The following is a 144,179-nucleotide window of genomic DNA, read 5'->3' on the forward strand; positions in this document are numbered from 1 at the left end:
TGAATCTACAGTAAGTCAAAGAGCACATGACTCTAGGTTGAGAGAGGAAAGATTAGAAACATTTGACCTCATGAATTTCAATAGTGTCCAAATAGGGACTAAAATGACTGATGTTCACCAGAGTCTCAGCTCTAGCAATATTGCCACCTATTTTACAGTATTTTAGCCAATTTTCCATATCTCCTTTTTACAACACCATTAACTGCTGTACAGATAAAGTCTGGATGATAAAATAAGACACGATTTTTTACAAATAGATACAAGTATAATGTTGAGCAGATATGCCACCTTAACTATGTACACCTTGTTTCTTTAGAGGCAGGAACTTCCCCCTGAGGAGGACCGTCAACCTTCTGCTCTTTGGGTGCTATGCCTGCCCCTCACCATAGAAGCGTATCCTATGCTTTAATCCCATCCTTGACGGAGACTCTTGGGAGGAAAGCCAAGCCCTTCTACAGATGCTCTTAGGGTTTTTATGCCCTTAGTCTACACACAACCAAGATTTTTTTTTAAAAACTGTGTATAGCCTAGATACCAGCTTTTCCTAAGTTATATCTCTTAGTACAATAAAATGAACATAATCCCTGCCTCTCCTTAAAAAATATGTTTCCAAAATGAATGGATGAAGTCTTCCATGACGCTTTCCCCTCCAAGTCAACATTCTATCATGGCTGGTGAGGTGAACACTTTCCCAGAATTCCTTTGAGAGGCCAGATGGACTTGGGTTGCTCTGTGGAATTCAGCCTTTCCATAAACACATGTAGTTTGCTACAAAAATATACTTTACTTCAAGTCCTCAATGATGATGAGTGTTTCAGATCTTCATGGGGAATTCAGAGTAACAGACAGGTAAGGACACTACAGTTTGTACCTGAACAGTTCATTTGCATGATATCTTTCTCGGCAAATTCTACCCAGGCTCTGTGTAGGCAGAGGGCAGATACCATTTTAGTGGGCATCATGTTTTGACAATCCAGGAGAACAGCTCAGCTCCTCAGGCTTTGTAGTTATGAATGGGCGTTGTCAGGGTCAGCTGTCCATTGGGAGCCACTTCATTGCCATCATCCTCCAACAATCCTGACACATCTGCATTGGGGATGCTGTCATGGTAGCTGCTGAAACTGATATTGTCTTCTTTTAGCTCGATGGTCCAAAAGGGAGCATTGAGTTTCCTGTTTTGGTACTCTCGGTACATGTACACAGCTCCTACAAATCCCATTAGGAGCACTACCACAATGATGATGACTGTCAAAATGATGATGTTAAACTGGGTCCATGATACATCAGCGAGAGCTGAGGTGCTGTTTTCAGAAGAGCTTACTGAAAAGATAGTCTGCAAGGTTGTGGGGGCAAATGTACTATTTATAACAGGGGTGGGCACTGATGTGGTCAAAGAGGCATTGGAAACCAAAATGGTAGAACCTTCAGGAGTTGGAACAATAACTTCTGAAAATAAAAACAGAGAATGAAATGTAAAAGACAAAATTATCTAGTTTTGAGAAACAATAAGAGAAACACACATGAGAGTGGAAGTTGATGTGGAATGTTGATATGATACTCTGCTTAAAGCAATGCAAGTTAAAAATAATTTTTAAATAAATATAATGATAAGAAATGGGGTCTGCAAAGCTCACTTATTACATTTTACATCCTGGTCTGTTCTTCAGTGTGTTAGAAAAATTGTAACATTGAAAGTTTTGATCCCTCCTTATAAATGTACAACCATGGACATACCTGTAAAGACAGTGTGTCACCACTGAGTTCTAAATCACGTGGTTAAAAATGACAATTATTTGATCTAAAATATATCTAATAAATCTGATGTTATTTCATTAAGCTAAAATTCTCCTCAAAGGAAGTATAAAAACTATATTTAAAAAAAAGAATTTAAATGCTCAAAGTTGATGTCAGCCAAAAGAGAAAAGAGCTTTCCTTTAATTCCATGTGGAGAGGTCTTGCTTTGTGTGGTTTTGAACTATTTTATAGTCAAGGGAGTACATTTTAGAACATTAATGACAGCATAGCTCAGTGGAAGGATGAAAAGCTTTGGACTAAGTTTGGACTATATTACAAGTAAGTCAATCTCTTTGAATTTTACATTCTTTATCTTTTAAACATGAATAATAATGTCTGTTTCACATAGTTTTTGGGAAGACTTCAATAAACATTATGGGCACTCAATAAAATTATAATAAAATAGCTATTACTATTCATCACCACACTTTTATACATCAATTAACCTAAAAACAGGCAAAGCTTACATTTCTTTATGGCTGACAAAACTCATCATAGTCCTGTCTTCTTGGTGCTTGTTGGTTTGGACAAGGTATGCCTCCCACATGGTGGAATACTAAGTGACAGCACTTCTAGCTAGTAATGTTGGTCCACCTGATCACTGCAGTCGAATATCAAGAACGTGGCAGAAAGATGCCACAGCTCACAGACCAACTGGACCTCAGCTCAGTCATCCATGTGCACTAGAATATCAAGAAGTGGTTTGTACAGAAAAGGGTTTAACCCCTCTGTGGACTAATAATCTCTAAATATCCTTAGATCTTCCTGAACTCATAACTTAACCTTTTCTAAATTGTTACTGAACTCCTCTACAAGAAACATTGTACTATATGAATAGCTTTTCCTTTTAAAAATCAAAGGGAATATTAATAAGGTTTCATCTACTCATCTATCACACATGGAGCCATGTCAACTCAAGGTGTAAGGAGGCTAGAAAGAACTCCAGTTATCCAGCTAGAACTTCTAAGTAGACTTGACTATAGGTCCCTCTCTGAAAAGGCCTTTGATGATCACTGAAATGATGTGTCAAGAAGCAAAGGAAAAGAAATGAAAGGACTTTCAATTTTAATAGACAGATAGAAGAAGGGAAACATGATCACACTCGGTCTCACTGTCACGACTTTGTCCTGGTCTTCACATTTCTGGAATTGACGCTGGAGTATCAGGAGACAATAAGGAAGGGAACGAAACCTCTTTAGGCAAATACCTATCAAAATTTATTTCCAGAAACTCCTCTGGTAGGACTGGAAGGCTTACAAAGCTAATGGTAGCTGTCTTGAAACATTCAATGCTAGCCTCAGATACTACATGTATAATCTTAGTTGGAGTTTTACCTTGCTTGATGCAGTTTCTCTGAAGGTCTCGAATATAGCCTTCTAGGCAGTTCTCGCACCAGAATCCAGTGGTGTTATGAAGGCAGTTGATACACTCACCACTCTCAGGCTTGCAAACCTTTGGAGTTTTAATTGGGTCCACATGGCCATGACACTCACACCGTGTGCAGATACTGTCAGAATTGTAATAGCCATTGTCACATTTATTGCAGTTCTTGCCTGTGTAGCCATCTTTACACTGGACACATGTAGGCTCCAATTCACCAGATTCTAATAGAAATAGAACATAAAATTAATTTAGTAATGGCTCGAGCTACACTGAAAAAATATTTGCCCTCCAAAAGGTTTTACAAATCCTCCCTGGTATCTTCCCTCAGGAGACATACAGAAGCAATAGTCTAGTTTATTAATTTTTAAGCAAATTGAAGGAGTGATGGGTCTGTCCAGAGAGCCTACTGAGGTAGAGAGTAAAAGACATATGCTTTTCCTAGATGTTCCAATAACTGATATATTGTCACTTACATAGTGTGTGTCTGTGTGCATATGCATGTGTATGTACACATGTACTTATTCACATGGACAATAATATACATATGTATGTCAGAGGACAACTTGATGGGATCTTTTCCTTCCACCATGTGGGTCCTGGGGATCATGTTCAGGTTGTCAGGTTTGCTAGCTTGTTGCTTTTGCATAAAAAACAGTGACAATTAAATGAATTCATAACTCTTACAACATATGATATATAAAAAATACTCAATAAAAGGTTTATACCTTGTCTTTAAGCTTTCTTGTCTTTAAGAAGCTTATCACTCAGAATGGCATCATGTTTTACATTTTTATAGTTAACAAAAACATATTTCAAAAACTTCCAGATAAAACAGACCGAGGGGCTGAAATCAAGGTTTGTGTCAGTATTTCATCCCTCTAATATTTATACCCTGTGGATCTCATGAGATGATATTCAGTCTCTGCCTCTTGTTTTCTCCCCTCCTCCCTTGCACTTTGCTTCTGCCGCATCTAAGAAGTTCTTTGCTCAGATCAGTGATTCTTAACATTCACGTTGTGCCTTTGCTCGTTTGTTTTTAGAGAGTGTCTCCCTGTGTAGTTCAGGCTGATCTTGAACTTGTGATCCTTCTGCCTCTTCCCCTACTGCTGTCTGATATGATGATTTTTTTTAACCTGAAATGTCCTTCCTCTCAGTGACTCTCACTGCAAGATCATCTCTTTCTGAAACTATTACTGATATTCCCTCACTAATGTAGAATGTTCCCCTCTGTGCTGGCTAGCATTATGTCAACTTGCCACAACCTAGAGTTATTTGGGAAAATGGAACTCTAGTTGAGAAACTGAGTCCCCACTAGATGGGCCTAAGGGCAAGACTGTGGGGCATTTTCTTTATTGATGATTGATGGGGGAGGGCTTTGCTCACTGCAGGTGGTGACAAGCCTGGTGGTCTTAGATGCTATGCTAAAGCTGGCTAAGTAAGACAACAGGAGCAAGCTAGTAAAGCAAAATTTTTCTATGGCTTCTGTTTCAGTTCTTTCCCTGACTTTGCTCAGAGATGACTGTTACCTCAAAGTTTAAAATGAAATGTACCCCTTTCCCCAAGTTGTTTTTGGTAATAGTGGTTTAGCATAGCAGTAGAAACTCTAAGACACCCTCTTAGTGCACCCATTATGTACAGACTAACTCACTGCACTGAGTTTATTTGTATGTTGTTTGTACATTAGACAGAGTGAGCTCTGAGAGTATCAAATTGAACTGGCTTAGTATTTTCTACTCCTACAGGCACACACATGCCGAATTGGATTGCTCACATCCCAGTTCAGGCTCTGGCTGTGATCTACTACCTCTACATAGATACATAGCTAAGTGTCCCAGTCCTTACTTTTTAAGGGTTTGTTCAAATGTAACCTGTTCCATAAAGACTTTTCAGTATTTCCTAGAAGGAAATATAAGCCTCTTCAAAGTGCTCCTGACTTCCACTTTTATACCTAAGTACTCTCTCCTCTGGGTTATGGCTATTTCCCTTTCTACACACTCAACATGGACTGTTGGCATTAACACTGGCACTAGAGATAAAATACTAAAAACATAGACATCAACTCTACCCTTGTGCAGCAGATAGTGTATAGAAACAGCATTTAAAAACAAAGGATTTCAAGCACATTACTTTTCACAAGGATTTTCTTTCCTCAGAGAAATCTACATTTTAAACTCATCATATGAAAAAGAATCCAGTCAGTCACTTGACTAAACAATTGTATAAAGCAGGAACTTATATAAATCCCTATGCTTAAAATAAATATTACTCAAGATGAGCCAAGAACTTAAGCAGCCAAAGTTCTGATTTACCAATCCTATAACGGTCTTAAATGTTAAACTGTCACTAACAACATGTCAATATGTATGCTCTGGAATTCTGTTATTGCAGGTGAAAATTTATATAATACACAATTTTCATATTCCTGACTCAAAATAGTAGTCTTAACTTATTCTAAATATTTATATACATATCGTGATAAATAACATTGTATGCGACGTGAAGGTATCATCGCTTTTAGGAAAAAGAAAAGAAAATAAATTGAGTCCCAGGGACAACAGTGTAGCCTTCTTCACGTCCTGTAAGTTCATACCCATAAGTTTCTTTATGATTTTTGACACTTTGTATGGTTTCCTCTCTAGAACACTGAATACTCCTTTAGAACAAACCCCATATTTTAGTTTTTAGACTTTTGTATTCCTTGTCTATCATAATGATAAGCATGTACTAGGTACTTAACTATTATCTATGGAATAAATGAAGGATTTTTTTTCAGAGCTTCCTATGAAAAAAGGAACATACCAGTACCTATTACTAGGCATAGCAACTGATTTTCCAGATGCTGTCAAATGATCACAACTGCTGGGAATCACATGTTCATACTTGATGGAATAGGCATGGGTGAGTTAACAGGGTACTGCAAGCAGCTCCATGGCTTTAGAGATTAGATGATAGAACACACTGCAGCTTCCATCTTAGCTTCTTTTGGATCATTCACTTGTAGGGAAAGCCAGCTGCCATGTTGCAAGAATATTAAGTAGCTTAATGAAGAAGTCCACATGGTGACTAACAGAATCTTTTTGCCCCAGCAAGTGATATGAGTTAGCCATATTGATGCAGATTCTACAGTTTCAATTAAGCCTTCAGACTACTCACATAGCTCTAACATCTTGACTGCGTCTCATGAGAAATCCCAAGCCAACATAAACAATGCAAGAAAATTAAACTAAACACATATAAAATTAAGTAAGCAAGCAAATAAAAAAATTTTTTTGTTAAAAACAACATGAAGCAAGTAAAAAATTCAGTCATGGGATAAGAGAAATATTTACAAATTATTCTTTTTTAAAACCATTTTTATTTAAATATTTATAATGCTAGAGATCAAACTTAGTATCTCCTACTTACTGGGCAAGAGCTTTCCCATGGAGCTATACTATTATTTCTTACAAATCATATATCTGATAACTGATGTGTATATATAACTATATCAATACAATGACAAAATTAATACTACAATTTTAAGATGAACAAAAAAAGCAAATAGGTATTTTCTCAAAAGAAATACAAAACTGGTAAATAAACATATAATTAGCCATCAGAGACAGACAAAACCACAATGGAATACCATTTCACACTCATTCAGGTGGCTATAGGTATAAAAAAATAGTAGATAATAAATGTTGTTGAGTCTGTGGACAATTTAGAATCCTCACATATTCTTGCTAAAAAGAAAAGACTGGGGCTGGAAAAAAAGGCTCAGTGATTAAGAGCAAGCACTGTTCTTATAGAGTCCAGTTCCCAGCATCCATGTAGGGCAGCTCACAATGGCGTGTAACTCTAGCTCTGAGGATCCAGAGGATTGGATGCCCTCTTCTTGCCTACACAGGCATTGCACTAACATGTACATGATATTCCATAGACACACATATATACACGTAATTAAAAATAAAAATATCAAATCTTAAAAAAATAGGGTCAAGGGAGATTATAATCATATGAGCATAGACATGCTCTCCATACACAGCACGCTTGTACAAACTCATAGACAATACCCATATAGCACCCCCACAAAATGATTAGGAAAATCATCTGATACTTCCTCACAGAGGTAAATAGAGCTCATATATGACATAGCTATTCCATCATAATTATATACCAGAGAAATTAAAACACTTGCACACAAAAACACAGGGGAGGTGGGGCAGCTAAGAGGCAGAGTGCTTGGCCAGCACAAATGAATGAGTTTCTGGGCTCAATCTCCAGTAGTGGAGAAAACATCCAACCACTGACTTGAGGGTGTACTGGCAACATTTATATACACAAAAACATGAACAGAACTGTTCATTGTTGCATTACTTGTAGTAGATAACTTTTAAATGTCCACCAATTCAGAAAAGAATAAATAAAATTTGGCATCTATACAATATGACAATAAAAGGTATGCATTTTGATACATGTTACAATATGGATGAACTCTGAAAATATGCTACATGAAATAATCCAGATACATGCACAGTGTTGGCTGTTAAGACATCTGAAGTCTCATTTTCTATATGTATTAGAATTTGATTGCAAATTTATAGAAAGAAAAACTGTAGTGATATTTATAACTCACTTTCACTTACACCCTTCAGAACTCAATTCATCAATGCAGTTTATCTCACAGAGGTAAGTGAAGACCTAGAAAAAGACCTTACCTATGGTGCAATTGCCTGTAGAAGTCACTTCTGAACAAGGACAGCGAAGGCATTCCTTAGTAGCATCAGGACTCTGATAAAATCCTTCTTTGCATTCTTCACAGTGATCCCCTTTGCTATTTTCCTGGCAGTTTAAACAAGCACCTAAAACAATCAAATTATTGTTTCAAAGTTAAAAAACTTTTAGAAATCCTGCCTTGAAACAGGAGGAGAAGGAGAGGGGAGCAGAGAAGAGAAAAAAAGATTTAGGAATGGAGACATGGCTCAGTTGCTAAGAGCACTCAAATTTCTCTGGGTTTGGTTGCCAGCACCTACATGACAGCTCACAACTGTCTCTTTATCTAGTCCAAGGAGATTCTACATCCTCTTCTGACATCTGGGGACTAGGAACACATGCATACATGGAGATAAAATACTTATACACATAAAGCAACAAAATACTTCTTTATAAAAAAGATTTATTATTTATGTATGTGTGCCTATACGTGTTTCTGTTCAACATGTATGTGCATGAGCCCTTGGAGACGAGAAGAGGGAGCTGGAATTCTGGGTATTTGTAAGCTACCCAAAACAGGTGTTGGAAACCCAACCTGGGGCCTCTATAAGAAGAGCAAATGGCTTTAACTGCTGAGCCACCTTTCCAGAACCTCTTGATATATTTATGTACTAGCTATGTCTATGAATTCAATGTTTCCTCTGAGAAAAAAGCTGGGTATGTGATTATAGTCACAATATGCCCTCACTGGTTTATTGGTTACATACTGAAAAGAGACTAACTTTGTGAAAGAAAAAAATAACATAATATATATTAATAGAAGAATCAGTAAATTATGGCACTTGCATAGTTCGAACTTTGTAGTCAAATACTGTACTACTAAATGCATAGAAACATGCATCTTAAAGGCAGCATTGGTTGAAAAGTAAATTGAAGAAAAGCACTTATAGAGAATATTTACTTTAGAGAATTTCAGAAAGCCATACTAGGGGTTAGAGAGAAGCTTTAATGGTTAAGAATATTAGATGCTCTCACAGAAGACCCCAGTTCAATTCCTATCACCTTTATGGCAGCTCACAATCATCTTTAACTCTAGACCCATAAGATCTAGCACCCTCTTCTGGCTTTCAAGGGCACTGCATACATACTGTGCACACGCATGCATTCAAACAAAACATTCATACAGAAAAAAATAAAAGCAAAGTATCAAAAAAAAAAACCACTAAGAAAATAAAAAATACATAATATATTAAACCAAAAGAAAAACACATACATAGTAAAAATCTTTAAATATGGACAGAGACAGTTTAAGGAAATTCATGGATTATTGTCTCTGTGAACAGAGGAAAGAAAATATGACTAAGGAGAAAACAATGGGTCAATTTCATTTGAAATTTTCCATTTCAAATATGTGTTGTAAGGGCTATTCTTGTTTGTCAACTTAAGTACAACAGGACTTAACTAAAACTTAGGTAGCTTGGTATATTTGTGAGGGATTTTCTTAATTAAATCATTTGAAGTGGGAAGACCCACCATTAATCTGGGCTATATATTCTGTTGGCAAACTATATAAAGGACATGGATGAAGAATCTTTTTGCTCTTTGCTTATTTGGCCTCACTCTCACTGCAGGTCCATTTCTTCACTGGTATTTGAGCCTACTTCCTCAGGATTCTGGTATACTGAAGACCAGTTGATACATCCAGTATTGTGAACTGAAAAACTACTGCATGTTTGGACTTCCCATTGGTTGAACAGCCACTGTTGGACTAATTAGACTAAAGTCTGTAAACTTCTCTTATAAATCCCATTAATGTAGTCATATATACATGTACATATATTCATTCATATATATTCATTTATCAGTTCTTTTCTTCTAGGGAACCCCAACTAATACAGTAATTATACATGTGGATAAATATGAAGAAAAATGCTGGCAAAATATTAATATTCATTAATTTTAGATGTGGATACATAGGCAGGCTGGTTAGTTTTTGTTAAATGATACAAACTAGAATCATCTGGAAAGACAGAAACCTCAGGTGAGAAAATGTGTACATCAGATTGGCTGAATAAAAATGGGCATATTGGTCCCTATGTTTGAAGATTTGGTCTCCAGTTGGTAAAACTGGGAAGGAGTATGAGGCAGGGCCTTGTTGGAAGAGGTGTGTCACTAGCGGTAAGCTTTCAGATTTTAAAGGACTCCAGCTATTCTCAGTGCTCCTTCTCTGAGGACTGCTTGATGAGCTTTCAGATGCTGGTCCAGACAACATGCTTGCTGCTACCCTACTGCAAACCATGATGGACTCCAGCTCTCTAAAACCAATCAAAACATTTTTCTGACACAATAGGGATTACCAGGGGAGAAGATGATAAAAATACATTTATAAATGTACAAAAATTCTCAATTAATAAAAACATGGTGTTAAGCCAGACAGTGTTGGTGTACACCTTTAATCCCAGCACTCAGGAAGCAGAGGCAGGTGGATATCTGAGTTCAAGGCCAACCTGATCTACATCTTGAGTTCCAGGACAGCCAGGGCTACACAGAGAAACTCTGTCTGGAAAAAAACTCTAAAAAATATGTTAAGAAAAGAGGTAACAGGACAAAACAAACAAACAAGCAAACAAACACCCCCCCCCCATTTTCTTCTATAATTGCTTTGCTCATGATACTTTATCAAAGGACTAAAAAGTAACCAATAAAAGACTTTAGGCAAGTTTATTAGGTAGTTTCTTTTTTAACAATTGATGTGGGAGGACTCAGCACACTGTGGAGGTACCAACCCTAGGAATGTGCTCTTGAGTTTTATAAGAAAGCAGGCTGACTTTTCTGAAGGGAAATGGAAGAAGAGTGGATGAGGAGGCAACAGGTCAGGGGAAAGGACTGGGAAAAGAGGAGGAAGAGTAAACTGTGGTCAGGATGTAATATATGAGACACTACATTTATTAAAAAGGAAAAAATATAGAAAATTGAAAACAAAAACAAACAAAAATCCTAAACACGACCACTACCACCACCACCAACAACAAAGAAAGCACGCTGAGTAAGCCACTAGGAACAAACCAGTAAGCACAAGCACTGTCCTTCCATGGCTTCTGCTTCGGTTGCTGCCCCCCAGATTTCTACCTTGAGTTCCTGCTCTGACTTCCCTCAGTGATAAAGCGTGACCTGAGGTGAAAGATGAAACAAGCCATTTCTTCTCCAAGTTGCTTTTAGTCATGATGTTCATCACGACAACAGAAAGCAAACTAGGACAGTGGGCATTTGGTATACTTTTCTCAACAGGTTTTGATATGGCAAAGTGAAGAGTTAGAAAGTGATTAGTTAAAAAATTGAGAAGGAGATACAGTTGTATGTTTCGGGGGTAGTGCTCCTTTGTCACTCCATGCTGACGGGTCTTTGAGAAAGATGAAGCAGTGCCACATCTATAATCAGACTGAGACAGCACAGTGTAAATCAGACTTACACTACTGCTACGTAAGTAAGTGGGGAAATGCACAAAACATCTAGGAATGTGATGAAATTTTACAACAAGCTAACAACAGCTGATATTAACATTTATTAAGTCTTACTTGATGCATTTCTTTTAATCATGTAGTAGTTACAAAAATGGGTGTGAGAGAAAGGCTGGGACTATGAGATAAAATGGTATGACAACTGGCGGAATATTTGAAAGAACAATTAAAATGGTATTAATAACGTATGCTCTCAATTCCTAAAGGATTACAGAACATTCCCCCAAATTTCATGACTTCCTGGAAAAAACAGTTTAATACTACCTGGATACTTAATTTTGATTTCAACTCAATTTGTATGTAAACATCATCTTTTAAATCCATGTAAATATATTTAGTTATGAATGACAATGTTTTATATAGCTCAAACTGGTCTCAAATTTACTATTTAGCTGAAGCTGGCTTTGAATGCCTGAGACTCTCGCCTCCATATCTGAATTCTGGGATTACAGGCAAGTGCTATCATGCTGGGCTAAAATCATGTAATGTTTATAGTTATGAGTGTTGAAGATATTTTTTACACATGTAACGAAATAGGATGTACTACTCATACAGTGCTGAAAGCACCAGGAGACTGCTTTCTTTCTAAATCTTACATCCTAGTGCCTCCTTAGCTATGAGCTCTATAACAATAAAAGTTGGCTTTAAACAAGGTTTGCTTAAGTACAGACAAGTTAAATCACAGACAACTATGGATTGGTTTTTAACACAAAAGCCATTTAAATTTTAGTTTTTATTATTATTGTTTCAGGTCACAGAAAGAAGTCTTAGTTTTACTCAGCAGTAATAGTAGGCCACTGCAAGGCTTCAGCATGGGGAATTATATAATTACATTTGATAATTTTAAAGGTTCTTGCATGGAGACTGGATTGTGGTGTGATAGGTACCTAGAGAGCAAGCAACAGCCAGAAGGCAAAAAGATCAGGTAAGGAAAGGCTAACTAGTCCAAATAGGCAATAATGGCTTGATTAAGGACATATAATCAGTGGTTGGATCAGGACACATTCTAAAGATAACAGAACTTGCTAGTTTATTAGATATTTGTGGTAAGAACGAGAGACAACAGCTATTAGTGGGAAATAGGCGTTTTGGATGTTAGGATTTTAACGTCAATCAAAGCATTCAAATGAAGTAGCCTGTTGGATGTTTCAGGATGGAGATCAAGGGAAAAATGCAAACCTGATAATAAGCACATATGCCGATAGCATTTAAACTAAATCTAGGGCCTGGGTGAGATCACTCAGAGGGAAAGTATGCAAGGAGGGGACAAATGTGCTCAGCTCTGAGCTCTGAGGCACTGGTATAGAGCTGACTGAGGAAGAAGAAAATGCACCCACACAGCAAGAAAGACAGCAGCATCCTGAAGCAAGGAGGTTACTGAGTAGTCAAAGCAGTCAACGAGTCAGGCTGCTGGAGTCTCAACTTATATGAGAGATTACCAAGACACGAAAGGGCCATGAGTTCTTAAAAATAAGTCTGCTATCTGAAGACAAAGTTTGCAGTTAAAAAATAATTGAAACTCTTACACTTTCATTTAAGAAAAATGTTCTTAATAAAGAAAATCTGGAAAACAAGAAAAAGGAAAAGATAAGTGCCCTGAACAATCTCATTACCACTTGAGATCCACCCCCCCCATCTTCCCTTATTTATAGAGATTTGGGTTTTGTCATTGAAACAATCTACTTGTATGGTACTTGACATTTTATAGCCCAGTTATTTCACACTACCTAGTTATTTGCCATTCATGAAAACATTCTAACAGCTATTATATCCAGACTGCTTATGGGGATCAAGGCTCTGTAAGAAGCACAAGTGTATTTAATTTTATAGCAAACTACTAGATGGTTATTGTTATCCCAAGTTTATGGATACAGGAACACATTAAATAACTTCCCCAAGAAATGCCCACAATTTGATTTTCTGGGGGTTCTAACCATATGCCATCTAGGCAACAGTATTAATTAACTATTGTTATAAATTGGGTATCAATTTTTTAGGACCATAACTTTCATCTTGAGCATTTTTTTTAACATAAAGGTTTTCATTAGAATTATTTTCTCAGAATATTCCTGAAAAATTGAAATCCTGGGTTGAATATTGTTAAGACACTGTTTATGTCTACTGTCAAATTTTTTCCTGTGATGTTTTCCTCTAATATATTTTACTACAAAAAGAGAACTTTGAAACCGTAAATCAATCTAAAACAAAAATAGTGGGAAGAATAACTATGTAAACATACAAAGTGGCCACCAGAGGGCAACTGTATCACAGCACTCTTGAAAACTCATCTGTGATAGAAATTGTACATGAACTGGCTGTTTTAAGTCAGGTGTTCAGTCCTTCAAATTGGATTCCACTTTATTATAATTTTCCTTTAGTAAACATTTACTTCTTTTAGAATCCAGAAAAATTCAAAGGATTTATTTTCCTTTATCTCCAGAGCATGTAACAGCTGCTTCCTACTACAAAGAAAAAGATTTATGTACATGGCTTTCTGGTATTATAAAAGACCCAGGAAACAAACAACTGATGATTCAGCACAGTGAACTATTCTTCTTGTTATCCAATGCTGAACCTCACTCTTCTTTTTCATATTTTACCACTAGTTAGCTCATTTTTTCTAACAAAGGTTCAGTGAGTGTTCACAATGTGTCTATCAGTGCTAGAAATTATATAAACAATGGAGATAAAGCTGTTCCTACCGTGATAGAACTTACCAGGTAGTGAAGTGTGCACATGAGTGTAATGGTCACACATAAACACGTAAACATCAATTGTGACAAGTGCTCTGAAAAATTGCAAGTGCATATAACAATGTATAACAGAGGACTTTGCATTTAGTGAGGAGCAACAGGAAATGCCAATGAAGTCACCTTTTGTTGAGGACCTGAAAGAAGACTATGACTTAAAAAGGCAAAGGGGTCTGTGGTGTGGATGGAGGTGAGTTAGGAAGGCCATTCTTGGCGGAGTAAAGATCATGTTTAATAACCTTGGGACAGGGAAGAAAAGCCAAGATCACACATATAAAGAGAGAAAGAACGTTAGGCAAGTGGGTACAGCTAGATAACACAGGAAAGAACATAACACAATGCCTTCTAAATAGATTTCTCTATGCACACACACTGGAAAGTAGAGGAATAATATAAAGAATAAACTTTGAGTACAGATTTTTTTCTGGGGATCCATTCAGTTTAGATTTGTTCTGATACTCTGTTCTCATAAAAAACTCTTGTACTTATAAAAATCATATGTCATGGGTTTTTTTCTTGTTGGTTTTAAAAACTTTCCAGGAAGTTCCTCAAATTAGGGAATCTGAAGATCAGAGTTACTGTGTTTAATTTGTGACAATTTGACTGAGTTTCCTTAGATGTGGTTTTCTCTGTTACTATATGGCTTGGCATTTGCTGAGCTTTCTGGTCTGTAGCTTGTTGGCTATAATCTCCTGGGCCTCCCTTACATTTACATTAGACTCTGGCTGTGTCCTACTAATCTCTCCTGCCATTTCTGCCACTGCATTTTATCAAAAGGCTTCAGTTTAGACAGTTTTTAAATTGTATTTCTCATTCTAGGTTTTTTTTTATTGCATGTGTATGCATTTGCAGCTTCATAAGCACACATGTATGTGTGTACATGTGTAAGTCATAGGACAATCTTAAGTGTCATCCACAGGAATGTGGTCCACTTCAAGAGGAGAGTCTCTCAATAACCTGGAGCTCACCAATTAGGGTAACTGGATGACCAGCTAATCCCAGGAATCCTCCTCTGTTTCCCCAGCACTCAGATTACAACTGTATGCCACTGGGGCTGGAGAGAGACAGAGAGAGAGAGAGAGAGAGAGAGAGAGAGAGAGAGAGAGAGAGAGAGAGAGAGAGAGAGAGAGAGAGAGAGAGAGAGAGAGAGGAGAGAGAGAGAGAGAGAGAGAGAGAGAGAGAGAGAGAGAGAGAAATGGCTTGGTGTTTAAGAATACTGGCTTCTTTTCCAAAGGACCCACATTCAATTCCCAGTACCCACGTGACAAAGGTGTACAGCTGTTTGTAACTCCAGTTAAAAGGGATCAGATGCCCTCTTCTGGATTTCATAGACACTGCACACATGTGCTGCACAGATGTACATGAAGATAAAACCCGCATACACACAAAGCTATGCCCATCATTTTTACATGGTGTTAGAACCCAGCTCTTCAAGCTTGCATAGCAAGTACTTTTCTAACAGAGCTATCGCTCCGGTCCTCATGATCTCTCCTACCCCCTCCTGTGTGTGCGTGTGCACAGTGTAGTGCTATTCTCTACTGAAATTTTATCTTTTTCTCATTTTGCCTGAATTTTCCTGTAATTCCTTAATATATTAGTTTTAGTTCTTTTGAAGTTTCAATGTTGAACTCTAATAACAATATTATTTGTAGTGCTTTTTCCATTGCTTATATTTTATTGCTGGCCACATCTTTCATTTTTCTGTAGTCTCTGTTATTTATTGTATATCATACCTGATATATAAAAGAAACAAAGAGGGTCCTATTTTCCTCTAATAGGCAATCATGAGAAAATGATGGCTTCAGTTCAATCACACATCAAAGTGCATTGCAGATGTTCTTCACTATTTTTTTTTTTTTTTTTGCATGACCCTTTGGATTAAGCATCTGTCAGACCTTTGTTTTCTCAGTTCTGAAAGACTTCGAGAGCTTCAGCACTTGATATTCAGACCCATTCCATACATCTTCAGAGTTTGGCAATGTATTAAGAAGAGCTGGTTGTATGTTATAATAAGCTCTCCTTTCTTTAGAAGGATTTTGTGTCCTCAGCACAAAATATTTTCTGGTCCAGCAATCTATTTCCTGCATAGTCAGGTCTAGGAAAATTGGCCTTGTGTTTAGGGCCCCTCTCATTTCAAATTACCATGCAGGCTCCAAATAGCTGTCAAAAACTCTTCCTCAAGTAAAAATGCTTTCCTTGGGCCAGCCTCTATTCCTTAGCCCATGCTCAGAATCATCAAATCTCTCCTGGAAAGAAAGCATGTGGTGTGTGGATGCAGCCTGACTTAATTTCAGACATCTTGAGCCATAAATGTCCAGACTTTGCCTAAATTACCCTACACACACCTTACACACTTTCCTCACATAGCTTTATTGCACACTACAGATTAAAAAAAAAGAGTGGTATGGTAAATGGAGCTTTATGACTAGAACCTGTCCACTAGCACCAGGAATGTGCTTGGCATCTTTCATGTTAGCTTGAGATAAACTGGCTACATTCTAGGATTAATGAAAGTCATCTTTGACCTTCAAGCCACATAATTCTTTAGTTGCTGATCCAAGTTGTAAGGACTGGCCAATCTTGCTACCACCCTTGACCATACTTGTTTAAGTAAGCTTACAGTAAATTGTACACTGCAATCCTAAATCTATCTGACTCTTCCTTAAGTCATATGGAACCTCAGTCCTTTCACACATGATTTCCTAAGTGATTACTGCTTGCTTAAAAGAGTTCTAACATTTTTTTGCCCAGTTTGACACTTCACTTTCTGTTTTTCTCCACACTTCTGTATCTCTTTGATCAAAATGATTTTTGAAATTCACGAAATATTTTAAGTTGTTATAAGGTTTTACTGACATATGCCGTATTGTGTCTACTTAAAAGAACAAGGCCTTATAAACTATTTGAAAAAAATCAATATATAAACACTTCAAGTTCAAACAAATAAGGAATAATTTCATGATGCTATTAAGGAAGCTATGTACCTGTGAAAACATCACAGCGATCAGACCGGTTGCTGCACTGGCAGGGCAAGCATCCTGTCTTACTAAAGCCGTAATGTCCATCTTGGCATCGGTCGCACGTGGAGCCAGTGACACCCACTCTGCATTGGCAATTCCCAGAACTGCAATAAAAGCAAAGACAATAAGCAAAAGTAATTGATGTTGAAAACTATTGTTCCATGCTCCATAGATTATCTTAATACAGCCAAGAGTTTCTACAAGATTCCATTTCAAGAAACATAAAAAGGCTACCCATCCCCCCACCGCTCGCCTGGCCCAGGGTTTTGTTTGTTTGGTTTTGTTTTTTGGTTTCCAGTGTCCTAGTTTCATTTGAGTCCAGGCTGACCTCAAATTCATAATCCCCTTGCGTTGGCCACTTAAACTAGAGACTTTTATGGATATAATCCAGCTAATAGTATTGATAGTAATACTTTCTGATAATTCCATCCTTTGTGCTTTGAGAGTTTAAAATACAGACAAAGACTCCATGGAGAATAGAAGCTCCCAGCACAAAACCTTTCTTACTGAGCAGTGGGCCTTAGAACATATATCACTGCTGAATTTCATTCCAGGATTATCCCACAGTTCTACAGATGTCTATTGCAATTTGGGGAAAAGAATCAGCCTTCACGTAGATCCTGGATCACAAACATGAAGATTAAGATCCTGGCAGATGAACCAGTTCATACCCATTTCTAGGCAGGTACTTTATATAACTCTATGTTGTGCATACAATGCATTTAAATCATAGTTCTGGTAAGTGAGGTGGAGTTCACAGTTAAGTATGACTAGAATGGAGATATCTAGTGCATTCACACTAAATTCTGTTTTTTTCTATAATTTTAAGTCTTTTTAAAAAAATTAATTTATTCAGATTGCATCTCAATTGTTATCCCCTTACGTGTCTCCTCCTGTTCCTCCCTCCCTCCCTCTTTCACCTTATTCCCTCCCCTAGGTCTGTGACAGAAGGGGCTCTCCTCCCCCACCATATGGTCACAGCCTATCAAGTCTCATCCTGGTAGTCTGCTTATCCTTTCTGAGTGACACCAGACATCCCCAAATATGGGGCACCAGAGTGCATGTCAGAGTTCATGACTAGAATGGAGATGTCTAGTACATTTCACACTAAATTCTTAAGATTTTTATATTTATTTATGGGTCTATATCTGTGTATATACCCATGTTTGTGGATACTGACAGAAGCCAGAAGAGGGCATATTAGATGCCTTGGAGCTAAAGTTACAGGCAATTGTGAGTTGCCAGACATGGGTACTAGGAACTGAACTCTAGTCCTCTGTAAGAGCATCAAGCACTGTTAAGTACCAAACCATCTCTCCAGCTCCTGCATTAGATGCTATAAAATTTTTAGGCTGCTAACCACCCAAAATAAGACTGCAAAGGGCTTAAGATTTTTATTTAGTATCCCATCAATTTCTATTTATATTCTTTTCTTAGATACCCATTATTACAATAATAACATTTCTCCCCAATCATTAAAACATAAAACTTCTTTGTTATTTTATTTTAAAATTTTTACTTTTTGTTTTTGTTTTGAGATAGGGTCTCTATATGTCAGTAGTTCTCAAGCTGTTGGCCACATCCCCTTTGGAAGGGGCTGAACAGTCCTTTTATGGGGGTCATGTACCAGATATCTTTCATACCAAATATTTGCATTACAAGTCATAATAGTAGCAAAATTATAGTTATGAAGCAGCAAAAAAAAAAAACAAAAAAACAAAAAAAAACCAAAACAAAACTTTAGGGGGGATCAACACAACATGAGGAACTGTACTAAAGGGCCACAGGATTAGTAAGGTTGAGAACCATTGCTCTTTGTAATCCTATCCTAGAACTCACTATGTAGACCAGGCTGGTCTGAAACACAGAGAGCCTCCTAAGTGCTGGGATCAAAGGAATGTCCCACTATATCCAGCTTTTTTTTTTTTTTTAAATTAGGAACTCCCATTGAATGAATCAAAACAGAAGCCAACAGGCAAGGACATTCATTTTTGTGATCTATACAAAACAGCCTTGCATCATACCTAATAGAACATTCACTGCTGTGATCCATATAAGAGCCTCCCATCGTACGCAGGAAGAACAGTAACAGTGAACTGAAGGGACAAGAGGAAGATGTGATGTGGTTGCCATCTACACATACATCTAGTGGAAAGGTCTAGATAAGTATATAGGTTTGTTTCTCAGTCTTGAGGATTTAAACCCAGGGCATAATGTATTCCAGGCAAGTGCGCTGTCATTGTACTACATGCCCAGCCCCCAAACAACTGTTTCATAGCATGGCATTATTCAAATGCAACATCTCTTATTTAATTTTCTTGATGGAATTTAGGTTGCTTCCAATGTCTGACTATTACAAGCACTGGGAACTCCAATTGAGCCTTGTAGCAAGAAGTAGGAAGTAGATTGAAGAAAGGCTTCAGTGGCTCCTGAAGAAATGATGACAGATTTTAGTAAGACACAGATAGTTGGGGCAGAAATATACAAAGTAATGGGTTGGAGAGTTGGCTCAGTGATTAAGAACACTTATTGCTCTTACAGATAGGCAAGTTCAATTCTCATCACCTGTACTGTGGCTCACAACAATCCATATTTCTAGTCTCAGAGCATCCAATATCCTATTCTAGGCATGTCTGGTATATTCTATCCAGTGCCACATCAAAGTGACTACAACACATGGCACAGAGCACAGCATTTCAGAATGGCTGAATCAGGTACAACTTTGACAGCTTTTAGTACTCTCACAGTGATCTCTCTGGACCACTTTCAACTCATTTTTTCTACTTCATGCTCTTACAATCATTCATTTATGTCTAATATGACATCTATTTCTGTTAAAATTTCCTCAAATAACTCTTGGTAGTTATTTTTTCTGTAAACTTTGCTGGAATATCCTTTGTTTCTTTTTACCTCTAAAATTTTTCCTGCTTTTAAGGCAAGTCCAGGATAGCCAAGACTATGCAGAGAAACCCTCTCTAAAAAAACAAAAAAAGAAATAAAGGGGGGGGGTTCTTTTTCAATGAAACTTTTCTCTAGATGGTCCATAAAGATCTTGTGGTTTCTCGTATTTTTATTTTAATCTCAAGTGTAATTTTCTTCTTGAGATAGTGTAAAAAGAGTGAATGCCTGGTTTATTGTATATACTTAATAAATGCCTGATGAATGTTTAATAAATACACAGACTAAAATTTGGAATTAGGCACTAGGAAGAGAAAAATATTAAAAACACTAATTAACAGGATTTTCAGGGGAAAAGAGTATTTTCTCAAGAAGGATACTAATTTTTTTTTGTTTGGTTTTATTTTGTTTTAAAGATAGGAATTCAATATGTCATTCAGTCCAAGCTGGGCTCTAATTCTCTTTCAGCCTTCTGATTGCCATTACTATAGGTGTGGACCACCATAATGAGAGAAAAATGACTTTCTAGAATGAACATGTTTCTTTGCATGTATGTTCTAAGACCTCAAAAGTTTAGACTTTATCTGGACAGATCTTGGCAGCATTCACACTGAATAAGAGACAGTTGAACTGAAAGCTGCATTTAAAAATATTTTTCTTTGAGATTTTGCTGCTAATAGTGATTCCCAAAGGAGCTGTTGATTCAGTTCAGGAGGCCAAGCTAAAACTATTAATACTTTCATGGCTCTTATGCACATCAGTTAATACAATCCCCTGCCACCCCATCACTGTAATAATATAGTATTATTTTACTGTAATAAAAATAGAAATTTTAAATTTGAAGATTATTGGGACTCTGAAGGGAATTTTGCAGAATAGAGATAATAGAACTTTTAACCATGGATCCGCTACTTATAGTTTATAAATCTAAGGTGTTTTTTTAAAACTGAGATACACATTTCAGTTTACTATGCCTCCAGTACAGCCAATAAGTTTTATATTCTACTCCTAAGAAAATATTTCAAACAGAGTTGAACTTTGCTTCTGTCAACTTGGCAGGATCTGCAATCATATAGAAGGCAAGATTTGAGGTACTCCCGTGAGGGATTATCTTGACTAGATTTTATGAGGTGGGAGGAGCCATTTTAAAAGTGGCTTGGGTTCTGGAATACAGAAAAAGAGGAAAGGTAGTCATGCATAATCATTTATTCTCCTCTGCTTCCTGGCTAGGGATGCAATATGATCAGCAGCCATAAGCTTCTGGTATCAGAGCATCCCCACTGTGATGATGGATTGTATTCTGGAGCTATGAGCCAAAATAAATCCTTTTGGCCATAAATTGCTTTAGCCTGAGTATTTTAACACAGCAACAGGAACAGTAGCTAAGACAGCATTGCTCTTCTGATTGTCCTTCTTATGTGAACAATTGTAAAATGGAATAGAAAAGTAGAAAAAATAAAACCACTTAGTTTTATATGGAAAGTCAGTACAGAATTACACAAACAAATCTAATCTAGAAAGGAAGAAAGCCAGTCTGGTATTAGTATTATACACTTAACCATCTCTTAAATATTGTATCTGAAAAAATAAATCTTGTATTAAACAGCATTTCTATTCAAAGCTAGATGGTCTATTCAGCCATGTACTTTCCTGGCAAATAAATGAATGTACAGAAAAAATTCTTAAAATGGAGACAGAGTTGATGGCCAAACTCTGCCAAGACAGGGTAAGCAATTCCTCAATAGTTCCTGCCTCACAAATACATCTGTCAGATATATTGGACCAGAAGGCTGAAGATGATGCTCCAACATAATAGAGAGTTTTGGGTGACTACTGAGGTAGCAAACTGTCTCTGTCATCTCATTTGGAAAGCCACTAGCCTGCACTCCCAGCATACTTAGGTAAACAAGTTTATTTCTCCTCAAGTCTCTGATGGAGTTGAAGACCAGGTAGCTTAGTTTTACAACGAAGCTTAGTTGTTTAAGGTTAAAATGTTTTTAGGTCTAGATAGAGGTTTAAGTTGATAATGACAAGATATGAAAGATACTGATTTACATTCATAATTTCAGATATACTGAGAGGAAAGATGTTTTCTTCAAGGTTGTCAAAAGCAAAACAAAACAAAACAAAACAAAAAACAAAGAAAAAACAAAACAAAAAAACCAAATATCCAAAACTCTAAGAATGTAACATTTATATAATTTCTGGTTATTTCATAGTTCTTCTTGCTGTAGGTAGTTTATTGTATATATGTGTAATAATATAAATGTATATATAAAAATAAAAAATTTTTAATTAAAAAAACAGAAAAGATGCTCCCATACATATCTAGTGTTACAGAAGAATACATCAAAGCTACTAAATAATCTGGCAAAGAAGATGTACATTCATCATGTTTGAAACAAAGGAAGATCTTGTCATTCAGTAAGAAGAAGGTATCATAAGTCTTTCTACATATGAGAAAGCTTCAAAGAATTGTCACTCTTAGTGAAGATGCCCAACTGCACTTTATTAGCTAAGTTTCAACCATTTTGAAGCCATCTCTGAAAACACACTTCCTCTTGATTCCTCTAAAACATTACTTAAAATACAAATGGATCAAGAGTAACTCCTGAGGACCTGCCTAGTCTACCATGGGACAGTGTATCACAAACATCCTGTAGCTATGAAATAGCCATGTTTCCTGAGTTGTTGCTGGTTGTGTTTTCCCTTTAGAATTCTGTTCTGGGCACTCAAAACACTGATGTCAGCTGGCATCTTTCTCTCTGGAGAATCTATCCCTTCTTACTTATTTTAAAACCAACTAGAGGAACTTCACGAATCCTGATGAAGCCAATGACTGAACCCAGATACCATGCTTCATTTTTCCTGGGTAAAGTTTTTAAATAATATGTAAAAAAAAAAAAAAAAAAAAAAAAAATCAAGGGAATAGAGGGGAAATTTGCTTGTGAGACATGCACTAAAAGTGCTTTTTCTATCATGTTACTCATGGCCTATAGCCAATTTCAGCATGCTTAAGAATTAAATCACTCAGCAAACATAAAGCTTTGCCTGTGTGCTTCTTTTATAGAATAATGCCATACAACACTCCCTTTCATGGGCTCCCTGTTACAGTCTGCTGAATGCTTTCTGAAGCAAAGGTCAATGATTAAATGTGGGGGAGGGAGCTGTTAAAGACAGTTTGTACTTATCCATAGATCTGAAATGAAAGAATTGAAGATTCACAGTTTCATCTCTGTAGAGGAAGAGCACAGCACTGTATTTTGAATAGAAATAAGAAATCTGTAAGATATGCTAACAAGACATTTAAGGTAGAATTTGTTCCTCTGGTGTCATTTCCTAGGGACTTGAATTTCTAGCAAACTGTGAGCACTGTACAGAAAATAAGCTTTCATTTGTAGGAAAACTATGAATATATCCCATATTTCTTAAACTATCCAAATGGGATTCCAGATTTTCTCACGGTGCCAATACTTAGTTACAGACTTTGCAAAACAGAGGTTCACTAAATATTGTAAGGCTTTAATAATTTCAAATAGCTATTTACTCAGGAATGTTTAATAATCAGAATCTACATTATACATGGATGATATTGCCAAAAAACCTCAGTAAACAGTTTCTTTAGAAATGTACTTCTTACAGCTTGTGGTGTAGCTTAATCTGAAGAGTACACAAACATGTGCAAGGCCCTGGGCTTAATATTTAGCCAAAAAAGTATACTTCTTTAAAGTAAATAAACAAAATGGTTGTCTTCCAACATGAACAGATACTAATTTTTCAAAAAGAAACTTAAAGATCTGTTAACTCAAGATATAACACAAATCTATGTTACAAAAAAAAAAAAAAAAAAAAAAAAAGGGGGGGGTTCTGTTTGGCTTAAGATAAGAGAATAGAGAACATTCAAATTTTCCGTTATTTTATATTCATATTGATTAACTAGGAGGAAGAGAAGACCAGAAAGAAGATATCAGAGTTTATGGAAAAACACCCCAAGGAAATGAGTTTAGTTCTCATCCAGCTTTGCAGGTGAGTGTTTGGAACAAAGCACATACTCTCCCATAGCCTAGCTATTCTCTTCTGTGCAATGAAGATGACTACAACAACTTTTACAGTATTCTTGTGAAAATTAAAAATTATATATACAGCATCAGCACAAACTCTCACTCAAACATGAAAGCAGCTGTAAGGATAGTTGTGATATTCTTAGTCATACTTTTTCCTTAAGATTTACTAGAATAGGTTGGAATTTACAGTATTTAAATACAGGAAAGACTGAGTTATTTACTCTTTAGATTCTATTTTAAGAATCCATTTTTTATTTATTTATTTTTTAGAATCTCTTTTTTTTAAAAGTAGCAAAAAATTAAGAGGGAATCACTTACTTTTTTTCATTAGTATGGAGCAAAAGGTAGCTAGGAAAAGAACATATTATGAACACATGTTACAGTTTCTGGAAAGAAAATTTTACAATTAAGAAGGGAAAACTCTGGGAATTCCTCTGAAGCCAGCTAGACTATTTGTATTAACTAGCTAACGATTTAGTTTATTTTTTTAAATATCAAATATCTTGGCATATTTTTGTCATTAAAACACCTGCCTATATGATTCTTAAGATTTGCAGGATGTCAATTACATGTGTATGTACACATTTAGATACACTGCCATTAATTTTAACTAAAAATATATTAATTCATGTATTTATGGTCATTAGGATTTGGAGGGATCTTTCAGTGGTCAAGAATGCTTGCTGTTATTACAGGGGAATGGAGTTTGATTCCCAGCACCTATACCAGGCAATTTACAAATGGCTACAATGTGAGTTCCGGGGGATTCAGTGCCCTCTATGGTGTTCATGGGCACATTTATACACATGTGTATACACACACATACAAAATAAATAATTACACTTTTTTGGTCACTAAAAAACCTTACTCTTTTTTCTTTCTTTCTCAGATAGGTTACATGTTGTTACTCAGACATGAAGAACAAGAAACAGAAAAATTAGATTAAAGCTATAAATTTCCTTTTTTCTTTTTGTTTTAACTAGGAAGAACAATTTAATTTTACAAGAGACCAAGATGGATAATTAAAATAGTCAGAAAAAAACAAAACAAAACTCCTGTTAATTATAAGCTCTCTCAAACTATTAAAATATTGTTTAAAAGGTAGAAAGTTTAGCCATCAGAAAAGTTTTTACATAAGAAAATAAAATGAAAAATTACTGACAGTTCTTCATTTCATGCTTGAGCCATAGTTTTGTAAAGGTGATGAAAAATACTGCTTCCTTTCTGATTACCAAAAATGCTCAATAATTGGACATTTTTGGCTGAATACTGTCTGTTCCCCCTATCTTCCTAGTCATGGAAAAGATTATTATACAATAAGCAAAGCTCTTTTTCTGGAGGAAAAAAAGGGGATAGCGGTATTGTTGAAAACACTGGACTATTATGCCAAACATTCCTTGTATTTTTTTTTTTTTTTTTAGGAGAAATAGTATACAATACATTAGAGGAAAGTCAAATTCAGACAGAAATTCCTAATAATTAAAGTGTACTGCCTAAGTACAAAAATATTTTCTGATAGTTTATCTTACCATCATCAAATTTAAAAGTTTATTTGAAAAGTTAGAAGCAAAACAGAGGCAAAACATATCAAAAGTACCATAGAGCATAACTCAGAAGCTTGGCTTAATTCAGAAGGGAAAATTATTTCTCATTCTCTTTACTTTTTTTTTTTTTTCTTCAGCAGAAGAAATAGGCCTATCAGAATTCTCAGTCCACTCAATTACTCCATTATTTGGACAGTGGTTTCTTTCTTTATTTTTATTTTTATTTTATTTTTTGAGACAGGGTCTTATTGTCAAGTCCCAACTGACCCTGAACTTGCTATGCAAACCAGGCTGGCCCTGAATTCAGAGATCTCTCTGCCTCTGCCTCCCAAGTGCTAGAATCAAAGGTGTATGCCACCATGCTTGACTTGTTTTCAACTTTTAAACTATTGTGCACTGCATCCTGTGAACCTCTTATGTATCTCTTATGCTCCTGAGTACAGTTTTCCCTAAGGAATGTACCAAAGACTGAATTACTAGGTAACCGGCTTCACCAAGCAGCACACATTGTGCAATGGAGGAAGGTGCGCTGAGCCTCACCAACACTTGGCATTCTTTTGATTACTAGAGCAATGAAGTGTGTCTTCATAATTGCAGTTCATGTGAGTTTGCTGTTCTGTAAAGGATCTCCCAAGCACTTTTCACATTTATTTCTAGAAACTCTTGAAATGTTTCTGGGAAAACAGTGCTGTCACTTTCAAATACTATAATTGTCCTTTCCTAGTATGTGGTTCGTCTTCATCTTTTTAATAAGATCTTTTATAAACAGAAGTCTCTACTTTTCATATAGTTAAATTAATCAGAGTTTCTCTTTTTATATTTTGAAGAACAGTTTAGCAAAATCAAGACCATAAACACTAAGATAACAATGTTTCATACGTTTTTAAAATAAAGTAGCTGTTAAGATGGCTTAGCAATCACAAGCACGGGCTCCTGTTCTAGGGAATCCATGATCCATTCTCAGCACTCACCTGGTGACTTACAACCTCCTGTAACTTCAATCCCAGGGTATCTTGTACCTCTACTTCTGACCTTTGAGAGTAGTGCATGCAAGTGGTGCACAAATATACTTGCAGGTAAAATACCCGTACACATAAAAAATTAATTAATTAAAATAAACTGAAAGGATTTTGAAAGTTTCACCATAAGGAAATGGATAAATATTTGAGGAGACAGATATATTAGCCAAATTTAAATAAAAAACAAACTGTACATGCATTAAAGTATTGCATGTATGACATAAATGTGCATTTTAAAATATTAATATTTTAATATCTCAGTGAAAAAGAAACATAAAAGTAACAAACTCTGGAATTAGAATACTTGAACTCAAACTCCCACTTTCTCACTAGTTATATAGCTCTGTGTAAATTATATTTTAAAGATTTTTTTTTCAGGTTAGAGAGATGGCTCAAGAGTCATCAAGGAGAACTTGCTGATGCTCTTGCGGAGGACCTGGATTCAATTCCCAGCACCATAGTGATGACTCACAATCATACATAACTTCAGTTCTAGGAGATCCAGCACCCTTTTCTGAACCCCTTGAATATCAGCCATATATGTGGTGCAAATACATCCATGCAAGTAAAATATTCATCTATATACATAATGAATAAACCTTAAAACTATTAAATATTTTATTTGTGTTTATACAGTCACATGTATATGGGTGCCCACAGAGGTTAGAGGATGATGTGGGATCCCCTGGAGCTGGAATCATATGGAGCTCCATTATGGGTGTTGGGACCTAAACTCAAGTCCTCTGGAAATACAGTGTGGTGGTTTCAATTGAGAATTGTCCCCATAGCTCATAAATTTGAATTCTTGGTCAATAGGAGTGGCACTCTTTGAAAGGATTAGGAAGTATGGCCTTTTGGAGTAAGTGTGTCACTGTGATCTGGCCTTTGAGATTTCAAAAGCCCAAGCCAGTTCCAGAGGCTCTCTCTCTTTCTGATGTCTGGGGTCCTGATGTAGAGGTCTCATCTCCTTCCCTAGCACCATGTTTTCCTGTGTACTGACATGCTTTCTGCCATGATGATAATGGACTAAACCTCTGAAACTCTAAACAAGACCCAATTAAATGCTTCCTTTATAAGAGTCACCAAGGTCATCAAGTGCTCTTAGCTGTTGAATCATCTCTCTAGCACTATGTAAACTGTTTAACCCCCTTTCATCCTCTGTGTAAATTACTTAATCCCTTTTGCTACCTGTAGGATGGAGAACATATCTAATATGAATGCCATAAAGGTTATTTAGATAGGCATGTAAGAACAGTTTCTGACAAAGTAAAAATCATATGTGCTGTCATTATTTGCATATTACAGTTGAGCTCTGAGAATAGTGGAGAGAGGAGTGGCTCAGATGGAAAGCATCTGCAAGTATTTATGGTGACACTGGATGGGAAGTAGCCAAGATAAGAATGATTAAGACACTCAGAGGAAGGACAGCAGGTTGCCAAGAAGAGACTTGATACCCTATGAGCATATTCAGGGGGAGGTAATCCCCTTCAGAAACAGTCATAGGGGAGAGGAATAAGGGGAAAATGGGAGGGAGGGAAGAATGGGAGGATACAAGGGATGGGATAACCATTGAGATGTAACAAGAATAAATTAATTTAAAAAAAAGAATGATTAAGTCAAATGGCATAGGATGTGGGTCTGGGTGGTATTTAGGGGTTTAATATCTGTCCAGCCCCAGGTAAAATACAGTTTATCTAAAATCTATCAGGTGTCTGTGTCTTTTACTGTTTGATAGCAGGTTAAATAAAACTGCCATAATATTATAGACTTGAAATAATAAATATTGTTAGCCATATATTTTATATTTTCTACAACAAATGACCCCAAGGTTGTGTCATCAAGACCCAGTCCCTTTTACATTACTACTGAGCCTTCTGAATAATTAAATTACAATTACTGCACCTAGTTTCTCAATGTCTGGCTCTTAGTCCTAGTGGCCCTGCCTGCCTTCTTCCCACTCCAATGAATGAATTCATGATAATTGTGTTCAGATCTCCAAAAGTCAAATACCAGTCATTAAAACCCCAAGACAGATGTGCTGACTCTTCAAATCAGCTTTGATATTTATAATGTCCTACTTCTAGTCCTTTCCTTTCAAATGATTCTCAATATAGACTCTCTCTACTTCATGTTGCCATCTTTGAAATACTTATTTTCATTGTGGTCCAAAAGTGATTTTTAAATTTATCTCTCCAATGACCAACCCCTACACCAATAAATCATTCCCATCCACACCCAACCAAGCACTTACATGAGATGCTCACACTCTCATATACAATCTTGCCCCATTCTATTTCAGTGTACAGTGGGAAGAACTTTGGGGTAAAACAGGTCTGAGTTCAACTATTTTTTTAATTGTAAGATTCCACTTATAAAGTTCAAAAACAGTTGTCTAACATGTGGAAGTCCTTAGGTTTGTTTTTCATAAGCTCAAATATAAATTTTGCTATTTATTAGTTATTGCATATTGCTAAGTAACAGCTTCCCAGAGAATTCTGATTTGAGCTGTCAGAAGTCAGAGAGTGTGTGTGCATGTAAAGCATCAAACACAGAGGTTTAACCACATTCATTAACGTTAATCTCCTTGTTCCTCTTTATGCCTTTCCTGGATTATACTGTTTCTTTTAACAAGTAGGTCAGTAAAGGAAAATAATATATTTCTCTGTAACTTTTCCCTTCAAATAGCTATAGTGTATTTTTTGTTATACATCCTATTCATTTTCTGAACTTTTTAAAATCATTTCAAAGTTTAAAAACTGAAAATTAACAAAATGGTCATAATATGTGTTGAAAATTAGACAAAGAGAAGATATGGGGTTTGTCACTGACATCAGAAGCTGTCTTTTCAGTACAGTTTTTGACAAAATGGAAATTATGTCTTTGTTCTCTCTGTACAATAATTACAATAAAACTTAACCCTTGTACCTTTGAGAATCTATCCACTATTATGGAATTTATCTAATGAAAAGTGTATTTATTTATAAATACATTTCTTGTGTGTTCTCCTCTTAATTGATAACTCTTGGTCTAGAGAACAGAGTCATATTCTAACCCAGCATTGAGTGCCATGGAAGTCTTTAGGGTTTTGTTCTTATAACATGTTTGCTGTTCTCCTTTGAGACTAGGGCTTGCTATTTACCCCAGGCTTCCCCAGAACTGTGATCTCTTCCTGCATCAGCATCCTGTGTGGTACCATAGCTAGCTAAACTTCATGGGAGTTTAAAGTAGTGAAAGAACACGTGATGTCAGAAGCCAGCATATTGACTTTTATCATTCTGGTAGTTAATAGACACCCAAGCTTGGACTTATATACGTTTTGTTACTTCTTATCTGTAATTTGCTGTATAATCACACACCTATTTCTCAGAGTTGCCATTGAATTAAGAGAACAATATTCATTGTAATTATTTTGCAGATCTTATCAAATTAATATTCTTACAAAACCTACTGAATTTACTAATACAAGTGCAAGGTTTAAAAACTCACGGAAAAAAGAAAAGCACTGCATTATTGATGGCAATGTAATGAGCTATGGAAAAAAGAGTACAGAAATTCCTCAAAACAATCAAAAAAGAGCAACTGTATAATCCAATAATCCCATTTCAGGGTACATAACTAAAGGAAATGAAATCAGGATGCTGAAGAGGCATTCGCACTCTCATGTTTATTTCAGCACCATTCACAAGAGTCAAGAAATACTGTACATCAGCTGAGGAATGAAGAAAGAAGTATGCACAATAGAATCCTATTCAGATATAGAAAAGAATGAAATTCTATCATTTGTGGTAATATACTAGATCACTATGTTAAATTAAATAAGCCAGCCACAAGTCAATACTGCATTATCTCATTCATATGTAGAATAAAAGTTGATCTCACTGAAGTTAAAAATAGAATGGTAGTTACCCAGAGTTGTAGAAGAGTGGAAGGCTGAGGAGATGAGGAAGGTAGATCTGTGGGTGGGTGTGGACTAGCAATAAGAATTTATGGTGTGCTGCTGCACTGTAAGGTGACTATAGATGTCGAGTATGTGCTCTGTGAGAAGAAAGGATTTTTTTTTTTTTTTTTTTTTTTTTTACCAAAAAGAGATGATAAATGTTTGAGGAGAAACATATATATTCAATGTAAATAAAACAATATATACATGTGCTTTATAACTTTTGTTTTTATATATAAGTAAAAACATAATTAAGTAAATAATTGTCAAAGTGCATTGTATCATATAAGAGAACTAAAGAACAATTTTAAATTTTGAACCAACTCTATATGTTGAAGGCCACAATAAAACTTAAGCTTTTCTTTTAGGGAATCTGGAGAAATGTCATATCCAAATCCTTTGGGTTGGCAAATTTAGGCATTTGTAGTGAAAATTACATTCTGGTAGAACAAAAAGCTCTACAGCCCAGGATTTCTGCCTGCTAGAACATGTTTTTTTTTTTTTTTAAATGTGTGAAAGAAAAAAATCAGAAATGGAAAAAGTCACGTTGATTTAAGACACAGAGAAAGACAAAGCCTTCTCTGTAGGAACAAAAGTCCTTCTATTTCAAACTAATTCTACTAGCATAGTTCTAGAAAGTCTTCTTTTAAAACCTTAAGGAAGGACATTAAATGAGGCAGTCAGCTTAAGTGTATATTCTTACTATAAAATCATATATATAGATTCATAAAATATGAGATTTAAAGAAAAGTCTCTAAAGTACAGAGAACTCTCATTTGGCTTTCACCCAACTTCCCATAATGTTTAACTTCTAATATAACCACAGAACATTTATAAAAACTGAAGTTAGTAAATACTGCTGTAATGACTACTCTTGTTTGTTAACTTGAGTACATATAGAATTAACTAAAACCTGAGAAGCTGGGTACTCCTATGAGGAATTTTTTCTTAAATAAATCATTTGCAGTAGGAAGGCCCACTTTTACTTGGATCTTCTGAGGTGGGAAGATCCACCTTTAATCTGAGCCACATTCTGCTGTTAGCCTATATAAAGTAGATGGAAGAAGCAAGCTCTCTCTCTCTCTCTCTCTTTTTTTTTTAACACATTTTTATTGAAAGATAAAATAATTCATATTACATCTCATTTTCTATCCCATTCCATACATCCTCCCATTCCTCCCTCCCACTTTCACCCCAATCCCCCTTCCCTATGACTGTGACCAAGGGGGACCTCCTCCCCCTGAATATGGTGCTAGGGTATCAAGTCTCTTCTTGGTAGTCCTCTATCCTTCCTCCGAGTGCCATTGGGCCTCCCCACCAAAGGGACATGGCCAAATATGGGGCACCAGAGATCCTGTGACAGTCAGTCCCCAGTCTCCACTTAACTGTGGAGAATGTTCTGTCCCTTGGTTAGATCTGGGTAGGGGTTTGATGATGAGTGCACGTTTTGTCCTTGGTTGGTGCCTTTGATCAAACAGAACCCCTGGGCTCAGATCCACCCATCATAATGTTCCTCTTGTAGGTTTCTAGGACCCTCTGGATCCACCTACTTCCCTATCCCCTATATTTTTCTCACCTAGAGTCTCAATAGGATGTTCTCACCTCTATCCCACTTTCCTGGTAGGTGCAGATTCCACTCCTTGGAATATACCCAGAAGATGCTCCAGCACACAACAAGAAAATTTGTTCAACCATGTTCATAGCAGCCTTATTCATAATAACCAGAACATGGAAACAGCCTAAGTGTCCATCAGTAGAAGAATGGATAAAGAAACTGTGGTACATATACACTATGGAATACTACTCAGCTATTAAAAATAAGGAATTCCCGAAATTTGTGGACACATGGATTGAACTAGAAATGATCATAATGAGTGAGCTAACCCAGAAGCAGAAAGACTCAAATGGTATATACTCACTTATAACTGGACACTAGCCCAAGGGGCAGGTCCCATGAAGCTCTCTCTCTTACTCCCTGTCTCCTTCTCCTTTCTTTCCCCCTTCCCGCCCCCGCTCTGTGTTAGCCACTCCATTTCTTCACTGGCATTAGATCCTATTTGTCTTAGTTAAGGTTACTACTGCTATGATAAAACATCATTACCAAAGAAACTTGAGTAGGGAAGGATTTATATGGCTTACACTTCCATATCACTATTCATCATTGAAGAAAGTCGGGACAGGACCTCAAATAGGGCAGGAACCTGAAAGGCAGGAGTTGATGTAGAGGTCACGGAGGGGTGCTCCTTACTGGCTTGCTCCACAAGACATGCTCAGCCTGATATCTTATAGAAGCCAGGACTAGCTGTCCAAGAGTGGTCCCACCCACAATGTGTAGGGCCCTCCCCCATCACAGCCTGATCTTATAGATGTATTTTCTTAATTAAGATTCCCTTTTTTATAGTGATTCTGGCTTGTGTCAAGTTAACATAAAACTAGTCAGCACATTACTTCTTCAGAATTCTGGTGTATGCTGAAGACCAACTGAGACTTCCAGCCTCATGCACTGAAAAACTACTGAATAATTGGCACTTCCATCAGTAGATGACCATTTTTGGACTGGCTAGACCACAGCCAGAAGGTAATTTTCTAATAAATCTCATATATATAGTCTATAAGTTCTATTCCTCTAGAGAATCCAGACTAAGATAACTGCTGTGAACTACAGACTTCACTTGGATTTCCCTAAACTTTCCAATTATGTCCTTCTGTTATAGATTCTCAGCATTTACTAGTCACATCTCCAAGGATTTTCTTCAATTTTGTAACTTCAAGGTACTTGTCAGTTATGACATTGAATTTGTGAATAGCTTTGGTTAGAATTTCTGCACCAGATTTTGGATTTCTGGATTATGGGTGTTCAAATGGTAACATTTATACAAATGTTCAACATGTTAAACATACTTCTGGTTCCAAGCATTGTAGAGAAGGGTTAGGATAGCATGTAATAACATGTCAGTAACATTTTCCAAGTTATATGATGTTCACATCGCAGAAGGAAGTCAGACCACAGGCCAAAAACCACTATATGTTTATAAGGTTTCAAAACTTTTGAAGTATGCCAGGAGTTGTGACACACACCTTTAATCCCAGTACTTGGGAGGCAGACACAGGAGGATCTGTGAGTTTGAGACCAGCCTGGTCTACAAAGAGAGCTCCAGGGTTACACAGAGAAATCCTGTCTCAAAAAAAAAAAAAAAAAAAAAAAGGAAAAAAACACAAACAAACAAACAAACAAACAAAAAACTTCAAAAAACCAAAACCAAAACAACAACAAAAACTCAAACCAAAATACAAACAAAAAACCTTTTAAAGTATAATGAAATTGCCTAAGAGACAGATATTTGTCTAAAATTTATTTTTGTGGTTTCTTTCTTCTAAAGCAAGAGAAACTGACATTTGCTTTGCCATTTAAACAGAAGGTGAAAACCTTGAGGATGGTCCTCCTAAACTGAATTATTTAAGTTAGGTTTCCCTTGGTTATGTGAATGTCAACTCAACAAGTACCAGTATTTGGAGAGACAGGTTTAACAAAACCCTTTGTCGTTTAAATGTCTATAAAAAGCTCCTCACCCTTAGGGAAGAAAGGGGATTTTAGGTTTGTTAGGGAAAACTCTAAAAAAAGGTTTGGCCTTGCCATGAAACAAAGGGATATGGCATCATGTGTAAACTGAAGAAACTGATTGTTAAGATCTGTAACTTAGGAAGCCCAGTTTAAAGCATCCTGTGAGAACTTGGTACTGAGGGATTAAATTCATCCTCCCTCAAAACAAAAAGACTACTCCTGCTTGTAAGGATACAGACAGATGGTAAGGTAGCATCAAAGCAGTAAGTACACATTAGGCATCCAGGTGTTCAGGGACCAGGCTGTCACCAGTAATTCCACAAATCAGCAAAAAACAACACCAACGAACTGATCAGAATCATTCCACTTATACTTACTGTCATAAGGGAACTGACCCAAGAGTTTTTGAACAATGAGTAATTAACAGTTAGAGAATGGGTGACCTCAAAAGTAGGGCACTGTACTTTCTGTTACTGCATAAGAGGGTCAGAGTAAGTAGAAAAATAAAATATAAGTATAATTTTATTCAAATTTTGTGTGTGAAAACTGCCAACTACATAAGCTTTTGACTTTTCCACATCTATTATTCTGTACACCAAAAGCCTCTTTACAAAGAATAATACCTCTTAAATTCTTAAAAGGTAATGGGCCCTTAGGTTTATATTCAGCAGCACATGGGTATGAGGGCTTTGTTTGATAATCAACAGTGAGACTTGGGGAGATTAAAATCCCATGTGGGTGTAGTGGGTGTAGCAACCCAACCCCTGCAGCTTGCAACAACAGAACAGAAAGCACAGAGAGGATATAGATCTAAGAAGGATGCTGGGACTGCTACACATTTCTATAAATTCAGTTTAGGAACAAACTACCATTCCATTTGTTTGCATTGATACAAAATATTAATTCCTAAAGATATGTACAGGAATACGGCTATTACAGCACTTTATCCTTTACTCTATCATCTTCTTACTGTTCTCTTATTCTTATTGTGTTCCCATATTTTGACCCTTATTTGCTCTCTATCTTTAAGCACTCACTAGTACATATACTCACATTGGATACTGCTACAATATAGTGCTCATCTTACTCCTGCTGTTGAGAATAGCTTGCCAACGAGCTGGTGAGAAGGTTCAGGAGTGATGAACACATATTGTTCTTCCAAAGGACTCATATTCAACTCCTAGCATCCATGCTATCCAGTTCAGAACCACCTATAACTTCAACTTTACGCAATCCAATATCTCCTTCTGGCTTCTATGGACACTGCATTCCTGTGGCCAACCCGACACAGATACATACAGATAATTAAAAAAATAAAATATAAAAAGTCTTTTAAAAATTTACTTAGTGAGTAAATTTCAATTTAGATAGCTTTTAATGTTCTCTATGACTTGACCTCAGAAGAACTTACAAGATTTATCTCTTAACCCTGATCTTTTTACTTGTGATCTATATTAAGTGCAATTCTGAGTTACTAATCTTTCTGTTTCCTCTTCTAAAAAGGTGTTTCCCACCTTTTTTACCCTGTTTGTCTAAATTCTTATCTTCAAAACAGGCAAAATGCTACTGCCTCAATAAATTCATCTCTATTTTACAGGGTAGTAACTGATGTTTCCTAGCTTCTCAATCACTTTAAACAGCTTACCTTCATACTTTGTGGTTTGAGTCAGTTTTTACTTTAAACAAATAGTACCTTGATGCTAGCTGCATTTATATGAACTTGATTTTACCACTAACATATAGATGGAACAGACTACTAGAAGCAAAATAAATGATTATTTAATATCACCAATAACAAAACATTAAAATATTACTTTGAAAAATCTAAACTGTCCTAAACGTGACATAAACAAGAGGAGTCTATGATAGATTTAGAAACAGTGACATGTTTGTTCAACAACAATATCAACTTACTGTGACTCTTTGTCACAAAGGTCAGGAGTAGCTAGAAGATTTTTTTCCATTCGTTTGTCCACAGTTGCTATCTAGTTAATAATTAGATGGCTAGGAGGGAAAATTATGCCTGAAATGGAATGGATTCTTTGGATACAAAACAGACAAAACTTTCCAGACTATATTAAATATGCACTGTTTCCATAAAAATCTCAGTGTTCTCAGTGCCCATTTCTGAACAAGACTTCTCTGACCACTTAAGAGTCACAGTTTATTTCAACTTGTTTTTCTATATGACATTTGATATAACAAGCTTTATATGCCTTTTAAGACATAAATTATCTGAAAACATATTAATGCTTATTGAAACAAATAAACCATGATAAGGCTGAGTTACTTAGGCCACTACTGATTATCTTTAAAAATTCCACTTGCAAAGAAAACCATATTTAAGGGTTAAAAAATGCTTTAAAGTTTGAGGCTAGTGACTTGCAGGAATATAAATTGTTATACAGAACAAAGTTATGATGTACTGTTCTATTTTTTTCTACAAAACAGCATAAAATATAATATGTTAGTTGCCTAGTGTATTTGCAGAAGACTTGAATTCAGTTCTTAACACCCATATTATATGGCTCACAACCACCTGTCCTGTTACTCCAAGTCTAGAGGACCCAATACCTTTTCTGAATTCCACACGTACCTGTACTCACATGAACACACACACACACACACACACACACACACACACAATTTTAAATAAATCTTCTTTAATATGAATAACTTAGAATATCTCGAGTTTGTTAGAAAACATATATGAACATGTTAACCAGACAGCTCTAATTGAATGTCCAGTCATTTCAATATCTACATGATTAAAACCAAACAGCATTACCACCTTCCTCTAACGTACCATAATCCTTGATTTTTTCATCTGGCTAATGGGAATATTTCTTTTCTTCCACTTCTACACTCAAGCTAGAAAGACACATGGTAGACAACTCTCTTCCATTCACTTTATACACTTAAGGCAACCATTTACCCTTAAACTGGTTCCTTTCTCTGTGCTTTATGTATGGCCTTATTTTCTCTTAAGTTGTTAAACAGCTTTCTTATTGGTCTTTTTGCCTGAGCACACTCTTTCTGATCACTATATAGCTGGAAGATGATTTTTCTAAAAGTAAATCTGATATTACCTTTTACTCACCAATATTTAGTTAATATGATGGTACACTACCCCCTACATACTCTGGCCCTGTTTATTTTTCATTTATCTATTCTGTTGACTCACAAAATGCTTACTGAGTTTCTACTATAGCCAAACTTTAGAGATACAACAGAAAATAAACAGACAAAAAGTTCTATTTTTTATTCTCTTTTACCCTTCCTTTCTACCATTACCAATCTTTGCCTTCTAGAAATAGTGAACCTTTCATACAAATTTCTACTCACTTTCACACTTCATTTCAAATGCAGATTCCCTCTTTTGTCCTTTCTAAATAACTTGTACATTTTACAAGCTCTAATATTTGGTTTTCACAGCTACTATTTTACTAACTTGTGAGTTTCTTGAGAACAGGGATAATATCTTTTGATATGAGTAGCAAATTCAATGCCCATATTACATGAAAAAATGGGTAGATGAAATATAAAAGCTTTCCATGTTGTTGTTTCTATAGATAAAATAGCATTTTTGTTTTAATCTTCAAAATTTCATATACAAAGCAGTGATTTTGTACCAGCTGTTACTCCTAAATACTATACAAAAAAAGATTTTTAGTGCCCTATATAGACAAAAGTCTTGGAGATGTTCTGTCAGCTTTCTATTTAAAATAAATTTTGGCCATTGTTTATGACATAATTAAAATTTGCCTTCTGACCTGGAACATCTTCCAATAATTGAAAAGCAAAGTATATGTAGACACAGACACAGACACACACACACACACACACACATACCCGTATATATATACTTCAAGACACACTACATAGCAGTAAACATAGATTTTAAGGAGAGGAGTATTAGATCATCATAGAACTTAGGAAGATAATCTAAAATACTAAGTCTTATATCCTAATTTATTATGGATTTTTAAAAAAGTATCAAATACATTTTGGTACTTTTTATTAAAGTATTAAAGTCAGATCTGATAATATCTTAAGAACTATACATGAAGAGATTCTGGACAATTCTAGCAAGACTTCTTCTTCTTCTTCTTCTTCTTCTTCTTCTTCTTCTTCTTCTTCTTCTTCTTCTTCTTCTTCTTCCTCTTTGATAAAATATTGTCTCTTTAATTAATCAAAGAGCAAAATGCGAATCAGAAAAACACTAGGAATGTGACTCAAAAGCAAAAATAAAACAGTTTGGATGTTGTAGACCAACTTTTTCCAATTAAACAGACTAGAACAACACTAACACAAAGGTGACCTTCTGTCAGTACATAGAGGACTTTGTGTTTGCATATAAAGACATTGCTCAACCCACTTCTGGCTCCTAGAGCCAAGATCTACCCTCACTGGAGCAACGCCCACCAAAACATATGGACAGAAAGAATGGGAAAATGAATTTTTAAAGTCAGTTGTTTGTTCCATAGACCTTCAATGTGTGAGTCAGGACAGAACTTTTATTCATTTTTAATGAGAACAGAGTGGTCAAGACAAAAGATGATAGCAGGCATTAAGGGATTTCTTATCTCCTTGCATTATTTTAGAAAATTCTCTAAAATTCTGGGTCTCTTCCTCCCCATAAGGTCTTATATCTTTAATTCCCTAAATGAGACCCTAAAGGCACATTTCAGTGCTTTTAGTAGATGAATTGCTCTGTTTACAAACCAGGTGTGCAGTTAGACATTCTTTTGTTACTTCCTAACAGTCTACGCCCTTAGTCTTACACAGATTATGTTTCTTTCTTTTTTTAAAAATATATTTTATTAATTTATTCATATTACATTTCATTTGTTAGCCCATCCCTTGTATCCTCCCATTCCTCCCTCCCTCCCATTTTCCCCTTACTCCCCTCTCCTATGACTGTGACTGAGGGGGACCTCCTCCCCCTGTATATGCTCATAGGGTATCAAGTCTCTTCTTGGTAGCCTGCTATCCTTCCTCTGAGTGCCACCAGGCCTCCTCATTCAGGGGACATGGTCAAATATGGGGCACCAGAGTTCGTGTGAAAGTCAGACCCCACTCTCCACTCAACTGTGGAGAATGTCCTGTCCATTGAGTAGATCTGGGTAGGGGTTTGAAGTTTACCACCTGTATTGTCCTTGGCTGGTGCCATAGTTTGAGCGGGACCCCTGGGCCCAGATCTGCCTGTCATAATGTTTCTTGATAAGAGAAAAAGTCTTTCTTTTTTAAACTACAAGGTGCTAATGGAATGAGAAAGCAACATAAGCATCACATAAGACACTTATTCACCAGGGTGGTCTTTATCTCCTAAATCTATTAAACCTATACCAGGATTAGCTCCGATTTATTATGAGTACCTCACCAGAGTCAGGATTTGATTACCAGAGGACAACTGGAAGACATCCCTTAACAATACAAGTACTCTGAGTGTAGTAATCAAGCATCAAAGTTCAAAACGACAATGCTCACACTCTTGTTTCAGTTGCCCATATCTGAGAAAAGATGTGTCATCACAGTGGACAGGACTATGTACTCTAGCTCTAGAATGCAGGTGCTCAAGTAGCAAGTTTCTATCTTATTTCTTACTACCCAGGAAAATGATCAAACCGGCAATGTCATAAGAATACTGATGCTAATGACTACTTCATATACTTCATATGAGGAATAAATTAAAAACTACCAAGGGTATAGGCAATTGCTTAGCATATATTCAATTTAGTTTTACCTATTCTTTTTCTAAAACATAGAATGTTAGTTTCAGTGCTATAATTGGGTTCATGGCAAGAGAAAAAAAAGCATTGTTTTCTCTTCTAATGAATAATTTACTCTGTAACTTACTAACAAAGAACTGTTTTCTACTCATATCCTAGTATGGCTGACTTAGTCCTTCTCTTTTATGAGAACTAATTATATTGCTCAGTTTATAACAAAACAAACAAAACAATTAGATTCAACTCCTAGAGTTATTGAATTTTTAAGCTGAATCTATACATTGCTCACAATTATATATATGTATATATATAAAACAAAAATTTAATTCTCATTAGACTTCCTTCATGTTAAATATTGATCATACTTTACAAATTAAAACACTAGGGTTCAGAAAGTAGAGATAACTTAATCAAGTTATTAAGCTAGTTAACAAATTATCTACCTGTTAGCATCCTGCCTTTTAAAATGGTAGGTGAGTTGGGCTGACACTATAACTCTGTGAATACAGTGACTGTCTAGCATGCACAAGATTTTGGGTTCAGTCACTAGTACCACAGTAAAAGTAAGTGAGGAGCTTCTGCATGTGACTTGTATGGCCATGTATTTGGTGGTATAGTAATATGAGGCCAGGCATATTAACACACAAATTTAATCCCAACATTAGAGAGGGAGAGGCAGAAGTGACATGAAAAGAGGCAGCAAAGGCAGATATATTTCCATGAGTTTGAGGACAGGCTAGTTTAAGAGTTCCAAGCCAGACAGGGCTACACAGTGAAACTCTTTCTAAAAAAAATACTATAGTCTAAATATTAAAAAACAGAGCATCGATATTCACAAGTAGCATGATGTTAAAGCCAGGACTTGGACTTGGAAGGCCAAACTTGGAGTTCTTTTTATGTCACTTACTATCTTTCTGACCTACTAACCTATACATAAAGAGTTGTTATGAAGATTAAAATAAACTTTGAGGTTACAAACATCATAAACATTCATCATTGTTGTATTTCAAATTATAAGCTTCTCAGTGAAATTCATTTCTATATTTGAATACAAGTATATTATATAATATAGAACAATAACGAAATATAATTTAAAAAGCATCTAAAATACCTGATGGTAATGACTAACAGGTATTTTTTGAGACAGGGTTTCTCTGTATAGCCATGGCTTCCCTGTAACTCACTATGTAGACCAGGCTGGCCTTGAACACAGAGATTTGCCTGCTTCAGCCTCCTAAGTGCTGGGATAAAAGGTGTACACCACCATCGCCCAGTTATTTTAAAGCATATTTTAAACCAGTGAGCTATAAAAGTTCCTTTAAAATATTCCACCATGAGGAGTAGTAGATTAATATAATAAACATATATCATATGCATGTATAAAAATGATAAAGCATTAAAATACTATTTTTAAAAATTCTTTCATTTAATTTGACAATATGCCTTTCAAATAAAGACAAATCTGAATGTCTTAATTTGTGTGTGTTAGACACTTTATATATAACAACCCATTTAGCTTTTCCAGTAGCCTTGAGGAGAAACAGTCACTGAAATGAGAGGAACTGCTCATAGCACACAGTACAGCTCACAGGTGGCACCAAATCTTGGGTCCATATCCTCCAGGTTACACCAAGTTCATGCTCCTGTCATTATGTGAGGCAGGCTCTTTATCTTTTTGGCTTGAGGGCTACAAAAAGCTAGGTATTCACTTATACAAGGTCAGAGAATAACTACTTTCATAACATAGTTTGATACCATGAGATTAAGACACCTCTAAATAGAAGATAATTTGATCTCTCTCTCTCTCTCTCTCTCTCTCTCTCTCTCTCTCTCTCTCTCTCTCTCTCTCTCTCTCTCTCACACACACACACACACACACACATAAAGTCTATTTTCCACTCATTTAAAAAATAGATATAGGACTGCTGAGTGGGTACAAGTACTTTCCAAAAAACCCTAATGACCTGAGATCAATTCCCAGAAACCATATAGTAGATGCAGAGATCTGACATCCACATGAGTGCCATAGCACACATCCCTCCTACTCACAATAGAAAGCAAAGCAAAAAGAAACAAAAATAAAAGGTATATGCAAATTTGAGACTTGTGATAATAAAGTAAACCAAAAATATGTTTCCTTAACATCCAGAACATACAATCATATATTAATAAATACAATAAAGATATTCTACTAGAAATGCATAAAAGGGAACCCTTTCCAGTAAACAGAACCCTTCATCAACAGTTTTTTTTTTCCAGGAATCTTAAAGAAACTATCACAAAGCGCAGGTCTTTTTGAAGAACTAAAGCAGAAAACAAAATCTTTATAATGTTGACAATAAATATAATGTACAAAGTGATAGATTTAAAGTATATAAAGCATTTTATAAATCTATGACACAAGGGCTTTCCCCATTAATTAAATGACTAATTCTCAACAGTAGAAGACTTTGTTTTTTCATATATATATCTATAGGGGCGTGTGTGTGTGTGTGTGTGTGTGTGTGTGTGTGTGTGTGTATGTTGTGTGTAAAATCTTAGTCATGCCCACTCCCTAGTCCTTTCCTCCAACTCCTCCAAATTCCCCAACACAGTTTTCCCTTATGAAAATAAAACAGACCTCACATCCACTTTCTCCTGCTTACCTGTTACAGAGGATGCTAAGGGCTCCATATGGACTGCAGTGACACGGCAGGCAGAGACCAAGAGTGTGATTCAGGTAAAAGCCCTCTTTGCAAGTATCACAGTGAAGACCCTGATAACCCAGATGACAATCACACTGCCCTGTGGTTTGGTTGCAGTGCTTCACATCCAAGCTTCCAATCTCAGAACAGTTACATATATACTCTGAAAACAGAAGAAAGCCATCATCAAACCCTAGTTTTTGCTAATAAACATTTGTGATAAAATTTTAAGGCTAGAAAAACTTACCTCTAATTTTTACTTCCTATACTATTCAGTCTATTGAAATTGCAAAATGTACACAGCAGAGCACAGAACACATGAATAGTTCATAATTATAAAGCTGACATGTTCAATTTCCTCTCCAGTACTCTTCAGTCTACTTCCTTACCCTAAGCCAGTATGTGTGTGTGTGTTCTCGTGCATGCTTCTGAACTCAGGGTCTCCAAGGGCAGAATTATCTGCACGGCTCTTGTAGTTCATGCTGGAAATGATATGTTAAATAATAAATAACCCTACTGTGAACAGCAAAGACCTAAGGCTCAGGTGACTAACTCTAGTAAGCTATACAAGGTCGTATAAAACTGTGTCACAGCTGGAATCAGAAGTTCAATGTTTCATCACAGAAGAAATGGAGAGTTAAACTCTAAGGGGAGGAAACTGAACAATAAGCCCAGAGAAGGAAGTACCAGTTCACTCTGACCAGAAACCAGTCACAATTCAAATGCTTAGAACCTAAGCAGTTTCTTGGGCAGATTTCAAACAGTTCTTTGCCTAAAAATGATTTAGAAGCCCCTCGTTTTAGCCTTGTAATGCAAATACTCATTTATGATTTTTTGCTAGTACTTCTCATTTTAGCAAAAGAAAAGTATTTTTAACAGTTTAATACAGTATTAACAGAGGACTTTGCAAGCTGGTACAAAAGACACCCTTTAAATCAACCGCAGGAAAAATAAATAAAATGCTGTGTATAGTCTACAATCAGCTTCTTTCATTCCCAAATAGGGATAAACTGAGTAAAAGAACAAATTATATTCATGAATAGTTAAGGCACTATATAAACTGGCATTGTAGTAATAAAATTTTAACTTTGATATTATTCTTGATTATTTCAAAAGAAATTACCAGATAGTAGCAAGTACAGAATTTTGCATAGGAAGTTATGAAGTGGTAAAGGTGTTTAATTCTGTATTTTAGAAAAAGAAATAAAGTTTAAAATAGCTTATTTGCATAAGTAAAAACAAAGATTCCACACAAAATCCACATTTGGTCAACTTCCTGTACTTTCTCAGTTCCTAAGCTTTGATGTCACTTCATTTCTTCCCATTTCCCTTTAATCTGTAGATGTAATGAATAGACTAGTGGACAATTTATTTTCTTTTGTGTATTTCAAGCATGGGTAGTGAACAATAAAAATTAATGGGAATTTCAAACATTTTTATTCCCAAGATTAGGGAATCAGCTTTACCTCAAAATCAGGATTCTTACTTTTGGTTTGGGGATTGTAATTTAGTGGAACATTTTCCTAGCATGTCAGAGGCTCCCTGGATGCAAGCCATAGTAAACACACACACACACACACACACACACACACACACACACATACACACACACACACACTTACTCTTGGATATGAATTTTCTTGTATATAAGGAACCTATCATGGCAAGACCTCTGCTGGACCAAAATTGACCAAAACAAAATAACATTTTTCTTCTGGAATTCAGTGGAAATTCAACCTATATCCAACACTTCTTGCTGGGCCAAGTTTTGATATGTTAAACTAAATGAATTATGCTGGACTGGACAGAAATGTCTCAAGGACAGTTAAGCTGGGCTGGAGAGATGGCTCAGTGGTTAAGAGCACTGGCTGTTCTTCCAGAGGTCCTGAGTTCAATTCCCAGCACCCATATGTTGGCTCACAACCATCTGTATTATGACCTGATGTCCTCTTCTGGTGTACATGAAGACAGTGTACTCATATACATAATAAATAAATGATTAAAAAAAAAGGAACAGTTAAGCCTAAGAGACCCTACAGTAAATACTGGTAATTTTATTATTTGCTTACTAATAAAGTCTTTCCCATTAAAAATAGAATGAGTATGCTCAATAAATTATATATAATTAGCAATATTTTATTTATTTTTATGATGTGTTTTTGATTATATTTATTTTATTATCCGGGTTTTTGTTTCTATGTATGTCTGGTGCCTTCTGAGGCCTGAAGAAGTTGGATCCCCTGAGATTGACATTACAGACAAGTGTGAATCACCATGCAGTATTGGGAATCAAACCTGCGTCTTAAGGAAGAGCAGCTAGTACTTTTAACTACTGACCCATTTCTTTATCTCCAATTAGCAGTATTTTTTAAATCTAATTAATCTAAACCTTATATTTTAAAACTCAGTATTTTTTTAGTAGAGTTCTAATGGGTATAGTTTCAATGTCAAGATAACTGGCTATTATTTCTGTGGAATAAATGCAATCGTTTCATTATTCCCTAAAAGTACTCATTAAGCCTATCTCTGATTCATTGTTCATTCTGTACTATGTTCTGGAATGTTCTCTCACAGAATCAAATTCTGTCTCCAATTTCAAGAAAATGTTAAAATTTACTTCAACCCTGTGAAATAAAATACAACTTACTCCTTGTAACGCTCATATAAAATAGCTTAAAGAGGCAATAAAGCAAAGAAAGTGTAGAGGCAGTCAGCTAAGGTTTAACATCCTGCCAAGAACTTACTAACTGTATAGCCTTAGGCAAGTCAGTTACTCTGTTTTGCTTTCCTTTTATCATCTGTAAACAGTGCGGAATAATAGCATTTGTGTTATAGCCCAGGATGGGGTCGGAAGCACTACACTAACTAATGTAAGAATGGGAAAACAGTGGAAAGTGATAGGACTAATGTAACTCAGATGTTATATTCATAGGCCACAGGTTCCTTATGTGTATGGGTGAGATCATTTTTGGATAATATGTGGAAAACAAAATAGTACTGTTACAATATCCTATATATAGTGGGTTGCATGTAGTACTGCTAGATATGCCTATGAAACAGTGATGAGAATAGAAAGGTTTAAGAGAATTTGTCAAAAAGAACGGGAAATGAGTACTGTATTTTTCGGAGTATAAGGCACACCTGACCATAAGATGCACCCAGTTTTTATAGGAGTAACACAAGAAAAACAGTAAAAACAGCAAATGGACCATAAGGCACACACTAATTTCTCCCTCACTTTTGGGGGGAAAAGCATCTTATGGTCCAAAAAATACAGTATTTATTAGTCACCCTTCATACTGTGGTTACCACTACATAATACAGTTAGGTCATCCAAACAGTAACGGAGTGAGTAAAATATTTGAGCAAGAAAGACCAACCTAGTCATAGGGAAAGACGAAGATGCAATATGATAGTCTCCCCAAAGATAATCAAGGAACGGAAGCTAGAGCAAATGTGAAAGGGTATATGTATCATTTTAATTGTAGCTCAGAATTTTGAACGTTGTCTCAGTGACAGTCCTCAAATAAAAATGGCTTGTGCTAAATGAGATATGAGCAACTGCAATAAATACAAAACACTGTGAGCATCCATTTTATTATGTCATGGTAATTTGTTAGCTTGAAGAAAACTCTCTGCCCATTCACAGTTCTAAACATTCACGTAAAAACAGAAGTTAATGCAAAAATAGTAAAATCTCTTTAACAGAAAACTTTGTAAAGATGAAAAAAAAAAAAAAAGAAAAAGAAATTTCAGTTGATAAAACACTAGGAAGAACCTGTAGCCCAAGGCAACAGGGAGTGCTGACTTTTAATGAGGTGGAATCACAGACACCAGAGCAACACAAAGGAGGCTATGGCATGATTAATGGTAAGTCTCCAGTGCAGACATTAATGGAAATGAAAGAATAGAAACTAATTACAGACAATATAGATGAAATACCAAAAGCTCATTCAGTTTCCTAGAACTGATTATGGAATACTTTTTATCAAGTGAGTAGCAGATTATTTTCCAAATCCTTGAAATTCTAGGGGAAAACTCTACAGAGGCATAATTAGGAAGAGCAATGCAAATACAGACGACAAGACTAAGCAACCTTTTTGTTGCTTGATTTCTAAAGAACAATGTAATAGTGGTTAGAACCATGAAAAAATAATAAAATAAAATAAAATTGGGTGCATACTGCTTTAAGTGTTTGAAAATAAAACATAAAGGCCCAGAGAAAGTGGTTCCTCTTAGAACTTGAATTTATGGGAGGATTTTGATGTAAAAGTATCATAGGAGCCACTGCATCTACATCCCACAGCGCATTTCTTCAAGTGTCCCTTTACTAAAGATCGAGAAATGAAACTTCCTTGGCTTTAAAGTCTCCTACTGTGGGAGGACATTAACCTCATGAATATACAATGGACCTTTTGTGGGCCTTCTACATACTTGCATTTTTCCTCTTCATACAATTTTCATCATTTATGTCTTTGCTCAGCTGGCAGTGGTGCCACATGCCTACAACCCTAGCTGTTCTACATGAAGAGGCGGGAGGACCATGAGTCTGAGGCGAACTGAGGCAACTTAGTGAGACCTACTGAGTGTGTACCCTCTCCTTATGCTTCCTTTTAAAATCCTTTCTAATTGTTATAAATCTTAAAGTTAGCAGTAATGGCCAAAGGCTCAAACAACTTTGTACAATAGTGTGTTAGTCCTTTACAGAAGAAAAAGAACTATGAAAACAGGAAATCAAAGATTTGAATAAGGAAATGAAAAACTGTCCTTGGTCTATTTACTATGCAAGTTTCTGAAAAAAGGAAATGTTAAACTGATAATAATAAATTAGTTATAAGTAAGCATTGCATTCAAAGATACATACTTGAACTAACAAAACTTAAGTTTTGGATTATAATGGCTACAGAAAAAGGATAAGGTGAAAGGTGAAGATTCATAGGATTCCTGTCTCCCTTTTCATATATTTATTTCCATTTGAAATATTTAGAAAAGCCTAACTCAGTTAATACAAAGACTAGGAAAATGCATTTAAGTATACTAATGGGGTATATTCAGTCTGCCCAACATACAATGTCACCATTTTTCAAGAAGCTTACAAAAACCATCTCTGTTTTTCAAACTGAAGAAGGAAGGGAAGAGAACTGTAGAAATCAAGGGATACCCCATTCAATGCCTTCATGTCAAGGGATTATTAGAAACCTGAAAACTTTTATTTTGAGAACAGACCGGACTTCCTAGAGGCATGGTGTGCTTCAAATTGTACTTTTTATTAGGATTATGTTTCATTTTTATATATTTAGAAAAAAGAAATCACGGAAAGTCTTCATTCTAAAGAAAAGGAACAATCAATGGAATTTTACTTTTATAAAGGGTCTTACTTAAGCATAGCATTGACACTCAAATTACATTTCATGTTTATGTTAGGCTAGGGTAGGGTCATAAATATTTAAAAATATGGGAAACAATGTTAAAGCTGACAGGTTCCTTGAGTTAAAACAGGCTTCAATGAAATTTGAAAGTTTAAAGGCCACCACTTGTAAAGAGAAGCTCTAAGATTTTCTTTCTAAAATAAAGATGTAGCCACAAAACTTCCAGACCATAATTTTCTATAGTAACACATTTAATTTATGGTAGACATGTGAGAATAAAGGAGTGAACTTTTTATATAAATATTTCTGAGTCACAGCTAAGGCTATGTTATTAGTGTTTTACCTCTGGCTTATTGCCGGAATTCTACAGTTCAAGGACAATTCATCTAATTAATGAGACAAGATGACAGGTTCTAAGAAGGTAATAGCTAGTATTTACTATTATTAATGAAAATGATATCACCAGTCCTTAAGCATGTGCTACATGTATCAGATATAAAGTTAGAAACAACACAAATGTTCTCCTTTGTAAGCCACTGATATCTTGGCACACAAGGATCTTGAGTGAGAAATCTTATACTCAGAAAAAGAAATAAATCATATAACTAACTAGGACCAGAGAAATTAAGAAATACCAATAGACACTCTCACACCTGCTCACTCTTTGCAACTATTTTTTTATTATTTACTGAGACCCTACCATGCCAATTCCTATCCTTTTGCTTGTGTTCCTATCATTATAGATCCTTATAATAATGATTCCCAATGAATTTTGCCTGTGTCCACACCTCTTTAGCACTGTGATGTTGCTGTAATTTTTCATCAAAAGACAAAGTCCATTTGAAACTCCTATCTGGCCTTATAAGTATAGTATGAGTGAGATGACAAGTCCAAACCTTGTCTCAGAGCACCTTACATCTTCTGTCTTAATTAATTAAGGACTCCTTGCTACTCCGATACTTGAGCTAAACAACTATCCAATAAGAAATTCAACAAACAGTGGGCTAGAGAGATGGATCAACAGTTAAGAGCACTTGCTGCTGCTGACAGAGGTACAAGATTCAACTCCCAGCACCCACAAGGTAGTTCACAACCATCCCTAACCCAAGTTTCAGTGATCTGATGTCTTCACCTCTGCTGGCACCGATCACACACACAGTACATATACATACACTTAGTCAAAACATTTACACATAAAGTAAAATGAATAAATCTAATTTAAAAGAATTTTTAAAGAAATTCTACACACTGAAAAGTTGGCTATCCACCCATCCCCAGACGAGTACCAAACATGAATGAGGCTATCTTAGACTCTCTAGTTCTACTTAATGCACCAATGCAACATCATGGGTATGCTGGTTTGTTTTTGTCACCTTGATACAAATTAGCCATCTGGAAAGATAGAGCCTCAATTGAGAAAATGCCACCATCAGACTGTCCTAATTAATGGGGGAGGACTAGGCCACCGTGGGCAGTATTATCCCTAGGCAAGTGGGCCTGGGCTACATAAAACAAAACAAAACAAAAAACAGCTAAGGAAGTCACTAGAGTAAAACATAAGCAAGCCAGTAAGCCACACTCTTCCTTGGTCTCTGATTTAGTTTCTGCCTCTAGGTTTCCTGCTTAAAGCCCTGTCCCAGTTTCCCTCAATGATGGATTGTGACCTGGGAGTTTAAAATAAACTCTTTCCTCCTTCAAATTCCTTTTTGTCGGTGTTTTATCACAGCAACAGAAAAGAAAACTACAATAATGAGTAAGCTCAGAAGAAACCAGCAAAATCATCCAGAAACAAATATAAACCACTGTTGTTTTAAGACTCTGAGGTTTGTGGTGACTTGTTGTCACACAACAATAGACAGCTGGCAATCAGTGGTCCAAATAAGACACTTTCAGCAAAGCCAGTCACATTAAAATAGCTTCAGGGATGAAGATGTAATTCAGTGGTAGAGCACTACAATACATAGGTTCCATCCCCAGTACCACATACAACAACAATTATATTTTTAAAGATCATATTGGTTTTTCTGGTTACAGATACCCAACTAGACTCTATCTATTCATTAAGTCACTGCAATGCTTAGCAAAGTCCCGAGATCCTAGGACTATGGAGATCAAGGCAGAAACATCAAAAGCTTCAGTTCATTCTGAACTACATATCAAGATCCTACACCAAAAAAGAAAAGGGGGCTGGTTAAGGTGGCCTATGCCTTCAATTCTAGCACTCAAGAGGCAGATGTAGGAGAATCTCTGTGAATTTGAGACCAGCCTGATCTAAATAATGCACTCAAAAAAAAAAAAAAAAAAAAAAAAGAAAGAAAGAAAGAAAGAAAAGAAAAGGAAGTGCCTTAATTTTTACTTAAACTTTCTTTTTTTTTTTTTCCTCAAAAGGCACCTTATATAATGACTAGGCAGCAACATGGTGATCTAAATATGATACCCAGAACCGATATGTAAAGAGAGAACTGACACAATAAAGTTGTCCTCTGAACTGCATACACACACACACACACACACACACACACACACACACACACACATACACACACACTGTCATACATGCCACACACATATCACAGAAGGAGAAAGACAGATACAGAGAAAGGAGGAGGAGAAAAAAAGAGGAGAAGGAAATTAGAAAGAGTAGGAAGATGAGCAGAAAGAAGAAACCATCTTATTGGGCTGTGTAAAATACACTTTTTAGTATAATACATTGTAAAAAATGAGCCAACATGGTTTATAATACTTAAATAGCAATAAATTATACAATTAAAGTTCAATTCAAAATTAATTTGAATTATTTTTAGAAATACCTAAGGCTAAATATTTATATAAAGCTGGTTGGTATATAAGTAGGCAAAGGTCACTAGATAAATATTAGGAGCATTTTTATTACTTATTGACTTCTTAGTTCCTTAATAGTTTTACTTTTTTTTTAAAGAGGTGTTTTCCTGCAATTGTGGCAAAATAGATATAATAAAACTTACCATTTTAACAATTTTAGGTTTAGATTAGGTATTGTTAAGTACGGTTATACTATGTGTACAATTATATCAACCTGTCCTTACTATATTTTATTGTTTACTGTTTTGTGTCTTTATTCCAAATTCCAAATATAAACAAAGATTTTAAAGAGCTAACAGTTTAAAAACAACTGTCACAGGAGCACAGTGATCTAAATACATAACTGAATAAGTTAATAAATAGGCTGTAGGGAAGGCTCTTGCTTACAGCAAATTCCTAATTAATAGGTTCAGGATGATAGAAAACAGCAAGTTGTGGATCTTGGCATCTGAAGGGGGCTCAGCAAGTGCGTGGGGGCCCAAGACAGCCGAGTTAGCAGGGCTAAGTCTGGAGATTTTTTTGCCTGTTTACCAGGAGCTCATTTGGCAGAAGTAGAAGCAAGGCTGGCACAGCTTGTTCTTACATTACCAGATAATGGAGAAGGGGAATCTAGATTGGAGCTTCATGAATAAACTGAATAGGTACAGTGAATGCCTCTCAAGGAACAATCAAAGGAGGTCCAAGGACCTGGGAGACATATGTGTAGATTTCTGCCTCCATTCAGGAACATAGGTGCAAAAACTGTACATGGTCAGAAAAGCTGATCACTCTTTTGAGCATGACTTTAAATCTATAAAACCAACTTAGAAATAAATTTTTTAACTTAAAAAAATTGTAGGGACTGGGGATTGTATCTCAAGAACAGGAGGATTTACCTAGCTAGCACGTATGAGACTCTAGGTTCAATCTCTAGTATCAAAATGAAACAAAAATGAAAACAATAGAAATTTTCTATTAGGCACACATGATTGGAAACAAGAATGTAAACAAAATTAGTGAGTGACAGTTACTTTGACAACCCTGATAGCCATATAGACTCAAAGTGTCTCTCAATCAGATACTTAGTGATATCTAATGGGAAACAAGTCACTGCCCTCCTATAGTAAAGAGACTTGACTGATGCTACATTAGTTAAATGGTCAATATTAAGTCACAAGAAATGAGCCTTCTTCAAAATGTGTTCATCTAAGAAGGCTACAGTATCAATCTGTAGTAATCTTACCCCAACGAAATAACCTTAATTCATCATGAAAAAGAACACACTAGACTAGGGAGACATCTCAGTCAGTAAAAGGCTTATTACACAAGCCCAGGACCTGAGTTCACTTCCCGGCATCCATTAAAAAAAAAAAAAAAAAAGAGGTAGAAGATATAGCTTGGCCCAGATGCATAGGAAGTAGAGACAAGTAGATCCATTCCAATGGTTCACTGGCCATCCAGTTTATCCAATTGGTGAGTTCCAGGTTTAATGAGAGACCTTGTATCAAAAATATAGCCCAATACAGGCTAAAGAGGGCACCCAATGGGAACCTCTGGCCTCTACACACACACACACACACACACACACACACACACACACACACACACACACACACTCAAACTCACTCCCCTTCTACACACAAACACACACACTCATGTACACACACACTTGTATATACACATACTCAAATTCAAATTCGTAAATTGTACAAAACTACTGACCAGTATTGCTAAAGTATCAAGGTCATAAAAATAAAATAAAATAAAATAAAGACTGCCCCAGCTAGAAGTACCCCTGATTGGAGATGTCTAAGAAGAGATACATGAATACAATGTAAGATGCTGTATTGGATCTATGCTAAAATAAGGACGCTGGTGAGGAAAATAGTAAAATTCAAATAAGATCTATAATTGGTAAACAGTATTGTTGTCATTGTTAATTCTTGGTCTTGATAATTTTGACAATATTATTATAAAGTGTAAACAAAGGAAAGATACTCATTGAGGGCTTTTTAAATTTTTTTCTGCAAAAAGCAAAAGAATTGCTTTAAAATAATATTTTAAGGTATAGAAAACAACTTTTAACTTGAACAATTGAAAATCAGTACAAACATATTACAAAGTACACAAGATCCTAAATGGACAAGGAGTTTACACTAAAATATTGCGTCAAAATGAATCCAAGCTCATAAGCACAAGCTTAGCAACTGTGGAGGTCACTGGAGAATAGCCACTGCTCATTCTTCACTGCCTCTGCCTCAAATCATATGAAGGTCACACTACAGAGTGCCAGCCCAGAAAAAGGTCAACAACATTCAAAATCTAGTGTACAGTTTCTTGGATACATACTTCTTTCACACCATCATAAAGTCAAAAGGCATCAAGTTAGAGACTACCCATAATATCAAGAGATAATTCAGTACCAGAAACCAAACTCTTTGTATGCCAATGATCCTATGCTGGACATAGTGGTATGTGTGTATTGTCTCAGCTACTCAGTAGAATCACCTGAGTCCAGAAATAGGGCCATCCTAGGCAACAACTACTCCTCACAAACGACATCATTAAAGAGTGCACAATACAATGTCAACAATGACTTAAAATCAGGAAGATTAGAGAAATGACAACAGTTCAGAGCACTTGCCGTTCTTCCAATGGACCCAAACATGGGTCCTAGCACCTACATTGTTATGGCCCACAACTGCCTACAACTCCAGCTTCAGGGAATTCATAACCCCTTTGTGGCCCACACAGGTACGCACAGAGATATACACTCACACAGATACCTACATACATATAAATAAAAATACATACTAGAAATATTTTCATATTTTAAAGCCAATGTTTTACTACATGTTATGAATAAACATTTGCAAGTCAATGTTAAAATAATCTTAAGAATTATACCTAATATGTAATATCAGGTATAAATCTAACACAGTGTTTATAGTTTTTATGCTTAAAGCATAAAGAAAGAAAGACTTAAATAATTGGGGAAAACATACCATAATAACCACATCTACAAGGTCAATGAATTTTAATCAAAGTCCCAGAATAATTTTTTGGAAGACGTATTCCCAATTGGGTTTTAAAAAGAAATTAGTATGAAAAAGTAAAGAAATTGGAAATAACATTGTTGTGTTTTAACCAGCGATGTGCTGAAGAAATTTTGTCCTTTTCATATCTTATGTTAATATAATTTCAAAGTCAGGGCTGGGGATATAGCTAACATGGGGATATGCAAACATGAGGACCTGAGTTTAATAATCAAAACCCACATAAAAAGTGGGGTGTGATGGCATATATTTTATTAACAGAGACATGTGGTCTCCTCACGTCTCCTTTAATATGCTTCTGCTGCAAAGAGACCCTGGTAGTATGAGTGCTCACTATCTAATCCAAGGGAATGTATTAACCAATCACTGTCAATAGGCTTCCACTGTATAAGTGGTTGCTCACATTCAATTAAGCAGAGGATCTCAGCACCCTTTACATAGGCATTGCTGTTTTGGCATGTGTGGGTATAGGTGGGGCAGACACATGATGATAGGATATGCCATGCCACTCCTCACCCCTATAAATGAGGGCAAGTCATACAGCCTCATTTCAGTAAGCCAGGTGAATGACACCTGAAGAATGACACCAAAGTTGATTCTGGCTTCCATGCACATGCATACATTTGCACACACATGTACACCCATATGAAAGCACACAAATACTCACACAAACTATACTTTTTAAACTTCAAAATGAAATTTCAACTTATTAGATTCATCTATTTTTTTTACATTAGATTCATCTATTTATATGCCAGAAGAATAAAAATTATTTTATTAACTACAGCTTTATAACATGCTTCTTAACTGTTCTCCACATCTGCCTTTAGTTCTTCATAATTATCTATATTTCTAAACTTTGTTGTCATATTCGTTCCAAAAATTTCCTAACAATTTCACTTATCCTAAAAATTAATATACCAAGAATGAGTAGCTTTTGTAATATTCAAATTTCTCAATTATAAGTACTGGCTTGCCTCTTAATTTATTTATTCAGGATTTTGATTCACACAGTGAACTTTTATATATATACTTTATATATATGTAAATTTTTATAATTAAAATTATATATATATATACATATATGTTTCACATAAATCTTCTAAACTGTTTAATCATTATCAGCAGTGGTTAAAACTGATCCTTTCCCATTATATCTTCTCCTGAGCATTAGTAAGTTGTAATCATTTTCTATGTTTTTAGAGATACAAAGAAACATTCTGAAGAACTCATTCCAAATTGTTTCCCTCCTTGGATCTCAATAGGACTATTACTAAATAAGGTCACCCACTGAAGGTCATATCTATCTGGGTAATAACATATTTTAACTTTCTTTGACCAGGGTATATTGTCAATAAACTACTTCATACAACTGCTAGTGTAATCTAAGTCAGTATTATGGTTTGGATATGAATATAAAATGGCCCCCAGAAGTCTCAGGTGTTGAAGGTTTGATCCTCAGCAGATCGATTCACTCACAGTAATTATGCCATTATGGCTCAGACATAATAAATTTATCCACCGATGAATTAATCATCTTATGGTATTATAAGGAAGGATCATAGAATATTTCAGAGATGGGGCCTATTTGGGGGTGTGATCTTGGGACTGTGTCTTGCTTGATCCATGCCTCTCTGACACCTTTGCCTCCCACTCTTACCACCATATTCTGTCTTACCATATCTCCCCCTCCTCACCAAAACAAACAAACAAACAAACCAGCAGCCATTTGATCATGGACTGAAATCTCTGAAACTGGGATCCAAGTAAATCCTTCTCCCTTTAAAATTACTTCTCCCATGGATTTCTTATAGCAATACAAAACCTTACTAGTATAGCCAGCCTTATTACTATTAATCACAGTAAGAAAAATTAACATTTATTATTACCAATGCTCCAAACTTTGTTGAGCATTTTACCTCAATAATATTTACCTCACACAAACTTTCAGGAAAGATACTGCAAGCCTAAGTTTATTAACAGGAAAACTGAAACTTAAAGAAGCGAAGGAATTGGCTGAGTGCACAGCTGCAGGAAGCAGCTGAGGCAACAGGCACACTTACGCTGTTTCACTTTGATGCTCTTGTTCATTTTGGTTCACCACACAATCTTCTTCCTTCAGGTAATAGATGGGCCATTTATCTATTACTGTTCAATATATCTCATTCATTTGCTTTCTCCATAAGCAAGTGACATCAAGTCAAATGATTACCAAATGGTGGGTGGGAGGAAACAGCTACTCAAGAAACAAAATTAATTCTCAACTGGTGACACAGAGCATCTTGTGTTTGCTTTTGGCTTATGAGTCTTAATGTACTATACAGAGAGCCAAAGACACACATTCACGTATCAATACTTGTCATCACTTTATTTTCTTTATATGTGTCCTCATTCCTAAAGTAATACCATCAATTAGATTTCAAGTATCTCTGTAGAAGAAATTGTGCTAAAGTAAGACCAAGACTTCTGGAGCTGGACTATGCTACACTAACAACCTGCTATCTGGATCTAGATCAACACTCTGTGCCACTATTTCTCTATCTGTACACATTGTAAAAGCCTATGGGAAATTTTCCATTTAATAAGAATTAATTTTACTCTCCCAAGCCACTTTCAAATTTAAAATGCACTTACTGCCTGAGGCCTGAAAGGTATCCTATCTTAAAATCTGCAGGGTCGCTATTCTATCTTAGTAACCATTTATGAATGTATACGGGCCTTTTCTCTGACAGCAAGATTACAGTAACCCTGAGTTTTATGAGATAGAAGAGGTTCTAAGAGTAAATACAGAAATTGAATTTGAACAGCCTGAAATCCTGCCCCAAACAACTGCAGAAACGTATTAGCCTGTGAGGTTAAGGGACTTGGAGTCAAACCTGAAACCACTATTTATTGTTCTGTACTCTTAAATTTCATACCTGCTTGTAAGCTAGGATACTTGATACCTAACTGAGGAGTGTCTTCACAATTAGAAGATACAAGGCAAAAGAATATCTGCAGCAATACTTTCTGTCTCCACTCTACGTTTTTATTATAAGCAACCTTACTGAAAAGCAGCATTCTTAGTTGCAACTATAGACAGAAAGAATTGTAGACTAAAAAGATCATCAGAGATAGCTGAATATTACCAAAATACTTTCAATAATGTCTGTAATGTTTTAATCTTATTGCAAACATTAAAAGAAACAAATGTGATTAAAAAAAATAATCTCAATTTCAAGTACTGTTTCTGCCAGTGGATTCCATTTGCTTTACTCTCTTTGTTTACAGAAGCCAGCTGTAAAGCCTAGAACCATTTCCTCACTGTAATACCTGGAAAAGTCATTCAGTGGAATGCAAAGAGAACAAAAGGAAAGGTCAGTTAAGAGTGTTATCCTAAGGCAGCTGGTGACATAACCTACAAAAGATTATATATTGTAGCTTAACATTCATACACAACCAATTGTTAAACATATTACTGAAGATATAGGTATTGGATCCCAGAGTTAGACCATACTATTCTAAGAGACTCCCGAAGGTATAGTGAAAGACAGTTGAGTAAAGAAAATGTATTTACCATGGATGCAGCAAAACGTAAGGAAGAACAGAGAGAGGAAGAGTTATCTATGTCTCTAAATCCAGGATAAGTTTGCACTTTATTCTACATGGAATTATTCACCATTGAAGATCCCAGCATGACTAGCTAGAGAGCACAGTAATACACTAACTCCTGGGGTTCATCCAGATCTAGTGGGGGTACTCAAGATTATGCACTGTTATAAGTTTGAAAAATCATGCTAATGTACCTGAAAGGTTTGCCATAAGCAAAAGAAAAGGCAAGATTCTTTATAAGTGCAATAAGGTAGTGTCTTAGTTTGGGTTTCTATTGCTATGATAAAACATTATGACCAAAAGCAACTTGGAGACGAAAGGGTTTATTTGGCTAAGGCTTCCTTAGCTTCCTTATTGCTGTTTACCACTGAAAGAAGTTAGGACAGGAACTCAAGCAGGACAGGAACTTGGATGCAGAGACCATGGAGGGGTGCTGCTTACTGACTTGCTCCCCATGGCTTGATCAACCTGCTTTCCTATATAACCCAGGACCACCAGCCCAGGAATAGAGCCACCTATAATGGGTGGGGCCCATCCCTATCAATCACTAATTTTAAAAACGCTTGCCTACAGCCCAATTTTATGCACACATTTTCTCAATTGAGGCTCCCTCTTCTCAGATGACTTTAACTTGTGTCAAGTTGACATAAAATCGAAACAGGTAGCCAGAATTCTATTTCAGAAGCAAAAACAAATAATACAAAAATCAACAGTAACTACTTTTATTACTATTTACTGTTTTAATTTATTTTCTTTATTTTACTTTTTTTTTATTTTTTATTTTTACACATAAACACAATACACTATATACAGCTAGAAGAACCACAAAACAATTAGTAATTATATAAATGTTACATTCTTAGTGTTTTGGTTATTTGTACATGGCAACCTTGAAGAAAACATCTTTCCTATCTTGGTAAGTCTAAAATTCTGGATGTAAATCAATGTCTATCATATCTCATCTCTATCAACTTATAACATCTATCCAGACATAAAAATAATTTACCTCTAAACAACTAAGTTTAATTGTAAAACTGAACTCTCTGGTCTTCAGTCCCATCAGAGACTTGAGAAGGAATAAAACTTAATTACCTGAGTAAACCAGAAGTGCAAGTTAGCAGCTTCCAAAATGAAAAAAGAAAAAAAAATGACAGAGACAGTTAGCTCCCTGATCAGTCAGTCACCCAAAATTCTCTATAATGTTGGAGCATCATCTTTAGCCTTCTGGCCTAGTATACCTGACAGACATATTTGTGAGGCAGAAACTATTGAGGACTTGCTTATCCTGTCTTGGCAGATACTGGCCATAGATTTTTGTATACTGATGCAAAATAAGTTTAATTTTTATACATTAGTATAGAATTCAAATTTAAGATTAGTCTTCACACACATTAGAGATGTATTTCTACTCTAATATGAGGTATTGTACCCATACAACTCAATTATCATACAAGGCTTACTTCCAATACTTTGAAAGTGCTAGTGCAGGCGGTTTAGGAAATTTAAGTAATACAAGCTAATTGTTAGTTGATCAAATCATGGTCATGTCAATTACTAGCCTATTTTTATCACAAGAATGTACACCCTAGGTTTAACAGATAGGTATGATTCTATAGATTGATAAAGTAAAATAGTTAGATAATGTCTTTGAAAACCTCAGAGACCTACAGAATCTGGCGTTTAATGATGTTTCTATTATTTTAAAGATTCTTTGACAATAAGACAGGCAATACCTAACCTGCTTCAAAGAGGATGATGAGCATCAGTGAACTTCCTTATGGAGATAGCTTCAAATGTGGCAAACCAGCCACTGGGCAAAATGTCTTCATTTCTTCCACCACACACAGAATTCTGCCTAACAAATGGGCAAGCTTGAACACAGGCAGAGTTGACAGCCAATTTATTTTCTTATTACATACCATACATTGTTTTATGTATTCTACATGCACTAAGTCATTGTAAATTTACTAGAAAATTAAAAGATAGGTACAATTTTTATTTTAGAATAAAACAATGGAAAGAAGACATAGAGAAATAAATTTTCTCAAGGTCAGATGGCCCACAGAGTCCAGTTGGGATTAGACTTGCTTCAAGAGCAGTGCAAGGAAGGACTGGAGAAAAGAGACTACAGGCAATATATTAGTAAATTACTGCAGCTATATAAAGGAAAATCCAAGTTTGGGCAAAACCAGCAGTAAACCACCCTCCACCCCCCTTTTTAAAACACATGGGTTTGGCACAGTAGTAAACCTTCTCTTTTGTGTTATACAGTATAATTAGTCTATTTGCTTGCTTTCTCAATGAATAAATACTGTGAAGTGGAAAACATACTTCTAATTTTAAGAGTGCTAAAAGTTTAATTGATGTGAAGTTAAGGTAAAAAAAAATCTGAGCTTTTCATCATTCCAAAGAACATTAAAATAGATCTACTGAGTCACGGGAATTCCAAGATGGCGTCGACCAGTATGCACCATAGCTGATCTACTCCAAGGAGACCAGGGACGTGAATGGAGCCACAGACTGCTGGATTTTGAGAACTGTAGGTGAGTGGGGCCCCAAACTCCGCAGACCGCCAGTGGGTCTAACCCCGGGACAAGCAACAGCCCGGAGGTGCTAAACGCACTCCCCAAACTCTGAAACGGAATCCACAACCAAGCTGCAGCCGGCACATAAAACCCAAACTCGCCATTTGGGGAGGGGATTTTCCAGAGCCCCCAACCTGAGGAGTCTCAGCGAATAGGGTGAAACTACCACTGAACCTCTCCATCCACACCACGCCAAACTGCGGAGGTCACCTCCCTAGCCCGAGTGGAAACACAGGTGGCGGGACTCACCAAAAACAGCTAGAACTGGCATGTAGCTCGGTCCACATCCTGGGCCCAATCTGAAGCCAGACACAAAGGATTGACCCTGCAAACAGGGGCAGTTAGAAACCAGCGTGGACTGCTCCCACAGCCCAGTGGGACCGCCCAAGTTATCGGGAGACGTGGGTCTTGCTTGCGGTGTCTAACTGCTGACCTAAAGCGATCTGGGAGCATTCTGGCTTGCACTGGTGGAAAGAGAAGATACTGACCCGGCACTCCCCAAACAACAGAACCTAGCTGGGTCCATTCTTGTGGGCGCGACAGGACCTCCCACGAAATAGTGAGCCAGGGGTCGTGCTTGCAGGGCCTAACTGCTGACCTAAAGCGATCCGGGAGTATCCTGGCTTTCACTGGCAGAAAGAGAAGATACAAGGGATTCCCGCCAGTGGTCTGAATCACCATTGTCGCCAGTTGCCCGCCCAGGCTGCCAGCACTGACCTGGCACTCCTCAAACAACAGAACCTAGCTGGGTCCATTCTTGCAGGCACGACAGGACCTCTCACGATATAGGGAGCTGTGGGTCGTGCTTGCAGGGTCTAACTGCTGACCTAAAGTGATCTGGAAGCATCCTGGCTTTCACTGGCGGAAAGAGAAGATACAAGGGATTCCCGCCAGCTGTCTGAATCGCCATTGTCGCCAGCTGCCCGCCCAGGCTGCCGGCACTGACCTGGCACTCCCCAAACAACAGAACCTAGTTGGGTCCATTCTTGCGGGCACGACAGGACCTCCCATGATACAGGAAGCTGTGAGTCGTGCTTGCAGGGTCTAACTGCTGATCTAAAGCAATCTGGGAGCGTCCTGGCTTACAGGGGCATGGAAATTGCTGCCTCCTTGGATACTGCCAGTGGCCTGAAACCACATTGTCTCAGGTCCACCAGGCACTGATCCTGTAATTTCCAACAGGCAAATCCTAGCTGGGTCAGCTCCTGCAGACCCAGCAAGAACTCCCAAATTCATGGGAGAGGCTGGATGCTCCTACAGAGTATAGAGGCAGAGCTAAAAGACAGCTGCATCCCAGAAGATCTGATCTACCTGGGGTCTTGGCTACAAAGAAAGAGGAAGGACAGGCAGCTGGGATCAACCTACACAACCAGAGAGCTTCTGTGCTGACCTTACTCTAGATCCCAAAACTGCTGATCTGAATTACAGCAGTAAGGTGAAAAGGCCCAAACAGAAACCTACTTTGCATGACTCAGCCTGGAGCCTAAGGTGTTGAGAAAAATCTCCAGAAGTAGAATCTGAATCACCTGCCTGGTCCAGGGAAATACTCCCTGATCGCCAAAGGCAAGGGCACCCTACCTATAATCAGGCATCAACTATCCACTCTCAAACAGGGAAGGTCACTACAAACCACCTCCCAACATCAGAGTCACCAAAATGACAAGAGGACAGCGAAAGAACGCTAACAAAAACCAAAACAGTTTGGCATCTCCAGATCCCAGCAATCCCAATGAAAACAACATGGAGAACCCAACAACAATTGATATACAAGAAAATGACCTCAAGTCCTTAGAAAGTAAGATGATAATGGAAGAAAAAAATAAAATCTGTAAACAAATGCAGGGGGAGGCAAACAAGAGGGCTGAGGATTTAAAAGAGTCATATAAAGAGGCATTTGAAGAATTTCAGAAAAATACAAATAACCAGATGAAGGAAATCATTAAAACAGTTCAAGACCTGAAGATAAAGGAACACACGGAAGAAAAACGTGATCGAGAAGCATCAGAAAAGAAAGCAAGCATCTCAGAGGTGGCCTTATCTAACAGATTGCAAGAAATGGAAGAACGAATATCGGGACTTGAAGATAGAATCGCAGAACTGGAAACATCCATCAAGGGAAATTCTAAATCTGAAAAGTGCCTGACACAGAGCATTCAAGAAATCAAGGACACCATGAAAAGACGAAACTTGAGAATAATAGGGATAGAGGAAAGAGAAGACAACCGACTCCACAGCCCAGAAAATATCTTTAATAGAATAATAGAAGAAAATTTCCCCAATTTGAAGGAGATGCATACAAGCATACAAAAGGCATACAGAACACCAAATAGAATAGACCTGAAAAGAAAATCTTCCCGCCACATAATAATAACAACACAAAATATACAGAACAAAGAAAAAATATTAAAAGCGGCAAGAGAAAAAGGCCAAGTAACATATGAAGGCAAACCTATCAGAACTACTCCTGACTTCTCAGCAGAGACCATGAAAGCCAGAAGGGCCTGGACAGAGGTTCTGCAAACCCTAAGAGAACACAGATACCCGGCAAGATTACGATACCCAGCGAAATTATCAATAACCATTGACGGAGAAAACAAGATATTCCATGACAAAAACAAATTCATCCAGTGCCTAGCCACAAATCCAGCTTTACAGAAGTTACTAGAAGGAAAACTCCACCCCAAAGGGTCAAACTACAACCAAAACTACATAGGAAATAGGTAACTATACCATCGCAAAATCACAACCTCACAAAATCTCGTCTATTACAAATACCAAAAATGAAGGGACTTAGCAATCACTGGTCATTAATATCTCTCAACGTCAATGGTCTCAATTCTCCAATAAAAAGACACAGACTAACGGAGTGTATGCATAAACATGACCCAACATTCTTCTGCACTCAAGAAACACATCTCAACCACAAGGACAGACATTGCCTCAGAGTAAAAGGCTGGGGAAAAATATCCCAAGCAAATGGTCACAAGAAACAAGCTGGGGTAGCCATTCTAATATCTAATAAAATAGACTTTCAACCAAAATTAATCAAAAGTGATGAGGATAGACACTTTATACTCGTCAAATGTAAAGTCAATCATGAAAACATTACAATTTTGAACATCTATGTTCCTAATACAAGGGCTCCCACATTTGTAAAAGAGTTATTAATAAAGCTTGAACCACTCATCGATACCCACACATTAATAGTGGGAGACTTCAACACCCCACTTTCACTCAAGGCTAGGTCTTTGAATCAAAAAGTAAAGCGGGAAATAACTTCATTAACCAATGTCATGAATCATACGGATCTAACAGATATCTACAGAACTTTCCACCCAAACTCAAAGGATTATACTTTTTCTAAGCTCCCCATGGAACGTTCTCTAAAACTGATCACATAGTTGGTCATGAAGCAAACCTCAACAGATACAAGAAGACTGAAATAATAGCTTGTATCTTATCAGATCACCATGGTCTAAGGCTGGACTTCAACAACAACAGAAATAACAAAAAGCATACTAACACGGGGAAACTAAACAACTTTCTACTTAATGACACATGAGTCATGGAAGAAATAAGGGAAGAAATAAAAGACTTCCTGAAATTCAATGAAAATGATGGAACAACATACCCAGATTTGTGGGACACATTGAAAGCAGTGCTAAGAGGAAAATTCATAGCACTAAGTGCCTTTAAAAAGAAAATGGAAACATCCCACATAAACAACTTAACAACACATCTGGAAGCTTTAGGAAAAAAAGAAGCAGAAACACCCAAGAGGAGTAGATGCCTAGAAATAATCAAACTCAGGGCTGAAATCAATAGATTAGAAACAAAGAGAACAATCCAAAGAATCAACAAAACCAAAAGCTGATTCTTTGAGAAAATTAACAAGATAGACAAACCGTTAGCCAATCTAACTAAAAGACAGAGAAACACTATCCAAATAAACAAAATCAGAAATGAAAAGGGAGACATAACAACAGACACCGAAGAAATACAAAGAATCATAAGAACCTACCTTAAAGGCATTTATGCCACAAAATTTGAAAATCTAAGGAAAATGGACAATTTCCTCAACCAATTCCATTTGCCAAAATTGACTCAAGACCAGATAAACAAATTAAATAGCCCTATTTCGCCTATAGAAATAGAAGCAACCATTGATAGTTTCCCAACCAAAAAAAGCCCAGGGCCAGATGGTTTCAGTGCAGAATTCTACCAGTCCTTCAAAGAGGAGCTACTACTGATACTATTCAAGCTATTCTGAAAGATAGAAATGGATGGAATATTACCAAATTCATTCTATGAGGCCACAGTCACATTGATATCTAAACCCCACAAAGACCCAACAAAAAAAGAGAATTTCAGACCAATTTCTCATATGAACATTGATGCAAAAATACTCAACAAAATACTCGCAAAGCGAATACAACAGCATATCAAAGACATCATTCACCATGACCAGGAAGGCTTCATTCCAGGCATGCAGGGATGTTTTAACATATGGAAATCCATCAGTGTAATCCACCATATAAACAGACTGAAAGAGAAAAACCACATCATCATCTCTTTAGATGCAAAAAAGGCATTTGACAAAATCCAACACCCATTTATGTTTGAAGTTCTGGAGAGATCGGGAATATAAGGCACTTATCTAAACATAATAAAGGCTATATACAGCAAACCAATAGCCAACATTAAATTAAATGGAGAGATACTCAAGGAAATCCCTCTAAAATTGGGGACCAGACAAGGCTGCCCACTTTCCCCATATCTCTTCAATATAGTTCTTGAAGTTCTAGCCAGAGCAATAAGACATCAAAAGGAGATCAAGGGGATCCAAATGGGAAAGTAAGAAGTCAAATTATCCCTACTTGCAGATGATATGATAGTGTATATAAGTGACCCCCAAAATTCCACCAGAGAACTCCTACAGCTGATAAACCCCTTCAGCAAATTGGCAGGATACAAAATAAACTCAAAAAAGTCAGTAGCTTTCCTATATACAAATGACAAACAGGCAGAGGAAGAAATCAGGAAAATTCCTCCCTTCACGATAGCCACAAGCAATATAAAATATCTAGGAATAACCCTAACCAAGCAAGTGAAGGACCTATTTGAAAAAACTTTAAATCTCTGAAGAAAGAGATTGAAAATGACATCAGAAGATGGTGGGATCTACCTTGTTCATGGATCAGGAGAATTAACATAGTAAAAATGGCCATCTTACCAAAAGCAATTTACAGATTCAATGCCATCCCTATCAGAATACCTACAAAATATTTTGAAGATATTGAAAGAACAATTCTCAACTTCATATGGAGAAAAAAAAAAAAAAAAAAAAAAAAAGCCCAGAATAGCAAAAACAATCCTATACAATAAAAGATCCTCCAGAGGAATCTCCATACCTGATCTCAAGCTGTACTACAGAGCAACTACTGTTAAAACAGCATGGTACTGGCAAAGCAATAGGCTGGTGGATCAATGGAATAGAATTGAAGACCCAGAGATGAATCCACGCACATTTGCTCACTTGATTTTTAACAAAGAAGCCAAATCCATTCAATGGAAAAACGACAGCATCTTCAACAAATGGTGTTGGTCTAACTGGATGTCTACATGTAGAAAAATGCAATTAGACCCCTATTTGTCACCATGCACAAAACTCAAGTCCAAGTGGATTAAAGACCTCAACATAAAACCAGAGACATTAATCCAGTTAGAGGAAATAGTGGGGAAGAGTCTGGAACACATAGGCACAGGTGACAACTTCCTGAACAGAACACCAACAGCCCAGGCCTGAAGGTCAACAATTAATAAATGGGACCTCCTGAGGCTGAGAAGCTTCTGTAAGGCAGGTGACACTGTCAAGAGAACAAAGCAACAGCCTACAGACTGGGAAAAGATCTTCACCAACTCTACATCTGACAAAGGTCTAATATCCAAAATATATAAAGAACTCAAGAAATTAAACACCACCAAACCAAATAACCCAATAGAGAAATGGAGCTCAGATTTAAACAGAGAATTCTCAACAGTGGAATATCAAATGGCTGAGAAACACTTAAAGAAGTGCTCGACCTCCTTATTCATTAGAGAAATGCAAATCAAAACGACACTAAGATTCCATCTTACACCCATCAGAATGGCTAAGATCAATAACTCAACTGACACCACATGCTGGTGAGGATGTAGAGAAAGAGGAACACTCCTTCATTGCTGGGGAGAATGGAAACTAGTACAACCACTTTGGAAATCTATCTGGCGCTTTCTCAGAAAAAATGGGAATAGGGCTTCCTCAAGACCCAGCTATTCCACTCCTTGGAATATACCCAGAAGATGCACTACCACACAACAGGGACTTATGCTCAACCATGTTCATAGCTGCCTTATTCATAATAGCCAGAATATGGAAACAGCCTATGTGTCCCTCAGTAGAAGAATGGATAAAGAAACTGTGGTACATTTACACTATGGAATACTACTCAGCTATTTCTGAAATCTGGGGACAAATGGATTGAACTAGAAATTATCATAATGTGTGAGTTCACTTGGAAGCAAAAAGAATTAAATGGTATATACTCACTTATATCGAGACACTAGTCCAAGGGGTACGTCCCCATGGAAAACTTTACCTACCAGGAAAGTGGGTCAGAGGGGAGAACATCCTATTGAGAATTTAGGTGTGAGAAGCCTGGGAGAATGAAGAAATAGAAGGATCCAGAGGGTCCTGGAAAACTACAGGCGGGTCTGGGCCCTGGGGTCCTCCTCAAACTATGGCACCAGCCAAGGAAAATATAGGCAGTAAACTTCGAACCCCTACCCAGACTAGCCGATGGACAGGACATTCTCCACCCTTAAGTGGAGAAGGAGATCTGACTTTCACACAAACTCTGGTGCCCCATATTTGACCATGTCCTTTGGATGGGGACGCCTGGTGGCACTCAGAGGAAGGATAATAGGTCACCAAGAAGAGACTCGATACCCTATGTGCATATACAGGGGGAGAAGGTCCCCCTCAGTCACAGAAATGGGGGAAGGGAGTGGGGGGGGGAAGTGGGAGGGAGGGAGGAATGGAAGGATACAAGGGATGGGCTAACAACTGAGATGTAATATGAATAAATTAATAATCAAAAAAGGAAAAAATAATGAAAAAAATGTCAGTCACAGTCATAGGGGAGGAGAGTAAGGGGAAAATGGGAGGGAGGGAAGAATGGGAGGATACAAGGGATGGAATAACCATTGTGATGTAACAAGAATAAATTAATAAAAAATGAAAACTGTAAAAAAATAATAAATAAAATAGATGTACTTTTTCCATTTGAAACTGGAAGCCGGTTATCTTTACTTTGTGGTCTCCAATCTTCTTAATCCCACAAACTGGTTGACAATTTCTTCCCACTCTCCTGCCACCCTTCCATATCATCAAACAGTTAGTAAGATCATTGTAAGTCTGTGTAAACTGCAATGCTCTTTGCTTTATCATCATGACTAAGCATCTGGGCAACACTTCATATTAAAAAAGAAATCCCCTTCTTACTTCATTGTTTGCTCCTCATCTTGCACACATTGATGGGACTCATACACTTTCTCAGCAACATGCACACACACACACACAGCATCCTTAAGAAGAAGCTAAGATGTAAGAAGTCATAATACTAAATTCTTGCCGCTAAAACAGATTAGGATACTTCACTTTAAATGTTAGTAGATTAAATCATGGTCATGTCAATTGCTAGTCTAGTTTTATCACAAGAATATACATCTTAGGTACAGCAGATAGATAGGACTGTATTGAAAGACAAGGTCTTCAAAAACCCCAGGGACATACAGAATATGGCATTTTAAAATGTTTGTATTACTTTAAAGATTCAATGACAATGAGAAAGGTTAACTCCTGGTAACACCTAACCTACTTCAAAGAAGATGATGAGCATCAAAGAACCTCCTATGGAGATGGCTTCAAATGTGGCAAACTAGCCACTGGGCAAAAGGTCCTCATTTCTACCACAGACAGAATTCTGCCTTAAAAAAGGGCAAGCTTGGATGCAGGCAGATTCGATGGCCAAACTCTGCCAAGACTGGGTAAGCAAGTCCTCAATAATTCCTGCTTCACAAATATGTCTGTCAGATATATTGGGCCAGAAGGCTGAAGAAGATGCTCCAAAATTATAGAGAGTTTTGGGTGACTATTCTGGTAGAAAACTGTCTCTGTCATCTTTTCATTTGGAAAGCTACTAAGCTGCACTCCCAGCATACTCAGATAATCAAGTTTACTCCTTCTCAAGTCTCTGAGGGAGTTGAAGACCAGGTAGCTTGGTTCTACAAAGAAGCTTAATTGTTTAGGGGTCAAGCTGTTTTTAGGTCTAGATATGTGTTCTAAGTTGATAATGACAATATATGATGGAGATTGATTTACATTCAGAAATTTAGATGCACCAAGATAGGAAAGATGTCTTCTTCAAATACAAATAGCCAAAATATTAAAAATGTAACATTTATATCATTCCTGATTGTGTCACGGTTCTTCTTGTCATAGGCAATCTATTGTATATATGTATAATAATATAAATGTATATGTAAAAAAAAGATAATTTTTAAAATTAAATACAAATTTGGAATCACAAAGACATTAAAACTCTTAACAAGGTGTCATGTTACCATCACTGCAACATGAACTCCTTCAAAGAAAAATGCAAAGCACAACCCTCAGGCTTCCTTAATAACTGCTAAGGCACTATCAAAGTCAGTAATTAGAAATTCTCAGCGATTAATGATGGTTAACTATAACTCAAAATGGTTCTTTTCCTGAAGTAATAGGCCTGAAAAAAAAAAAAGGCAGTGTTAACTGAAAAATGTAAAGCAAGCAAATTGGCTAAATGATGCTTTCTCTCATACTAAGAAAACTGCCTATTCTTTTACTTCACTTCAGCTTTCATTTCTCCCACTTGCTATTGTATGCTTCAACAGTCTCAGTACGACTGTAAAACACTGCAACACTACAGAAAATAGTATAGCAGGCTGGGTATGGTGGCACTGTTCTGTAATTCTAGAACTTAGAAGCCAGAGGCATAAGGATCATAAGTGTAAGGCCAACCTGGGCTCCATAGAGAGACTTCCTCCAAATGAGCTGGAATGGAGGAGGATATAGCTCAATAATAAAAGGCTTATGCAACATGCTTAAGGCCCTGGATTTGATGCCCAGCACTACAGAGAGAAAGGGGGAGGAGGAAGAAAATATATGTATTAGTTGTGCTTCTCATTTCTATGGTCAAATACTTGAGAAAAGCAATAAAAGAAGAAGTACATATTTAGACATAGTGTTGAGGGGATGCAATACATTATGGCAAGGAGAGTGAAGCAACTGGTCAACATTACCCTTGCAACAGAAGCAATGAGTTGTAAATGATGCTTCTTAGCCTGTCTTCATTTGGATACTGCAGCCACTGACATTTAGGATGGGTCTTTCCTGCTCAGATAAACCTTTCTGGAAACACTGTGATAGACACACTCAGAAATGTGTTTCCATGGTGATTCTAAATCCCAACAAGTTGACAATCAAAATTAGCCATCACAGTATGGCAGTTCCTCAAGAAATTAAAAATAGACCATCCATATGACCCCCAATTTCTGAGTATATATGTCCTGAAGCTCTGAACAGGGCTACAGAAAGAAGATTCCTCCCTTATCACTGTAACAGACTACTTGACAGAAGCAACTTGAAGAAGAAAGGATTTATTCTGAAGCATAGCTCAGTAAATATAGTCTACCATGCCAGGGAAGGCATGGCAGCAAGTAGCAGCTTCAGTCCATAGGCATATGGGACCAGGATTTCTCCCAATATTTTAGTAGGTCAGAAAGCAAAGTGTTTGGACCAGAAGAGGCATTAGGCATATCCCTCAGCACTTAAACTACAGTGACCTACTAGGCTTCATTTTCTAAAGGTTCCAAAAACTTCCCAAAACAGGATGTCAAGTGCTCAAACACATGTGACTGTGGGGTTGTTTTGCTGTTTTTAAAATGTGGTACATGTGCGCATGCGCGCACGCGCGCGCGCACGCACGCACACACACACACACACACACACACACACACCAGAATATTTTTAAAATGAAAGGCTGTGTAATGCTGCAACTAAGTGAAACTTTCAGTCACAAAGTAAAAAAGACTACTGTTGTATAACTGCACATGGGGAGATTATCTGCAGTAACGAACTTCATAAAAACAAACCAGGGCTTAGGGAAGAAATAATGGAGAGCTATAGAATGAGGACAGACTTTCAGGTTTGTAAGATGAAAAGGTTCCTGAGATAAGATAATACTAATGAGTTGTAATTTAAAGTGGCAAAATTAAAAGGGTTATAGCATAGATTTAGAGGAAAACTAACATTATATAGTGTGTCTGCATGCACTTCTTAGCCAACCAAAGATTTGAGGGTGTCTTAAATGTTGCCACTTGAACATCTGTTCACCTGCTCTACCACTCCCTTCTTTTTCTACTCTTAACTGAAGCTTAACTAAAACCAAGACAAGTGTGCTTATTTTCCAGAACAATTTTGAAGCTAGGCAGTCTAGAATCTAAAGAATGATTCTAACATTTAACCCTGAGCTTCACTTTTCTCATTTGTATCTACAAAAGGCAGGAATTATATGAAACAATGCAATAAAGTGCCACGCTCCAGGAAGGATCTAGTAGTTCATCTAGTAGCCATAAAATTGTTAAATGCTAATGTAGAAAAGCAATACAGGAAAGGGGTCCAAGAAGGAACCACCTCCTGTAGTAGGAATGCAATTTAAATAGCTGAGCTTTTCCTGAGAAGGAATGGAGGTTGGAAAAGTTCAAAGTAACATTTTGTTGTGTAAATGGGTGTGTCAGTTTCTTTTCCTGTTGCTATGATAAAATATCCTGAGAAAAACAACTTAGGGGAGGAAGGATTTATTTTGGCTCACAGTTCAAGTGAACAGTCCACTATGGTAGGAAAGAACTAGCAGTAGGAAGGAGCTTGAGATAGCTGGCCATGCTGTTTCTGTAGTCAGGAAGTGGAGAGTGAGAGGCTCCACTCATGCTTTCCTTTTTATTTAGTAAAGGACCCCACCTACCTAATGGTGCTACCCACAGTGGGTGGGGTTTTCCATCTCAATTAACCTAATCAAGATGATTCCTTACAGGCTTGGCCAGAGGCTAACCTAATCAAGATTATCCCTCACAAGTGTGCCTGCAGGCTTGTTTCCTGGGTGATCCCAGATTCTGCCAACCAGACAATCAATGAGTGGACAAATGAATATTAATCGAACATAAAGAGGAAAATTTCAAGAACACAAGAAGAGATAGCTAATATCTCTGCATTCACTAAAGAAAGGATTCGTAGCAAACCACACATTTATTAATTCAATCATTTTAACAAGCTACATTGTGCCAGAAATGGAACCTACAATTTCTAGGTAATGGAGATACAACAAAGAAGACAGACATGGTGTCTGATCTCCAACAACTTACTGTCTTATGGAAAAAAAGGAAAACAAAGAAGTAATATATTCTGTTAAGTGCTATGTGGAGATAAGCATGTGGCGTTACAGGAAAGCATAGTACGCAAACACCTAGCCCATGAAAAGCATCTAACCTGGGAACAAAGAATGAGGACATATGACTAAGAGAAGGAGACAGCATGTATATGATCTGGAGATAAGGAAAAGTACTCTAGAGATTTTTTTTTTCTTTTTGGTCATGTCCAATACAATCAATGTACTCTAGAGATTTTAAAGCAGTTCATTGTAACTAGAGCAAGTAGGCAGAAGTGGTGACATGTGAAGGCTGAGTAGTCATGGGAGAATTTCACATAAGAAAGACTCAGCTCTGCATTATAGAACTCCAACTCTGGAGGCAATGTGGAAAAAGTCTGGAAAAGAATGAAGAATCATTTTTAGAAGCGAGCTAAAATAATTCACTTGAGAGACAAACACAACCAAAGAAAATGGCGAAGAATATGTGCCTGCTAATTTGGCCACAGGAAATTTATCATTACTTGTACCTGATGGCAGTTTGTGTCTTAAAAAAACAAAAACAAACAAACAAACAAACAAACAAAAAAACAGGATTCTTTTCATTGCAGTAAAAACAAATAAAATGTGTCAGTAAGTTATCCCTGCCTTTTATTCAGAAGGTAAGAAGATATATAAAAGCAAACACCCTAATATAATAGCCCACAAAAAAAATGTTTTCAGAGTTAGGTTGCATAATCACCAAAAATCATTACACTCTTCACATAAGAAAGCACCTTTACCTGTACAGTATTTCAATGTCCAATAACAATTTTCATTTTTTCTCTTTCCCAAGCAATTTTCCTACCCACTTTAATAGCTTCTTAGACCTGGAGATTTGTGCCTGGCTGCCTAAGAGGCAAGTACTGCTTTTCAGCTGAATAAACAAAGACAGACAATGAGGGTAATGTGGCAAACAGGCCTGCCCACTCAGATATTTTCCAAAGTAGGAGTTCATGCTGGGCTCCCTCAGTTGGAAAGCTCTGGGGAATAAACATTCCAGATATATAACTGAGCCAATATCAAAGTCATACTCCATCAGTACTACATTCTTATTATTAAATGGACAGTATGCAAAATTATGAGGTCCAAGGGCTTGAAAATTCAACAGAATTAAAAGGTAGGCAAAGTACATATTTTCTGACACCAGACCTAACATACATTAAACAATTTTACTCATCTAGCAAGACCATGAAAAATGAGTCCATTCACAGTGAAACCTATTTGTATCTGAGGATATACTCTAAGATCAATGGCTTGTATCAAACAGAATGTTTGGCTTGGATGGTGCAATGTTTGAGGCAGCTTCCCTATCCTTTTCTATCATTCAAAATGAACAGTACATTCCTATCCAGGTCTGCTCAGACACCCAGGGTGCTAGTGAATGGCAGCACAGACTCCTCAGTGGCCGAGCAGCCAGTATCCTGGAATTTAAAAAGAACATTTTGTAATGAAAAGTTTCTCCATCAATAGACTATGCTTGAGTTGTTTTCATAGCTACAAATGGCCCTCTGTTGGAGATCAAAATTTCTTTTTTATTAGATCTAAAGTCACTTAACTTAGGATAAGACAGAGGAAGCAAAATATAAGAAAGGACAGAAGAAATCAGATATTTAAAGTTAAAAGTAGATAATTGTAAAAATTATTTGTGTACTAAACATTTGAAAAGAAATTTAAGGGGCTGGGAGACAGCTCTGAGGTTTAAGAGTACTGGGTGCACTTGTAGAGGTCCTGCATTTGATGCTCAGTATCTTCATGGCTACTCACAACTTTCTGTCCTCTGCAAGAGCAAGGCACATATGTGGTGCTCTTAGATACATGTAGGCAAAATATTTATGCATAAAATAATATCTAAAAAAGGTATTATAAATAGTTTCTTGCATATATATATATACACTTATGGATGAGCAAGGTTCAAATAGCAAATTTCAACAAGGACTTAACAGCTTCATATTGTTAAACCATCCCTTTGAATCAGTTTCCTTATATTCAGAAAGTGAGTAATAATCAGTACCCAGGGTTCCTTGCCATCTCTATTCTTAATTGAGCTATACTAGATATTTAGCAATGTGAGAGACAGTGACATAAAGTCATAAATTTTTATTGCAAAACAAAACAAAAACTTAAAGGACTAGTCCAGCCTTTAGATTTAGATTTAGGAAGGTAAATGGGTGGGATTGTTGATAAAGCAGGGCTCAACAGGAGGTGATGGGAGGTACAAGAAGGGTCACTATTCTGTACATTTTTTGTATGTTCAAAATCAAGTCTCTAAATTTACCTAAAAGCAATCAACAAAAAGAAAATAATTTCCTGAATCTCCATTTAACTACATTAAGAAATTGTTAAGCTTTGTTTAAATACGATTTAATTTTATACATTAAATACATTCTGAAATATTCATAGATGATAAAATGACTGCCTCTTATTTCAAAATAATGTCAGAATAAGGTATACAAATGAAGGTATCTGTGAGACAATACCAAGTCCAAGTGGCCCAGAAAATGGTTGCCCAGGTAGAAAATAGGCACAAACAATATCATGACCCTATTATGTTAATTTTGGCATATGTTCCAAATTTTCCACAATAAAGAAGTGTTTAAGCTACTCTCATGACATACTTTTTTCTATCTGCATTTTTGATGACAAGTTTTCTGAGTCCCTGAACAAGAAATCAGAGTTAAAATATATGCCAGGCAAAGGCTCTTTAGAAAGATTAATTTGAATATGGTAAAACAGTTTAAATGGATTTTTGTCAAGTTTCCTGAGTGTTTGGAACACAGATAAGTTGCTATTTCAATGGTGACTTTAACAACTAAGATATGTTAGGGTTTCTCTCTGGGCTCTTAGTGTTTAAGTGCTTTGTCAACATTTTCTCATAAATGGGCTGGGTTGGCACTAGAAATAATTAAGAGAGGGAAAGTACTTCAGGCTGAAAGTGCAGAAATACTGCCTTGTCAGGGAAAGTAACAAAATATGATAGAGGTAAATAAAAAAAAAATCAAATATTGAATTGTGCTTAATTACTACTCACTATTAAATATCACATGACTCTGAGGAAGTTCATTATTCCTACTCAGTTCCTTTACTCAGTGTTAGTGGAAAATTGACAAAGACCTGAAGAATGGATACAAGAATTGCCAATAATGAGTAAATTTATTTTTAAAAAGTGTACCCATTTCCCTATTGCATAAATAGAAATGAAGAGACTCTGCTGGACAAGTAGCAGAGTGGTAGAACCCCAAACATGTTGAAGACCCTGGGTTCAATCCTCAGAATGACAATAAATGAGAATTTAATGTGGAGTTTAATCTTGTTAATGAAGAATGGTTGAAAAACAACGTGAGCATGGCTATAGATACAGAGAAAGTAAAAAAGATCTGAAAATTTGTATGGTTAAAAACAAAAAGATAGCATAAAAATTTGGATAATAATAAGGAAACAAATTAGTCACATTCTGATAATTGTGACTTTAGTTCATGGAAACTAGTGATCACTGACTTTAATTGCACGTATTTGTAAATGGATACTCTGTCACAAAGATTATTAATTAAAAGAAGTACAGCAAATATAAATGTTGACATTCTGATAGCCAGTAAAAGTCTTGTTAAAAAGTGCTATGAAAAATAAGCAAGATTAACACTCTTGTCTTTTCTACAAAAGTCGAGAATCTACTTCAAATTTTTCAAGTGTCTTGCGCATAAGTTTTATAAAGGATTAATGCACAAAGTCCATGCTCAGGTTGCGAAACTTCTGTAGTAAATCAGTGTCTTCATTGCTATTGTCACCAGCTCCAAGCAACTTACTTCTTATCTTTTATTCCAGGTAAATGGCCCTCGGTGTTCAGATGTATATTTTTCTTAATTGTAATCTGGATAATGTATGCTTACTCATCTGACTAATAACAAATCCTCTTGAAACAAATCCACTATACAGACCAGTTAGGCTAACAACAACAACAATAACAACAACAATAAAAGCAGAATAGTGTCAGACAATGGTTTTTTTGATTTTTATTTAAATAATTTATTCAGATTACATCTTAATTGTTCTCCTTTCACTTGTATCCACCCATTCTTCTCTCCCTCCCACTTTTACCCTATTCCCCTCCCTAGGTCTGTGACTGAGGGGACCTCCTCCCCCACTATATGATTATAGGCTGTCTATCAAGTTTCATCTTGGTAGCCTGCTTATCCTTTCTCTGAGTGCCACCAGGCCTCCCCACCATAGGTCAAATATCAGGCACCAGAGTTCATGTCAGAGTCAGTACCCACTCTCTACCTAACTGTGGAGAATGTCCATTGGCTAGATCTGAGTAGGGGTTCAATGTTTACTGCATGCATTATCCTTGGTTGGTGAAGTAGTTTGAACAGACCCCCTAGGCCCAAATCCACTCACCATGATGTTATTCTTGTAGGTTTCTAGAACCCTCTTGGACCTTCTGTTTCCCCATTCTCCCATACTTCTCTCATTAGAATCCAAATAGGAGGCCCCTGCATCTATACCAATCTTCTGGTAAGTAAAGACTTTCAGGGGATATCCCTGTTGGGCTAGTGTCCAATTATAAGTGAGTACATACCATGTGAGTCTTTCTGAGTCTGGCTTAACTCACTCAGTATGATCATTTCGAGTTCCATCCATTTGCCTGCAAATTTCATGATTTCCTTATTTTTAATAGCTGAGTGGTATTCCATAGTGTAAATGTACCACAGTTTCTTTATCCATTCTTCAACTGAGGGACATTTAGGTTGTTTCCAGGTTCGGCTATTACGAATAAGGCTGCTATGAACATGGGTGAGCATATGTCTGTGTTGTGTGGTGGAGCACCTTCTGAGTATATTCCAAGGAATGGAAAAGATGGGTCCAGGACCTTCTGGGTTTTATGGTCCCTGCTGAGAAGTCAGGTGTAATTTTGATAGGTTTGCCATTATATATTACTTAGTCCTTTTCTCTTGTCGCTTTTAATATTTTTTCCTTTGTTCTGTATATTTTGTGTTTTGATTATTATGTGGAAGGAAGATTTTCTTTTCTGGTCTATTCTATTTGGTGTTCTGTAGGCCTCTTGTATGCTTATATGCATCTCCTTTAAATTGGGGAAATTTTCTTCTATGATTTTGTTTTCTGGGCTTTGGAGTCAGGTGTCTTCTCTTTCCTCAATGCCTATTATCCTTAGGTTTCGTCTTTTCATGGTGTCCTTGATTCCTTGGATGTTTTGTGTGAGGAGTCTTTCAGATTTAGCATTTTCTTTGATGATTGCTTCGAGTTCTATGATTTTATCTTTTAGTTCTGAGATTTATCCCTCCATTTCTTGGATCCTATTTGAGAAGCTCACCTCCATGTTGCTTGCTTTCTTCTCTAAGGTCTCTTGTTCTTGTCTTTCATCTCTCTGTAATTTTATCATTGTTTTCATTTTCATCTTCACATCTTGAACTGTTTTATTGACTTCGTTCATCTGATTGTATTTTCCTGAATTTCTTCCACTGCCTCTCTGTAGGCCTCTTTTTTGTCTTCAACCTATTTGGCTTCATCTTCCTGCATTTGTTTACATATTTTATTTGTTTCTTGCATTGTCATCTTCATTACTAAGGATTTGAGATCATTTTCTTGTATTTCTATTGTGTTTGAGTTCTCAGGGTTGCTTTCTTTGGGATAGCTGTGATCTGAAGATGCCAAATTGTTTTGGTTTTTGTTGTTTGCATTCTTACGCTGGTCTTTAGTCATCTTGTTGTCTCTGATATTAGGAGCTAGCTTCTGGCATCTTTCACTGCTCTTTCAGAGTGGATAGCTGGTGAGTGATTATAGGTTGAGTGTCTCTGGAACAGGCAGGTGAACTGGTTTCCACTCCAGGAGACTTTGCTCTACACCTTAGGCTCCCCACTGGGTCAGCAAAGGTAGGCTTCTGTCTAGTCCCGTTCAGATCACACTACTGAGGCAGTTCAATCCTGCTGAGTTGTGGCCACTATTTAATTTTCTTTCCTGACCCTTCAGAGTTGTCCAGCCTCTCCCCAGAGCATGGAAGACCCTAATGGGCTGTGAAGCCTGGGTAGGCCAGGTTTTACCTGCTCAATTGTGTAGGCACGGACCACTGTGGCCAGTAGTTAGGTTCCTGCCCAGACACTAACATCATAGGAGAAAAGAAATGCATTTGTTGTCTTGAGTAACAAGAATTAGACTACAGGGAAGTCTCAGTGAATACATTTCCTGTAAGCAAGCCAGGAAGAGTTCAGAAGGAGTGAAAAGGCTTAAACTTTAATCTTCAATTTCCACCTGTCCTGTAAAATCTCCACCTTCCAGAAATCAGTTCCATGGGGCAAATTCCTTAGGGTCTATGGGCCTGTACACAGATTTTCTTCCAGAACAAAGGAAATGCACCACCACAGCCTTCTCTTTCCCCTCTCTGCCATTTCTCCCAGTCTGCCAGCAACTGTTAGGCAATGTTTTGTTCTCCCAAATAATGTGCAAACTTTCTACTATGAGTACAAAGGGTCACAAAAAAAGCTAAATAGTAGTAAGCAGATTTATGTTATAGACAGAAAAATATGATGACAAAAATGAGAAAAGAGAAGTAAAAATGTTGAGGGGATGAATGATGCGTAAAACTAACAAGAGTGGAAGAAAGGATACCATAGAGCATTAAGTTTAATCTATTTCTAGCATGTAAATTTGCCAGGATAGAAAAAAATTTAAATATGATGGATCTGGGTTTGAATCCCATAATTAGCACTTCTTGGTCCCATGATTATTGGGTATGCAAGGTAACCTCATTTTAGATTCTGGCTCGCCATTGTAAAAGATAACACATTACTAATCACCAGAGTTGAAAGGATTAGAAGTACAGAACAATTAAGAATTAGAAGTAGTAAAGGGAAACAGTTACTTAAAATATAGCAGTAAAAAGAACATCTAACATTTTTTTATTTTATTGATTTATTCTTATTACATTTCAATGGTTATCCCGTCCCTTGTATCCTCCCATTCCCCCCTCCCAGAACATCTAACATTTACAAAGCCAATTTATGTCATAATTTTTAAGTGCTAAACAAATTATTGCTTAATCCATATAGTAACTCCCATTATGCCCATTTTATAGATGAGGATACCAGGTAGGTAGCATAGCCCAAGTCACAACTGGACAGCCTTGATCCAGAGATGACAGTTGTCATTGACAATGATTCTCAAGTTAACTTGAAAATCTCTCTTTCAATCTAACTAAATTATGTTTTTGTTCATGACAAAACACCAACATCCAAAGGCCACAAAATTCTAACTGCATTTCTACTATTCCATTGCCCTTATGCAAATTAATTTTAGAATTATTAAACTTTCTCTTTTCAAACAGTTTTAAATTTTACTTTGTATGTATGTATACATTTTTTGTTGTTGTTCAGGTTTCTTCCTTTCACTCTCAACCTTAGTTTTTGAGACAGAGTCCCTCTCAGAACTTGGGGCTCAATGAATCAGCTACAGTGGCTACAGTGAGTCCCAGGAATTCTCTTGTATCTGGCTCACACCATCATTTGTGGGTTTTTATACTGGTAGTGAGTACCAAACTCAGGTTGCATGCTTACACAGCAAGCACTTTACTGAGACATCTCTCAGACTATTTTTTAACTATTTTTAATTTTTCTAATGAGTTACTTTTTTAAAAAGCATAAATCCAAGACAGTTTGCCTACCAGCTTCTCTTTCCAGAATAGATAATAATTATGGATATGGCTGGTATTAATGAAAAAGGAAAGAAGGGTTCAGAAAAAACAAGTTCTACTGGAGTACAAGTTGAAGCACAAATTGAAGCATGTAGGAAATGAGGACAAAGATAGATAATGAAGAACTTTAAAGTCATATTAAACAACTTTAGCTTTATGGGCTGGTATTACTTACTGTACTTAAAGGACTATTTATATTACAATATAAATATTAAAGCACTAATTAGGAGACTGACATGATTAGGTTTTATACTGTATATGTGTTCCCTACATCTAAAGTTGGAGCTGACTGCAGCTGGTGTCCACTTGCAAGTTTGAAGTTATTCATTCAATTCTTTTTAACAAACAAATCCTCCAAATTTTTGCATGTTATGTTTTGACATGTTATACAAAATGTGTCAATGTGTTTTTAAGTGGATCAGATTGAGCTGGGTCTATAGCTGAAATAGTAACCATTCCTCTGTGTGAAAGAAACTAACTTTTCACTAAGATGTTGATTAAATGGGGAAAGAGCTACAGCCTGAGGTGACTGGCAAAAGTCTGACTCATATTTATAAATCTAAGTTTTTAATGAATTTTGTATAGTTTATTAAACATCAGCACCTTGATTTAGAGACTATATTAAGTTAATTATGAAAGGTCTTATTGTCAGTCAAGAACTATCAATACATCAATACTTCCATTTCATAGTGTGTGGTATCACTTGCCAAATTTTAATAAGCACTACATGGTCATCTATCAGCCCCAACCATCTGGTACGGAAGGACAATCTCACAGTCACTCCTCGGTTCTATTTTACATTTTCCATGCTCATCCACCTGTTTGTCCTCATCTTATTCTTATCACAAACCCCTCTATACTCCTACTCCACATCCATATTTGCCTTGGAGAAAGACACTTTGATCTAATTTTGATTTTTGCAGGAGCTACTGAAAGTAAACATGGATCACTGTGTACAATTAGAACCAAGTGCTGAGAAAGAAAAAAATATGAGCTTGCTGGAGGAGGCTAGAAAAGGTGAGAAAATCAGAAGCCAAAATGAATTCTGTACCCACTTGATGCTCTATTCCATTTTCTGCTACTCCCATCTGCTTTGGCAATGCAACACAATTTAGTCAGAGGAAAAACTGCATAGACTTTAGAGTCAGGCAGAGCTGGGTTTAAATGATAGGTCCAACATGAATAAATCTATTAAGTAAGCATTATTATACTCATGTTACCGGGGAAGCACTGAAGGCCAAAAAGCTTGTATAACTTGCACTTGTATGCAGAATGGATTTGGTATCCTTTGAGAAAGAACAATGTGCCACCAATACAGAATTGAATACAAACTCTTACTCACTTTGCTAGGCTATTTGTGACTATGGCCTGGTATAAACAAAAGATGTCATGGGTGTGTACATCTACCAGACTGGATAATGGCTATTCTAGAGATTCTTTAAAGTCCTACCTACGTTTTCATTTATTGTTCTGGTTTTTCCTCTCTGTTTTTTCTTGTTTGTTTGTTTGTTGTAGGGTCTCATGTATCTCTTAGTATCCTGATACTCCTTTCTCCTGAGTGCTCATATTTGTCTTTTGAAAATAGCAAGGAAAAAGAAAAAGAAAAAGAAAAAGAAAATAGCTTCCAGGTAGCCCCAGTGCTATTATGTCTGGCAATACAGCATGAGACGATTATCACTTGAACTGGACTCCTCTAAAGGATAGAGTGCACACAGTCTTCGAGAGAACACTGTTCCTATCCTGCTTATTGGAAACACTTATTAGATAAGGTTGATCTGTGACAATGTGTATGTCTTACTGATTATAACAATCTTGTTAGACTGTCAAGGAAGATGATAAGTTTTTTAATCTAGAATTACAGACAATGTTCTCTCTGATGTACCCAAACATTATTAATAGGTAGTAAAGCAATATATATAATAATGACAGCTAATTTTGAGTGTTTTGTATGTGGTGTCTATTAATGTAATGTAAGTGCTAACTATTTAACCCCACCACAGACTATGGCATTAAATAATTTAATCCTTTTTCAACAGCATTATGATTAACTATTAATTTCAAGGTTCAAAGTTCAGAAAGTAGAGATCACTGTACAGGACAGATACCAGTTTCTGGACAGTCAGAGCTGCTGTTAAGCCATGTCCTCAGCATAGCACCTAAGCATTTGGCAATACATAAACTGGGCAGATGGGCATCTTGGCTTCTTAACACAGGACTGAAAACACCACATGCCAGGCTTGGTTCCAGTTTGGTTAGGCTTTCAGGGGCTACCTGAACCCAAGAAAAAGCATGTTTGTACTGGAGAGACACAAAAAAGCAAGTCAGTGATCTAGCTCTGGCAGAGAATACCAAGCAAATCATCTTGGATCACTATCTAAAGTTGATTTGTACTCTTTACGGAGACCAGATAAATCACTTAAAAATGGTGATTTTTTTTTTTTTCCCATGTGGATCTGTCATATGTTTGACTTCAGAGTGCTAAATTCAGCTTGCATTTTTGTTCTCTTAACAAATAAGTGATCTCACTTATTACTGTGAGAAATGGAGCAATATGCATAGCAATAAAATATTAAACTCGGTAATAAAAAGCATTACAGGATAATTTTCCCCTGTAAACATTAAGCGGTACCTAATATGGTAATTTGAACATAGCAAGCTCTTACAGTTTGATAAAATAAATTAACATAACAACACTAAAGGCTCTACTTTCAACTTCAATTGGAAGCCATCTCATTTTAAAACATTCAGGTATTTTAAGTTATATGAATGGATGGCTTTTATGTATTATATCCACACAGAATTATATCAGCGGCTGGAAAGGGAAGAAAAAGAATGTTGATATAAAAAATATTCACTACTAAAATGTCACTTTTGTTATATCTGGGTTCAATTTTAACTTTCTAATTGCTTACACATTCTAAAACATATATTTATACATTTAAACATAAAAATGATTAAGTAGAATCCATTCAAAAAAGCATAACCATGAGCTAGGTCTACTGGCACATGCCTATAATCCCAGAACCTAAGAGGCTGGAGCAGGAGGAGCCTAAGCTCAAGGTTACTCTATAGTAAAACTTTAGTCTACACAGTGAAGTCTTGTCCCCAAATTGAAAGTAAGCAAGCAGCAAACAAAAATCAATTAAAATAATATTAAATATTTATAGAGCATAATTTATTATTTTTAATTTCATCAAGTTACTTAATTACTCAAAAAGAATGGCATTAAATTATCCCAAATTTTTAAAATGATGTAGCACAACTTATTATACAAAAAAGTAAATGAAAAATAGTATAAAATATAACATATAAAAGGAAACTCTGTAAATATTGGATTAACAGTAACATCTTTATTGTATTCAATTGTTTCTGTATTTTTGAGAAGAATAAGAATATTCATTTATTTAAAGTCATATAAATTTGTATGTTTTTGTTTGTTTTTTAGAAAGCTATCTTATTCACATTATATTATAAACAAATATAAGTGACATAATATGAAAAAATACTAGAAACTGTTTGATTGAATGCCATAAATCCTTTATGTTTGAGAAAATCCCAAATTAAGTTATATGCTACTTCTAAAAAACCTTGATAGACTTGAAAAATATATTTAATTTTATAGGTAGGGAACCTGATACAAGACCATTAGAGAATTTGTTTAATAACACACAAAATGAATGAAAGACGGACTGAAATTTAGTTTTGACTGCCATTCCACTGGTTAACTGGACCATTCAGTCTTGCATTTGTGGACAAGTTGAAGCAACAAACTAACATAAAAATTAAAACCAGTTATACAGGATATGTTTGCAGGCAATACACCAACAATTCAGTATAATAATACCCAACAGCTAAATTGCTTTGTATGTTTGATATACTGTCTAGCTATTCATTATTCCACACATGGTCAGTGGTGAGGGGTTATACCATTAATGCTGCACACAGAACTTGGGCTGAAGGAACACAAAGCCAAATGAGAAATGTATAGCAACAAAGGCCTGGTATCTTCTATTAACCAACCCTCAAGAGGAAAATAAAACAGAAACAGTGTGGAATGCTGACCACCCTGACTGCCCCCCATTATTCCCAGCAACCCTTCCCCATACCTGGATTACATTTCTATAAATGACTGACAAGACTGAAGATAACATAAAAACAATTCAGAGTCAGGCATGGTGGTACATGCCATGAATGCCAGCACTTGGGAGGCAGAGGCAGGGGTATCTCTGTGAGTTTGAGGCCAGCCTGGTCCAGGAACAGCCGAAGCTACACAGAGAACCCCTATCTTAAAAAATTCAAAAACTAAAAAAAAAAAAAAAAAAAAAAAAAATTAAAGCTATTCAGTTCGTGTAATTTACTTCAGAGTGGCCAACATCCAAACATTTCCTAGAATATACTTTTAAAAAGTCTTTAATGAGCATTAAAATTAAAAGGACCTCCAGACTACCATGTCCTTCTCACTGCTCACCTCTGTGCCCACATTCATGAAGTAAAAGCACCAGATTTAAAGTAAATTGTGAAAATATAAGAAGATCACTGGAAATATGCTAGTTGCTAAGAACCATGCAAGACTGAAACAAGCTTTCAAAATCAGTTATCGCAAAGGCCTAATGTTGACTAACTAAAATGTGTTTAACATTCCTCTTGCAAGCTGAAAACATTCCTGTTCGTTATCACTTTCTCTTTGACTAGGCAGAACACATTCCTTCTTCCAAATGAATACATTTTTCCTTTCATTGGAGCTTAGCTGTCTCCCTGGCAAGACATCATATAGAACAGCTGTTCTATTACCAGTATAAAAGCAACCCCATCTGATCTAATTGCAAAACATATGGGTAGACTAAAAACTATCTTCTAGGGAGCTCTGTGTCTTCAAGAGAAAAAAAAAACCCCATAGATTTCTATTGGCAAAGGACAGCAAAAAAATTGCCACTAATTCAAATATTGTTCAGTCAAACTGTCTCCATCTCAATAAATTAACTTTTTATTTTTCTTAAATTTTATTATTTATTTTCAAAATTATAAATAAAAAAGCACATAGCAAAATTAACTAGACCCCCAAACTGTACAACTCAATGAACTTCTATATCATTAGAATAGTGCTGGGAACAGAAACTCTGGAGCTTTACACTAGATCTTACATTCTCACTACCAAATATATTTTTATGCATTTATCTACCATCAAAAATGAAAACTACATGACAGAATTAGAACTAGCAAAACAATTAGCTTTATATCCTTTTTCATAACTTGTGTCCATTACCTGGATTCAATCCTTCCTCATCCCCTAATATAATATTTAGCCTTTCTTGTCTTCCTTTCTATATACTGTACTATATGACAATATGCAATGCTTACATATTTACAGATATTATTGGTAGATTCTGGATATGAGAAAGAACACGTTTTTATTTTTCCTTCAGAGACTGTGAGACTTCACTTAATATTATATGTTGTAAGTCTGTCCTTTTCCCTCCTAGTTTTGTGATAACATTTTTCTTTACAGCTGAATTGTATTCCATTTATATGTATAGCAATTTTTCACTCCACATTTATCTGTTGATTGACAACTAGGTTGATTATTATTGTGAATAAAGTACCAATAAACACAAGGGTGCAAATATCTCTGTGGTAGAATATGGAATTCTCTGGGTATATGCCCAGGAGTAAAATAGCTGGGTCATGTGGTAATTCTATTTCTCATTTTTTAAAGAAATGTTCAAACTAATTTTCCAATGGTTATATTAATTTGCACTCCCCAACAGTGAATAAAAATTCTTTCAACATCCTGTCCAATATTTGTTGTCAAATTTATTTATGATAGCCTTTCTGACTAGGATGAGGTGGTTTCTAAAATAGTTTAATTTACATTTTCCCAATGGCTAGGGATACTGATCTTTTTGTTTGTTTGTTTGTTTTCGAGACAGGGTTTCTCTGTGTAGCCTTGGCTGTCCTAGACTAGCTTGGTAGACCAGGCTGCCCTCGAACTCACAGTGATCTGCCTGGCTCTGCCTCAAAAGTGTTGGGATTAAAGGCGTGCGCCACCATGCCCAGTCTGATACTGAGCATTTTTTGGAAAAAAAAAAAAAAAAAAGGTATTGGCCATTTGCGGGTTTTTTAATTGTTTTTGAAAAGTACATATTTTCATTTGCCAATTTGTTAAATGGCCATTTTATTTCCTTTGTATTTAATTTCAGCAATTCTTTGTTAATTCTGGATTTTAGCCCCTCGTTTGATCATTTGCTGTACAGAAACTTAATTTTTATGAAGTCCTATACTTGAGGTTAGTTTCTATGATATTAGTGTTCTATTAAAATGTTCTTATCTAATATCTTGAAGGGTATCTCCTATGTTTTCTTCTAAAAGCTGCAGTATTTCTGGTTTTAAATTAAGGTCTTTGGATCACTTTGAATTAATATTTATACAAGGTGAAAGATAATTTAATATCCTCTTTGGTATATTAATTAAAATTAATTTTAAGTGTATGTTTAAAATATTTAGACGAGATAAAATGGAGAAAAGACCCAATTTCTTTTGTTCAGCTCTTATCAAGTATTGCAGTAATCTTTCCTACAGAACAAATATATATATGTCTATATATTCATATGAATTCATATTAATTCATTATATCACCTATACCTAAGTTTTGTCAGGCCTCAGGAGGTTTCCTATCTCAGAGAGTATCTTCTGAGAATAATCTCTTCAGAATTACATCTCAGGGACTCTGATCCTCAGTACTAAGAAGCAAAACACAGCAACAAAGACCAGGGTAAAATATTTTCTCCATTATTTTTTAGCACCATGTACTGAAAAAATAAAAGGATATACATATACTTATTATTTCCTTATCATGTAGGGTTAAAAAATCTAAATTAAGTAGACTAAACCCAAATCATCAGGAAAAAGGACAGGTTTTGTTCTGTATGACAAGGGTTCAACCCTGGGCACCCTGATACCAAGACTTTTTGGTATCTTCAAGGACTTTTTGTTCATCTAGAATGATCTCTAGGAAGAATCAGGCTTTGAGGAGGCACTGAAGGAGGACAAAGTGGTAAATTGTTCACTAGAGAGGGGAATTTGGCTCCTTAAATAACCCAGAAAGGGGTAGGGCACAGAAATGAGACAGAGCAGAGGAATCCTTGGAAGAATGTGCACTGAAAACATAGGCAAAAAAAGAAGAGGGAAAGCAGGGGAAGAGCTCTCTGGCTGTCACCGGTGCACGAATAGTATTACTAGAGACACTATTTTGACATAAATTTATTGGATATACTTGAGTAGAAAGACCTAAAATGTTACTACTTTTGAGCAAACATTTATTGTGATTTATACACATCTGGATCCTGGCATAACTTTTATCTTCTTTATCAAAATTAAAACAAAATCTCCTTTCAAAGTTACACATGTAGATGGTATAGATGTTTACACACATATACCAAAAACAAAGCAAGAAAAGACAACAACAACAACAACAAAACACAGATAAACTAAAATCTATACTTTAAAAAGACCTAAAAGTAGCCATAGAAATACCTGTAAATAATGTCAAAATTAACAATACAGATTTTTATATAAAGAAAACAAAAATCAAGACCAAGGGAAAAAGCATATATTAAGGTATACGTAAGTAAAAATACCATCTAACATCCTTTCAGCTAAACAAGATCATCTCTCTCTATTTGTTTCTGCTCTATGAAGGATCTTTGAGCAGTAAGCTTTCCAGCCATAATTTACCCATCAGTAAAAACAGTACTGTAATACTTTGGTCCACTCTTTTTATAAGGGTGCCAGGATGTCTAGAAGGTAATGCACACATGTTTAGATTGCTAAGATGAAACGTAATGCACTTTAATTTTATGAGTCTTTAGTTAAATCAAGATAAAAAGACTTGGTCAGATTATTTCAATGTGTAAATTTTCAACTAGCCAGAAGACTTCCTGGAGACTTTATTCAAAAGATTCTAAATTAATTTTAGGAAGTTTATATTATTCCAGAGACAAATCAGAATAAGGAATTTCTGCACAAAACCAGGCACTAAGGCAAGGAATAACATACAGTAAATGTAAGAAGTCCCTATGCCTGGACCTAATGATAATTCAGACAAATCCATCCATCAAAGCAAGATTAACCCTAATCAAAATGATGAGCTACAGTTTCCTATCACAGGCATAAACCATCATAAAACAAAAAGTTAAAGATGGATGAACAGTACGCAATAGAGTAAATACCAACAAGCCTTGGGCCTCAGTTTCCTTATTTATGAAACAGCAGTTGAAGTTAAAGCTCAAAGGAGGAGTATGTGTTTATCATATGCAACGGCTTGATTTAATGTCCAGCACAAGAAAACAAAAAAGGATCATACAATATAACTTAGTACCTCAGTGTTCTAAGAATTAAATAAATTAATACATGTAAGACATTTTGCGCCAGGAGCACAAAAAATGTTCGCAATTATTATTATAGTCATCTACAACCCTCACACCTAATGCTAAATCCAAAATAACAGAATCAAAGGGAGATTAAACTTCATTAGCCTTAAGTGGACCCCTTCTAACAAAACCATGGTGAGGCCCCAACCACTCGTAGTCTCTTCATGGTGTTAACATTTACTCACTCTTCTACTTCATTCTGGACGTAAGGCAGAAGAGACACAGAAGGGTATGCAGGGCATTCTCAGGCCCCCATGCTTACCTGTCTTTACACAAATGCCTGTGTTTTCCCTCTAACTTATGCCAGTTCTTGGGGTGTAAAGGTATAGGGAAGGGAGCCCAATTCTAGGACCAAGCTATGCCTACTCTTGGGAAGGAATAGGGTTTAGGATAGGCACCCAAACTATAGCTCTAATGAGGGGTAACCCATAAAGCCTTTAAACAGGATTCACAGAGAAGCCCCAGGTCTGAACTACTCTTAGTATCTGTGTCCTAGAGCCCTTCTTCCAAGACAGAAGAGCATTTCTCAGGACAGCTAGTCTCCTTCCCAAGTAGACACAGAGAAATAGTGGCCACAAGATTCTTCTGTCCTCATTTGGCAGGGTTGAATGAGGACTCTGCTTTTGCCAAATGTACACAAGCAAAGCTAGGGCTCGAGTGTGGATTATAAGTATTAGCCAGCTGATGCAAGGCCTGGGCCCAACAAATGTTGAAGAAAATTATTATGAATTCAGGCACAACAATGAGCCCCTGTAATTCGTTACCTAGGCTGAGGCAGAAGAATGGCTTAAGCTAACAAAGCTAACCGGGACAACATAGCAAAACCTTATCTACGGTGGGGAGGGAGGTTGTTGTACCTATTCCAAGACAGATAAAGAACCACAGGGTCTGTCCTGCAAGCCCTTCTCTGATTATGCATGACAACAAATGCAAAGCTTTTCATGGTCTTTATCCTACTGAATGTGCGGGTCGGTATGGATGTCTTCCTGTGTCCCATTCCTACATATTCTCCCAGCTTCACTAGGATGTATTGGTTAAGTTTCTAAAATCTGAAAAGTTCTTCAATATATCCACACACATAGGTTTTTGATAAAAGACTCTGAACCTGTATTATCTTTGGAGCCTATACAGTTTGTATTTCCATAAAATAAATGCTATAGTCACAAATAACCACATATAATAAGACTCACCTTTAACAGTAGAGACTGTTGGACTAAAGAAAGCATCTTTTTGGTCCAGCTAGGGGAATACTGGGTTTCTAGAAGGTTCTTTTTTAATGGACTCTAAAGTGCTAGGCATGGTGGCACCTCCAAGCACACAGGAGGTAGCAGCAAGAGGGTGACAAGTTAAAGGTCAGTCTGAGCCATACAGCAAGTTCAGATCAGCCTGAGCTATATAGATAGACCCTACCTTAAAATCAAGCAAACAAAACATATAAAATAGAATCTGTTTGTAACATATTCCTACCTTATAATAGTTAGATATTTCAAACTGGATTCTGAAGCTTGTTTAAACAAAGCCTATTCTTGTAGTCTGTATCACGAGTAAACAATTAAGACTCCTTTTAGGTTGTAAATGTACCTTGAATTATGCACATCACAGAGCTTAAGGGCTAAAAGAGACGCCTGAGAACTAATCTAAACTACTGTCCCCTTCCCTTCCAAACTGTTTTAACATCCACACATTTCTTCTTCCCGGTGGTGTAAGAATAACTTGCCCTGACTAGTCCTTAGACTTGGTCTGTAGGAACACCCTGGAAGTCATGTGAATAACGTGGGTGGAGTACAATTTGTCGTCTAAAAAACATCTGAATTGAACATAATCAATCCTAAGAGCTTGGTAAATGGTTTGGATTATATTACAGAAAAATAACAAGAATTTCTAAGTCTAGATTAATAATTACTTATCCAACACATTTTTTAAAATATTTAAGTTAGGATAATTTGATATCTTGATATATTCAGTGAGTCAACATAACAATTTGGCTGCCAAAAGAAAAAAGGAAGGAAAAAAAAAGCTGTGCTTAGAGAACTAAATACATCATCAGTATTGTACCCAGAAGGAACAAGGTAACCACTCTCTCTGCTATGAGCTATTGTGAGGTATGCTGGAGTATGTCTAGACTATTAGGTTTATCTCTGTCACACAAAGACTGAAAAGGTTCAGAATAGAGGTGACCAGGATAGTGAAGAAATATGAAACCATATCAAGTAAGGACCAACTGAAGAAGCTGAGGTTATCTAGTTAAGACTCAAGAATACGACCACATCCCTCAAATCTTAAGAAGCACACATCGAAGGCAGACTTGTTGTACATGTTTCCAACAGCCAGAATCCATCTAGTTAAATGCTAGCTACAGGCAGAGAGAGATATTTCACCTCAGTCTATAGAAGTATTTCTTAAAATGTAGAGTCAGTGCTGGGCTTTAGTGGCTTCTAAGATCCTACTAGCCTCAGAAGGCCACTTAAAACAAACAAGCAAGCATTTGACATTATCTTGGAGCCTTACTGCTGATTATTACTCTCTAGTAGGATCACAGCATTTCTCTCCACCCATCATGCAGTATAGTGTTAAACCAGGTTTGTGAGAGGAAAGTGCCTGCCTGCTGGGTAGTTTCAGTTTGCAGACCAGTGTCCCTGTGTAAACAACTGCATCCTAATTGACCAGTAGGCAAGAGCTTTCAGCTAAAACTCCAAGAGAGATGTTCCTACTGGTTCATATATCACCTGTAAGACCTGCCCAATCAAACGATAAAGTGAATGGTAACCAGTTCTCATAAAAATGTTAAAATAAAATTCTACAACCATCTTCCCCAAGGGCAAGAAATACAGCTTTGCAAGCCAAATCAGCTGTCTCAAATTCATACAGTTTTCCTCTTTTGAAGAGCTTACTATCTAAAATAGAATGGAGCCCATGCTACAGTTAAAAAGTGCCACTTGGGTATATCACTATAAAGCTAAAATTGCCTACTAGTAGGCCACAAAGTCAGTTAAGCCATTGAGAACTAAACATAGACAATAGGATGATTCACAGAAGAGTATAAATATACACATTACTTACACAAAGGTGAATGACCTCAGTTTGATATTCTTAAGTGCTTGCTACACAAAGATAGCCATACAGATGTTAGCCCATGGAAACTACTAAAAACAGTTCAAATGGTAAATAATCATCAACCCAGCTTTGCTTCACTTAAAACTGATTTGAATTCTAAATACTGATTTGGTATCAAACTATCAGAGAATATAATTAATCATGATGGATTTAACAAGAATACATTCTTCTCTGTGATTTTAAAAGCATTCTATGTATGTATAAATTAGGAACTGGTTTAATGAAGTAATAAGGAACTGGTTAAACAAGTCTGCTTTCTCTGTGCATATTTACAATGAAAAAATACAACTATTGGAAGGAGAAAAGTAGATCCTGGGTACTGACATGAAAAAACTTCAGTTTTATGTTACATAGCTAAGTGAATACATCAAGATGAAACAACATGTATAGAACAATTCTATTTTAATATTACAAACTACTAATTGGTTAAGTTTTGATGGTGTCAAGGACTATTCACAACTAAACAAGCCTCTACCTCTGGGCCCTAAAAATTATTTAAAAATAATAATATATGTCCAGAAAAAAAATGTTTTTAAAGATGTAACAACTGCTAAGAGAAGTAATCTCTAGAGACTGGAACTAGATAGCAGTGAAGGAGTTACGTTTACCTTTTTCTCATAGGCCTCTGATTATCTCTTTGGCAATAAGAATTATCTTTGTGGGTTTTTTTTCATTAATGAATTTATTTAATTTACATCTCATTGGAACTTTCCCTCCTTCCTCTTCTCCCAGTCCCTCTCTTCCACCTCCCTTCTCCCTATGACCTCCCCTTTCTCCTCAGAGAAGGGGAAACCTCCCATGGATATCACCCCACCTTGGCATATCACATCTTTGCGTTTTAAAAATGACAAAAGTGAAGTGACATCAACTATGTGTTTATTTATCACACACTACCAAAAGTAAGCAACTGCTACTTGAATACCATCCTTAAAAGTCCAGAAATTCTAACTCACCCTTTTTCTATTTACTAAAGCAAAGTATAAAATAAATCACAAATCCCCACTTAGCTTCTCAAATATTTTGCTAATCAGAAAAAAGAGCTGGTCATAAATGAAACACAAAACACAGGTGGTGCTTATGAAGCATGAAGAACTATTGTCAGCAATAGTTAGGTATGCAGTCACTGGTGGACTCTTTTCTTTCTTCTTCTAACCTCTCTCCACTGTTCTTTTTTTCTTGACAGTGTCTTGCTATGTAGTCCAGGTTGCCTTAAATGTCATAGGTAGCCAAGGCTGACTTTGAACCCTTGATCCTCTTCTCTTTGGTTCCTCACTCGGTTCAACTGACATAATTTGCAGAAGATACCTATTAAGGACTATGAAAACCTTCATCTGGAGGTTGAAGAAAGTGAGACCACAGGATTAAATGACCTGCCCATATTATAAAGACGAAAGGGGGCAATAAGCTGGAATTCAAACCTAAAAATGGACTAGAGTCTACAGTTAAGTACTACTCTAACTTTAGCAATATGTCGATCTCACTTTATAAAAGCTAAAAGACATCACAGGTTTAAAACTAGCTACTTAATACATTCCTTGAAGCTAAACGAGACCCAAATGTGGCCTTTCTGGGGTGAATAATCTGCATTCCTACTTACTTAGCCTTTGCCAAGCTCCAACATACAATTCAAGAGTTAACCACCTGGGAAAATCCTCTACCAACTCAATTATAGTCCAAAGTCCATACCTGACTCCACAGTAAACCACTGAGCCTAAAAAGTAGGTCAATGATCAGATCAAGCTAGACAAGCACTTTGGGCAAATCTCCACCCCAAGGCAAAGCAAAAGATCTCAGAAACTTGCCCAATTTCTTAAAGATGTCGGCTTGATTGGTTGAGCTCCTGGCCCACTTAAGACAAAAAGGGGTGAAAGAACAGCAGTTGTCCCTTAACTTTTCTTGAAGACTTTGACCAGTAGAAGAGCTATATTTGCTACTCTGAGCTCAAACAGAAATTGTCATGTCAGCATCAGCAGTAAGGAACATCCTAGTTTTAAAAGGGCAAAAATGGGCATCGCTGCTTAAATGGCATTTGCCCAAGCACTGACCTTGGAATTGAGACAGAATGAAGTAGTGCAAGAAAGGGATTTAACCTAATTTATAAACATGCTCAACCTAGATACACACCTGTCCCAAATGACCTACCAAATCTACTTATTTGCAGAGAAAACATGGATTACAATGCGATTTTTATTTTTAATTTCAGCCCTGAATTGTGATCTTGTAAGCAAAATCCACTCTATATCTTTCCCAACACACACACACACACACACACACACACACACACACACACACACACACAGTAGCTATTAACTACACCAACAAAAAGAAACAAGGAAACCGGAGCTTTGGAGGAAGCCATTCAGATATTTTACCTGTGTGTTGATAAACCATCATTCTAGATTTCAAACTTTTCCCCCAAATAACTCAGGCAGGGTGGCCTTCTGGGCGGATCCAATACAAAAGTTTGCGTCCATTCTTGGACTCTGACAAAGGCCAGAAAACCCTGTTTTAGGAAGAGACGTTAAGCTCTCCATATAGCAGTTGCTCCTTCCGGATGGAGACAGGCCTGGGGCTTGGGGGGTGGGGGGAGACAAAAGACTTTCTAGATTTGGGGGCATTGGAGAGTTAGTCTAGCTGGAGCTTGGATCTTCCCTTTGGAGTTTCTAGGACGTGAAGCGACAAGGACAGGGTGAGAGGCTGGCGTGAAGATGGACAGTGGCTAGGAAAGGTCCAAGGGGCTAAGAAGCACGGAGACTCACCTGGGGTAGGAGGAGCAGGGGCTTCGGTGGCAGGTGCGGTGGGCGGGACGCTGCTGCTGTTGCTACGTTTACTGTCCTGGGACTCGTCGGTTGGGGTCCCGGGAATGCTGGCAGCCCCAACGGTGGTGACTACAGAGGTGATGGTCGGCGTCTGGCCAGCTGTGCTCGCCAGAGAGGTGGGCGCGGGTCTGGAGGGCGATGATTCGGTAGTGGCGGGGGTGCGTCCCTCCTCCGAAAGGGTGGAAGGCGAGGGGCTGAGGACCAGGAAGAGGGTGGCTGCGGGTCGTGCGGTGGTTCGGAGAAGGGTGGTCTCCGGGGAGCCGGTTGGCCGGGTCGCAGCCCCGGTTCTGTGGGTTGTGGTGCGCGGGGGGCCGGTCCGCGGGGCCTGCGCCGTGGGAGCCGCGGCCTTAGGGAAGGGGTGGCTGGCTTCGTCCCGCAGCCCCGGGCTGGGCGACGCGACCACTTGCCCCTCGGCCCCTCCGCCACCGGTGACATTCCCCGCCGAGGCTGTGGAAGCGGCTGCGGCGGCCGCGCAGCACAACAGGGCGAGGCCGCCCAGGCTCGGCAGTCTCCTCATGGCGCGCTCGGCTCCGCCATTCATTCATTCATCCAGTCAGTCGGTCAGTCATCTTCTCCCTGCCGTCCGACCAAGGAAGCCTCCGTCGCCTCTGCCGCCACCGAGCGCACCATTGCCACCTCCCTCTGACAGGCGGCCGGCCCCGCGGGCGGGCCTCAACACGGAGGGAGCGACCGGGCGGAGCGCGCACTGCCCACCCTCCCCGATAGGCAGGCGAGTCTGACCAATAGGAAGCCGCGCTAACCCACGTGATCCACCCGCTTCCCGGCCTCTTTGTAACAGCGCGGACCAATCAGCGGACTCAGAGGGGAGAAGGCGGGACGTCGGGAGGCGCGAGCGGCGTTGGTGCGGGCTGGGTTCGCGGCGGTCCCGGCTTTGTCTACCCGAGGAGTGGGGCGCGGGCCTCGGGTACCCGGCGCCTCCGAGCAGACAAAGGACGCGGCCCGCGCGTCGACGCCGGGCCAAGTCATCTGTTCCACTGGGTTGCTAGCTGGACTCGGGGCGGGGATCCCCTGTGGGTAGCATCTCCGCCCTTGTGAACAATGGGGGCGCTGGAGCCGCACCCGGGCTCGGGTGGGGACTGGGGCTGCATCCCCTGAATGGACGCGGGAGGTGCCCGAGATGAAATAGATTGAGCTCCGCGTTAACTCAGTTGTTCCAGACAGCTTGGCCTCTTCCCGGCGGGGTCAGCTATGCCATCTCCATTTCAGAGATGGGAAAACTGAAGCTCTTGCTGACAGCGTCAGCAAGCCAGCTAACTCCATTGCCCGCAGCAAACACCTGCCAAGGGCTTAGCCCTGGACTAAGCGCATGGGGCAGCTAGGAGCCCCATCCGGAGCAGAAGATGCAAGCTTCTGGCGTTAGAGAGACACACTCAAATGCACACTTTATGCCCCGAACCTAGGGAAGGATAGAATGCAACCAGGTTGAATTCCAGCTCCTTGTCTCTCTTGCTGAGTGGTTTTGTGGCTCAAGCAGTTTTCTCAACCATTTAAACTGTGAGATGAGAGGGAACACCCCGCCCCCACCCCTCCCAGAGCTGTTGTGAGAATGAAATCATGTACATGAAGGGCTTAACCCGGTGCTTGGCCTACTGTTGTAAAAAACGTCATTAATACTAACCACTTGGGGTTGCACTATGTCAGAACAAGCCTAATGTTGGAAAGCAGCCCGCACCGCCTCTATGTCCCCAGAGATTCCTGCCTGTTGCCAGCATTGGGGTTGGACTGATAACAGGGCTTGACCCTGAATGACATTAAACTTTGAGGAAGTTGGAAATCAGGCAGGCAGACTAACACCATCACCCAGGATCCAGTGCAGTGTCCAACTTTGTAGTCTCGGCCACGCAACTTCTAGGTGCAGCCTGGCAGGACAAGTTTGGCATCTGATGGCTTAATCTTATCCTACCAGCTTCTCTGTAAACCCAGTCCTTGTCCCTCCTAGGATGCTTGCCTTTGTGCATGGTTTCCCATTAGTCATTCGCCTCTAACCAGACAGGCAGGATGAGATTTGTGAGTGAACTCAAGTGTGTTAACGAAAGCATGCATTTATTTGCCTGAGCGAGTAGTGGGTGGGGAGAGGATATGTTTGAGCTTGTGTATGAAAGCATAAACACATTTGTAAGTCTCTCTGTGAAAATTGTATGTATCTGTGAGTCTGCAAATATAAGAACTTGTATGTATTTTCATATATGTTTAACATATGAATGCATTGTGTCAGTGTGTGTGTGTGGTGTGAATTTTCTGTCTTTGAATATGAGGTTGTCTCTAGGTGTGTCTCCATAGGCCTACTTATGTAAGAAACAGGGGGCAAAATGAGAGGGCCATGTAAAAGTTCTGAAGACCAATTGTAGCAAGCACTGACCAAGGTTCTGGTTTTACTTGTCTTTAGGAAGGGAGTGGACATGGCGTACCCCTCCCCTGTATTCTTTTTGGTTTCCCCAACCAAAATGTCACAGCTTCTAGGAGACTTGGATTTCTGAGTGGGAGTTCAGCCCTCCCTGTTCCCCTACTGGCCTTTGTTTATAGCCCTGATCTCTCAACCCCTGCCTCTTCCTAAAAGGATTAATGATGGCTTTTAGACATAAATACCACAAATAAAATGAACCACCCACATGACTTAATTACTTCTCCTGGGCACTCATCAACCTTCAGACTAGACCTTGTGATTAAAACCCCTGCCTGTCTGTTTCATCAGGCTCTATTCCAGTGCCTAGCAGTGAGCACTAACACATGTGGATTAAACTGAAAGAGATCCTGTTGTGCTCATAGGGAAAGCTTGTGTCTTCAGAGCCACAGACTTGAATCAAGTTTCCTTGGGGGAAAACTTTACCCTCTGTGTACCTCATGTTCCTTATCTATAAAACGAGGCCATTAATTCCTTGAACAGATCGAATAGAACTCTTTTTGTTTGTTTGTTTGTTTGTTTGTGTGTTTGTTTTAAAAGAGCCTGACACACAAATTGTACTCTGCATATGTCAATTGCTATTGCTAACTCTGAGTTTTGCTGGCTGAAAGACTGCAGCAGAAACCTCTGTTCCATTAAACTCCAGATCAGGTGACATGGCTTGACATTTGCTCTACTGAATATTTCCAAATGGTATCTCAAAACTGCTGGGTTGGCCCTGAGCTGTGCTGTATCAGAGATTCTCTGCCACTAGAGGAGAAAAGCTGATTTAGCTTTTTTTCCCCCCCAGGAGGATCACAGAGCAAAAAGGCCTAGAAGACCTTGCAGAGTGATCCAGGCCTGCTCTGCCTAGGACAAGGCCATTTCATGCAAGGCTTCTCAGGTCAGACAATTAGCCAGAAATGTGTCTAGGAAATGTTGAAGTTTTTAAGACAATTTTTTGAGACAGTCTCCCTTTGTGGCTTAGACTGGCCTCAGCCTCCCAAGGACTAGGAACCCAGATATAACCACCAATCAAGGCCTGTCAGATAACTTAAGCATGCCATTATTACTCCGCTGAACATTGACTCTTTTTATTAATTTTCTTAAAATGTATTTTGCTTGTGTTTGTGTGTGCACACATGGTCACATGTGTGCCTTGGTTCCCAGGGAGATGTCAGGGTTGGCAGGCATGGTAGTGATTACCTTTTTCATTTGAGCCATCTCATTAGCTCCAAAGATCTGAATTCACTGCTTTGCTTTCGCTCAAAACCACAAGCTATAAGATGGCTTGTTTTATGTTTTCCGAAACAGGGTTTCTCTCTGCAATCTGGGCAGGCCTGGAACTCCATATGTAGCCCAGTTTAGCTAATTCATGACAGTCCTCTACCTTAGCTTCCTGAATACTGGGATGACATCATGCCCAACATGACTTATTTTGTAAGTAATATTTTTAGTTTGTGTTTAAAAATGGGAAATACCATAAATATCAACATCAGAGATACATCTGTTCAAGTTAATTATGTAACATTATCAGAATGGCTATCAAGGCAGTGCCAGAGCTATCAATAGTACATAATAGAGTTTGAAAGTGCCAGACACTGTATTAAGAGATCTGCATGTATTACTTCATTTAACCCTCAGGACATTCCCGCCAGTAGGTGCTAGCATGTTCTAGACTATCTGAACTACTACAACAAAGACTAGGACACTTACAAACAATGCTAGTTTATTTCTCATAATTTTGGTGGCTAAGAAATCCATGGCCAAGATACTAGCTCATTCCGTGTCTGGGAATACTTCTTTCAAGTTCATAGATTCCATCCTTTCACTGTCTTCTTGGGATAGAAAGGACAAAGCAGCTGTTTGGGGTCTTTTTTTTTTTTTTTTTTTAATAAGAACACTGATCCCATTCACAAGGGCTTTGCCCTTATGACCTAGCGCCTCCCAAAGGCCTCCAAATACCATACAGGGATCGTGTTAGGATTTCAACACAAGCTTTAGAGAAGCACAACTTTCACTCTATATTTTATTTTCTGTATCTTACTTACAAGGAGGCTCAGACACAGAATAGTTAATCCGCTTGCCCAAGGTCCCTTAGTAACTTAGAGTGGCTGTGCTCAGGCTAGCATCATCAAACTGTGAAGGGAAAATGTTCATGTTGGAAAAAGAAGAGGAGATGAAAGTGATGGCCTTGACATTATGTATCAAAATGGAGTCCAGTACTTTTCCTGTTGCCCCAGAAGAGAGCTGCCATTCCCACTATGGCAGATAAGGCTACAAACACCCAGAGAAGGCCTGTTTGAAGTCTGCTTGAGCAGCATGACAATCTCCTGCAGTAACTGCAGATGCTGTAGAAGGTCTAGTCTAATTCCACTGTGTGCTAGGCACTAGCTCAAAATGAAATCCACAGAATCAGCTCAGTCATCCTGGAGGTAGGAGGAGTCTTGTGATGGAAGCAGGCACTGTTCAAGTGTTTTGCACTCATAGGAGCTGAATAGAGTGATTGCCTTGCATACATGGGACTTTGGGTTTGGTCCTCAGCACCTCAACAACAGAAACACACTCATTCCTTAGGCTGAGGACTATCACCTACACTTGAAAAAGAAGAGTAAACTAAACTTCTAAAAGATTGAGACTTGCCCAAGATCTGCCTAACTTCAAAGCCAGTTGTGTCTCTATAATTCAATCTGTTAACAAGGCAACTGCATGTTGCACATAACAATAGACCAAAAAGTAATCAGTGAAGGAAGGTGAGCCACATGCACCAAATGTATCCCTCCTACTGGAGCAGCATTTAAGAAAAGATAGGCATTGGGAGTTAGAAAACATAAAAAATATGATAGCAGAGGCTCATCCTAACAGCTTCTCCCATATTGCAATAAAACACAGACACTTTACCGTTTCTGGTTTCACTGAAGCATCAGTGTTGGCACAGACTCTTACTTGTCAGGGCATGGTCTTGTGCACTATGTATTCAGATGTTAATTTATGTGCCCCAAGAGCAGGTTGCAGTCTGGACATGGGCATTGTCATTTCTATGACATTCTCACTGCTGTGTAAAAAGCACTCCCCAGTTATCTCTGACTGACTAGGAAAGAAGCTTATGAGCCAATGAATGAGCAGGGGAGAGAACAGTTGGGATTTCCTTCCCAGTCTGGTAGAGAGAAGAGGAAGGAAGAAGAGGGAGAGAAAGAATGTAGCCAAGAGGACTGACCTGATGGAACAGTAACAGCAAAGATGGGACCAATATAGCAAGTAATTTGGAGCATGTGGCTAGGAAGTCGCCAGACTAGCATAGAACATGGAGCATCCATGAACATCAGCCCAGTTCTAGGGCCTTAAGTCTTATTGAATGAATAAATCTCTATGTCAATTATTTGGGAGCAAAAGTGAGTGACTAGAAAAGGCCCCCAAATTATACCACTTATTTCCACACTTACTATTCTTGCAGGAACCTTGTCTCCTATCAGTTGTGGCTGAATGCAAGGCTTGACATCTTTTGCAGACAACTGTAATGTTAGCAGAGCCACTGTTAATGAAGTCTGCCCAGCAGAAAACACTGGCAGATAACTCCCAGAAAAGTAAACATAAGTGACTAAAACACACAAAATGCTGCCTGTTCAGCTAGAATAGTCAACATTGCAAATCAAGATAGTGGATTGCTATCCTTTTAAACCTACTGATTTGTACAGAATCAAAAATTTTAGCAACTAGTTAAACTTGGCACTCGCCAAAGAGTGTCACTCACAGTTGTTACAACTGTAAAATTTGATAGAATGAAGCATTTCTAGGAAGTCCTGAACTTGTTAATTCTCTTCTTTGCTTCTTGATTGCCACTTTTAAGAGTATACCTCTAGTAGGAGGTTTTTATCATCTCATTCTTAAGTTCCAGAAAAATGACTCATGAGACTCAATTATTACTTTACAAATAACTTAAGTTATATTGCTAGGCTCTTCTCTGGCTAGCTCATATCTATATTATAGCTCTCATCTATATTCTACCACATAGCCGGTACCCGAGCTCAGGCACCATGTTTCCATTCTCTTCACATCTTGCTGGCTGAAATCTTGAGCACCTGGCTCTCTCTCTGAATCCTTTCTGCCTACCAGATGTTCTTCTTCCTACTTCCTGCTGAAGTTATAGGCCATCAGATTTATTATTGACAGGTGCTACATCCATACAATATACAAGATATTCCTTCTACATATACCCAAAGAAAATGAAAAATCATATATATATGTATGTAAAAAATGGAAACATAGGCATGATGGCAGATACTTATGATCCCAAGACTCAGGAGGCAGAGACAGAGGTTAATAATAGCCTAGAGATCCTGCCTCAGGGAGGTAAAAGTGTTATTAAAATCAGAAAAACCTAAACAATTAAAAGGAATTGATTAAGTATGTTATACTCTATATTGCTTTGTCTGAATATGAAGTACCTACAAAATGAATACATGGGGATGGAGAGATGGTCAATAGTTAAGAGCACTTGCTGCTTTTCTGGAGGACACAAGTTCAATTCCCAACTCCCTCTGTGACTTCAGTTCCAGGGAATCCAACATCTTTCTCTGGGCTTGGAGACACACCCATGGGGAGAGGGTGTAGGGAGAACACACAAAGGCATAAATACAATAACAATAATTCTAAAACTGAAAAGAAAGTGAATTAATGTTCTAGTAATATGAAATTATGGAAAACATGGATTACATGACTTATATGATAAAAATTATACAATACATGTAAAATGATAATACAGAATAAAGAACCAAGTCAAAATACCCTGAGCCATAAGCATTCTTTGTTTCTGAGAGACTGCACTATGGATGTTTTTAAATTTTCCCACATATGTCTGCATTTTCCATTTTTTAACAGTGAATATCCACTGTTCTCAAGAATCAGTAGCAACCAACAAGAGAATTAGCTTGAATCTAAGATTATGCATTCCTACTGCGTCCTAGGTCACAAACCTATATTCATTGAAAAGTGTCATCTCTAAATAACGATGTTAAATGTTAAAACCCAGCTTCAAAGTTCTTCTGATGTTAAAATAAGTGCAGAAAATAGCATTTGCTGCACAGTTCTTTGAGATGTTGAAGGACGTCATTCACAGTGGGCACTGAGTCAAACCCTGTTCGTCATCAGTGTTGGCAGCAGAGCAAAGAATTTGAACCATTATAAGGATGAATGGAGCCTGAGTTTCTGGAATAAAACTTTCCCTTAGACTGCTATAATTGTCGCAAAAAGGATTGCTGACAAGCACACGGCAAACAGAACTTCCCCAATAGGTTCCTCTAACAGTCCTGGAAAGAAGATGGACATAATATCAGTAGCAATAATACCAACAGTGACTGCCATTTACTGAGCATTTATTACGTGTCAGGCATGAGCAGGAAACATTTATATACTCAGTCCTTTACCATTATTCTGTGAAGTAAAGATTGATAATTCCCACATTATAAGGAAGTTTGCTATTGCTCAAAGTAGTCAGATAATTTGCCCAAGGTTACAAGGTAATAAATTGAAGGACTTTAGACCTCAGGTTCAAATCTGTCTCTACCACTTCTTACTGCATTCACCCCACTTTGGTTATTTATTTATTTACTTATAGCTGCTGTTGTTATGGCAGACAGCAATTTGGTAATAAAGAGCCCTGGACTCAGTCCTGGTTGTTCTAGCTGCACAGGTTCAGTCATTTTGGCTCACTGTTCTTGTTGTTCTCCTCCTAAGAAAAAGCATCACCAAGCAAAACCAAACTTATAAAGCGTTGAGCCCAAACCTTACTAACCATGACTGTTTAAAAAACATTGTTGTAGGTCTGCTTTTCATCAATCGTCTTTCTTCCTGTGAAGGCCAGGAAAGTACAACGCCCTTGAGATGCCACAGCCAGAATTTCTAGAGAAGTCACATTCCTGCCATCCTGTGCCCTTGGCCCTCTGCCTCTAATGACTTTCCACCTTTACAGCCTGTGCCTGCCAGAGGGCAGCACCAGGACTGAGGACTGCTTGGTACAATGGGCACCTACCTGACTCCTCTTTCTATTTAAGATGCCCCTGAAAGTGCTAAGGCCTTTGGGACTATGATGTCCTCTGGTTGACTATTTCACAGTAACTGTATTCACTGCATGCTGGCTTGTAGTGATAAGTAAACCCCCACTTAAAGAAACAAACAATTCTTGGAATGGGCCACAAAAGGAACAAATGTCAAAACAGGACATGCCACTATTGAATGGTCACTATTAGGAAGGTTTTGGCTCAATGCTTTATATATTCATTTTTGCTCGGTGATGAAGTGGCTTAACTGAACTACACAGCTAGGATCGCCTTGACCTTTAGCCCTCAAACGCATCATGTGTGGATGATAAACCAAGACTTACAGAACAAAGGGTCTTGACAGGATCTGACGCTGCAAAATGGCAGGTAAATCAGGGTCAGATTCTAAGTCACCATCAAACTGAAACCACTCCTTGCATAGGAGAGAGCAGAAGGCCAGCGAGAGTCCTCAAGTCTGGCTGGATGCCCATGGGCCTTCACACTTCCGACTTCTGATCCAGGGGTCTTGTTACATCACCAAGTTGTCTCTACAGAAACAGCCACTATAGAATCACAGAGATGGCTCCTGCTGTCAGTCTACATTATCAGCGGGGAAGGCAGTGTTCTGAATAGTGAAAATAATGGGTGCTGCCTGCAGCCAGCAGCAGGGGTCTGAGAAATGACAAAATTCTTCCAAATTTGGCCACATTGTGTAAGGGAAGTAGAAAGGACTCTGTCATTCCATCAATCCCAAGTTAGAATAAGCTCTGAAAAAAGTTGTGGAAGATCAGGCTTTCCCTTGAGCTTATGGGTCTCCTTGCCTTCCCCTAAACAATCACTGCACTGTTCTGATGACGACTGGGTGTGTGCAATGCCCCAAGTGCAGCCTGGAATTTGGAGTTGGATGCAATCCTTAGCCACATGCTGGCAGTGCTACCTCTTTAAGAAGTAGGAACACTGGAATCTCTGCCATCCAGTTTCCCACTGGGGACTTAGTATACTATTTAGCCAGGCTGCGTTTGCTGGCCAGAATAATTTCCCTTCAAGATGAAATGTACTGGTGAGGAAAGTCCCCAATTTTATGGACTCAGCTGCACCTCTCCCAGCCTACAGTGCTGAAGGCAGAACTCAATCTCTCTGAAGGCATGTATAGTACTTGTAAAATGTGCATGAAATGTCTGGTCAAGGAGAATCCATCCATCCATTCATTCATTTCCTTGCTCACTCACTTTAGAAAATAACCAAAATGAGACTTTTCACTTATGGTACTTAAAGCAAAGTCAATGGGGCCACTGATGAACACATAAATGGGTAAATAACCCAGATATTTAGAGAAGATAGGAAATGTTTCAAGGGAAATTAGAAGACACAGAAAAATGAAGAGATATCCTTTTATAGTGTTCAGGAAAAAATCTCTGAGAACCGAATATTCTTTCTGAAATCACAGGGAGGCAAATGTACACACAGATAAATATAAACATATTCCCACACAAACAAAAACATGTACACACATGAGCACACATACATAAATATACACATATTCACACACACACAAATATATACACATGTACATAAACACTTGTACAAAAACATAATATATACCTGTACATAGACATAAATATATACAAGTAAATATACACATATAAATATATATGCACAAACATAAACATATTCACATGTACACACAAACAAAAACATACACATGTACACATACATAAATATATACCTGTACATACACATAAATATAAACAAGTAATATACATTTAAATATTCACATGTGCACACATAAACATGCACATGCATAAACATAAGCATATACATGTGCACAGAGTAACATACATGTTTACACACATAAATATACACATGTACACACATGTAAACATATATGGATGTATACACAAATAACATGAACAAATGGATATAGACATCTATACAAATAATCATATTGTCATGTTCACACACATAAATGTACACATACATAAATATGCACATATACACCCATAAATATGCACATATATAAACACATAAATATACATCTATACACAAGCATAGATACACACATATATAATTGTATACATGTAAACATAAACATAAACAGGTGCATGAACATATATAAAACATGGAACACATGGGAATATATATGAACACATTTAAACTCATGTAAATCTATACTTGTAGGCAGACATAAACATAAACATGTAAACAAAACATGAATATAAAATGTATACATCATGTACATACATCATAAAAATATCCAAGGTTACACACTTATATAGACATATGTCCACACATAGATCAGTGTACATATGTACGCACACAAAACACCCATAAATATAAACATGTTCACACACATAAAAATGCAAATGTGAACATTCACATAAAGATACATATGTATACACAAGTAAATTCACCCATGTAATTACATATAAACATACACATGAATAAATATACATATGTACATACACATAAATATACATGTGTACACGCACAAATGTACACATATATGCACAAATAAATGTAGACTATGTAAACACATGCATAAATATTCATGTTTAAACAAACACTAACCTAACCATGTACACACACCAACATAAGCACACACATTTGTATACACATAAAATATACACATGTCCACATATAAACATAAATATACCCTTATACACATATAAATATACACTTGAACACACAAACATCCACACATACACACAAATATATACATATGCACATGGATACACACATAAATGTATACGTGTATATAACATAACAATACACATGTACACATGTAATCTTTATATACATATGTATGATTATGTGTATATATGGTTATGTTAATGTGTATAGAAGAATATATTTATTTATGTGTATGTTTAAGTGTGGTTTTTTTGTTTTTGTTTTTTTGTTTTTTTCATTTTTTTTATTAATTTATTCTTGTTACATCTCAATGTTTATCCCATCCCTTGTATCCTCCCATTCCTCCCCCCCATTTTCCCATTATTCCCCTCCCCTATGACTGTTCCTGAGGGGGATTACGTCCCCCTATATATTCTCATAGGGTATCTAGTCTCTTCTTGGCTACTTGCTGTCCTTCCTCTGAGTGCCACCAGGTCTTTCCCTCCAGGGGACATGGTCAAATGTGAGGCACCAGAGTACGTGAGAAAGTCGTATCACACTCTCCACTCAACTGTGGAGAATATTCTGACCATTGGCTAGATCTGGGAAGGGGTTTAAAGTTTACCTCCTGTATTGTCCTTGGCTGGTGCCTTAGTTTGAGCGGGACCCCTGGGCCCAAATCTGCCTATTATATTGTTCTATTAAGTGTGTTTTTATGTGTGTGTGCACATATTTATGAATTTTACATCTGTACATTTTTGTGTGTATATGTATATTTTCTGTGTGTACATCTTACATAACAGTTTCTTCCATGATTGAATCATGTCCTGTGGAGCAGCTCCTTACCCAGGAAGATAAACAACTCAAAAGAGCTTCAGAAAGCTCCTGAAACTGACCAGACTCACTAGGCCCTTCCCTGCCGGAGTAAAGAACAGAGGCGCAGAGTCCTTCTAAGAGGAAAGGAAACTGAGCTGCAAAGATTTTTCTTAGTGGAGGAAATATTTGAGAAAGAATCCATGAGGACAGACTGTTGTTTTTTTGTTTTGGTTTGTTTGTTTGTTTGTTTGTTTGTTTCTGCCTGGAAGAAGCAGACCCCCGCCCCGAGCTCCCTGGAAAGAAGTTTAGACCAACTGAAGCACCTGGAAGGACACTCTTCAGCCTGTCAAGCTGCCTTCAGGTTGGTTTCCCTGCTGAGGTAGGCTTCGGTGATAGAGCTGTCTCTGAGCCATTTCGTCTTCTGTAAGTAACCCCACAGCCACATGTCTGTATGCAGCCCCAATAAAACTCATGGATCTTCAAGTTGGACTATTGTAAAACGCAAGGTCTTTTCTATGCCTGCCATAGCTCCCGAATAACGACATGGAGACTTTTAGATTTATTAAAAGTCTCGGGTGCTGTAGCTTGGCAGACACTCGGCTGTTCTAACACTGGCCTGGCCTGCTTCCCTGGCAATGTGGCTCATTACCTGCCATCTTAGTCTTGCTCTGGCGCCTGCCGTTTCTCTATCCGTGTCCTGTCGGTGACTCCTTTTCTGCTCCTGAGACTCTGAGATTCACTGTCTCTCTGTGGTTCCCCCTCCTCGCGCCCCACTCCCCATCTCCGGAGCCAGAAGTCCCACCTTTTCTTTTCCTGCCCAACTACTATTGGCTGTTCAGATCTTTACGTGACCACGATGAAGAACAATATTTACAAAACATTGAGACAGGCGATGCTTCATAAAAGTGACAATGCCAAAGTCCAGCCTGAATCAGATCTGCACGTGCACAGAAATCAACATTTGAATAATACAGACTATCTTTATACAGTGTACAAAGAGATTACCCCCAACAGACTGTGGTAGTATCTGTACTTTGGTCTGTCAAGGGATGCCTAGCTTCAATGAATAGATATATGTGTTGTGTCTCCCCAGGAAAAGTTTTGCCAGGTAACATAGTTGGTTCCCAAACAGGAGTCTTACCGAAGCAAAGATGGGTTAGGAGGAGTGACTGCGCTGTCCTGGTTAGAGTAGATATCTGCTCAGAACACCCCAAGACCAAGTTTCCAGCACAAAGGAGATTCATTTGCCCGATAGGGACAAAGGACAGAGAATAAGAGACAAAGACAGGAGATAGAGGAAGAGGGAAAAGGGACAAGGAGAAAGAGAGAGGGGAAAGGGCATTTGTCACGGAGGGGGACAAAGGACTTCCTCTGGGTAGGGAAGAGATAGACTTGGCCCATAGGCAAATAGCAGTTTATAAAGGTAGAAGGGGAAACCCGTGTTAGGATGAGGTGTTTAATTTTAGTTGGGCAGGTTAATTCGGTGAGCAAAAGGGGCTTTAGTTTGCTGGACTTCAGTACTTTATAGCTGGAGCTTGGAAGTCAACTGCAGGAGGAAGTGGCCAAAGAATGGAACAAACTTTGGTGGCCAACTTTAGGCATGTAATCTAACAGTTTTTTTAGCAAGGGAGAGGGAATGGAAGAGAAGAACAAAGCCTGCCAGAGCCATGTTAGCGATGTTCTAGTTGGCTGGAGTTGTTTCACATGCTGTTGAGGCTGAGAAGCCTGAGGGAGGAGCTTCCGTGGAAGAAATTCTGAAATAATTGTCCTTTTCTTTATTGTGAATATTGGTGTGCAATGACAGCAGCTCTGTAGTTCTTGCTATGGGTAGTGAGGCATGCAACTAATGCTGAGCTGTGAGGCTTAGGCGTGTCTGTGGAAGGCATACCAGGATAGCAGTCTCCGTCTGAATGGTATAGTGTGGCATGCCTGCTTTATGAATGACTCTCCACATGTATATGGAGATGCCTTGAAAACAGTTAAAAGTTTAGAATGAAAATCTCAGTCTTTGAGATAAGCACATAAGAGGCAAGATTTCTGGTAAGCAGTGGTAGAGTTTGCCTGGCCACTGTTGCATGTGGTTAGAAATGCATCTGCACCTAAGATGGAAGCTAAGTAGGAATTTGTTTGTGTAAAGCAGGAACTTGTTCAAGTAAAAGAGAAATTGCAACAGGAGAGGAAGATGTGGCTAGCATCCTCTGTGTTAACCTCTGATTTGGCAACTAAATTATGTAAATAAAAAAATATTGAAGAGAGATGGTAAAAAGCAATAAAAGATACCTCTCAAGGCCAGCCTTTAGTAGAACAGGAGGAAGAATCTGTAATTTAGCATGGAGATAGGGCCAAGGCAAGTACTCAGCACTTTACCTGCTCAAATTAGGGAAGACTTAAACAAGCAATGAAAGAAAATGTCTCAGCCTGGCTTGTGAGGGTGTGGGAAACGGGCACAGACAGCATCAGTCTGCCTATTGTAGAGGCAGAAAAACTGAGTAACAAAACTATCTGCCTCTCCTTAAGATAAAGCCTTCATAATCTAAGATGGTATTAGGGAAATCAGTTCATGAAGGACTGGATTATGAAAACTATTAGGAACACTTGGTGATCACTGTCTGAAGTCCCCATAAATAGCAGGGGCTATAGGACCAGGGCAGAGTGACAGGTGCTATTGGGGGGGTGGTGAACTAGGAGTAAGGAAAGTTGTGTTTGAGGCCCTGTTCTCTCAACCAGATAAAACTGTGTTCACAGAGGAGTTAAAGAGAAGGTTAATCCAGTAGGGCCTGGAGACTTTAGCCGCTTTGCTGAGCCCTTCAGTGGGGCAGGATCTTTATAAAGTAGGAAAAGCTTTAACAGATATCAGTGACTTAGAACAACATATAGAGTGTCCATAAAGGAAAAGAGCAAGCTAGAGGAGATAAGAAAAAGGTAAAACAGAAGAAGTTACTTGAAGACAAAGTATCAGGATTTATGTCAAGATGGAGTTCCTAAGGAAAGAATTGATAGAAAGCCAAATTATATGCTAAGGAGCTAGAAGGGCTTAAAACAGTGGTTCTCAACTTTCCTAATGCTGCAACCCTTTAAATATAATTCCTGATGTGAACCCAACCATACAATTATTTTGTTGCTGCTTCATAAATTTCTACTGTTATGAGTCACAATGTAAATATGTGATATTCAGGATTTCCTATGAGACACCTGTGGGGTCTCCACTCACAGGTCAGGAACCACTCCTTTAAAGCCTGAGGCTCAGTTCACAGGAAACATCCATGTTAGAGCAATGCAGGTAAAGACAATCAAGCCTGTTGCATGGGTGGAGAATTATGCCTTCTGACTAAGGAGGGTACATTTTCCTCAAGCAAAAGTTTTTTGCCCAGGTGGTTTGCCCAGCCAGGAACACTCCCAACAGCCAGCTATTGTGGATGGAGAGGCTACAGCTGCATGATCAGTGCCAACTCAGAATCTCTCTGACCCATGGAATAAGTAGGTGCAGCAGGGGAGAGCAAGACCACAGTCACCTTTGGCCACTGAGGTGGGCTGAACAGATTTTTAAGTCAGGCCCACTGAATTTATCTGGAGTAGAGAAATGTGGGGAGGTTCCATGGAAGAGCTCCAGGATATGAAACCATATGGCTCAGAGAGAATGACTGAGGGTTACAGAAAGCTAATTAAGTTAGTGACTCCTACCCATGCTTTGCACTCAACTTTAATCTGTAGAAGGAGTGATTGATACAAACAGATAGAACCTTTCCATGCTGTATTAATTCTGGCTTATGTTCCACTTTGGTATCTTCTTGTAAACCTCTGCGACCACCTGACCCTCAATAGATGACAAGGAACCTTCAGAGTGCTTCGCCAAGGTTACTTTTGTAACCCTATTTGATATTGGACTGTGGTCCTGGATATTGCCTTGTTCCATCCGTCTTCTGGAAAAGGTTTTATTATATAGCTGACAATGTTAACAAATTCCTCACCCTTCCTTTTTTTCCCCTATTGATAACTAATCAGGAATAGGGAATTGGGGTGAAATTATCATTAGACTACTTCCTGCTAAGCCCTTGGGTCAGGCTTCTGGTTCTGTAGCCAGGGGCTGATAATCCTGAAATAACAAATGGATTAAAGAGCTGGTTAGAAATGTTTTGAATTTGCTGTTGAAGAAGTCCAGACAAGAAGTTTAAAAGGCAAAGAGCAATTAGTAGGAATAGGAGAAGGAGGAGAATGGGAGGTAAGAAAGATAGTATCACATTTCATATTGGACCATCAACTGTCCATTGGCCTGAGGCATTGAGTTGTGCCTTACATTTTTGTAGATCTGTTTGGAGTTGTCAGATCTTGTCCTTAACTGTACCTAATTGGTTGACATAGAAGCCACATTTCCCCCTCTGAAGAGGCAAAGGCTTCTCCACTGTTAGTAGATCTCATTCTTGCTGATTTTGTAGCACTACACTGGTCAATAAGTCTCTTTGACTCTGAAGGGCAAGGATGGTTTGAGCTACCCATTAGAGGTCTTGGATGAAGATAGGAACCAGCGATGAGTATTCACTGGGTATCACCCCTAATTCAAGAAAGAAAGGAGCACCAGAGCACAAGTTCCAGATCATCATGTGGGTAGGCAGCAGTAAATCAGAGCACCACAAAGGATGGGGCATTGTGAATGTTTGGCCATAGAGGATGGGTAGTAGTGCTAAGTATTAAGGTATTATTACAGTCTAAACACTCCAGTGAGCTCATAAATGAGTTCCTGAAAAATTAAAGCAATCTGAGGTACCAAAGAGTGGGAAAGATAAGGAATAGTAGTGCTATTTGCTTCAGAGCAGTTAATGAGCAGTGGGCTGAGAAAGTCTAACAGACCAATGAGTAAGGCCATGAATGTGGTCATAGGTTTGACCTGGGAAGGACACACAACCAGCATTCTCCAAAGTGGCCAGGCAGGGTGTTATTCAGTAACTGATGTGTGGGGTTTAAGGTCAGAAACAAGAAATGGAGTAAACATAGGTATGGGCATACACCCTGGTGAAGAAGAGGTATATAAGGAAGCTATAGGGAACTGGGTTGGCCTTTGATAACCTCCTATAGAGCAATTTCAGGCCCAATTAGGACAGGCTGTTGGTTAGAAGTGGGGGCTCTCTTGGATGTTAACATCCATATGTAAGAGCTACCCTGGGCATGTGTAAATAGGAAGAAATAGAGGAGGAGAGTGAAACTTTAGATATAAGCCAATTTTGAATCATTTGTTTGTGCAGTGGCGAAGTTGTCACCATATGACAGAATTTGAATATTGAGCATGCCAGCTTTGATCACTGGGCTGTACTGAGGTCAAGCTGTTTGTAGTAACAGAGTGAAGCTTTAACAAAATCTGAGTCTATGAAGGAAGAGAGAGAAGGTCACAAAACAAACTATTCTAAAGGAAGTTTTATAAGCTCCAAATGGTAGCTGAGAGACAAGAGAGAAGCTCAGGATGGTTTGGAAAAGCTGTGAGACTTCCTGCAGGTAGCTGAGAGACAGAAGGGACCAGGTCATAGAGACTTAGAAAGGCTTAAAGAAGCCATGGGACTTATCATGCAGCTTCTAGGGGGAGGAGTCAAGGAAATAGGATTCACGTAAGGGGAGAGAAGTAAATGTCTTAGTAATTAATAGTTCCCTATGAGGTGGGGCCCCAGAGAGCATAGAAGGGAGATGCCCATGTGGTGGCTGCCCTGGAGGGTGTAGCAGGCTCCAAAATCCAGAGGGGATACTTACTAGGCAGGAGAGGAATGACGGATGGTTAGAGCAGGTGAAGGGAAAAACAGCTGAAGAGGTGGAGTCTAGAATTTGAAATCAAATATAGTGGGTATCAGAAGACAGCAAAAACTAATGCTCCATACATAATTTAGGAAAGCCAAATCATCAGCTTGAGTCACATTAAAAGTTTGATTTGGAGTGGGGTCCCATTACTGGTTGAAAGACATTAGTAAGAGCTATTATTTCAGCCTGTTGATACATGGTTTGGGCTGGGAAACTCTGTTGAAGCTTATGAAAAGGCTTGGCCATGGGTACAAGGAAGGGATTGTGTGTGGGACTAAAGGCCACCTCATAAAAGGGTGAGCAATAAGAGAGAAAGAAGGGATCCAAGGGTATAAAAAGCCAGCCATCCCTAGGAAGGGTAGAATTTTATCCTTGGTGGTAGGGACTATGAGTGACTGAATTTGACATTTTCTATCAGGGTAATGGCCTGAAAGGTAGACAGTTGGACTTTGGATGGTGAGATCCTATATCCCTGGCCATACAGAAAGTTTAGTAGAGTAGAGGCGTTACCCTTACTAATTTGTAGTGCTGGACTACAAAGGAGAAGATCATCTATGTACTGTATAATTTTAGATTTAGGAGGAAACAATGAGAGTAAATCAGAAACCAAAGCCTGGCCAAATAGATGTAGGCTATCCTGGAACTTCTGGAGTTGGAGTAGAATAGTTCAGATGAATTGGGTAGAAAGGTTCATTCCTGGGTCAGTCCAAGTAAAAGCACTGGGTTGAGAGGAATGGAAAGGAAGGCATTCTTGAGGTCTAGGACAGAGGAATAAGAGGTCCCTGAGGGGATGGTAGAAAGGAGAGCACACGGGAGAAGAGGAACCATTGCCGAGTCAATAGTCAGAGATCCTGAGCCACATGGTAAATTCTGTTGGGTTTTAAAACTGTGAATATGGGAGTGTTTAAGGGGAGGAAGAAGTGCGGCACAGAAGGCCTTTTCTTAAGAGGTCAGAAATAAGAAGCTTAAGTCCCATGAGACTTTGGAGAGAGGGAGTAGGTTTTAAGCATGGGTGATGTAATTGGTAGGGTTTTGTAACTGGATGACAAGGTAGAAATGATGTTTGGCTATAGAGGGATTTTGGGTGTCTCATATATAGAGAGGGCTTGGAGTTGAGATAAGGGAAAGCTGGAATGTAGGAAATGGGGAAACTCCACTTCCCCAATCACTTGCAATAGTTGCAAAAGTCCCCCAAAATATTGGGGTGGAGGATGCCACTGTGTGGCCATTTGAGTTTGTTATCTAAGTGATATTGAGGCCAAATTTGTAAAAGTGAATAAGCTTGGGGCCTTTCAGTTGGGTGCCAGGTGGAAAGGCTGGAGGTTTTCTAATGGGCATCCTAAGGGAGGCTGAGAAGGTATGGATGTTACCATTCCCATAGGTGATAGGGGTTGGGAAGAAAAAAAAAAGGTCACAGCAGCCTGTAGTCAAAGGCGTCCCTTGATTCAAGGAGGACTGAAGGAGACCAAGCCATTTAGTAGGTGGTCAACTGTACTCAACAGCCACTTCCTCAGATTCAGGGAATTATTTACACCAAACAAAGGAGAAACTTACGGAATTACCGCTGGTGGATAAGATGCTGAGCAATCGGTAAGGTGGAAGTTGAGTCTGTTGTGGGTGGACTTGAGATGAGAGTTAAGAGTTCCAGTGTGGCTCAGACCCAGAGGCAGGGGTGAAGTGGGGGGTGGGGACAGCACAGGTACCAGGAGAGCCTATCTAAGCCTTGGAACCAATGAAAGGGCTTCTCCAGCATAAGAGCATCTTAGCCATCAGGAGCCAAGAAACACCACAAAGTTACACCATGCAACAACCCTCACATAAGAGATTTACTGGGGGAGGAAACACACAATGGAGCTGTCTCTGAGTGGGAAGGGACCACAGAGGAGTAGGCTGAAGGGCAGGCTTTTATAGGGTCTTTGGAGCATGTGCAATGAGCCAGTGGAGCAGGGGCAGTGAGGTACTGGAATAGTACAGTGTGACTAGAAGTATGTTAACTCTGAAACATTGTTTGGCCCTTAACAGCTGAAGCATTGTTTAGCCATTCATCCTCTGAGCTTCAGGGCAGGCCAGGGGCAGGGTGATTTTTCACTGGCCTGTTAGCATACAGTTAACCTCTGAGTGTCTTGCAGATTTAGAGAGACATACAACTGCATCTCAAAGAATGGGGATGGAAGATCAGTGTGCACAAGGTGCAAGGGCCAGGCCCCTTGTGCTATAAATAAATAACTAAATAAATAAAAATTCTTGTGCTATTATGGTCTAATAAGATGTGTATGATATTTGACAATGTTACTGACACAACAGTCAGTGCTGTAAATGTAAAGAAGATACAAACAGAATATTGGCAGATTTTCATACCATATCTTGCTTAAGCTTGTTTATTCTCTGTATACATTGATAAAGATTGTTATATGGAATCAGGAAAGAAAGGCTCAAAAGGACTTTGAGCAGGCTAAGGTCCTTGTAGAACAGGCTAAGCAGCTAATTTCCCCAGGACCCCAGTGTCCCTTCCTGTTAGAAGTCACTAGGATTTCAGAAGGCTATAGCTGGGGGCTATGACTTCAGCAACCTAAGCAAATGGTTCCAGTAAGGTTTTGGTCTCAGTCACGGAAAGGAGCAGAATCTTTATGTACAACATTAGAACAGCAACTGGGAGAGGAATACAAAGCATTACAACCGGTGGAATCCATAACCTGTTCCACCTTAGTGACTGTATGGACTGAAGGCTTCCTAGCCAAACTACTTTCTGGCATGGCACAGAACCAAACTGTACAAAGGTGGCATATACTCTTACAGCAATGAGGTGTGGTGTATGCAAGCTCTGATACCAATGTCTTGCAGGCTGTCCTATTACCAGTGTCCTTTACAGCATCCACCTTGACCCTGTAATTGAACCAACAGCTAAATGGGTATAAATTCAAAATGTACTTGAGCTGGTTTCAATAGGCAGTGTCCTCATAGGCATATGTATTTAAATGTTTAATCACCAGGGAGTAGGAGGTATGGCCTTGTTGGAGGAAGTGTGTCACTGGGGTGGGCTCTGAGGTTCTAAAAGCTCATGCCAGGCCCACCCTCTTTTCCTCTCTCTCTGCCTGCAGATGAAGATTTAGCTTTCAGGTATTTTTCCAGGCACCATGCCTGCCATGCCTGTCCCTATATTCCCTGCCTTGATCATAATAGACTAGGCCTCTGAAACTGTAAGTAAGCCGCCAATTACATATTTTCTTGGATAAGAATTTCCATGTTCATGGTGTCTTTTTACAGCAATAGAACACTTACTAAGACAGAAGTTGGTACCAGGGAGGGGTCTATTGCTGTTACAGGCCTGACCATGCTGATTATTGGAGGAATTTAGAAGATCTAGATAATTTGAACTAGATAAATGGTTGGATGCTTTAAGTGGGGCTTAATGAGCCATTCTAGTAGGAGCATGGAAGACAATGCTGAGGGTGATTTGAACTGTGGGGTCCAAAGGTTTTAGAGGGGAAGAATATTAGTGAGTGGGCTAGAGACTATTCTTGTCCTATTTTGGGAAAGAATGTGGCTGCACTTTAGCCTTGTCTTAAAAATCTGTGTGAAGAAAAAATAAAAAGAGAAAAAAAATCTGTCTGAGGCTAAGTTGACTTTTGAGTTAATGACATTATCAAAGACGATTTCAAGACAACCTGGTATTGATTGTGTCATGTGGATATTAGCAGCTACTCTTGTAGATATCTACAATGAAAATGAGTAAGCTGAGCAAGGAAAAATACAAAATATACAGTTTGAGGAGAAAAGGAGAACCATGAACTGTAATGGGAGCTAAGTCCAGTGTTCAAGGAGATAAAAAGTTTAAAGAAAAGCCTGATGGCTGGGCATGGTGGCACATGCCTTTAATCCGAGCAGTTGGGAGGCAGAGGCAGGCGGATCTCCATGAGTTTTAGGCCAGCCTGGTTTACAAAGTGAGTCCAGGACAGCCAGGGCTACACGGAAAAAGCCTGTCTTCAAAACAAAACAAAACAAAAAGAAAAGCCTGATGATAAATGGAACAAAGAGAGTGGTGACCTCAGGACAAGGTCCTGGCCCTGCTAAGCTTCCAACCTGTGAAAAGGAATTAAAAAGGAAAAGCTTAGTCAGTAAAGGAAGCCATTATCAACAGAAAGCTGGTGCAAATGTGACTGAAGAAAGATGCCAGGTTCCAGCCCCATCAAGCACCAGAACTTGGCCACGTTGACCATACGTTTCTGGCTTTAGAGTCACGGATACAAGAAAGGGGTTGTGGAATATCCCTCTATGACTGTGGAAAGCCACTGAGGCCAGGCATGTGTCAGGTACATCTTTACTTGGGGGCCCAAAGAGGCCATTTTGTGAAGCTGTAAAAGTGCCTAGATTTAACAGGAGACCGTAAATTGTTGGAGATGGCAGAATTTGCTGAGGAAAGCTGCACACTGGGGTTTGAACAGTGGACTTTTAAACAGTGTTGAAACTGTGATAGACACTAGAAAAGGTTCTGTTATATAGATGACATAATGCAAACTTCTTAGAATTTTACTGATTTGAAAAGCCATTAGAAAGACAATCAGATGCAACAGCCCTTTCACCTACCTTACAACACTACAGAGGCTGGGTTAATGGGGAAAAATACAAAATGTATCCTACATGGCTGGAAAGGGACACTCTCAAAGTCATAAGGTTGTTGAATGAAAACCCCAGTTCCAGGCCTGGGCTGCCTCCTAGTGAGGCCCCACAAACTCACAAAGGCTATGGTCCTGCTATTGGTTGTATGTGAGAACTAGACTGGAGTGCTGGAGACACTGCACACTTTGACTGCAGGACATGGAGGGACTAAATGTGTATTTCGCTGGAAACTCCCATCCTGCTAGGTGGCTTTCATAGTACTGGAAGGGGCCACACAGGCTGCTGGTGGAGAACTGTCACCAACATCCTGCTTGGTTATGGACCCTGTGTGCTAAAATACTGACATGCTGGGCAGGATGCTCCTATTTTGGAGTTGTGGCTTGGCTATGGTTGGTAACACTAACAGCCTTCCTATAGGATTTAAGGCCTGCTCTGCAAGAGGGAGTTCAAGCCTGGTACTATAAGCCAGGACAAAAACCTATGGTTGAGTAGGTCATATGTCTTAATGGGGAAGCAACTTCTATGTTTTATTTTCCTAGATGGATGTGCTGTTCCTGTCTTACGCCTTCTAAACATATGTGTTTATTCTTATGGATCGCTGTTGTCATCAACTTTTAACTCATAACAACTGGGGAAGTTCCTGAGAACAAGTTACTGTGGCATGATGGCCTATTTCGTAGTCATAGGTAGACATCTATAGTTATCCCCTCCAAGGCTCAGTGACCACTATGAAGAAGGGGCAGAAAGACTGTAAGAGTTGGAGGAAATGGTGTGGTGTTATGTTACAGCTCCCTCTGAGATTGAGACATTCCATCCATCCCTCAGGGCAGCTCCTAAGGAACGAAGATAAATAACTCAAAAAAAGCTTCAGGAAATCCCTGAAACTGACCATAGTAAACTACGAAAGCTGAGAGTCTCCAATAGAAGAAAACTGAGGGTCAGATAAGATTACTGGAGGAGAAAAGCTGCAAAGCCTCTGAGACCAGAATAGCTACCTGTAAGAAGCAGAAACCAGGTGAGCTGCCTGAAAGAGCCTTATATCAACTAAAGCTCCGGGAAGGACACTCTTCAACACACTGAGATGTTCCATGTTCCCATGCTGGAGTGGGATTTGGTGGTGCAGATGTCTCTGGGTCATTTCTGTTCCTGTATGTAACCCCTGACCCATGTTCCTATATGTGACCCCAATACAATTCATGGTTCACCAAGATGGACTCAGATGGTATCTGTACTTCGGTTTGTTGTGGAACCCCCTATCTGAGGTGAATAAACATACAACAGTACTTATGTATATTAATGTTTTAAGTGTATACATTTGAATATTCATGTGTGTATACATGTGTCCATGTTTGTACTTGTATGTTATATGTGTGTTTGTGCGTATATTATATGTATATATTCCTATGTATGTACACGTGTGTATTGATGTGTGTGTACAGATGCATATTTATATGAGTACATGTTGATGTTGATGTTTATGTGTGTATTTTTATGTGTGTACACAAGTATATCCTGGTGTGTATATATGTATATATGTGAGTGTATATGTGAACATGTGTATGTTTATGTGTGTGTATGTTAACGTATTTTTAGAGGTGTATATTTATGTGTGATTTTATATTTATGTTGTGCATGTGTGTATCTATGTTTGTTTGTATTTGTACTTTGTATTTTTCTGTGTATTGTACATGTGTATATTTATCTGTCATGTGTATACTTTGTGTGTCTACACATGTATATTTATGTGCATGTACATATGTTTAGATTTGTATGGTTTTATATGTGTATATGTATAGATTTAAGTGTGGGGCTCTGCTGGAGAAGTCTAAGTCTAGATAACCGCTGAGCACAGTATACAGTGACGGCACTCCCTTTCTCACTGGGGCCCCTCTCTGAATCCTAGAAACTCTAACCAGTGCCGTATAGCCACAGCGAAGATTACAAGTTCGACCCTTTCCTGATAGAAACTGTTCAGCAAGCACCTGGGGATTCCTGGAAATAACCCACCCAATGCTAAGGAAATCCTAGCCTTCAGCAAATAACCTTTAATCGTATCTTCCCCCCCACCCATAGCATAATTAAGTACTGTGTTCTCCTTCTTGTAATAGGACCCTATGTTACTGCATGTAAATGAGGCACTGTACCACTGCATGTGAAGTAAGTATCTTGGCACTTCTAACCCTAGTGAATGAGGCACATTCACCCTCAAACCTTTCCCTCCTACCAAAGGTTGTAAATCCCTGATTCAGGAGTTAATGTTGGCTTGCTCTCTCACTCCATCACAAATGTCTGAATTGGTCATTTTCCCTCGGGAAGGTAGGGCTTCTGAAGACTCATTGCCAAATATTCTGAGCTTCTAGACCAGGACCAGTCGGGGCTTGACTGCTGGTCAGTCCACAGGTGCTGCTGACCTCTATGGGCTGCTGCCATTCACTGGTGCGCAGAACTGCCTTGGGGGCCAATGAAGCCTTCATCTCACAGAACCTGCCTTCCAGGGAGTCTACCCACATTCTCTGCTGTGATTAGCACAACAGCTTAACCAAGGGCCTGTAACACTGTGATATCATCACAAACCTTTGGAATGCCCAAGTTTCCACTGCCGTCTGATACTGTAACACTCAGTGGAAAACTCTAAGCTGCCCCTGAGCAAGAAATGGAACCTTTGATCTTGAGGTTTGTCTGTTCTTGTTCAGAGGCGAGCAGTGCCTGGACCAGCCCTCCAGAAGTGGAACCCAGGCCAGCACCGGCCCTCCTGATGCTGAACAATAATTATGTATATGTTCATTTCTGTACATGTACATGACTATATTTATGTATGTGTGCATGGGAAGATTTATGTGAGTATATATGTATACATTTATGTGGTTTTTCAGTGTTTACAGTTAAAGTGTGTACATGTGTATGTGTTTATATTTTTGTGTATACATGTTTATGTTTGTGGGTCATGAGTATGTTTATGTGTGAGTATGTATGTATTTTGGGGAGAATATATGTCTATTTATGTGTAAACCTGTGTACATTTATCTGTGTGCATGTGCATATTTCTGTTTGTGTGAGTATATGTATATACTTATGTGTATGTATACTTATGTATGTTTATGTTTGTATATACATGCACATTTTTACTTCTGTGTTTATTCAGCAATTTTTATGTGTGGGTTCATGTTGTATATTTATGTGTATGTGCATGTGTATATTTATGTGGACTGTGTAGCCTTGGCTGTCCTGGACAAGCTTTGTAGACTAGGCTGGCCTTGAACTCAGAGAAATCTGCCTGCCTCTGCCTCCTTGAGTGCTAGGATTTCAGGCCTGTGCTGCTGCACCTTGCTTATATGTGTATGTTTATATGGTGTGCATGTGTGTATTTATGTGTGTACATGTGTATGTCTATGTGTTGTGGGGTGTTACCCTGGATTGACACCTCAGGTATCAAGAGTAGTTAGGTATAGTGGAACTACAGAAGCCAAAAGCCAATGTTAGTATATCCTAGGCCTTTAATAGACTAAGTCTTTATTCTATTTTTTGCAGGTGTTGCTGTATATATGCTGGACTCCAGTAGCCATCATGTCCCCAGTTGTGCTAAAGTCTGGGAACCTGCTAAGGTCTTGGTGCCTGTTACTTTCTACACTGATTTTATTGGCATGAGTCAAATCATGGACTCATCTGGGGCCAGGGGTTTTATTTTCTCCTTACCACTAGTATTTTAACAGAATTTATTCTCTGCTTTACATAGTTAAGTAAGCAGTTGAGTAAGGATGGTCATATAGTTAGAGCTTGGCCCAGCCATGGCTGTAACTAGAGTAGTTAACCAGGGGGACCAAAAGAACAAAGATTCGTGCCAGTTGTTCGATGCTTGATATTTCTCTTTCTTGAATGCTTTTCTGACCATGGCTAAACTTTCTCTAATTACCCATGAATGCATAGAGGCAACAAGTTTCTCTCAGTGCCATACAGAGACCTCCTTGCCTCATAAGGAGATGGTCAAGTCCTCTTTGATTCTGAACAGCAACCTCGGCTAAGTAATCTGAGCTTCCAAATGGTAAGCAAAATTTTCTAGATGGGCTAGGTCTATGTATACTTGAGGACTGCATTCCTTAAAGTTTTTAACCCCTCCCCCACAACTAGGGCTGGATTTCCAACTGCAATAGAGTCCTTGATGCCTACAAGCAGGGAATGAGAATGGGAAGAGCTTGTTGTGCGTGGAGAAGCCCAGAATATAGGTGTAGGTGGGCCCCGCCCTCTTCTCTATTGTAGATGAACACCTCTGGTATATTATGCATAAGAATGTAAAGGAGTGGGTTCTCTGGTGCAAATGAGTCAGAAGATGCACATTTGGTTAAGCAGTAGTGCAAGGTGGCATGGTAGTCCCTGGGGTCTGGGATTACTTTAGTTAAACTCAACCTCCAATACAGTTAATCTGTACTGGAGACTGCTACAGAAATCTGCTTAGGGGAAACTAATTAGGGTAGTGGTTCTTGGCCTATGGCTTGCAACCCCCTGGGGGGGTGTGTTCAATGAGCTTTTTACAGGGGCCACATATATCAGATATCCTGTATATCAGATATTTACATTATGGTTCACAACAGTAGCAAAATTATAGTTATGAAGTAGCAACAAACACAATTTTATGGTTGAGAGCATTAGGAATGTTTATGGAGTACCTTGGTGACATTAAACAGGCACCCTTCCTTTGGAGGACCTCCAGGGGGAGCTGAGTTTGGTCCCATTTACAGAAGTTACGGTTAGAAGCAAAACTTATTGTTTAGTTAGTTGCAATCTCAACATAATAAGGAACTTCTGGTCTAGGCATAGCCAGCAGTCCTGACCTATGTCATGTTGAGAATAGCTAAGGAACTGATATTAGCCTCATATCTTTTTAGTGTCCTGAATACTGAGCAAATAGCTTCTGCTGCATTTTGGACATTTGTCCTTGAGGTTACCAAAGCAATTCTTGGAGAAATTGGAGTCCTGGGACTCACTATCTTAAGGGGCCTATTTTCCAAAGGTACCAAGATGGGTCAGCTTGGGCCAATGGTCCAGATGACTCTAGGTGTAGGTATCTTCTGGACCTAGAAAACTGATCTGGACCATTTAGGTATAATGTATCTCCCCAGGTTCTACTGGTTTCTCAACAATGATCTTCAACTTCCTGTGAGGACCTGACTTTTATGGATATGTGATTTCATTGCTCGTGACCACAGGTAGGTGATGATGGTTTCCTTTCTAGAACAGTAAATGGATCAGTGTGCCCTCAAAAGGACTGTATTTCACAGTCCCACTGAGAACAATGGCATTTGCCTAGCTTCTGGCGAATTAGAGGCCTATCAGCTGGGCAAGCATAGTACTGGATAGATCAGAAGCCCTTCTTTTAACAAGGGACCCACAGCCCAATGGTGTGCTCCTTTTCAGGAGTGAGTGATCCATCCACTGGTAGCCCTTGAATGCAATACTTTACAGAAATCTACTTTGAAGGTGGTTTGGATCTAATTGGATAGATTGGCTATGAACTCTCCAGTTCAAGTCTTTCTTAATTCCTATATTCAAAGTCCTGGCTTATGGAAGGGGTTTGGGGGTTTGGCCTTCCCTATGGAAAGACAAAATAGCAGAACCATAGTTACACAGCCTGTTTCAGCTTTACTTTTAGGGCTTCTGAGGACCTGGTGACAGCCATCTGTCATTATCTTCTGTAGCCTCTCTCATCTAGGTGTGGAGGGTTCATGGGGTGACACTGGTGACTTTCACTGCTGTAGGGGTGGCGAGGACCACAGGGTTTTGTACTTTTTATGTTGGTTTCAGGTTCAATGTTGGGATTCTCTTTAACCATGTAAAATCTCCAGTTTGGAACTCGTGGGCAGACTCAGACATGGGAAAGGGCATAGCATCTTGAACTGTCTGATGAATAGTCCTCTGGGTCTGATGCAGGGCCTATAAGGATTGAGGAGGGGATCATTAGTAATTTTTGCCATATGAACTTCTTGATATGGGGCATATCTGGCTCTTAGGAGGGCAAAGGTAAAAGATTGGTTTACCTGTTCTGACTTTTGTGACCTCTAGGCACAATGTAGTTTCCAATCAACATTTAGGACCTTCAGCAGAGTAAGGGTAACTGGCTTTGAAGGCCAGGCCATTGTCGGACCCCAGGGAGAGGGGCAGCTCAAGTCTAGAAATTTCTTATCTGGAATACTGTGTCAGAGTAACTCATCAGTTTTAGTTGGTGGAGTTTCGCAACTATCTGTCTTCTGATAATGGCAGGGAGTACAAATGTCTCATCTGGAAGGAATCACCACCCATTACTTTATTTATTTTACATCCTGATTGTAGCCCCCTCCCTCCTCTCCTCCCAGTCCTACCCTCCCTCCCTTTTCTCCCTCCCCTCCCCCTGCCCCTACCTCCACCAGGGGGAAGTGATCAACAAGGTTTCTTACATATAGGTTGGGCTCTTGAGTAATCTGGGTTCAGGAAGGGTGGCCAGGATTTGAAGGTGGCTCACTGGTGCTAGGGCTGCCTTCCAGGTGGCCAAGTCTGCTGTCCTGTTTCCTTGGGACTCTGGTGATTCCCCTTTTGATGTGTTTTGCAGAAAACAATGGCTACCTTTCTTGGAAGCTGTATGGCCTCTAATAGGGCCAGATTCCTTTCTGGCTGAGGTGAGGAGCCCCTTTTCTATATATAGAGGGCCCCGTGGCCATGAGTGTGTGTGTGTGTGTGTGTGTGTGTGTGTGCGCGTGCACGTACATGTGTGTGTGTGTGTGTGTGTGTGCATGTATGTGTGTGTATGTGTTGCATACTGACTGTCCATGTATGCAGTGATGGCTTTACCCTTCTTCTAGAAAAGTGCTTAGGAGATGCCAGAAGCCCAGTCCTTTGTGCTGAAGTTCCTTGATTTCACCAGTCTGTCTGTATTGGCCAATCTTATGTCACCTTGACACAAGCTAGAGTCATCTGAAAGGAAGGAACCTAAATTGAGAAAATGCCTTCATAAGATCTGCATGTAAGGTGTGGCGCCATTGTGGGTGGTGCCATCCCTGAGATGGCAGTCCCAGGTCCTAAAAGAAATCAGGTTGAACAAGCCAGTAAGCCGCACCCCTCCATGGCCTATGTATCAGCTTCTGCCTCCAGGTTCCTGCCCTATTTGAGTTCCTGTGATGACTTCCTTTGATGATGAACATCAATATGGAAGTGTAAGCCGAATGAACCCTTTCCTCTCCAATTTGCTCTTTGGTCATGGTGTTTCATCACAGAGATAGAAACCCTAACTAAGACACAGTCCAAAGAGACAATTGGCCTCATCATATCTGAATTCATCTTGAACAAAACTGCTCCCATTCAGAATGTCATGAGGTTTAATGGGTTGAATTGCCCAAAGCAGAGGCAGGAGGCTCCTAGCCTGCCAGCCTCAAAGTGGAGAATGAAGCGTCTGCAGTTACAGGGGCAGCAACATCCTGGGATGGAGGCCTGTTTGAAGTGGGTGCTGAAGATGGTGTGTTCATCTTTCACCTTGACCTTAAGTGCATATGCATTGCCAGAATGTGCTTGGACAAGCTGAGGTGAAAGTTCCTGCTGGCTCAAGTCAAAAAGGTCAGTGAAGCACTGGACCACATCTCTCCTCATTGGGGTTTTGTGCCAGGGGATGCATCCATTGCATCATCTCAGATGCATGCCCTGCTGTGTCCGTTATCTGGCTGATAGAGTCTGAAGACCCTAAGTTGGTTGCTGTCTTGGAGTGGCTCTTTCAGGTTATCATCTGGTAGCAGCCAGGCAGGGCTGATGACTAAAGTTTTACAGAATTAGATATGGGGCTGGTCCAAGAGAAGTGACTGATGATGCATTATGTGGGCATTGTACATCCACCTTTCTGGGGTCCACCTCAGGAGGACCTCAACAAAGAGCAGAGTGGTTTGGAACACCAGTTCCTAGTCCAAAGTCAGTTTTTGTTTTTGTTTTTATTTAACATGGCTGTGGTGACAACTGCCCACAAACAAACTGGCCAACCAGCAGAAATAGGATCAAGCTTTTTGGGCAGATAAGCCACTGGCCTCTTCTAAGGTCTCGGTATCTGAGCAAAGACCCATTTACAGTCACTTATATAGGATGGGGCATTTTTCCCCCTCTCCTGTTCCTAGGTCTCTGGCTCCTGATCTGGGATCTGTTTTATCTTTTGTTTTCTATTGTAAACCTTTTGATCAGTCCCTAATTTATACTCTATTTATACTCTCACTATACTATTTGTAATCTCACACCTTTCTAATATTTTATGTTTTATTTCTAATATCTGGGACTAACTGCATAACAAAAGCAACATTTTTTTAAGCACCTATCTTTAAGCCTTCTAAAAATGGGCCTGGTAAAAATTGTCCAAAGCTTCATTACCTTGGTCAGTGTTGGGGTTCCAGTCAGTTCAGACAGAAAGGGCTATCTATTCTATCTGGACTGCACTGTCCAGCAACAGTACTCTACCAGGCCCAGGGGTAGAGGCAGGCTTTACTACTCTTTTTCAGAGAATGGTGGGTTCTGAGTTTTCCAATTATGTAGAGCATCAGTTGAAAAAGAGACATAAACCACGAAAGGGGAAGGAAAGAAACTTCCTCTTCTCTCCTGGCCAGCCTTCCCCAGCCAGAGGAACTACTTCCCCCTTCCTCTGGCATAACCAGCTACATAGAGTTAGAGCTGGAGGGAGGGTGTTCTGGGGGCAGAAGAGAAAAGGTGGAGGGCTTGGGTTTCTTTGGGTCACCTGGATGAGTCAAAAGGATTTAGGGTCCTCAGTAGTAGGGCACAGGTTTTAAGCCAGGTGGTCTCACACCAAAGAAAGCTGCTGGTCAATGCAGAGAAAGTAGTCACGGTGTCTAGGGCCTCCCAGTTTTCATGAAGTAGATGGCCTGAATTGTCACTGGGCTACCTGACTTCATAAGAGTGTCAATTGATTTCATAAAAGTTTGTGGTTTTTCATGCAAGAAACATCATATTCATTCTTATCTTCAAAAACTCCCCTTGGGCTGTTGTGGTCCCCTCTGCTGTCACTGCTCAGCAGCCACCACCTCTGACATCACCATAGTAACAGCATCAGCTATAGCCACAGTCACCACCAGAAGTTGGGGGTGGGGGCAGCGGCAGCCACAGTCACCACCAGACGTTGGGGGTGGGGACGGCACACAGCACAGATAGGTGGCTCAACATAGCTGAAGAAATTGTGTGCTGTCTCCAGGGCAGCCGAGTCCGGGATCCTAGGGCAGTTCACTCCCGCTTCCATTTTAGATCAGTTTCTCCAACCAACAGAGCTTAAACATGTAGACATACAGAGAAACATATAGACAACCATGGGTGGCCACCACACACTCACACAGCTGAACAGACCAATAGAATATGGTAACTTTTCCCACGGATCCTGGATACTGATTCAGTGGCTGGATCTGGCCTCTCCTTTGTGTCCTAAATAGAAGGCACCTCAACCAGACTTACCTCTGTAGGTGACAGAGATAACTTTCAATTTTATTCCCTTCTGGGTAGGAGCTATTGGATTCTTTCAAGCTGTAGGCAGAATTGATCAGAGGGAATCCCTGGGCCCTGGAATGCCTTAGGTTGAGCGTCCTTCCTTAGGAGTACCTTGACCACCACAGTCTTTCCCTCTCCAAGAGGCTCCAAGACCCCTGGTGTCTTGAGGTATGGTCTCTGAAGATCTCTCTGGAACCTCCAAAAATGTTGTAAGGTATCCAACACAAAACAACACTCTCCATGGTGTGAGGTGTCTACTGTAGAAGATCACCTGCACACAAGTTCAAGCCAATAGAAAGTCTATTAGCAGGCCAGCAACTACACTGAGTGTTTAGGACCTGAGTACAGTCCTAAGCCTTTCTGACTGCAAGCTTTTAAGCACAAAACTCCTGCTCCAAGTTGTAGCTGGCAGACATAAAACCAAGAACTATTCCTGGCTAGCTCAAAACCCCCACCAGGGCATAATATAGGGCCTTTCTGGCTGCTGGTGTCTGGAGGAAATATATTTCCCAAGTCCAGAGTCATTGGGCATTTACAGTCATAGACACACTGGACCTGAAGAACACCTTCCCCTGAAAGCAATTCTCTGCCCTCTTGTGGTAACAATCAACATCTCACTGTTAGAGCAGAAGTGGGAAGGGAGGACAGGTCTGAGACAGTGCTGGTGACAAAGCAAGGAGATGGTTGCTGTCATCTGTGAAGATGGGGCTACAGTTCTGCTGGGGTCTGTGAAAGAATAGCAGGAGATCCTAGTAAGAAACTGAAATGATTCATGGAGCAGGGAAGAGTGTAAGGATGCAGTTTCCGTAATTTTTTCCCCAGCCTGTTTTTCATTTGTTTACAGAAGGGCTACTGATTTTTTAAAAAATTAATCTATCTGGCCACTTGGATGAAGGAGTTTATCAGCTGTAGGAGCTCTCTGGTGGAATTTTGGGGGCCACTTATGTATATTTATCATATCATTTGTGAATAGGGATACTTTGACTTCCTCTATTTTCATGTAGGTCCCGTTGATCTCCTTTTGTTGTCTTATTGCTTTAGCTAGAACTCCAAGTTCTATATTGAAGAGGTATGGAAAGAGTGGGCAGCCTTGTCTAGTCCCTGATTTTAGTGGGATTTCTTTGAGTTTCTCTCCATTTAATTTGATGTTGGCTATTGGCTTGCTGTTTATAGTCTTTATTATGTTTAGGTTTGTGCCTTGTATCTCTGATCCCTCCAAGACTTTAAACATGAATGGGTATTGGATTTTGTCAAATGCTTTTTTTGGCATCTAAGGAGATGATCATGTGGTTTTTTTTTTTTCTTTTAGTTTGCTTTTATGGTGGATTACATTGATGGATTTCCATATATTGAACCATCCTTCCATGCCTGGAATAAAGCCTACTTGGTCATGATAAATGATATGTTTGATGTATTCTTGGATTAAGTTTGCAAGTATATTGTTGAGTATTTTTGCATCAATATTCATAAGAAAATCTGGTCTGAAATTCTCTTTCTTTGTTGGGTCTTTATGTGGTTTAGGTATCAAGGTTACTGTGGTCTCATAGAATGAGTTAGGTAATATTCCTTCCATTTCTATTTTGTGGAACAGTTTGAAAAGCATTGGCATAAGGTCTTCTTGGAAGGTCTAGTAGAATTCTTTGCTGAAACCATCTGGTCCTGGACTCTTTTTGGTTGGAAGACTTTTGATGGCTGCTTCTATTTCCACAGGAGATATCAGACTATTTAATGTGTTTACCTGTTCTTGATTCAATGTTGGCAAGTGGAATCTGTCAAGAAAATTGTCTGTTACATTTAGATCTTTAAATTTTATGGTATATTGGCTTTTGAATTAAGACCATATGGTTCTTTGGATTTCCCCGGTATCTGATGTTATGTCTTCTTTTTTATTTCTGAATTTTTTAATTTGGATTGTGTCTCTCTGCCTTTTAGTTAGTTTGGGTAAGGGTTCATCTACCTTGTTGATTTTCTCAAAGAACTGACTCTTGATTTTGTTCACTCTTTTAATTGTTCTCTTTGTTTATAATTTATTGATTTCAGCCTGAGTTTGATTATTTCCATCTGTCTACTCCTCTTGGATATTTCATCTTCTTTTTTTCCTAGGGCTTCCAGATGTGTCATTAAGTTCCTTGTATTAGATGTTTTGATTCTGTTTATGAAGGCCCTTAGTGCTATGAACTCTCCTCTTAGCACTGCTTTCTTTGTCTTCCATAAATTAAGGGATGTTGTACCTTCATTTTCACTGAATTTTAGGAAGTCCCTAATTTCTTTCTTTACTTCCTTTCTGACTGAGTTTTCATTGAATAGAGAGTTGTTCATTTTTCATATGTATGTAAGATTTTGTTATTTCTGTTGTTGAGGTCCAGCTTTAGTCCATGGTGGTCTGATAGGATACAAAGTATTATTTCAATCTTCTTATATCTGTTGAGGCTTGCTTTGTAACTTACTATATGGTCAGTTTTGGGGTCATGTTATGGTCCCATGGGGTGTTGAGAATAAGGTATAATCTTTTGTGTTTGGGTGGAAAGTTCTGTACATATATGTTAAGTCCATTTGATTGATGACATCTGTTAGTGTCATTGTTTCTTGGTTTAACTTCTGTTTCTTTTGCCTATTCTTTGGTGAAAGGTGGGTGCTGAAGGATGTCACTATTAATGTGTGGGGATCAATGTGTGGTTTAAGTTTTATTAATGTTTCCTTTACAAATGTTAGGGCCTTTGCGTGTGTGGTATAGATGTTCAGAATCGTGAAGTCATGTTGGCTATTTTTCTTTGATGAGTGTGAAGTGTCCTTTCTCATCTCTTTTGATTACTTTTGGTTGAAAGTCTAATTTATCAGGTATTACAATGGCTACTGCAGCTTGCTTCTTGTGTCCATTTGCTTGGAAGACCTTCTTCCTGCCCTTTACTCTCATAAAATGCCTATCTTTGTGGCTGAGGTATGTTTCTTGTATGGAGCAGACTATTGGAGCTGTTTACACATCCATTCTGTTAATCTGTGTCTTGTCATTGAAGAGTTGAGACCATTGATGTTGAGAGAAATTAATGACCAATGACTGTTAGTTCCTTTTATTTTGATATTGGGTGTGCTAGTATGTTTGTGTGCTTGTTTAGTTTCTGTTTTGCTAAAGTGAAGTTATCTATTTCCTATGTTTTCCTGGATGTAGTTATCCTCTTTGAGTTGGAGTTTTCTTCTAGTATCTTCTGTAGGGTCGGATTTGTGGATAGGTACTATTTGAGTTTGTTTTTGTCATGGAATATCTTGTTTTCTTCATCTTTGGTTATTGAAAGTGTTGCTGGGTATAGTAATCTAGACTGGCATCTGGGTATTATAGGGTTTGCAAGACATCTGCCCAGACCCTCCTGGATTTTATGGTCTTTACTGGAAAGTCTGGTGTGATTCTGATCCATTTGCCATTGTATGTTATGTGGCCTCTTCCCCTTGACACTTTTAATATTTTATTTGTTCTGTATATTTAGTGTTTTGGCTATTATGTGACAGGAGGATTTTCTATTCTGGTATACTCTGTTTGATGTTCTATATGTCTTTTGTATGTTTATAGTCTTCTCTTTCTTTAAATTGGTGAAATTTTCTTCTTTGATTTTGTTGAAAATATTTTCTGGGCTTGAGCTGGGCGTCTTCTCTTTCCTCGGTTCCTATTATCCTTAGGTTTCAGCTGGTCATGGTGTCCTTAATTTCCTGGATGTTTTGATGGTTGCATTAATTTCTTCTATTGAGTCTTTCCTTCATCTCTCATTTCTTGCATTCTGTTGTCAATACTTACCTCTGCAGTTCCTGTTTTCTCCTCTAAGTTAGTTTTTTCCAGGCTTTCCTCAGTTTGTGTTTTTATTTTTGTTTCCATTTTCATCTTCAAATCTTGAACAGATATGTTGATTTCTTTCATCTGATTGTTCACATTTTCCTGAATTTCTTCCAGGGATTCCTTCATTTCATCTCTATAGGTCTCTGCCATAGCCTCTCTAAAGGCCTCAATCTGTTTGGCTGTATCTTCCTATTATTTCTTTACAGATTTTATTCATTTCCTCCATTATCATCTTCATAAAAAAGATTGGATATAAATTTATTGTGTTTCAGTTGTGTTAAAATTTTCAGGAATGATTGCTTTGGCATAACTGGGTTTGGGAGATGCCATATTATTTTGGCTTTTGCTCTTTGTGTTTGTACACTGGCCTTAACCCATCTTCCTGTCTCTGGTGTTGGGTGGTGGTTTCTACTGTCCTTTACTGGCCATTAAGAGCAGCACATAGGTGAGTGGTCATAGATTGAGACCCTTCACCTACAGGGATCAGGAAACCCTTCAGGTGGATGAGTCAAGTGACCTGAGGTCAGACCTTGGATTTTTCAGTGGACAGCTGGGTGACCTGAAGTCAGATCTACCTATGTTTCACACTGTGGTGTCTCCTCTTGGCAAGGAGATGGAGACACTGGTGTTTTGTAGCCCACAGTTACATTTCAGACATAAAATGCAAGTGCTCTGTGCCTCCAACTCACATGTGACTAGACTTTGGAACACTTGCCATTGCCTGTGTGGACCAGAAACTTTCTGTGGATTGGCTTGGTGACCTAAGGTAATATCCACTTGTGTTATAGTCCATACAGTCTCCTCCAGGCTAGAAGACACAGGCAGTGGTATTTTGTAGCTCACAGATACATCTGAGACACAGAGCATTGATGTTGTGTGCCTCCCCCAGGCATGTGGCTAGACCTTGGAGCCCGAGCCCATGCCTGTGGAGACCCTAGAACTTTCCATGGATTGGCTGCGTGACCTGAGGTTGGATCCACTTGTATTCCAGACTGTGGGATCTCCTTGGGGCTGGAAAACCAAGACACTGCTGTTTTTTAGTCCCCAGTTCATTTTGATATCCAGAGTGCAGGTGCCACATACATGTATGTGAATGGCTAGCCTTTGGAGACTGCGCACATGCCTGCAGGGACCCAGGGACTTTTCTGTGGATTAGTCTGGTGGTCTACACAGGTTCTCCACACAGCGTGGAACCCTCTTCCCTGGGAAACAGCAGCACTGGTGTTTTGTAGCTCCCAGTTTGGTCACTGTGCAGTCACTTCTGTCTTGTTGATCAGACAAAGTGTATGATCAGCTCTACCATGTTGGATCTCCCTCCGTTCTTTATATATTTTTGATATTAGTTCTCCATCACTTGGGGAGTTGGTAAAAATCTTTTCCCATTATTTAGGCTGCCCCTTTGTTCAAATGACGGGGTCCTTTGCCACACAGAAGCTTCTCAGTTTGATAAAGTCCAATTTATTAATTAATGATCTTAGTGTGCTAACAGTTATCTATGTAGAAAGTCTTTTCTTGTGCCAATGAATCCAAGGTCATTGCCCACTTTTTCTACTCACACCTTCAGTGGATTTGGCTTTATGTTGAGGCCTTTGATCCATTTGTAGTTGAGTCTGTGCACAGTGATAATATGGATATGGATCTGTTTGGAATTTTCTACATGCAGCAATTCAGTTTGACCAATGCTATTTGTTGAAGATGCATTTTAAATACACGAGTGTTTGTTTCTGGTCTCTTTTATTTAAAAAAGTCAGGATCTTGGGAGCAGGACCACCATGACTATGGAGCGAGCATGAGACTGTACTGCAGACTCCAAAATGCCAGCGTCTATGTTTCCCAAGTGAGAGGAGAGCCCACTGCTGTTGCGAAGCAGTGGTTCCAGCCTCTGGCCGCCTAACTATTCCCATCATCACAGGCAAAGCTTCTGGGTTATAGGGTGCTTGGTTCCAGCCTCTGGCCACCTGATTCCTGGATTCTAGGAGAATGGTCCTAGGAGATAGTCCCAGTCTCTGGTCCATGGGTCTTACTGTCTCCCTGAGGGTATTTACCAGATCTACAGGATCTTGCTCCAAGATGGTGGTGCCCAGTGCAAATGTCATATAGGCATCTGGAGCTCAGTAACTGTGGATCAAGTGATCCAGTGGTAGAGATGCTGGCTTTGGGAGTTTCCCTGGCAAGAGAAGGGCTCCTGGGTTGCTAAGGAGACCTGCTGGTCCTCAGCATCATACAGGTTTGACACCCCCACTCCAATCCCATGCCTGTGGGTACAACTGGGACACAGCCACCCGAGGAGAACTGAAGGCTACTCTCTGAGATCCAGCTGCCAGTCTACAACCATACCTACCATCCTGAGGAATGCTGTTCCAGGAAAATCCAGCCTTCCTCTCCAAGGCTTTTCTTGCACCATGAGAAATATAGCAGGCACCAGGAACAACTAGCCAAAACCCAGAGACAACCAGGTGGCTTAAAAAAGCATAAGAACACAATCAACAAATGCCAAGACAATATGGCACCACCAGAATCCAGTTATCACATTGCAAGCAGCCCTGGATACCATAGCACAACTGAAACACACACAAAAAAAATGACCTCAAATCTATGCTTGTGAATTTGATAGAGGCCTTTAAAGAGGAAATGAATAAATCTCTTAAAGAAATTCAGGAAAATGCAGTCAAACAGATAGAGACCTTGAAAGAGAAAATGAATAAATCACTTAAAGAAATACATAAAAATACAAAAAACAGGTGAAGGCAATGAATAAAATGGTTCAAGACCTGAAAATGGAAATAAAAACAATAAAGAAAACACAAACTGAAGAAATCCTGGAGATGAAAACTTAGGAAAGAAAACAGGACTACAGAAGTAAACATCATCAACAGAATAGAAGAGATGTGGGGTGGGGGATGGAATCTCAGGTAAGAAAATACAACAGAAGAAATCAATACATATTCCAAAGCAAATGTTAACTCTAAAAATTTCCTGACATAAAACATCCAAGAAATCAAGGACACTTTGAGAAGATGAAACCTAAGGATAATAAGAACAGAAAAAAAAAAAAAAAAAAAAAAAAAAAAAGAAGATTCCTGGCTCTAAGACCTATAAAATATTTTCAACAAAACCATAGAAGAACATTCCCCCCACCTAAAGAAAGAGATGTTTATAAACATAGAAGAGGCCTACAGAACACCAAATAGATTAGACCAGAAAAGAAATTCCTCCCACCACGTAATAACCAAAATGATAAATGTACAGAACAAAGAAAAATATTAAAACCTGCAAGTGAAAAAAACCAAGTAACATATAAAGGCAAAAGTATTAGAATCCCTCCTGATTTCTCAGCAGAGACTCTAAAAGCCAGATGAGTCTGGGAAGAAGTCCTGCAGACCCTAAGAGAACACAGATGTAAGCCCAGACTACTATAATCAGGCAAACTTTTAACAAGATATTCCATGACAAAACCAAATTTAAACATGTATGCACAAACCCAGCACTGCAGAAGATACTAGAAGGAAAACTCCAACCAAAGGAGGTTAACTACACCCAAGAAAACACAGGAATAAATAAATATCCCCACTGCAGAAAACCAAAAAGAAGAGAAAGACACAAACACACTACAACCACCAACATCAAAATAACAGGAACTAACAATCATTGGTCATTAACATCTTTCAACACCAACAGACTCAATTCCCTAATAAAAAGACATATAACAAAATGGAAGTATAAACAGGACCCATAATTCTGCTGCATACAAGAAAAATACCTCGGCAACAAAGGTAGGTATTACCTCAGAGTAAAGGGCTGGAAAAAAAGGCTTTCCAAGCAAACAAACTCAAGAAGCAAGCTGGAGTAGCCATCTTAGTATCTAATAAAATAGACTTTCAACCAAAATTAATCAAAAGTGATGGGGGAAGGGCACTAAATACTCATCAAAGGAACAATCCAACAAGATGACATCTCAATTCTGAACATCTATATCCCCAATACAAGGGGCCCAACATTTGTAAAAGAAACATTAATAACCTTCAATCATACATTGAATCCCACAAATTAGTAGTGGGAGACTTCGACACCTCACTCTCACCAAAGAACAGATCACTGAGACAGAAACTAAATAGAGAAATGACACTAACAGATGTCATGAATCAAATGGACCTAACAGATATCTACAAAACATTTCACACAAACACAAAAGAATATACTTTTGTCTTAGCACCACACAGAACCTTCTTCAAAATTGACTGTATAGCTGATCACAAAGCAAAACTCAACCAATACAAGAAAATTTAAAATAACCCCTTGTATTTTATCAGATAACTATGATTAAAGTTGGATTTCAGCAACAGAAGTAACAAAAAGCTTACAGCTGCATGGAAATTGAACAGCCTGCTAATCAATGATGACTGGATCAGGGAAGAAATAAAAAAAATTAAAGATTTCCTAAAACTTCACTGAAAATGAAGGCATAACATACCCTGACTTATGGGAGACAATGAAAGCAGTGCTAAGAGTAAAGTTCATAGCACTAAGTGCCTTCATAAAGAAATTGGACATATCTCATACTGGCAACTTAACAGCACAACTGGACACCCTAGAGAAACAAACAAACAAACAAACAAAAAACAAAAGCAAACACACCCAAGAGTAAAGGCTGGAAATCATAAAAGCTGCATAGTACTGGCATAGAAATAGACTGATTGATCAATAGTATTGAACCAAAGACCCAGAAATAATTCCCAACATCTGTGGACACTTGTTTTTTTCCCCTGCAAAGAAGCCAAATCCATACAATGGAAAAAAGATAGCATCTTCAAGAAATGATGCTGATATAACTGGATGTCTGTATGTAGAAAAATGCAAATAGATTCGTATTTATCACCCTGCACAAACCTGAAGTCCAAGAGGATCAAAGACCTCAACATAACTAGATACACCAAATTTATTAGAAGAGAAAATGGGGATCATCCTTGAACTCATTGGTACAGGAGACAACTTCCTGTATAGAACACCAACAGGTTAGGCTCTAAGATCAACAATAAATAGGACCCCATGAAATGGAAAACCTTTTGTAAGGCAAAGCACACTGTCAGTAGACCAAAATAGCAGCCTATAGATTGGGAAATGATCTTCACCAGGAAAGTGGGACAGAGGGGAGGACATCCTATTGGGACTTTAGGTGAAAGAAGCATGGGAGAATGGGGAAATAGAAGGATCCAGAGGGTCCTAGAAACCTACAAGAAGAACATATGACGGGCAGATCTGGGCCCAGGGTCCTGCTCAAATTATGGCACCAGCCAAGGACAGTATGTGCAGTAAACTTTGAACTCCTACCCAGATCTAGCCAATGGACAGGACATTCTCCACCGTTGAGTGGAGAGTGGGGACTGACTTTCACATGTACTCTAGTGCCCCATATTTGACCACGTCTCCTGGATGGGGACGCCTGGTGGCACTCAGAGGAAGGATAGCAGGCTACCAAGAAGAGACTTGATACTCTATGATCATATACAGGGGGAGGGGATTCCCCTCAGTCACAGTCATAAAGGAGGGGAGTAGAGGGAAAGTGGGAGGGAGGGAGGAATGGGAGGATACAAGGCATGGGATAACAATTGAGATGTAATATGAATAAATTAATAAAATATTAAAAAATATCTTCAGCAACTCTACATCTGACAGAGAGCTAATATTCAAAATATATAAAGAACTCAAGAAATTAAACACCAACAAACAAAATAATGCAATTAAAATAAGGTACAGAGATAAACCAAGAATTTTAACATAGGAATCTATAATGGCTGAGAAGCACTTAAATGTTCAATTCCTTAGTTATCAGGGAAATGCAAATCAAAACTCTGAGATTCTGTCTTATACCAGTCAGAATGCCTAAGATCAAAAACTCAAGTGATAGCACATGCTAGGGAAGAGGTAGAGAAAGGGGAACACTTTACTATTGCTGGTGGGAGTGCAAACTTGTACAACCAGTTTGGAAGTCAATCCTGCACTTTCTCATAAAATTTGGAATAGCACTATCTCAAAACCCAGTTATACGACTTCTGGGCATATACTCAAAAGATGCTTCACCATACAACAAGGACATTTTCTCAACTATGTTCATATCAGCTTTATTCATAATAGCCAGAACTGGAAACAACCTAGATGTCCTTCAACTGAAGAATGGAAAAAAAAAACGGTGGTACATTTCCACAATGGAATACTACCTAGTTATAAAAATGAAGAAAATTTGAAACTTGCAGGCAAATGGATGGACGTATAAATAATCATCTTGAGTAAGTTAACCCAGACTCAGAAAGACACACATGGTATGTACTAATTTATAAGTGGATATTAGCCACATATTAGGGGATAACCATTAATTCACAGACCAAAAGAAGTTAAGGAAAAAGAGGGCTCAAGACAGACCCTTCTTAATCTCATTCAGACAGGGAAATAGAGTAGACAACAGAAGTGGGCAAAGATAGTGACCTGGGTAGGAAAGTATGTGGGGAGAGAAACGAGGTGAGGGGATCAGAGGTTGGGAGTTGAGGAGTGGAGGTAAAAGAGATTCGAGAGAAAAGGGAAACCAAGGATTAGGGCATCTCTTAAACAGTCTGGCAACCTATAACAGGGCAGCCTCCAGGGAGGATGGGGGATGACTCTAGGTGAGCTGGAAACCAAGGATGAATGCATCTTTTAAACAGTCTGGAGACCTATAACAGGCCTGGATCCAGGGAGGATAGGAGATGACTCTAGGTAAGCCTTTTAGCAACAGGAGACATGGAGATGGAGGAGACCACCTTCTAGCTAGGCAGGACTTACAGTGATAGGAGGAGGACACTAACCTACCTACATAACCTTTGATCCAAAATTTACTCTGTGTACAAAATGTGCAGAAATAAAGACAGAGCAATGACTGAGGGAAAGTCCAACCAATGCCTGGCTCAACCTGAGACCCACCCCATTGGAGAGAGGCAGCCAGCCCCTGACACTATTAATGACACTCTGCTATGCCTGCAGACAAGGAGCCTAGCATAGCTGTCCTTTGAGAAGTTCCACTCAGCAGTGGCTCAAAATGGATGTTGAGACTCATAGTCGAACATTTGGCAGAAGACAGGGAATTTTATTGAAGAGTCGGGGTGAGTACTGAAAGACCTGGAGAGGATAAGAATACCACAAGAAGACCCCATAGAGTCCATTAACCTAGGAGCCATAGGGGCTTACAGAAGTGGACACACCAACCATAGAGCATGCATGTACTGGAGCTATGTCCCCTGCACATACCAATAGGCATGTTGATCCTCATTTGGGTCCCTTAATAGGTTGAGTAGATGTTGTCGATGACATGGACTCTGTTGCTTGATTTTGATCATTTTCCCTTAATGGGGCTGTACTGCCTGGCCTCAGTGGATGAGGATGAGCTCAGTCTTGATTCACCTTGATGCTAGGATGGGTTGATGGAAGGGGGCTCCTATCTTCTGAGAAGGGGATGGGGAATAAGAGAAAGAGGGTGGGAGGGTGGGATCAGGAGGAGAGGAAGAAGGGGGCTATGATAGGAATGTAAAGTGAATATATATATATATATATATATATATATTTTTTTTTTTTTTTTTTTTTTTTTTTTTTTTTTTAAATCAGATGTCCATAGATGTGCTGAATTATGTCTGGACCTTTAGTTTGTTGCTGGGCCTTCAATTTCATTCCATTGCTGAAGGTGTTTGGATTTGTGCCAATGTCATGCTATTATTATTACTTTACCTTTATAGTACAACTTGAAATCAGGAATGGTGATACATCTAGGAATTGTTGTTGTTGTTGTTGTTGTTATTCAGGATTGTTTTATATATTCTGATTGTTTTGTGTTTCCATGTGAAGCTGGAAATTGTTATTTCAAGATCTGCAAATAACTGTGTTGGCATTTTGATGAGTATTTTGCTGAATCTTTAGATGTTATGGTAGGATTTTTTTTATAATGATCCTACTGATCCAGGCTCATGGGAGATCACTCCATTTTCTGATATCTTCTTTAATTTCTTTATTCAATGACTTGAAGTTTTTAATCATACAAGTCTAAATTGCCTTTATTATGATGAGGTATATCCTTTGTATCCCTAATCTCTTCAGGACTTTTTAATCATGAAAAACCTTTACTGCATGTTCATGTGGTTTTTGTCTTTCTGTTTGTTTATATGATGGATTGTTCTTACTGCTTTTTGAATATTGAATCATCCCTGCATTTGGGGGTTAAGGCAAGACTTCTTGATCATGTTGGATAATCTCTTTTATGTATTCTTGGATTTTGTTTGCAAGTATTTTATTGAGTATTTTTGCATTTATGTTCATAAAGGAAATTGATTTGGAATTTCTTTTCTTTGTTGAGTTCTTATATGGTTTGGGCATCAGGGAGTTTTGACCTCAAAAAATAAATTCAGCAATCGTCCTACCACTTATATTTTGTTGAATAGTTTGAGTTGCATTGGATTCAACTGTTCTTTGAAAGTTTGGTAGAATTCTGTGCTAAAACCACCTGGTCTTGTGCTTTTTCTGATTGAGACAGTTTTGGCTATTGCTTCTATTTTACTAGGGGTTGTAAGTCTATTGAAATTGATTTTATGATCCTGATTTAACTTTGGGAAGTGGTATGCATTGAGAAATTATCAATCTCTTTTAGATTTTCCAATTTCGTGGAGTATAGATTTTTAAAGCATGCCTTCATGTGATTCTCTGTATTTCCTTGGTATCTATTATTATGTCTACTTTTTCAATTCTGATTTTGTTAAGTAGGATATTCTCTCTCTGCTTCTTAGTTTGTCAACTTTTTGACATTCTCTGAGAACAAACTTTTTGTTTCATTGATTCTATGTATTATTCTCTTTATTTCCATTTTATTGATTTTAGCCCTCAGGTGTTCTTACTTCATTTGTCCTAGAGCTTTCAAGTGTTAGAGTAAGTTGCTAGTATGAAATCTCTCCTTTAAAAAAATGTAACCACTTCATGCTATGGACTTTTTTTTAGTACTGCTTTCATTGTATCCCATAAGTTTGGGTATGCTGTGTATTCACTTTCATTGAATTTTAGAAAGTTTTAAATGTATTTATTTTCATTCAGTAGAGAACTGATCAATTTCCATGAGCTTAGTCTTTCTGTTGTTTTTGTTGTTGACATCTAGCTTTAATTCTTGGTGTATCAGTTGAGACTTGTTGAGATCAATTGTGGCTTATATTGGTCAATTTAGGAGAAAGTTTGATGAGGTGTAGGTAGAAGCTACATTATTTTTTGGGGGTGGGATATTCTATAAATGTCTGTTAGGCTCATTTGGTTTATAACTTCTGTTTACTCTAGTATTTCTCTGTTTATTTTTTGTCTTGATAGCCTATCTATTGGCAAGAGTCAGGTATTGAACTCTCCCATTATCAGTGTGTGAAAGTCAATATGTGATTTAAGCTGTAGTATTATTTCTTTTACAAACCTGAGTGACTTTGTTTTGGGGATATATATGTTAAAGTTGAAAAGTCATCTTGGAGGATTTCGCCTTGAGAGTATGTAATATCCTTTCTTTTCTCTTCGGATTAGTTTTGGTATAAATTTTATTTTGTCAGATATTAAAATGGCTATATCAGCTTGTTTCTTAGATACAGTTGCTTGAAATATCTCTTTTTAATTCGTTTTAAAATGTATTTTATTAACTTATTCGTATTACTTTTCAATTGTTAGCCCATCACTTGTCTCCTCCCATTCCTCTCTCCCTCCCACTTTCCCCTTTCTCCCTTCCTCTATGACTGTGACTGAGGGGGACCTCCTCCCCCTGTATATGCTCATAGGGTATCAAATCTCTTCTTGGTAGCCTGCTGTCCTTCCTCTGAGTGCCACCAGGCCTCCCCATCCAGGGGACGTGGTCAAATATGGGTCACCAGAGTTCGGGTGAAAGTCAGTCCCCACTCTCCACTCAACAGTGGAGAATGTCCTGTCCATTGGCTAGACCTGGGTAGGGGTTCAAAGTTTATTGCATATATTGTCTGTGGTTGGTGCCATAGTTTGAGCGGGACCCCTGGGCCCAGATCTGCCCATCATAATGTTCTTCGTGTAGGTTTCTACTTGCTCAACTATGTTCATAGCAGCCTTATTCACAATAGCCAGAACATGGAAACAGCCTAAGTGTCCCTCAGTAGAAGAATGGATAAAGAAACATTTACACTATGGAATGCTACTCAGCTATTAAAATTAAAAAAAAGGAATTCCCGAAATTTGTGGACAAATGGATTGAACTAGAAATAATCATAATGAGTGAGTTAACCCCGAAGCAGAAATAGTCAAATAGTATATACTCACTTATATCTGAACATTAGCCCAAGGCGCATGTCCCATGAAAGTCTTCATTTACCAGGAGAGTGGGACAGAGGGGAAGACTTCCTACTGGGACTCTAGGTGACTGAAGCAAGGGAGAATGAGGAAACAGAAGGATCCAGAGGGTCCTCTTTTTAATTCTTTACCCTAAGGGGTTCTACCTATTCTTGATACTGAGATTTGTTCCTTGGATGGAGCAGAAACGTATATCTTGGTTTTGTATCCATTCTGTTATTCTGTGGCTTTTTATTGGAGGATTCAGGGTATTGATGTTGAGAGATTTCAGTGAACAATGACTGTTGACTCCTGCTATTTTATTTTTGTTGTTGAGTGGAGGGGTCCTTCCCTTTTTTTGTCTTTGCTAGTCTGGAATTATTTAATCTCTGTGCTTTCTTCAATGTAGTTAACCTATTTAGGTTGGAGGTTTTTTTCTAGGGATAGATTTGTAGATTATATTCCTTATATTTTATTTTATAATAGAGTCTTATATTTTCCATATATGGTGATTGGAAGTTTTGCTGGGTAGAGTTGTATGGGTTGGCATCTGTGGTTTCAGAGTGTGCAACATATCTGCCTAGGCCTGTCTGGCTTTTATAGTCTCTATTGAGAAGTTGTTTGTAATTCTAATAGGCCTGTGTTATGTGTTACTTTTTCCCCTTGCAGTTTTAATATTCTTTCTTTTTTCTGTATGTTCTGTGTTTGAAATATTACATGTGGAGGGTCCTTTCTTTTCTGGTCTAGTGTAAACACTTGTTTTCCTCCCATACTCAGGCTCCTGAAATAATGACTTTGGGGATTAAATATATTTACAAAAGCCTATGCCATTATAGCAAGGCATGTTCTCTGGCTTGCTCATAACTAATATCCTGTTTATTCAATTCTTAATTCTGCCATGTGGCTGGTTACCTCTGCTCAGTTTCATACGTCCATCTTCTTCAGAATCCAGGGACAAATCTCTCACTTCTATTTCCAGAGTTATTTTTTCTGTCTCTGTCTGTCTGTCTGTCTGTCTGTCTGTGAACTCTCATGTCCTTATTTTCTGCCTCAGCTAGTAGGCCATTAACTTTGTATTGAGAGGTGATGCTTCCATACAGACACAAGAGATTCCTTCTACAGTCTAGTCTATCTGATGTTCTGTATGCTTCTGGCACTTTGATAGGCATCTCATTTTTTTTGAGACAGGGAGCTTTTTTATGATTTTGTTGAAATTATTTTCTGTGTTTTTGAGCTGGGATTTGTCTTCTCTCTCTTTTCCCATTATTCTTAGATCACAGAGTCCTGGATTTCTTGAATGTTTTTTGCTGTGAATGTTTTAGATGTAATATTTTCTTTTCTTTTTGTTTTTATTTTTTACTCTTAAATAAATTTTAAATTTTAATTTTTTGTTAGGCCCTTGGTTGGTGCAACAGTTTGTGCAGGCCCCCCTAGGTCCAGATCCACCAGCCTTAATGATGTCCTTGTGGGACTCCTGAACCCTCTGAGTCCTCTCATCCCCCAATTCTTCCATACAACTTTCAGAGCTGCACCTGGAGTCCAGTTGCAAGTTCCAATGAAAGAGGCTCCACCATACAACAAGGACATTTGATCAACTATGTTCATAGCAGCTTTATTTGTAATATCCAGAATCTGGAAACAACCGAGATGTTTCTCAACCAAAGAATGGATAAAGAAACTGTGGTTTCTTTATATTTACATGGTGGACTACAACTCAGCCAGTAGAAACAAGGAAATCTTGAAATTTGCATGGAAATGGATGGAACTAGAAAGGATCATCCTGAGTGAATAAGGTAACCCAGACTCAGAAAGACACACATGGTATATACTCATAAGTGGATATTAGCCCAACATAGATGTCCTCTGAGAGACTCCACCCAGTGGGGTATCGGGATAGATTTAACAGTTTCATTGATTGATATATCCATTTCTTCTATTGTATCTTCAATGCCTGAGATTCTCTCTTTCATGTATTGTATTTTGTTTGTGAAGATTTCCTCTGTGGTGTCTGTTCAATTTCCTAAATTTTTCATTTCCAGATATCTTAGTTTGAGTTCTTTTCATTGATTCTATTTACACTTTCAAGTTTTATTCATATTCTTCCATTGTATGTTTGTGTTTTTTATAGATTTCTTTAAGGAATTTGTTCATTTTCTCTTTGAGGACCTCTATTGTATTCATAAATATTTTAAGCTTATTTTTTTCTGCTTCAGCTATGTTGGAATATTCAGGGTCTTCTGTGGTATGGTTTCTGGGCTCTAGTGGAGACATGATGTCCTGGATGTTAATTGATTTTGTGTTTATTCGGATGTTTAGGCATCTGGTATTGGGAAAATTGTAATTCTGGGTGCCGATATGTGGTTTTGTCTTTGTTGGGTGGGTATTTTGTTTCTTGGTTTCTGTCTCCTCTTTGGTTCTTAGGAAAGTGTGTTAGCTTTGTGCTGCTATTTAGGATATTATTCTGGGGTCATGAAGTGTGAGATCACTAGGGGTTCCAGGTGGACTGTGTTTCTTGGTAGTGAGTGCTGACACTTAGACATGGGGAAGAGCTGTGGACAGGATTCACAAGAGGGAGAAAAGCAGGGTGTGTCATTACAATCTGCTTAGTTTGTTCCCTGGGATTGTGGGCAAAGGGACCACAGCAGAAGGTCGGCTACAGAGGTGGGGATGAAACTGGGGGGTCGGACTCGGAAGACTGGAGGGATAGGTGAAGATTTGCCCTTAACCTACTTGCTTTGCTGGTCAGAGTGGTCAGTGAGTGCCTGCTGGAATTGGCAGCTAGGGACAAGAAAATGGGTTAGGATGTGGGGAGGAGGTTTGGAGAGGAAGATGTGTGGTTTTCCCTGGAGATTGGGGAGGAGGCTGCAGTACGTGTTCAGCTACAGACCTGAAGATGAGACTGGGGGATTGAACTTGGACAAATGGAGGGAGAGGTGAAGATCTGCCCTTAGCCTACCTGCTTCCCTGGCCAGAGTGGCCTGTGGGTTCCAGAGAGTGCCTGCTGTAGTTAGGAGCTGCAATGAAATAATGAGTTGGAGGAAGACAGCTAATAGGGGAAGATCTGTGAGATCCACTAGAGATGGGGGTTGGAGGCAAAGGGAGGTTGCCACAAGTGGTCTGCTGCAGAGACGGGGTGAGGCTGCAGGACTGGATCTGAAGGAACTGAGGAGAAGGGGAAGACCTTGAGTTAGTCTACCCGCTTCCCTGACCAACAGCAGCTTTTTCACTGATGGCCTTGATGTTTTCAGAAATGTTATCATACTATCAGCAAGTAAAAATGATTTACCTCTTCCTTTTCTATTCTTATGACTCAATATTAGGGGGTATTAGCTAAAGCTTTCAATCTGACATTATATGATATATTAGGGCCCCATGACAGGGCATAAAATATTACCATCTTCCATGCTGACAACAGCTCTGTGCGGTGTATAAAGATGGCCCTCACTTAACTGGTCATGGTAGCCCCACTCAGCAGGTGAGGAAAGGAAGGGTGGTGTTTCCACTGCGACCTCTTCTGGCCAAAGGTCTTCATGTACTTGTCCTGATGTGCATACCAGGTGTAGGTTGCCACCTTGTGGAAGTAGGAATTCAGTGCACCTTAGTTGTGTTTGCAAATCTGAGTTTGTTCCAAATCTGAGACTTGGGGCAGACCTGAGTCTCCTTCCCCACAAGCACGTTTCCTCTCTCAAACAGAACCCCAATCCTAGTCCAGGAAACGCACCCTCATTCTGGAGTGGGATCCATTCTAACATTCCAGCTTGGAGAGTCTTTCACACCGAGGTATGGCTAGGAAGCCCCAGGACACTGAATGTCATAGGACAACTCAGGCCTTTGTAGTCCATCTAGTTCAATGGGACCCTGACCTCCAAATACCCAGCTAAAATTTTCACTTTACAAGCCATGCCAGATTTAATGGCAGAATTCAGTCGTTATCCTGAATCTCACAAATGAAAGAGCTAATAGGAACTTCATCATTTGTGGTTGTGGGATGTCAAGAAAAAATACTGCCTGGCATGGTGGTGTGTGCTATTAGTCCCAGTACTCAAGAAAGAGGGCAAGGAATGGCAGGTTTCTGGTAGTAGGAGACCAGCCTGGTCTGCATTAATAGTTCCAGGGTAATTACAAAGAAATCCCTCTTCTTCCAAGATATGTTTCTTAGTAAAGAGACACCCAAGGTGAACTTGTTATTGCAGATATTATTAAAAGTGTTGTGTCACTTCTGAGTGCGAGATAAAATTCCATCATGCCAAGATGAATTCAGAAGCCTAGCAACCAGTATAGTGCAGACACAAACCGAAGTGAAAAAAATTAGTATGAAAATATAAAGCCCAGAAAAACTGAGTTTTACTCGTGATACTTTCTAAGGCACAGTAAATAAACTTTTAATAATGTTAGAAGAAATGAATGGGTTAGAAAACCCTCATGTATTTGGTTTAGATACATAACTGTTTTTATATCCACTCCAGAATTATTTTACATAGGGTAACATTTTCCCTATGAAATATCCTCTGCACCATCCCCTTGTTTATAAACTTCTATTCTACTTTTTGAGACAACTGATATTTATAGGCAAGAGTATTTCAGGAAGATAGACACTTACCAGCGCCACTGACTAGAATTAGGAGCTTATGTCGGGTCCTGGCCCCCTGGAAAAATTGAATCAGA

General features: G+C 38.4%; 1 protein-coding gene across 1 annotated transcript; it reads right to left on the reverse strand.

Moving 5' to 3' along the window:
- Window positions 1–467: 467 nt before the first annotated feature.
- Megf9 (multiple EGF like domains 9) lies at window positions 468–94,310 on the reverse strand. The gene is made up of 6 exons (XM_051163255.1): window positions 93,560–94,310; window positions 42,559–42,760; window positions 17,122–17,261; window positions 7,875–8,018; window positions 3,129–3,398; window positions 468–1,446 (listed from the first exon to the last, which is right to left on the reverse strand). Exons 1-6 carry the CDS (start codon window positions 94,158–94,160, stop codon window positions 995–997), a joined length of 1,809 nt encoding a protein of 602 aa, XP_051019212.1. The 5' UTR covers window positions 94,161–94,310; the 3' UTR covers window positions 468–994.
- Window positions 94,311–144,179: the final 49,869 nt, after the last annotated feature.

Source organism: Acomys russatus, chromosome 2, assembly GCF_903995435.1.
Source record: "Acomys russatus chromosome 2, mAcoRus1.1, whole genome shotgun sequence".
Lineage (NCBI taxonomy): Eukaryota > Metazoa > Chordata > Mammalia > Rodentia > Muridae > Acomys > Acomys russatus.

Coding starts and splice junctions, on each gene's coding strand:
- Megf9 (XM_051163255.1), bottom strand. CDS start 94,160: ATGAATGGCGGAGCCGAGCGCGCCATGAGGAGACTGCCGAGCCTGGGC. Junction 3,399..7,874: donor TACAGGCAATTGCACCATAG/GTAAGGTCTTTT, acceptor TATTTCTATTAG/AATCTGGTGAATTGGAGCCT. Junction 1,447..3,128: donor GAGAAACTGCATCAAGCAAG/GTAAAACTCCAA, acceptor TTTTATTTTCAG/AAGTTATTGTTCCAACTCCT.